The 113,171-nt window shown below is 44.4% G+C and overlaps 6 protein-coding genes across 13 annotated transcripts; 3 read left to right on the top strand and 3 right to left on the bottom strand.

Moving 5' to 3' along the window:
* Window positions 1–1,037: 1,037 nt before the first annotated feature.
* LOC115164210 (phospholipid phosphatase 1) lies at window positions 1,038–7,342 on the top strand. The gene is made up of 6 exons (XM_029716469.1): window positions 1,038–1,481; window positions 4,408–4,559; window positions 4,734–5,017; window positions 5,179–5,236; window positions 5,371–5,547; window positions 6,493–7,342. The coding sequence occupies exons 1-6, from the start codon at window positions 1,424–1,426 to the stop codon at window positions 6,613–6,615; spliced, it is 852 nt and encodes a 283-aa protein (XP_029572329.1). The 5' UTR covers window positions 1,038–1,423; the 3' UTR covers window positions 6,616–7,342.
* A 3,783-nt stretch (window positions 7,343–11,125) lies between these two features.
* On the bottom strand, window positions 11,126–22,450 carry LOC115164208 (ATP synthase subunit alpha, mitochondrial). Its single transcript, XM_029716463.1, has 11 exons — window positions 22,296–22,450; window positions 21,515–21,593; window positions 16,891–17,060; window positions 16,586–16,759; window positions 13,661–13,827; window positions 13,084–13,384; window positions 12,718–12,942; window positions 12,494–12,601; window positions 12,192–12,336; window positions 11,920–12,070; window positions 11,126–11,810 (listed from the first exon to the last, which is right to left on the bottom strand). Exons 1-11 carry the CDS (start codon window positions 22,353–22,355, stop codon window positions 11,732–11,734), a joined length of 1,659 nt encoding a protein of 552 aa, XP_029572323.1. The 5' UTR covers window positions 22,356–22,450; the 3' UTR covers window positions 11,126–11,731.
* Window positions 22,451–22,617: 167 nt separating this feature from the next.
* Window positions 22,618–33,294, top strand: LOC115164209 (E3 ubiquitin-protein ligase RNF165). 4 transcript variants are annotated; one of them, XM_029716466.1, is made up of 9 exons: window positions 22,618–22,831; window positions 23,691–25,053; window positions 27,018–27,333; window positions 27,632–27,763; window positions 27,992–28,121; window positions 28,411–28,515; window positions 28,782–28,877; window positions 29,455–29,558; window positions 29,694–33,294. In XM_029716466.1, exons 2-9 carry the CDS (start codon window positions 25,029–25,031, stop codon window positions 29,809–29,811), a joined length of 1,026 nt encoding a protein of 341 aa, XP_029572326.1. In that variant the 5' UTR covers window positions 22,618–22,831; window positions 23,691–25,028; the 3' UTR covers window positions 29,812–33,294. The 4 variants fall into 4 exon arrangements, with proteins under 4 accessions (XP_029572326.1, XP_029572325.1, XP_029572324.1 ...); XM_029716465.1 differs by lacking the exon at window positions 23,691–25,053 and having other exon boundaries at window positions 22,624–22,831; window positions 27,635–27,763; XM_029716464.1 differs by lacking the exon at window positions 23,691–25,053 and having other exon boundaries at window positions 22,624–22,831.
* A 1,300-nt stretch (window positions 33,295–34,594) lies between these two features.
* On the bottom strand, window positions 34,595–82,186 carry loxhd1b (lipoxygenase homology PLAT domains 1b). Of its 5 annotated transcripts, XM_029716456.1 has the most exons (45): window positions 81,906–82,186; window positions 80,474–81,406; window positions 79,700–79,814; window positions 79,327–79,338; window positions 69,756–69,836; window positions 68,738–68,922; window positions 68,487–68,585; window positions 68,181–68,329; window positions 65,504–65,627; window positions 64,958–65,067; window positions 64,654–64,794; window positions 64,397–64,532; window positions 63,852–64,012; window positions 63,485–63,571; window positions 62,826–62,961; window positions 62,583–62,737; window positions 62,214–62,374; window positions 61,928–62,004; window positions 61,431–61,627; window positions 60,646–60,838; window positions 60,232–60,392; window positions 56,120–56,287; window positions 55,898–56,042; window positions 55,603–55,754; window positions 54,471–54,604; window positions 47,548–47,696; window positions 47,272–47,376; window positions 46,932–47,060; window positions 46,650–46,814; window positions 46,179–46,360; window positions 44,422–44,538; window positions 43,994–44,156; window positions 43,739–43,893; window positions 41,369–41,581; window positions 41,099–41,216; window positions 40,798–41,006; window positions 40,396–40,581; window positions 40,075–40,202; window positions 38,779–38,896; window positions 36,995–37,172; window positions 36,680–36,865; window positions 36,261–36,431; window positions 35,800–35,938; window positions 35,448–35,603; window positions 34,595–35,356 (listed from the first exon to the last, which is right to left on the bottom strand). In XM_029716456.1, the coding sequence occupies exons 2-45, from the start codon at window positions 80,814–80,816 to the stop codon at window positions 34,876–34,878; spliced, it is 6,870 nt and encodes a 2,289-aa protein (XP_029572316.1). In that variant the 5' UTR covers window positions 80,817–81,406; window positions 81,906–82,186; the 3' UTR covers window positions 34,595–34,875. The 5 variants fall into 5 exon arrangements, with proteins under 5 accessions (XP_029572316.1, XP_029572319.1, XP_029572320.1 ...); XM_029716458.1 differs by lacking the exons at window positions 34,595–35,356; window positions 35,448–35,603; window positions 35,800–35,938; window positions 36,261–36,431; window positions 36,680–36,865 and having other exon boundaries at window positions 37,119–37,172; window positions 38,765–38,896; XM_029716459.1 differs by lacking the exons at window positions 62,583–62,737; window positions 63,485–63,571; window positions 63,852–64,012; ... (10 more) ...; window positions 80,474–81,406; window positions 81,906–82,186 and having other exon boundaries at window positions 62,826–62,905.
* Window positions 82,187–82,250: 64 nt separating this feature from the next.
* LOC115164207 (60S ribosomal protein L37) lies at window positions 82,251–84,589 on the top strand. The gene is made up of 4 exons (XM_029716462.1): window positions 82,251–82,345; window positions 82,772–82,907; window positions 83,220–83,304; window positions 84,488–84,589. The coding sequence occupies exons 1-4, from the start codon at window positions 82,343–82,345 to the stop codon at window positions 84,555–84,557; spliced, it is 294 nt and encodes a 97-aa protein (XP_029572322.1). The 5' UTR covers window positions 82,251–82,342; the 3' UTR covers window positions 84,558–84,589.
* Window positions 84,590–97,576: 12,987 nt separating this feature from the next.
* LOC115164205 (prostaglandin E2 receptor EP4 subtype-like) lies at window positions 97,577–110,340 on the bottom strand. The gene is made up of 2 exons (XM_029716455.1): window positions 109,350–110,340; window positions 97,577–99,340 (listed from the first exon to the last, which is right to left on the bottom strand). Exons 1-2 carry the CDS (start codon window positions 110,127–110,129, stop codon window positions 98,771–98,773), a joined length of 1,350 nt encoding a protein of 449 aa, XP_029572315.1. The 5' UTR covers window positions 110,130–110,340; the 3' UTR covers window positions 97,577–98,770.
* Between the last annotated feature and the right edge of the window lie 2,831 nt (window positions 110,341–113,171).

Here is a 113,171-nt window from a genome sequence, read left to right as displayed (position 1 = left end):
TTTTACTGTCTTTGTTGTATTGAGACTGTCAGCTTCAGATTCTGTCTGCTATGGACTCTCAACTCAATGAAAGTAATATTTTTGGCTTTATAACTGTGTCTGAATATGTAATACAAGGTCATAATGCTTTAAACGTTTTAGTTATATGAATTGAAATAGGAATTTAGAGGAACAGACTGTCTAAGCATATTCATATTTAGGCCTACGGTACTTCCCTCTTCTTAAAACTGGTGGACACTGAATAAAATATCCTGGCAAACAAATGACCACATTTAAGCACAGTGGGTTCCCAAACATTCTGTGTTACCCATCTAATAGAGAAAACCATGTTTGTAGCCACAACCTAAGCTTTACCCACAAACCAAGAGGAACTGGCTGGGACCCAACCAACCAACCGACCTGGAGCCCATAACTTGGATAGAAGGATCAAGTAGTTAAAAGAATGCTGATTGCATGCAACATCCTATGCCTTGGGCATAGATGAGCAATTGCAAGTTTGTCAGTATTTGTGGTGTTTCTGGTCTTGCATTAATACATTGGGAGAGTCAATATTTCAAAACCATCTGTCTCTTCCTGTGTGTGTCAGTGTGTGAGTGTGTTTTGTTTCTTGTTGTGTTTTTTTCTACAGGATGCACAGACATAACTGGTGTGTACTCACCACTGCCAGTAATCCATGGTCAGACGTGTTTCGACACAGGATAGAAGAAACACCTTAGCTTGGTAGAACTTGTATAAAAATGTATACCACATAGGCAATAGATAGATTGTTTCATCTCTATTGTCACCTTTATTTTCATCATCCTTCTAAGGGTCAATATAATCATAGTAAATTAATTGATATTAGTTGGTTTTGTTCCATTGAACACTTTCCCCACAATTAAGCAGTGGAGTTTCCTGCAGTGACGTAACCTCAACTTTGCATAGCTAGAGGGAAGGGTGGAGCGAGTCGAACATCGGGCGACGGCTGTCGTATTTCCTAGCAAGCACGCGATAGGCTCTTCACCTGATCCCACCTCCCTATCATAATCACAGCCAGAGGCCTGCCTGTGTTCTTACCGGTGTATTTTACTGGAAGGGCCAGGAGATTATGAGCGTCTTTTTTTTTTTTTGCTTAAGAATCCGTTATATTATGAAGTTGGGTTGTGAAATGAAAACGTAGTGGTTTTAGAAATAGGGCTGGTTTGTTGATTAGACAGTAGCCCCCTTGATAAAAAAAACTAACATTTTGTTTGACCTGTTTTTGGTTAGGTTTAGTAAGCCCTACAATATTGATTTTCTTTTGTATATTTGTTTTATTGTTTTGAACAAACAGCGAGGCATGTTCCACGGATAGGCTGTCTCTCATCTCGCGGAAAAAAGCAGACAGACGCCGGACGCTCCGGAGTCTACGGCTTTGTCAAAGACAGAAGTCCAGAGACGTAAGATGTTTGAGACTGGTAGAATCCCTCTCGTCCTTCTCGACGTAACCTGCTTTATCCTCGGTATGTAACCTACGTACTTACCATGTTGTTGGCAGTGTCAAGCCTTATAGAGTTCCTATTCTGTGAGAAGTTATTCTGCACTAGTCTACTGTAACCAGTTCTATTGGAGGTATCTCTTTATTACGACTATTGTGTTAGGCTACATCATGCCTATAGGTGCATGGATTACTTTTATGTAACAGGAAGTGTCTTAAATCTTTGAATGAATGGGTGTTATATTCCACTTCTGACCTATTCCACTGCTCACCCACTATTAGGGTGGCCAATATAGTACGGCTACGGGCTATTCTTAAACACGACGCAGCGCTGAATGCCTGGATACAGCCCTTAGCCGTGGTATATTGGCAATATACCACAAACCCATCGAAGTGCCATGTTGCTATTATAAACTGGTTACCAACGTAAATAGCACAGACAATAAAAATGACCTTTTTGGTTACCAAGGCTTTCAGCCAGTTAGCATTCAGGGCTCTAACCACCCGGTTTATAATAGCATACAACACGCAGTATGGATGTATATTATAAGAACTAGGGCCACGAGTTTTTCCTGACCATGTCTTGACCAGGAAATAACTTTGTGTTCTAGTTTTAGCTATAACTTAGCTTATAACCTATAGCCTATATTGTATTCGATCATTCAGGCCCATAAGGTGTATTTGTTGATTTGAATGTAGCCTTCTGGTTGCATATTAAACAACAGCGTCGGAGGGGTAGATCTTGGGTTCAGTGCGGTTCAGTTATTACATATTGACCACAACATGATTATGGGATTTGGCGAAAGGGACATCACACCAAACCACCGGGGTTTTGAGTTTTGGGTCGTTTTTGCAACATATTTTAGTGTAACTAAAATTGGTGCAGGATTTTGTGATTTTGTGTGATGAAAGACAGTATAACACTACTATTATGAGAAAAACAAGTTTGTTTATGCCACAAGCAGGCTACAGTCGAGCAGAGATGGAATCAAAACCGGAACTCTGTGGAAAAAAACAAGACCCAGACCAGACCCAAGCCAACCATCTTCAAACATCATAAAAATAATGTTGTCCCTCCGGTTTGCACTTTTGTGTTATCTCACCCCTACTAAGTCAGATAACTCCGACAAGTCTTGTCAAGATATGGTACTAACCACGTGAGTTGAGAGACTACAAAAATGATGGTCTTGTTCAGACCATGAGCCAGACCCTGGCCTAGATCAGGGTTTTAAGACTATGGCTAAACTGATCCTAAATCTGTGCCTGAGTGCAACTTGGAATAAGTGTCTAGTGTAGCACTTTAAAAAAATATCTGAATTTCGCCCCACCTTTTGTGATCAAGTAAAAGCAGTCAGAATGTTCAACGAAGGATGGCAGATTGTGTCCATACTTCACAACAGGACAGGCTCTAATCAAAGACCGGTGACTGCTACACTCTTAGAAAAAAGGGTTCCACAAGGGTTCTTCGGATTTCACGATAAGATTACAATTTTTGGTTCCAGGTAGAAACCTTTTTGGTTTTAGGAAGAACCCTTTTAGGTTCCATGTAGAACCCACTGTAGAAAATAGTTCTACATGGATGCCAAAAGGGTTCTAGTATGGGGACAGCCAAAGAACCCTTTAAGGTTCTAGAGAGCACCTTTTTTTCTAAGAGTGTAGTTAACTCATTTAGGCTGGAATCTGCCGACGGGGGTTCATTGTGCTTTACTGGCCAGAAACAAGATAGAGCAAGTCTGGTCATGTAACCTGCGTGATTCAAATAGCAAATTAAGTTACTTCAGCTGTGAAGAGAGGAAGTGGGTTGAATGGAAGGGTATTTTAAGAAACAACAAACCTAGTTCGAACTTACAACAAACTTAGTTGAACTTTGAAGCTGATGAAGACTGACACTGTGAATTGAGAATAGTGGGTCGTAGTATATGTATCCTTTTGCTAGGTACAAATAAATTATGCAAGAGAGACGGCTTACCTTGAGAGTCTGAACGAGATATCAGGACATGGATTTCTTCATTGGTATCCTGTTGTATAGTTAGACCTGGATTTTCCATATTTCTCTTGGTGAAGGCCTAATTGTTGTGAACATGTTGTGGAGTGTGAGAAATCAGATGAGAGCAGTGTAGCGTAAGAGAGTAATCCACTCTGTTACAGGTGAATTGGACTGTGTGCCCGAGTGAGTCTGACTGAGTGTCAGAAGCATTTAGACATCCATGCCAGTGTAGCACATGGGGACGTGTGAAACTTACTCCTCAGCTTGAAGTGTCCCCTCGCTTTTCGCCAGCCACCGATTGGTAAGGCGCTTCAGGAACGCGGTCACATGTGCTAGCAAGGTAGAGCGCCTGGGTTCGATCCTCGGTGTGAGCTGAATCAGGAGGTAGTGGTACTCACTAAGCAAGCAACGTGACATCTTTTACACCAGCATCTCCGTCAAATCATGTTATCGTTAGTTAGGTCAGCTAACCTTAACTGAAACATCCTGCGCTGACTCATCGACTAGCTAGCCTGGTTGCCAGTCTGTTTCAGAGTAGTAAGGCTCATTCATTTTAGAAACAGGTGTTCTCTGATTTTCCTATTGTTTTTGGCCACTTATGGGGGTTGATGTGCTTTCTGGACTCTATTATTTAAGAAAGTGTTGTGTCCCTCCTTTATTGAATTGACTTTTACCTTTATGTGTTACCTTGGCAATGAGTGGGCTATTTGGTAAGGTGAGAGGGAGGTCAGAGCAGGAGAGAATGGTATAATCAAATCAAGTGAAAGCATGAACAAGCACGCCTTATTTGCATATTGATTTTCATCAGGTTTTGCCTACCAAGTTCCTTTCTCCTGTGAAGGTTTGGTCAACAGCGTGTTTTAAAGAATTACAGCAGAGCCTTAAAAGTATGTTTACAAAGGCTAGTTTGAGCCAAGTGACTATTTCTGAATATCTCTATCTTTATTTGTCTCTCTCCCTCCAGTTGGGCTTCCCTTTGTGATCCTCACCCCTCAGCACAATCCATTCAACAGGGGTTTCTTCTGTAATGATGAGTCCATCAGATACCCCCTGAAAGAGGACACCATATCCTACCAGTTACTGGGCGGAGTCATGATCCCTTTCACACTGATTGTGGTAAGTCATTACCTTCGCTCTGTTCTCAGATGTTATCATCAAAATATCAAAAATATCATCAAAATATCAGGTATTTGTGTTTTAAATGTTTATGGTAAAAGTACAATAATTTGAGACAATATGTCAATATATTCGATTCACCTCAGTTAAAGATGAATTCTCTTGCTTTTACAGGTAGTCAGTGGTGAGTGCCTTGGCGTCTATATGACTCATATAAAGACCAAATCATCCTTGGGGACTAACTACGTGGCGCGCATCTACAAAGCAGTGGGCAGCTTCCTGTTCGGGGCTGCTGCTAGCCAATCACTGACGGACATTGCCAAGTACTCGATTGGTCGTCTGCGTCCCCACTTCCTGGCTGTGTGTAAGCCTATGTGGGACCGTATCAACTGCATTGCTGGAGGCTACATCGAGAACTTCACCTGTACCGGGGACAAAAACATGGTGGATGAGGCCAGGTACAGTAGAGGTTTCCTAGGATTACATCCCAAGAGAAGATATTGCTGCAAAATCGAGACCGAAAAACTTTGAACTCTACTGGCAAATGCAAGCTCGAAAGATGTTTGCGATGCTGTAAACCCAGTTTCCCCTAATCTTTTTGTTGTCTTCTGTTTTACAGACTTTCCTTTTTTTCTGGTCACTCATCCTTCTCTATGTACTGTATGCTGTTCCTAGCAGTAAGTATAGCAGTGGGCATACTGTGCTCATTGTTACATACAGTTATGCTACAACAGTTCAGTTCTTTCTCTGTCCCTAAGCAATAGCTCCCTTTCATGATGTTGATGGTGTCCTTCTTCCCTCTCTCCTTTAGCTGTACGTCCAGGCCAGACTGCAGACAGAGTGGGCCAGGCTCCTCAGACCCACCATCCAGTTCTTCCTGATCGCAACGTCCATCTACGTGGGGCTGTCACGCGTCTCAGACTACAAACACCACTGGAATGACGTACTTACTGGCCTCCTGCTGGGGGCGATAGTTGCAATACTCACGGTGGGTAGCTAGCTATAGGCCAACGGTTCCCAACCAGTTTGCCTTGAGGAACTCTCATGTGTGCCGCAAAACTTTTTAACACTCACTTATAAACGTGACCTGTGGAATGCACATGGAATTTTGATTTGGGAGCACTACTGCCTGTCAGACAATACATTAAATGGCACATGGTTACGTCTGTATCGTTGTTTCAAGTCCAGTGTGCTCAGGCTGGTGTTACATTTGTATCATTTTACTGTGTCTGTGAAAACCATTAGCACAGGCAAGTCTGATTAGACTTAGCCAGAATCATTTATTTCTTCATATATGGCTCTGGGCTTAGCTATACTGCCATAGAAACAAACAGAACATGGCTTTGAGTCCGTGGCTGCACCTTTACCGTGCAAAGAAACGCTTGTCTGTAGCCCAAACCATTCAAATCTGAAGAACTATTTTACTATTTTCTGGCGCAGATTCGCTATTTAATCTATAAAAAATGTTTGTCACATAAAATAGATGATTTGCAGTATGGATCAGAGGAGATGGCAGTGATTACCACTAAATACATTAATAGGAACATTTTAGGTGTGCCGCCGAATTGTATATCCCATCAAGATGTTCCACGGTTCAAAAAATGTTGGGAACCACTGCTATAGGTTATAGACACGGGTGGGCCTGGGCACTGGCCCAGCCAGATTGACAACAGGCCCAGCCGATTAGGTTAAACACGTAAAGTAAGTTGGTAGCCACTATTGTAGTTCATTATTCACATTGACACAGGTAGCTAGTTAAATGCATAATAGTGGGCACCTTTTGTTTCTGCATGGAATTATATATGAACAAACCATGTATTACCATTCCTTTAGAGACAACATCATTCATGTTTATACTGTATCACTGCAAGTACTTTCCTCAGTTTCAGTCTCCATTGTATAAGAAATGCTGTCCTCTCCTCTCCCGACACAGGTGTTCTGTGTGTCCGATTTCTTCAAGACGCCTGTTGATCCAGTAGAGATACAAGCGGAGACGGCCCACCCCAGTCTACAGGACAACCCTGTAAATGGGATCCACTACGGAAGCACAGAATGAAGCTCTGACTACAACATGGACAATGCATTGAGGACAAGTAGCATGTTAAGCTAGCTACAACTACTTGCCATCCGCTACAGAGGACTATGGTTATTTATTTCCATGCATTTCAGGTCATTGGCATTGACTGTCGTGGAAATATCATGTTGCCTGAGCCCTGTAGACAGATGTTAAGTCCTCTCAGAGCCAATGATCTTGCCTATGTGTGTTGAGCTAACGGTCCGTGTATTCAATTCCTGGTCTTTGTGTGCAATTGCGGTGCGAGGTCCGCGCTTGTTGGAAAGGTTGTGATTGCATTGGTTTGAGGATTGTGTTTGAAATGAATGAAATTCAAGTTTGTTACAGTGAGTAATGAGTGTCCATGTGTGTAGCCTGACCAATAATAAGTCTTACACCTGTGAATGAAATACCACGACTGTCCCAAAGCTTAAATGAAAGTCAGGAGACTTACTGAGCTCTGAAATGATGTACTATGTACTGTATATATTTTTTTAATACTGCCTTCACCAGATTGTTGCTGACACTTGCTCAAAGCTCCCTGGAAACTCCTTACAAATGTGTCCAAGTGTAGAAATCATGGTGACAAATACACAAATTAACTTTTTGCCATTTGTATGCAGATGTACTATTGTAAAAACGGTGTTTTGAGCTTTTCGGAAAACAAAATGCTAGCTATGTGACACAAATAAAGATGGAATTCCATTTTGGTACTTTGGTACAGTGAACAGTATTGTGTCTGAGACACATTTTGTGAATTGTAGAAGTGTGTGCGTTGTTTAGTGAGATCGTGAGAAACTACCCATATAGAAAGTCCAAAACCATAACTGTCAAATAGCCTTTTTTTTTAACCAGGATGTCCCATTGACGTAAAGGATCTCTTTTTGAAGTAAGAGTTAGGTGGGGCCCAGATGCCCAGGAGGTAAGGCAGGGTGGGGGTCTAAACACAAGGACCATGTTCCTTTCCTAATGTTCCTCAAGAGCCAAAGTACAGACTTCAGACGAAAATATAGAGGCGTACTCACCACAAGTCTGGAACTACATATTTGTGTTCTGTCTCACCCTCAGCTGTTGTGGGTGGGTCCTCAACTTTCAGCCACACCCATAGACATTATGGACATGCAAATGGTAAATAAATCATCTTCAAATTAAACACATTCTTATGTAACATGCACCATAGTCCTTTCTCTAACAACTGCTGTCATTGCTTAGTTGCTGGCGAGCAACTGCTCAAACAGTGATGTACTACCTTTTATACTACAGTTGAAGTCGGAAGTTTACATACACCTTAGCCAAATACATTTAAACTCAGTTTTTCACAATTCCTGACATTTAATCCTAGTAAAGATTCCCTGTCTTAAGTCAGTTTGGATCACCACTTTATTTTAAGAATGTGAAATGTCAGAATAATAGTAGAGAGTGATTTATATCAGGTTTTATTTTTTTCATCACATTCCCAGTGGGTCAGGAGTTTACATGCACTCAATTAGTATTTGGTAGCATTGCCATTCAATTGTTTAACTTGGGTCAAAAGTTTCGGGTAGCCTTCCACAAGCTTCCCACAATAAGTTGGGTGAATTTTGGCCCATTCCTCCTGACAGAGCTGGTGTAACTGAGTCAGGTTTGTAGGCCTCCTTGCTCGCACGCACTTTTTCAGTTCTGCCCACAAATTGTCCATAGGATTGAGGTCAGGGCTTTGTGATGGCCACTCCAATACCTTGACTTAAGCCATTTTGCCACAAGTTTGGAAGTATGCTTGGGGTCATTGTCCATTTGGAAGACCCATTTGTGACCAAGCTTTAACTTCCTGACTGTCTTGAGATGTTGCTTCAATATAGCCACATAATTGTCCATCCTCATGATGCCGTCTATTTTGTGAAGTGCACCAGTCCCTCCTGCAGCAAAGCACCCCCACAACATGATGCTGCCACCCCTGTGCTTCACGGTTGGGATGGTGTTCTTCGGCTTGCAAGCCTCCCCTTTTTTCCTTCAACAATAACGATGGTCATTATGGCCAAACAGTTCTATTTTTGTTTCATCAGACCAGAGGACATTTCTCCAAAAAGTACAATCTTTGTCCCCATGTGCAGTTGCAAACCGTAGTCTGGCTTTTTTTATGGCGGTTTTGGAGCAGTGGCTTCTTCCTTGCTGAGCGGCCTTTCAGGTTATGTCGATATAGGACTCGTTTTACTGTGGATATAGATACTTTTGTACCTGTTTCCTCCAGCATCTTCACAAGGTCCTTTGCTGTTGTTCTGGGATTGATTTGCACTTTTCGCACCAAAGTACGTTCATCTCTAGGAGACAGTCTCCTTCCTGAGCGGGATGACGGCTGCGTGGTCCCATGGTGTTTATACTTGCGTACTATTATTTGTACAGATGAATGTGGTACCTTCAGGCGGTTGGAAATTGCTCCAAAGGATGAACCAGACTTGTGGAGGTCTACAATTTCTTTTCTGGGGTCTTGGCTGATTTCTTTTGATTTTCCCATGATGTCAAGCAAAGAGGCACTGCGTTTGAAGGTAGGCCTTGAAATACATCCACAGGTACACCTCCAATTGACTCAAATGATGTCAATTAGCCTATCAGAAGCTTCTAAAGCCATGACACCATTTTCTGTAATTTTCCAAGCTGTTTAAAGGCACAATCAACTTATGTAAACTTCTGACCCACTGGAATTGTGATACAGTGAATTAATCAGTCTGTAAACAATTGTTGGAAAAATGACTTGTGTCATGTACAAAGTAGATGTCCTAACCGACTTGCCAAAACTATAGTTTGTTAACAAGAAATTTGTGGAGTGGTTGAGAAACGAGTTTTAATGACTCCAACATAAGTGTATGTAAACTTCCGACTTCAACTGTATCTGTGTAAGCTAAAGGCTTTCAATATGCCGGCCTGCTCTCTCCAACTATTACCTGTTGAGTGCTCATAGAAGAATGTTATAGCATGGATTGGATACCAGCCTGATCCCCTGCTGAGGATCTATTTCCACCAGAGAGAGTTAATCTCTCAATGTCATGTCTAATTACAGAGTTATAAGGTTAAGAGGGATTTCTCCTTTAGGGCTCTCCTCTACCCGGTACATGACTTTCAAGTCCCATTACTGGGGCCAGGAGTTTTTCCCGACCGTGTGATCTCACTAGGAAAAGTCTGGGCCCTCATTGTGGCACATAATTGAGGCCCAGATTTTCTCCATTGTGATTCTCCATCACTTCTATTTTGTGAGAAGGGGCCATTTTGTTCCTTTCAATCATTTTCTATTCCTCTATGAATCAGTATCTGATGTTCTAGAGGACAGCATCTCTTACAAAGCTACAGGTCTATACTAAATACTAATGGGTGAACTATCGGAGAATGACAACAAAGAGATGATATTCTTCATATTCAAAGGAAAGGGCCAATCACTTGTTTCAATAATTTTTGTACTTATAAATGAATGATATATACCCATTTATTCTTGAAGAATATAACTTATAAAAGCCTCATGAGCTACGTTTAACTGTCGTTCCCCATCAGAACCCCAAATATTAAGTTGTTTTACTCCAATGTTTGTAAGCACCATACATTTTAACAAACACTGAACAGCCTCAAAACATGGTTAAAACTATTATCTTTATATGATGGATGGTCAGTCCTTCCAGTATCCATAGCTCTTTCTATGAATTTGAGTGGTAACATTTCTCCAGCCCTCTTGATCAGCTTTTTACCAAAACAGTCATGGGATCGCCGCTCTGCAGATTGGTCCTTTAATTCCTGTTTCAAAGTTCTCATGAGACTACAAAGGGTAAGATACTACATAAAAAAATCTAGTGAATAGAAGGAAATGTAATGTTCACCATGATGTTCATGTGAAATAAATTTATGTTCATGTGACTTTTGAATTTGTAAACTAAGTGACTATACAAGCTGGTATTATTTGATTTAATAAAGGGTCCAAACAGCTGATCACTGAGCTTGTTCTGATCCTAGCCCTTCTCACCAGGCTACAAAAGAGACTTTTGACCCAGACATGTCTTCATTGACAGAAGCTCCATTAATACTTTGACGCACTGCTCTCACGCTTGCCAAGCAATGCAGTGTTTAAATGAATCAGCTGGGAAAATGCTGTTAAATACACTAATTATATATATATATATCAGTTTAGTGAGAAAAAAACAATACTAGAAATATCTCATGTAATTCAGATGACATTGTCTGCTTGCATGTGGTGAACCAGATCAACTACCACCCTCTAGTGGAAAAACTAACATCGCAGTGGGGAGGTAAATGGATGATAACCTTAAGTCTGACCTTAGCAAAGGATTTGACAAGTGTAAAACTAACTCCAAAATGAATAACCCATAATTTTCAGAGCTCGGTCTTACATGGAAAGCAAGACCAAATTGTATTACTAAGAGTAATAACATTTTGACAATCATGTGCAGACTTACTGGGGTTGTCATTGTTTCAATACAAATTGATCCAGAATTATGGGTGAGAAGCTGTATTAGATAAAACTCATAATCATATCTGTTTTACAATAAGTGTGGATACCTTTATTTCCATCATATCAAATGAGTTACACCCACCATTCCAGCTTTACAGAAACTGGACACTCATGAGCTCTGCCAACGACAGGTATTTCCCAACAGACATTGCAACAGCTGCTAAACACAATCAATGCCATACATTTCTTTCCAACAATGAAATGCTTTATGGTTGATTGAGTGTGCTACGTTTCCTGTGATGCAAAAGTGACGATTTTGATATCCTGTAATTTTGAGACCACCCAAAGTTGTTTATTTTAACTCATGAAATTCATGAACAAAGTCACAAGATATTTAGAGTAGTTTGAGTATATAAAGACCCAGTGGGAGAAACAGTTACTGCATTAGAACAGAGCACAGGAATTATTTTTCACATGACATTTCATTCCCTTCAAGTGGATAATCTGCTGGACCGGCACAGTCTACCACGAACAGTCAAATTTTACCACAGCTCTCTAGGGTTGTAAAATTTTATTTCTTCTTAGGAGAAATCTGTACATGGAGGTTCTGGCCTTCAGTGTTTCACATATAATATTAGGACAATGCGACAGACAGTAAGCACACTGAAGGATCAGGAGCAGTTTCACTCATTACTCAAAGCTGGACAGGAAGGTCAACACAATCTCCTTCAGTTTGGCGTCAGCTGTCGGTGAGATCATACCATCAGTCCTGGAATAAAAACAAGAGTCTCATTACTTCAAATTAAATTCATATCAACGTTCATAATGATTATCATCAACCATAGATTTTTACTGATTACTCAAGACGGTCCTGTTACCTGATGGTGGTGAGCAGGTCCTGGTGCTGGCTGAGGATGTGTACAAGGAAGGCCTTCTCAAACCTGGTGATCTTGGAAGGGTCCATCTTGTCCAAGTGACCTCTGACACCGGCGTAGATGACTGTCACCTGCTCCTCAATGGCCATTGGGCCTGGGGGAGGGAGAGAAAGTTAAATAAAAATGACATGTCATTACCCCAAACTAAGGAGTGGCCCTGGTTGACAACATACAAAATGTTTAACTTTATTAGCACGCTGGGTGGTGACACTCACAGTACTGTCCCTGTTTGAGCAACTCAGTGAGGCGGACACCCCTGTTGAGCAGTTGCTGGGTGGCAGCGTCCAGGTCAGATCCGAACTGGGCAAAGGCAGCCACCTCACGGTATTGGGCCAACTCTAGCTTCATGGTACCAGCCACCTACACACAGTAAAGGACCACAATCGTATTATGGATTTAGGTGACTGATTCCAAGTGAGAAAATACTCTGGGGTAAACTGGTGAACTGCAAAGAAATACGTTTATCTGCATTTATCGGATGTATAATATCAGTCCCCTATAGAGCCCCAGGTCACACCTGCTTCATGGCTTTGGTCTGGGCAGCTGATCCAACTCTGGACACAGACAGACCCACGTTGATGGCTGGGCGGATACCTTTGTAGAACAACTCAGTCTCCAAGAAGATCTGCAGGGGAGAGGGCACACTTCTGTTTAGGAATTACATTAAACTTTGACAAGTCGACTGGAGGAAAAGGCAAGTGGGGCCAATAATGAAATGACATCTCTCCACACCGCACCCACCTGTCCGTCAGTGATGGAGATGACGTTGGTAGGGATGTAGGCAGACACGTCTCCGGCCTGGGTCTCAATGACGGGCAGAGCGGTCAGGGAGCCGCCTCCGAAGTTGTCGTGCATCTTGGCAGCTCTTTCCAGCAGACGGGAGTGTAGGTAGAACACGTCACCGGGGTAGGCCTCGCGACCAGGGGGACGACGCAGCAGCAGGGACATCTGACGGTAGGCTACAGCCTGGAGGGATTTAGGAGGGATGTGAATACAGCTGTTAAACATGGGTAGATTAACAGAGCCTGGTTGCTTTATTTTTACTTCATGAAGCATCATCACACTCAAGACTCTACTCAGACTCTACTCCGACTTCCCCCTTCTCACCTGCTTGGACAAATCATCATAGATGATGAGGCCGTGCTTGCCGTTGTCTCTGAAGAACTCTCCCATGGAGCAGCCAGAGTATGGGGCCAGGTACTGCAGGGGAGCAGCATCAGAGGCTGTAGCAGACACCACAATGGTGTATTTCATAGCATCAGCGTCAGTCAGCCTCTTCACCAGCTGGGCCACAGTGGATCTCTTCTGGCCAATGGCAACGTAGATACAGTACAGCTTCTTCTTCTCATCTTTGCCTTCGTTGAAACGCTTCTGGTTGATAATGGTGTCAATGGCAATAGCAGTTTTGCTGTTAGAATAGAAGAGGGAATTTGTATTAGATTACAGTTCTAGTGTCAGAGTAAGCAAATAATTACTACAAATATAACTGCATGGCTTTAAAGTTGAATGAGAGGCAATAGAAAATGGTTGAAGCGTTGTCTACTACCCTCCAGGTAAAGGCAAATGAAGTTTGCATAGTAGAACATTAAAAAACATTCACAATTGTTTGACACATTGAACATGCAGATTCGTAATCCCCAAATAGCCCGACTGAAGGATAGATGGCACCTGGCCATTTGTTTACCCAGTCTGCCGGTCACCGATGATCAGCTCACGCTGGCCACGGCCAATGGGCACCAGGCTGTCCACGGCTTTGATACCCGTCTGCATGGGCTCCTTCACAGAGATACGGGGGATGATGCCAGGGGCCTTCAGGCCCACACGCCTACGGATGCTCGAGCCAAGAGGACCCTGAGGGACAAAGGGTTAACGCTATTCTGATCAGACCCGATATGCCCAGACCGTAGTCGCAACCCAAGGACCCTAGATCTGAAAGGATCAGGTGGGAGATCCTTTTTATTGTGTGGCATCCAAGAAGTTCAGGTATAAAAATACATCTCCATGAATTCTTAAGATGAACAATCGTTATGTTATTAATTATGAATGTTTTCAAGAGTGCGCTGACAGACATGGTCTTCCTGTTCCTACCTCATCCTATACAACTACTTGTGTACACCTTCCCTATTCATATACTGTCCATACACATACAGCGCCTTCAGAATGTATTCATATCCCTCTATTGCACATTTTGTTGCATTACTGCCTGAATTCAAAATGGATTAAATAGATTTTTCACCATCACTCATCCACACACAAACAAAACACGTTTAGAAATGTTGGCAAATTTACAAAAAAAATGAAATACAGAAATCTCATTTACGTAAGTATTCACACCCCCGAGTCAATAGCTATGGTCACTAGCTGTGTTCGAATACTCATACTAGCCGCACTATTTGACGTTAATTGAGTATGTAGTATGCTTATTGGTCATAGTATGCCAAAAGTTCCTGGATGTCGTACTACATTCGCCAAACTACAAAGTATACATGCAGTGGATACCATTTCTGTGCTTTTAGGGTCCATAACACAAATCTTCAGAAAATGGAGTGTTGCTTAACATTTTCAGATTTGAAGAAAATGGATGAAAATATGCAGCCAAAGTCCAAGGAAAGCGTATACAAATATATTGCTTTAACAAATGTTTAAAAATATAAAAAAAGCAATGTAATAAATTACTTTTCAAACAAGCTACATTGCGTTAGCTGACAATTTGTTATCATATCATTAAAGCAGTTACTTGTATGAACCGGTATGTTAGCTAGCTACCTAACGTTAGTTGGCTACTACATCGAACTTGCCAGTATTTTAACTATACGCCATCTAACTACCCACCCAACGTGTATGGACTTGATTATTCATGTCATTCTTAGTGGTATAGTTGTGCGTTCGACATTGTGAAGTCGTAAGATGTCTTGCTAGTCATTTGTTATGCTAACAAGCTAGCAAGAAGTAACACAGCAACAGCATCAACTTGCGGTAGACAAGCGATATGGGTATTCAAACACAGCTAATCTTTGGAAGCAATTACAGCTGTCAGTCTCTGGTTAAGTCTAAACTTTGTACAATACTTGCACATTTCTTTTAAAATTAGTCAAGCTCTGTCAAGTCGGTTGTTGATCATTGCTAGACAACTATTTTCAGGTCTTGCCATACAGTTTTGACTTAAATCGACTTGAAAATGTAACCGGACCACTCAGGAACATTCAATGTCATCTTGGTAAACAACTCACGTACATTTGTCCTTGTGTTTTAGGTTATTGTCCTGCTGAAAGGTACATTTGTCTCCCAGTGTCTGGTGGAAAGCAGACTGAACAAGGTTTTCCTCTAGGATTTTGCCTGTGCTTATCGCTATTCAGTGTTGTGTGGATATATATATATAAAAAATCTCCCTAGACAAGCATACCCATAACATGATGCAGCCACAACCATGCTTGAAAATATGAAGAGTGGTACTCAGTGCTGTGTTGGATTTACCCAAACATAACACTTTGTTTTCAGGACAAAGTTAATTTAGTTAGGGCCTCCCAAGTGGCGCAGCAGTCTAAGGCACTGATCAGTGTTAGAGCCGGCACTACAGATCTGGGTTCGATCCCGGGATGTGTAGCAGTCACCCCTCCCGAGTACGCACGGGAGTTGCAGTGATGGGACAAAACTAACTAACAAATTTATTTGCCAGTTTTAATTAGTGCCTTATTGCATAAAGGAAGCATGTTTTGGAATATTTTTATTCTGTACAGTTTTCCTTCACTGTCATTGAGGTTAGTATTGTGGAGTAACTACAACGTTGATCCATCCACAGTTCTATCACAGCTATTAAACTGTAACTGCTTTAAAAACTCACTTTTGGCCTCATTGTGAAATCCCTGAGTGGTTTCCTTCCTCTCTGGCAACTGAGTTTGGAAGGACAGCTGTATATTTGTTGTGACTGGGTGTATTAATACACCATCCAAAGTAATTAATACATTCATCATGCTCAAAGGGATATTCAATGTCCACTTATTTTTTTATACATTTTTACCAAATCGACCAAGAGGTGTCCTTTGCGAGGCATTGGAAAACCTCCCTGGTCTTTGTGGTTGAACCTGTGTTTGAAATTCACTGCTCAACTGAGTGAATGTACAGATATTTGTATGTGTTGGGTACAGAGAGAGTAAAAAATAATGTTAAACACTATTGCACACAGAGTCAATCCAACTAAAGATTTATTTTACTACTGTACTTATTTCGGCTTGCCATAACGGGGTTGAATACTCATTTACTCAAGACATTACAGCTTTTCATTTTTAATTGATTTGTAAAACATTTGACATTATGGGGCATTGTCTGTAGGCCAGTGACCATTAAAAAAAAAAAATTACTAAAAAAATCAGGCTGTAACAAAATGTGGAAAAAGTAAATGGGGTGTGAATACTTTCTGAAGGCACTAAATCCATCTATTCCAGACTGACATTGTTCTTTCTGATCTCTTAATTTTAGGGATTTGTGTGTATTGTTAGGCATTACTGCACTGTTGGAGCTAGAAACGTAAGCATTTCGTGGCACCTGCAATATGTGTACACGACCAACAATATTTGATGAACAACAATTAACTACATAAATCTGCCCTCACCTTTCCGTCGATGGCATTGCCCAGAGCGTCCACCACACGACCCAGCAGCTCCTCACCCACTGGCACGTCCACGATGGCACCAGTCCTCTTCACAATGTCACCCTCTTTGATAAGCTTGTCATTACCGAACACCACAACACCAACATTGTCAGGCTCCAAGTTCAGAGACATACCCTATAAAAAGAGGATAGATGTTTTGTTAAAATATACTGATTGACGACAGTAGTAGATGGAAGAGCTTAATCTGTTAAGTTTAAAAATGGTTCAGTTAGGATTCATAAACTAAACTTCTCCTAGATCTGCACCTTGAGCCCAGAGGAGAACTCCACCATCTCCTCAGCCTGAACATTCCTGAGACCATACACTCTGGCGATACCGTCACCAATGGACAGCACACGACCAGTCTCTTCCAGATCAGCACTGGTGTCAGCACCCAAGATCTTCTCCTCCAAGATGGAGGACACCTCGGCAGTGCCTAAAATTAAAAAAGAAACACATAAAACATAAGTTTACATTAAAACTGGTCGAGCTGCCCAGTGACAAGCCTACCAGACAAGCTAAATGATTTCTATGCACGCTTTGAGGCAAGCAACACTGAAGCATGCATGGGAGCAGCAGCTGTTCCGGACGCTGTGTGATCACGCTCGCCGTAGCCTATGTGAGAAAGACCTTTAAACAGCACTAGACCCACTCCAATTTGCATACCGCCCAAACAGATCCACAGATGAGGCAGTCTCTATTGCACTCAACACTGCCTTTTCCCACATTGACTAAAGCTCAGCGTTCAACACCATAGCACCCTCAAAGCTCATCGTTAAGCTAAGGGACTAAACGCCTCCCTCTGCAACAGGATCCTGGACTTTGACGGGCCGCCCCCAGGTGGTAAGGATACGCAACACCACATCTGCCACGCTAATCCTCAACACGGAGGTCCCTCAGGGGTGCATGCTTAGTCCCCTCCTGTACTCCATTCACCCATGACTGCATGGCCAAGCACTACTCCAACACCATCATTAAGTTTGCCAACGACACAGCAGTGGTAGGACTGATCACCGACAACGATGAGACAGCCTATAGGGAGGAGGTCAGAGACCTGGAAGTGTGGTGCCAGGACAACAACCTCTCTCTCAATGTGATCAAGACAAAAGGAGATGATCATGGACTACAGGTAAATGAGGGCCAAGCACACCCCCATTATCATCGATGAGGCTGTAGTGGAGCAGGTTGAGAGCATCAAGTTACTTGGTGTCCACATCAACAAACTCATGGTCCAAGCACACCAAAACAGTCGTAAAGAGGGCAAGACAACACCTATTCCCTCTCAGGAGACTGAAAAGATTGGGCATGGGTCCTCAAAGTCATACAGCTGCACCGTCGAGAGAGCATCCTGACCGGTTGCATCACCACCCAGTATGGCAACTGCTCAACCACCGACCACAAGGTGCAACAGAGGGTAGTGCGCACTACTCGCTGGTTTATCATCTATGCGTAGTCACTTACTCCACCTACATGTAGATACTACAGACTAACCTGTAGCCCCGCACATTTATTCATTTAATTTTTTTTATTTCACCTTTATTTAACCAGGTAGGCAAGTTGAGAACAAGTTCTCATTTACAATTGTGACCTGGCCAAGATAAAGGAAAGCAGTTTGACACAGAGTTACACATGGAGTAAAACAAACATACAGTCAATAACAGTAGAAAAATAAGTCTATATACACAATGTGAGCAAATGAGGTGAGATAAGGGAGGTAAAGGTAAAAAGGCAATGTGGCAAAGTACATACAATATAGCAAGTAAAACACTGGAATGGTAGATTTGCAGTGGAAGAAAGTGCAAAGTAGAAATATAAATAATGGGGTGCAAAGGAGCAAAATAAATAAATAAATACAGTAGGGGAAGAGGTAGTTGTTTGGGCTAAATTATAGATGGGCTATGTACAGGTGCAGTAATCTGTGAGCTGCTCTGACAGCTGGTGGCTGTTATGGATAGGGGGCAGTATTTTCACGGCCGGATAAAAAACGTACCCGATTTAATCTGATTATTACTCCTGCCCAGAAACTAGAATATGCATATAATTATTGGCTTTGGATAGAAAACACTCCAAAGTTTCTAAAACTGTTTGAATGGTGTCTGTGAGTATAACAGCACTCATTTGGCAGGCCAAAACCTGAGAAGATTCCTTACAGGAAGTGCCCTCTCTGACCATTTCTTGGCCTTCTACACTCTTTATTGAAAACTGAGGCTCTCTGCTGTAACATGACACTTCCTACGGCTCCCATAGGCTCTCAGAAGGCGGCAAAACGCTGAATGATGCCTTTGCAGGCCCAGGCTGAAAAACAGTAGCGCATTTGGATAGTGGTCGATCTGAGAACGATGAGACTGAGGCGCATGCACGTGGCGACACCATGTTTTTATTTTTTCGTCTTTGAACAAAAACAGGGTTTCCCGGTCAGAATATTATCGCTTTTTTACGAGAAAAATCACAAAAATTGATTTTAAACAGCGGTTGACATGCTTCGAAGTACGGTAATGGAATATTTAGACATTTTTTGTCACGAAACGCGTCGGGCGCGTAACCCTTCGTCACCCTTCGGATAGTGTCTTGAACGCACAACAAAACGCCGCTATTTGGATATAACTATGGATTATTTGGAACCAAACCAACATTTGTTATTGAAGTAGAAGTCCCGGGAGTGCATTCTGACAAAGATCAGCAAAGGTAATCCAATTTTTCTTATAGTAAATCTGAGTTTGGTGAGGGTCAAACTTGGTGGGTGTCAAAATAGCTAGCCTGTGATGGCGAGCTATCTACTCAGAATATTGCAAAATGTGCTTTCACCGAAAAGCTATTTTAAAATCGGACAACTCGATTGCATAAAGGAGTTCTGTATCTATAATTCTTAAAATTATGTTTTTTGTCAACGTTTATCGAGGGGTAATTTAGTAAATTCACCGGAAGTGTTCGGTGGGAATGCTAGTTCTGAACGCCACATGCTAATGTAAAAAGCTGTTTTTTTATATAAATATGAACTTGATTGAACAAAACATGCATGTATTGTATAACATAATGTCCTAGGTGTGTCATCTGATGAAGACCATCAAAGGTTAGTGCTGCATTTAGCTGTGGTTTTGTTTTTTGTGACATTATATGCTAGCTTGAAAAATGGGTGTCTGATTATTTCTGGCTGGTTACTCTGCTGACATAATCTAATGTTTTGCTTTCGCTGTAAAGCCTTTTTGAAATCGGACAGTGTGGTTAGATAAAGGAGAGTTGTCTTTAAAAAGGTGTAAAATAGTCATATGTTTGAAAAATTGAAGTTTTTGGATTTGAGGAATTTGTAATTCGCGCCACGCCTATCATTGGATATTGGAGCAGGTGTTCCGCTAGCGGAACGTCTAGATGTGAGTCTGGAAGGAGAGTTTAGTCTAACCGGACACCTAGGTATTTGTAGTTGTCCACATATTCTAAGTTAGAACCGTCCAGAGTAGTGATGCTGGACGGGCGGGCAGGTGCAGGCAGCGATCGGTTGAAGAGCATGCATTTAGTTTTACTTGTATTTAAAATCAGTTGGAGGCCACGGAAGGAGAGTAGTATGGCATTGAAGCGCGTCTGGAGGGTTGTTAACAGTGTCCAAAGGGCCAGAAGTATACAGAACGGTGTCGTCTGCGTAGAGGTGGATCAGAGACTCACCAGCAGCAAGAGCAACATCATTGATGTATACAGAGAAAAGAGTTGGCCCAAGAATTTAACCCTGTGGCACCCCCATAGAGACTGCCAGAGGCCCAGACAACAGGCCCTCCGATTTGACACACTGAACTCTATCAGAGAAGTAGTTGGTGAACCAGGCGAGGCAATCATTTGAGAAACCAAGACTATTGAGTCTGCCGATGAGGATGTAGTGATTGACAGAGTCGAAAGCCTTGGCCAGGTCAATGAATACGGCTGCACAGTATTGCTTCTTATCGATGGCAGTTAAGCTATCGTTTAGGACCTTGAGCGTGGCAGAGGTGCACCCATGACCAGCTCTGAAACCAGATTGCATAGCAGAGAAGGTGCGGTGGGATTCGAAATGGTCTGTAATCTGTTTGTTGACTTGGCTTTCGAAGACTTTAGAAAGGCAGGGTAGGATAGATATAGGTCTGTAGCAGTTTGGGTCAAGAGCGTTCCCCCCTTTGAAGAGGGGGATGACCGCAGCTGCTTTCCAATCTTTGGGAATCTCAGACAACACGAAAGAGATGTTGAACAGGCTAGTATTAGGGGTTGCAACAATTTCGGCAGATCATTTTAGAAAGGGTCCAGATTGTCTAGCCCGGCTTATTTCTAGGGGTCCAGATTTTGCAGCTCTTTCAGAACATCAGCTGACTGGATTTGGGAGAAGGAGAAATGTGGAAGGCTTGGGCGAGTTGCTGTGGGGGGTACAGTGCTGTTGACTGGGGTAGGGGTAGCCAGGTGGAAAGCATGGCCAGCCCTAGAAAAATGCTTATTGAAATTCTCAATTATAGTGGATTTATCAGTGGTGTCAGAGTTTCCTATCACATTGAGTCAGTACTGGTACCCCCTGTATATAGCCTCGTTATTGTTGTTCTTTTATGCTTTACTTAATTTTGTAAATACTTTTCTTCAAACTGAATTTTTGGTTAAGGGCTTGTAAGTAATAATTTCATGGTAAGGTCTACCTACACCTGCTGTACTCGGCGCATGTGACAAATAAGAACGATTCTCATTTTTGGTCATATAATATCACCATAGAGTAATCTCAGTTTATACAGGGGCAAATTAAGATAGCCACATTATGTTATTGTTTTCAAATGTCATCTAAACCTAATGTGCCCTGCTCATAACAAGTGGAACTTATGGCAAAACAGGATTTCTGATCCAAGAACAGAAGGTCATTCCTTGAGTCCCCATTCTCTCTCTACTTACCGGTCTTCGCAGCAAGACATGGTCTGTGTGTGTGGAGGTGATTCACTCCTACGCAGGCGGCGGCAACATTCTTGGACACCTACAATTAATGAAAGCATGATCGGTTATTGTTAAAAACAAGTGTAATTGAACGGCAAAGAAGTCGCACAATAAACTGGAATACGTTACAATCAAAACATGGCTTAAGCGCTAGGCGTCAGCCCAAGTAACGTTAGCTAAAAGCTAACTAGGTTGTGCGCAAGTTGTCCTCCTTTGACAGCTGGCCTTTGAAAAATATAAATCCAACTAAGCAACCAATAAAAAAGAAAATCAACCTTTTCAAAGCATATGCTAGACACTACAGCTAAATATACTTACAAAAGCTTGTAGTGTGTGCGCGCGAAGGTAGCATTCTGCATGTAAAGCAATCCTGACCTTCAGAAATTAGCTAACTAGCTGATAGCATGCTAAACTAGTCAGCTTGCTAGCACAGCCATTTTATATGGGGCCGTAACGTTAGTTCAAGTGCGCATAAGCACATTGAACGTGCAAATCTAAAAGAAATGTGAAATGAACTAGTTATAAAAGCAGTAAAACTAGCGAATTAACGTTATCAAATAAATATCAAGACGGTACGTCGAGTGGCATGCGTGTCCTTTCTTGGACATGTCGTTCTAGGACGAGCGCGTGAAGGTGGCGGCCTGTATGTACCCTTCACATACCCACTGCATTCACATTGACATTTTAAATCGTGCAATACTAATTGTCTTCTATTCAACATCCAAATCAATGCAATACTCACAAATCCAGCCCGTCTGGGCAGGCTCCTGGCCAGAGCCGCTGCAACTCGCACAGATAACATTTCGAATGGGACTTGTCCTCCACCACCTGCAAAGACCAGCTAGCTGTACTTGGAGGGTGTGCGAATGGCCGAAAACGAACCCCTTCTTCTTCTTTTTATGTCATCCGTGATGACAGGCTGTCATTTCAAAGCATTACTGCCATCTACTGCAGCGGAGTCCACTTATCTATGAATTACTCTGGCTGAAAGAAAACATTCTACAGGGGTTATGGCGCAACCTAGTGGCTATTTGTGGTACTTTACATTTCCTAAATGTTCCTTCAGAAAACACCGAGCCATCGACGCTTTGTCACCGAAGCAGCTGCCTGCCAGCACAGTGCTTGCTAGATCCGCTTGAATGTAGAAAGATTGAAACGGATCATCCGCATGGGCTATTTGTCTCTCAAAAACCCAGCGGCAAGAAAAGGATCCAAGGATGGTTTTAGTGCATGTCGGATATCTGGTTCTTCCTGTATTTGGCTCAGTAAGAAATAGAGGTATTTATATTTATTAATCTTTAACACTTACATGTCATGTGCTATGTTCATCTTAATACCACTGGAGCTGCTCGCAAATCTCTTTAGAATCCATTCCAACGTGTTGTTGACCAGCGTTACATTTTATTAACAATTGCAAGACCATACAATACATCTTGGTAGTATGGGTCTGGTCCTATTTGCCTATATATATATTTTTTCTTCTCAAATTGAGATGTAGATAACGCTAGCTGTTGACAGCTAACTACTGTAGCTAGTTAGCGCATTGACCAATGCTATTTAGCTAAAGCTAGCTAAACGTTTCGCTATTTTTGGACATTATATATTGTAGCTAGCTAGTCAGTTCCATTTTAAGAAATACTTTACCAATTAACATTAATGGCAGTGGTGTAATGTCAGACCACAGAGAGTAATGCGTGAAACATGTTTGAAGGTTAGCTAGCTAGCGCGTTCTCTGCAGGTTAGGTTACTGGATAACCTATTTAATCCCAGGATGATGTCATTTGGAGATCATCTTTACTGCTTGCCGAGAGGGTTTTGCGACAAATTCAATTAGCTACGGTAATCTATACAATTGTATATCACAACTATAGTAGTTTACAAACAGGCAAAATTGACATATTTCAAATTTAAGGAAGCTCTTTAAACACGTCGTAGCTAGGTAGGTTGTTTTTCCAATATTTAAAACAAGCTATCCACCAGGTGATTTTGCACAAGTCATTTCCCGTTGATTCAATAACAAAACATACCGTTTCATAAACCATTTAGGCTACAGTGTAGCGTATAAACTAAATTCATACACTGGCATCAATGATTTCACATTGTGCTTTTATTTCTGTTCTTATTTCCTGTTTCATAGTATCGAGGCTGGCTCTACATTCTGCATTTATCAGATCTTTGTCGTCCCCCCCATTCTGTAGCTAATGATCATCTGCTGCTGTGTGGTGTGGCGTGGCCTGTTCTCTGTATTTAGCTGTATTGTGAATCCCTTCTTCATTTCCTATTTCCATCAGAAGACATTGCTATTATTTTTGTTTAAACGCCCCCAAGAATGTACCATTCACCCACAATTCATTGTTGTGAAGAAAAAAAAATTGCTAACACCTGTTGTCTTTTTCTGTGAAGTAGCTGTATTGTTAACCCATTTTTAGCTCTTTTAGAGAATCAAATAAATGTAATTGTGTACCGCCCATCCAGTCTTGATATACAACATGCTGTAAATTCCTGTAAAGTGGATACATTTTGCAATTGTTTCGATTTCTGCACTGCTTTACTGAAGACCAGAATTTGGCAAATTTTCTCCATGGAAAGTGCATTGTACAAATGTGGCTAAGTAATGGTAGCAAATACTCCTTTTGGCATTCTTACATGACATGTAAAACCTATACTTTTTTTACATTATGACACACACACAATTAGGATTATCCCTAGTGTGGTCATCTGAGTGATTTAAAAAATGGACAACACATCAAAATTGATTAAATACTGGTACACTGTACCTCTTCCCAACAACCTGTCATATCCGCCTCGATTTGTGTAACACTTTGTTCTTCTTGAGAAGGAGCAAAAAACAAATTCTATAAGTAGTAGATACTCACTGGTGGTTAATCACTTCCTAACGATCCACTAAAAAAAAGTGCAAAATGCTATCCATTTCACAGGGATGCCTATCCTGCACTGCTACAATAAATCCTCTAGTAGAGTAATAACGTCTTTTATTGTTTGGTTGTGGTCGCTCTTTACCCTTTGTTCTGGTAATAGTACTTTCAATGCATGGTCATGTTATGATTCATATGATTTAGTTTTTTTTACATTGAATAGTAAATTCCAATGTAATATTTCTGTGGTAAAGATGTACCCTGCTGTAGCCAACCACGTCTGCTCATTGGATGCTGCTTTTGTTCTTTTTAACCCTTTCATGGAGCATGGTGAGCCTTGCCTTCAGTCTGTTGTTTATTTTTGTTGCATGGTATTTATATTATTATTACAACAACCAAAACACAAATTCCACATATACTAATATTTTCCAATAAAGAATATAGTATTTTTCCTAACCTTCAGTGTGCTTCTTGCTGATTTCCATTTGTTGTCTTTATCCCTCCCCTCGTCCCTACCTGCCCACCTCCACCCCACCCACCTCCTCTCCCGCTGTGACAAAGATAGACGATTTCCTTGCATTTCTCATCACAAGGCCTGAATGAGTCTATCCCCTGTCATTCATGGTGATTCTACTACTGAGACAATTGAAAGTGCAGTGCGCCTCTGATCCTTGGATCAAATGCTAATTTAATTGGCCTAACTCATTCTCATTAATTAGTGACTGGTTATGAACTGAATGTGATATTTTAAAAACGCACCACCACAATCAGATGTTTCTGAAAGTTGCCAAGATTAGACTCATGACTATTCTCCTAGGCATTTTGTAGCACTGCACCTTCAAATCTACTCCAACTTAATGATCCAAATGCAATGTAGACATTTGCCTATTTCTCAATTGTAGGGGTTTCACCAGTTTTCATCTGAATGTGTTATCCACTCTTCCACAAACACTTTAGTATGTTCATATTAGAAAAGAGCCTAGCAACTGAAGGTCACACAAAGGACTAGATTTAGGTTAGCCCTAAACTGTTGGTGCTAGGCTGCATATATCTCAGTGGAAAGATTTAGTTTGATGGTCTTTCTCCATGACTTCTCTTGCTGCTCGAGTCCAAACAAAATTTTGCCTCCATGGAAAACATATCACAGACTATGAAGTCTTGTCCTATGAATTGTGGTCTCCCCTTTCAAATATAATAGTTTGTCATATTGGCATCAATGTCACAATGTAGCCTAGGCCTACTTCACGTAAATTGAAAGCCATTCCTTTTCACAATCAATGTTATTTCCATTAGAATTGTCAGCCCTATCATCTATCTATCTATCTATCTATCTATCTATCTATCTATACTCACAGTATTAAAACTGAGACAGTGCACTGTAGTTCAGGGGTAGCATCTGGTTCTCCCTCTCGAGCCTCAACAGCAGCCTGTTCTCTTCAGCTGCCAAATAGCTGTGGTTAAGAAGAGGGAAAAAGTACTGAGATGGCATGCAATGCATTCAAGCTATTTCCCCCGAACCAAGGAATCTACATATGGGAAAGCTTTGGGTAGCACTGTGTGTCTCACTGATACAAAAAGATATACGCAATATGTAAATCAATACTGATTTCTGGTTGGAGATAGACAAATACGTTGTAGGCTTTATGTAGCCTAGGCCTATAAAGCCTTAACATTTTGCTGATAGAGACATGGGTAGTGATACACTTATTTTCATTTAACCTTTATTTAACTGGGCAAGTCAGTTAAGAACATATTCTTATTTACAATGACGGCCTACCCCGGCCAAACCCTTACGACGCAGGGCCAATTGTGCGCCGCCCTACGGGACTCCCAATCACAGCAGGTTGTGTTACAGCCTGGAATCAAACCAGGGTCTGTAGTGACGCCTCTAGCACTGAGATGAAGTGCCTTAGACCGCTGTGCCACTCGGGAGCCCAACATAAACATTCACAGTGTTGTTGTACTATATAATATAGTCTTGTGTTACCCACAGGTGAGAACATTCTCAGAAAAAGGACTCACTCACAGCAATGTCATCACATTGGTAAAATCCTCAGTGATTTATAACGGAGAAACAGTTATATTACAATAAAAAACTATTTGGAATAGATGTTCTGTTTTTTTTGTGGTTGATCAGCAGAATGTCACACAGTAGATCTAGAAACACTTCTGACAGCAGTTGTGCACTTCTATCAAATGGATTCAAGGTCGTTCTCATATATTACACACAGCCTAATTTGGAAACCACTTGAATACACAATTTAAATGCACAGTCCTGGCTGCGCCCATTGCCGAAGAGTCAGATGCCCAGAGGTGAGAATCCAAACAGAGGGTCAAATGTGACATGATGCCATAAAAGACCATTCATGTTTGGAAAAATTAACATTTTCCATGCAGACTGAATGTGTTGCTTCACCATATCTCCCTATCCCCACCTCTTCACCATAGGTAAGATTTAGGGCTTTTGTAAAGATCATCCTACAGAAACACAATTACATCACACAAACACACTCCACGTCTCATACACAATTAATTCTAACCTACCGTTTCTCTCTCAGGTGTCTAACTCCCTCTTGATGTTTCCACAGGATCCCTCTTTAACCGGCAGCAGCATAGCCATGCTACCTCTTGCCGGCACTTCCAGCTAGGCCCCCATGCCCCGCTGCCCATTGACTTCCCCATGCCCCACCCAGGTCAGCCCCAGTCGGGCATAAACCCCCACCTGGCTCCCTCTGGCCACCAGCATCCTCCCCAGCTCCACTCGCCCCTCAACCCCTTACCCCCCACACCCCAGTTCCAGGACCTCTTGGTCCCCCCTTTCCTACCTCAGGCCTTACACCAGCAATACCTCCTCCAACAGCAGATCCTAGAAGCCCAGAACCGCCGCATCATGCCACCTTCAAGGTATGGGGACTTGGTTTCTGGCTATGCACGCCACTCCCGTAATAACTAGGGTACCTCCACAAGCTTTAGAAATGTCATGTTTTGTACGAACAGCTATATTTTGATGCAACCCCCGAAATCTGTACAGTTTAATAATGTGCCCCTGGTAAAGGAGTAGTTAACCCCCAAGTTTGGCATGTGTTTTCATACTTCAAAAGTGCTTTTAAGTCGAGTCCACATTTCCATGGCATCTGTGGAACCACACAACAGATTGCAGGGAATTTAATGTGTACAGAAACTTTTGGTTGTCCTGTGTCAGCAGACGCACCCCAGAGAGAATGCCCCACCAGCCCCACAGACTGCGGCTGGGGTACGAGTTTGTTCCTGCCCTCCATGTCCCCCCACAGCCTGTTGGCCAGCAGCCTCGCTACCTGGCCGAAGGCACAGACTGGTAAATAACACACCAGCTTGCGCTCATACAATAGTGTGGCTTCATAGTTAAGTCTAATACATTACTCCTGAACTATGGATAGTCTCCATTTCAAATTTGAGTCCCCTCCCACGGGCATGATGTAATCCAATGACAATCAATGTTGAATTGTTGATGGGTCTGTGAAATGGACCCAGTGTTTAATTGGTTCTTCTCTCTTCTTTCCTCCTGTCCTGTGTGGTTGGTCAGGGACCTGAGTGTGGACGCGGGGCTGCCCCCCCACCAGTACCACGTCCGCCCACTGCCCCAGCACTTTCAACACTACCTGACCTCTCCCAGGATGCATCACTTCCCCAGGAACAGCACCACCACCCAAGTGGTGAGGACATCACAACTATATTTGTCATGGAATTTAAATGATCAGAATGGACAGTCACATTTAAAGTGACATTTCATGATCTGCACTGCTGGTGTCCATATTGGCTGAACCACCTGGAGTGTTTGATTTGGTATTCACACCATAGATCATTGGATAGACAGGATTCAGGGATGGCAGGCATGCAGGCAGGCAGGAAGCAGTATGAAATGCAAAGATGTTTTCTCAGAGATGAGTTGAGGAGAATGTATCCAGATTACTCCTTTACTATCTCTCTGTATGTTCTCTCCAGGTTGTCCATGAGATCAGAAACTACCCGTATCCTCAGTTACACCTGCTGGCCCTGCAGGGCCTCAACCCCTCCCGCCATGCATCCGCTGTGAGAGAGAGCTACGAGGTACAGTCATCCCAGTCACACGGCCAAGTCCCATCGACCCCGTCACACTATCACCCCGTCACACATACACTCTCACCTCTCACACATCCGTCCCTGCCTCTGTGTGACCAATGCTGTGAACAGCCTCATCTGGGACTGATCTTCTAATTTCCGCTAGTTCTGCGCTCCAGATGCTTCCGAAAAAAAACATTGTTTTATTTAGTTTTGTTCTTTTTATCGTACTGAAAGAAGATAGTTAATGGTCTTTCCCCATATGTTGCTTGTAGGAGCTACTGCAGCTGGAGGACAGGTTGGGCAGTGTGAATCGAGGGGCCATCCAGACCACTATTGAAAGGTTCACCTTCCCTCACAAATACAAGAAGGTAAGACTATGCCCTCATAAGTTGTGTTGAAAACGGATGTACTGTGGTAGTAACTCTAATAGAGTACCATAGAGTAGAAGGACACAGATGAACATTACCATTTCATTTTAGGTTATTGTTAGCCACATTATCTCTCCAAAGAATACTGTCTGCTTCCACTACAAACTGACTTATTCATACTGTCTGGTCTGGAGTGTACCCAATTTAAGACCAAGGATGACTCATCTTGTAGGTGAAAGGACCAATTATTATAAAGCTGTGCCAGTCTCATGAGTATGATTTGAATCTACTGTACAGTATGTGAAAGAATCATAAGCATTATATTTTAATGATCCAATGAGACAGGAACCCGAAAGACACTTTTGAAATGGTGTCTTCTGCACCGTACTGTATGCTGTGTTAGGACCATGGTTCTAAACAGGGTTTTTCAGGACAGCCGTTAGTCATATATCAGAACTACATTATGAGGACTTCAACCACAAGTATTTTCTTGTGAACTATCAATACTTTGCGAATGAAAATGAGAGATACATTGCTAATGGTAATTGTCGCTGTTGCATATTCTTCTATTTTCCAGAGAATACCCCAGGACCTGAAGCTAGGTCTGGAGGACGAGGAACTGGATACAGATGAGAAGTGTACTATCTGTCTATCAATGCTGGAGGATGGAGAGGATGTCAGGTGGGTCTAGTCAAAATGCTAATGAACGTTTGGTGTCATGGAAGGTTTGGTGCCAACACGTAGTACAGTTTGCAGATCTCTGTGTGTCTATAGTCATTTATGTTAACACTCTTCGACATCTTCCTCCACCAACAGGAGATTACCCTGCATGCACCTCTTCCACCAGGCGTGTGTAGACCAATGGCTGGCCACCAGTAGGAAATGCCCCATATGCCGGGTGGACATTGAGACCCAGTTGACACCAGACAGCTGATGCCTCCTCTCCCTGCCCCTTCCTGTAATACCCCATAGCATCCCTAGGAGGAGCGCTGCCAAACGTCCCCCTTCCCACCCGCATCACTTATGAGCCTGCCTTCTGAGCCAGTCAAAGAAGACAATGAATGGAAGGGGACGAGGGAGGGAGGGATTAAGAAACCACACTGATCAAACAATAGAGAAACAAAACAGGCCGATGGATGGAGAGAGGCAGAAGGGTGGCAGAATATATAGACAGGTGCTGGGGCTTGATGAGTCTCCATCGGGTTGTGCACAGTAGCATTCGCTTCTCCATACACCTACTCAAAGATGGTTCTCTATCAAACCCCCTAGCATGTGTGTGTATTGTGTTGCTGAGGGTTTATATTTAGGTCTATGTGCGACCGCTGATGTGTATTGGTCTTCCTCCGTGTGATGAAACCCAAACGCTGAGCTCTAACTACAGCACATCTGTGCAAAACATGGCAAGATATGAAATCCGTAAGGGGATGTTTCTTGAAATGAGCTTCTGTGGCCTAATGCTTATGGTGTAATGGAGTGTAGTAGTCTTGTAATTGATCGCCAGTATTTACAACAGAGTGACCGTGTTGTGTAGCAAGCAAAAATCCCACTTTGAGAAATAAAGTGGGGAAAAAGAGGGAAAATACCCCTATTTAACAAAGGGTAATAGGCGTACAGGCAATGAGGAAGTGCTAGCTATGTACAAAGGCCAAACATTCTGTGGGTTTCCAGTACAGTAGATCTCTGCCATCACAGTGGATGCTAGAGATGCTAACCAGGCATGGCTTCAGTGGTCTGTATTGTGCTGTAGTGGGGCCTCTATAGTCTAGAACAGAGGCCCCAGATATGCATGCTCTATGGCAGGCTTGGGCTGTCTTGTGATTGTGGAGCAGTAGAAAGTCTGCAGTCTCTCTGCATGTGAACCATAAACAGTATGACTCTCTTACTCATCCATGGAGCAGGATGAAGTTTCCCCTAGATGCTGATCTTTGGTCACTGCTGCTTCTCCCCTCCTAATGATTAAGATTAGGATTGGGGGAGGGGTAAACTGATTTCAAGAACTGCGCTTATGGGCAATTTCTACTCACAGCCTCATCCATAGCACGATCTTAAAGGCTGGGGATGCAGTGTCTGTGTCTTGTCTTTAGAGTGAATACAATGTAATCCTTTTCTAACATATACCAGTACCTTATTGCCTACAGAACAAGCACATGTGAGTTATACAGTGCATAGCAAACAACCTCTGTTTCGGTTCCCTTCATTTCAATCTCAGTTGCTCCCGTTGTTCGATACAGGAATACAGCTGGTGTTCCTGGGATATATCCAACTAGTAGGCCTTTGTTCTGTGTCCTAGAATGTGTAAGATGGTCCCCCATGATGGTAGTTGTGTATGGTATTGCTAGAACCACTGTAAACTGTTCAGTGATGGAAGCTGTTTTCTCTATATCGTGCATGAATCATGTTGGTGTAGTTCACTTGAACGAGGGTTAAAGGGAGAAAAAGCCATTCGTTTGAAAATACCAAACAATTATTCTTACTATTTACATTTCTTTGATTTGTTAGATTTTTTTTTTTCTTCATTTTGGTTTTCTTACTATCAATTTGTTTTGAGCGCTCATGCCAATTTGGACATTGGACCAAGTAAAGCCAAGTCCTTGTCCATTTTTTTTACTATTTCGAAGACATGGCTCCAATGCTGCAAAAACAACAACATATATTTATTAATGTAGCTTGTGTTTTGTAAATGCACTAAAATATGGGGTTGCCTGAAGTAGATTTGGTGGTGTGGGGTCTCCTTGTTCTAGCTTACGCGTCTGTGTTCGGTTACACATATCTTCATGCTTCCTTGTGTACTTTTGGAGGTTGACTTGACTGTGTTGCGTTTTTTAATTTACCTTTTGTCCAAACCCTCCATCCAAAAAAACTAGACAGACAAACAAGGAGGGTTGCTACTTCACATAGGATGCTGTGAGTTGAAATGCCTTAAGTATTTAACAATCATAATTTATTACTAATCGTAGCTATTGTGGTGGCATATTTCATGTATTTTCTCTCTTGATTTTGCAATTGAATCAATCTATTTATTTAGAAATAACACAATGTACAAAAAATAAATAATACCTCATTATGCATTGGTCGGTGGGGATGCTTTGCATGCAAGTTGCGTTTTTCATAAGGAGAACATGTAATTCAGAAGGGTGTAATGTGAGCTCTGTCTAGCCAACGTGGTGCTGTTGATCTTGATTTACATTCCATTCAATGTCATATCGAAGATCCCCCCCCCCCCCCCTGCTTTGATCGAGTGGACAGACTGTGACTAGGTGCAAATGTTTTAGCATGTAAACCTCCTAGCATGGCTATACCCCCTTGCTGGCATAGAGGAAATATGATACTATTTTATTTTTCATATTTATCCCTGATCATTACCAGTTTCTCAGTTTGTTTTCATTTTGTTTTGATTTACCATCGTTTCTATATTTCACCATATCTGAATGTTGGGTGTCTCCATTCAGACCATACGTTTCTCTGGCCCAGCTATATTAACTCCTCCCATATGAATGAATAACTCCATTATTAGGTACTTTTGTATTGCTGGCAAATGCTGTGTTTGTGTAGTTAGGTTCGAGAGGTGGCTAACATGATAAACTTGAGCTATTGGGTCTTATTTCTTTCTGGTGTAATACTCTAGTGTGGTTTGTTCACCTGGGTATAATAAGCTAACCACCTGTTTTCTGTGTGCATTTTCTTAATAATAACAATTTATTAATCCTACATATATCCGATTGGAATGAAGCTGACTGGTCTTATTTTGATTTTTCCTGCTGTCACAGGCCTTACCCCATGTCTAGGGCCAAGAGTTTTTCCTGGTCAGGTCACCTGGTCAGGAAAAACTCCTGACTTGCCCTCTGTCCTCCACAGACGGTAGACTGCGTTACTGGACAGCAGCCATAGTATTTTAACTCAAGCTGGTGAAGGGGAATGAACAGTAGAATCCTAAAGCACAAGCTTTCTAATGCATGTCCTTCTCAGGTTTTCATATGTGTACATGGGCGTAGCTGTAGACGTGTTTAATATAAGGCTGTACCTTCTTGAATATTACAGATGTTTCTTTGCTGCTGACAAACTGTTGATTAAACTAACCTGCCAGTGATTAAAGGGAAGTGGCCATCTTTGTACAACACACTGCTGTTTTGCTGTAACCGCGCAATGTTTTATGAGCTGGAGTATTTTATAGACAAAGTATGTATCAATAATATGAAAAGCAATAGCTAAATGATAATGAAGAATAACATGGATCAGTGAATATTGTGGAAAATCTTTAGATTTACTTTTGGTGGATTTTGTACTGTATTTATTACTAATGATGATGCAAAAACTTGCATAGCTTAACCCAAACTGTTCTGTCTCCTTTTTTTATTTATTGTCTTGTATATGATCTTTTTGTATGTGTTTTTCAAATAAACTGCCCAAAATGCTGAAAGTACCTGGTTAAGGATTATTCAATTGTTCTAGTAAATACTTAACTTCATGATACAAGAATCGGTACAAACGTTTATAAACACAAAGCAAGTATAAAATATCAGCAATAATCCCTGACAACTAGGCTAAATGGACACACAGAGCCTGTGCATGAAATACATGTCAACAGTGGTGTATCTAGTCCAGCATGAGTGAATACAATCACATGTTATGAATATGCTTCTGAGTATCATTTGTTTCTATATAGTTATCACCTATGTTCTCTGTTTATGTTTCACAAAGTAAAATATGAAGTCATACAAAACAAATTCTGATTGAAAAGTACTCCAGAACCCCCACACCACCACCAATACATAAATAGCTGGTCCCAAGTCCCTTAAAACCTCTTAAGGATCGGACCCTTTTTTCAACTTTTTGCCTAAAATGACATAACAAATCTAACTGCCTGTAGCTCAGGACCTAAAGCAAGGATATGCATGTTCTTGATACCATTTGAAAGGAAACACTTTGAAGTTTATGGAAATGGAAAATTAATGTAGGATAATATAACACATTAGATCTGGTAAAAGATAATACAAACAAAAAACACTTATTTTTTTCATTATCTTTGAAATGCAATAGAAAGGCCATAATAAAACAGAAACAGAAGGGATTCAAACTTTAGAAGTTCCTACATTTGAATAAAACTATGCTACATTTTATCTCTGGGACCCTCAGGATGACAAATCAGAGCAAGATTACTGAATGTAAGTACATTATTTACCTTCAGAGGTGAATGTATCAAACCAGTTTCTGTGATAAAAGTTTTGTTTTTGTGCACTCCTCAAACAATAGCACGGTATTTTTTCACTGTAATCGCTACTGTAAATTGGACAGTGCAGTTAGATTAACAAAAATGTAAGCTTTCTGCCCATATATGACATGTCTATGTCCTGGGACATTTTCTTGTTACTTACAAAGTCATGCTAATCACATTAGCGCACGTTAACTCAACCGTCCCGGTGGAGGGACAACGATCCCGTAGAGGTTTTCAAACCCTAGAGTCGATGTCCACGCCTCCATGGGAAATCGAATTAGCATAATAAACAAATCCCAATTAAAACCTGTCTGTTTAAACTAGAGATATGGTTATTGCATGGGCTGATAATCTACCGCCTCCTACAATGGTGACCTTCCGCATCTGCGGGGTGGCCGAGCTACAGCTGTGTTTGTCAGACCATGAGACATCTCGAAAATCTTCTCACGAAAACCTTTGTAGCGTCCGAACGGTTTGGCATCCAAACTAATATGACCACTCTATGGAAAGATGACTCTCACGAACACAACGGTCATGTGACTCGTCTGAAGTCGGTACCACCGATCTGCCAGCTTCTGTCTGTATCGTCTGAACAGTTTGGCTAGGACACCCACAAGCACCACAAGACTTGTCTGAAGGTAGCCCAGTACCAGTTAAAACAATTAATGGAACAGTATATTTGGAAGTTGTTTAGTGTAAAAATATGGGTACAAATATGGGTTAAATATGGGTACATTTAAAAAAAATAATAATAATGACCCCCCCCATGGATAACATGGATACTTGTCAGTATTTGGGGTAGAGCACTCTTTGTATCTGCCCATCTGCCTTCTGAGGGTCCAACCACTTCCCACACAGGAAGATAGTGGTCACCGAGTTGGCTGTGTTGGTAACCTCTACACACTCCAGGTACCAACCAGAGTTGTGGCTTGAGCCATCATGCTCCACTTTGACCCTCAGCAGCTCCCCTAAATCCAACATCTCCAAAATAAAACAATCTGTTTGTCCCCGCTCAAAAAGGTTTCGGAACTTCTGCTTTAAGGCACGCTTTCCAGAATCCCCATTGGAGCCATATATGGTGATGTAAACGTTAGAGTCAGTTCCGGCCCTTTTGACGTCGCCGGTGATGACGATTATCTCGTATTTGACGGGCACGAGGCTGCGGACTTTGCTGGCAAAGCTCTCAATGGTCTTAAAGCATTCGAAGGTCAGAAACTTGTCCCGTTTGGCTGCTAGAGGGATCTGGGCATCACAGTGGAATAAATACCTGGACAGGAACAGAAAGAGAAGCATAATGACATGAGTTTAGACATGATGAGAAAAATACCTGTCTTTGTTCCCCAGAAGTTTTCACTCACTTGTTTCCAAGTCCCTTCTCTGTCACCACAACTTCCAGGACGTGCCAGAAGGCCTCACCCTTCACCTTCTTGCTGTCTTTAGTTGTGTGCCCCACACAGATGCCAGCTATCTCACCCACATGCTTGGAGGAAAACTCAAATGTGTCGGTGGCTCCACTGAAAAGAGACATCCACAGGATTTTACTCTCCCTTCTTTGATATCTGTAAAATAATTATTCTTCTAAGCACAGTATGAACTTCACTGTCCTGAAATTAATGGCCTGCTGAAAACAGTAAGATCAAGAGAAAAGGTAGAACACCAGAGCACTTGAAAGAGAAGAGAAGATTCTTTAGTGTTTCTTTGAGAACCTACCAAAGGAATCTCTTTTTCTTTGAACTATTCTCCAGCACAAACTCCTTTGAACGTCCCCTCTTTCCTTCCAGCACGATCCACACATTCTCCTTGGTGTCTGCGTCATCAGTGTTAGCTGTTGTAGTGGCAATTTCATATTCTGGAGAAAGAATTTAAAAAAAATGCAACATCTTAAATTCTAACTTAATTTATTCATAACATAAGTGCCTGCCATGTAAAATATAATAATAGATCTACAATCCCTAGCCCAGATGTTAGGTGTAGGGATTGAAAGGAAATGTAAACTGCTCTGGTAGACTACATTCATTTATATGGTGATATTCATTTATATGGAGTATCAATTAACCGAACATTCCAAATGGTAAATCTAATATAGCGGCCATCCACTTATCATGGAACAATCTATTTCTCTGGAGTTTTCTTGGCTCACTAGTCTACATCAGGGTCAGAGGTGAACTCACTGGTCTTGTCACTGAAGTCTAGGATGTCGTTGTTGGCACAGGCCAGCTCTGTCATGATCTGCCCGTCGTCCACATTCTTGGCCAGCCAGCGGCCACATGGGAAACGGAAATTCTGGTCCATGGTCTCATCTTTCACATCAATGTACTCCAGGTGCCAACCCGGAGCAGGACCTGAGAGAAACACAGGTTTATGGCTTATATTCTTGCCTCTACTCCAATCAGCCACTTCAAGACTTAGTTTAGTTTTCTCTTGCTGTAAATCCTGTGTACAGAACTGCAGTTGCCAAGAAATCTATCAATCAAAAGTGAGAAAGAAAGCTCTCCTGTGTCCTGTTTCAGTCCGTTTGGCCACCGCCATCACCGTCATTACCGTTTGTGATAAAACTATGTGGCATGGCACATGAAGACCTGTTCCTCACCCTTGTTGTCGTGCCATACGCGGATCTTGGAAAGCTCTCCCAGGCTGAGGATGTCTGGGAAGCGGAACACGTCTTTTGACTTCCGCTCAAACTTGTTTCTGCTACCGCCCTCCTTTAGTGCCAGCGTACCAGTGTCTCCGTTCTCCCCAAACACTATCAGGAACACGTTGGCATCAGTGCCCGCGCCTGGAAGAGAGGGGGAAAAGGGATATTAAAGATGGTGGGGGAAAAAAGGTAGAACTAGGGGGTGCCTAGTGGGTGCAGGAGTTTTTCCCATGTGGATTTTTGTTCTCATGTGGAGCTGTTGTGACCCACCTCCGATGTCGCTGGTCTGGACCTGGATGATGTAGGTGGTCCTCTCCACCATCTCCTCCTCATCCACCACCGCTGCCAGCTCACAGATCTTAGTCCTTTTGGGCCCTTTGGTCTTCGACAGCCAGTTCTCATTGGTAAACACAGACACCTCCTCTGTAGTCAGGTTATGCATCACGATCTAGAGGACACGTACAGTATGCCATACATACCAGACATTTATATTAACATTTTAATCTATTTGCAGACTCTCAGGGCAATTTACAGAAACTGTTTTGAGATAAGAAGGCTGAAATAAACACAATACAGGATGGGGGGAACTCCGACCTGAGTTAAGCGCGTGTAAATGGAGCGTAATTCTTTTCTCTCTAAGCATTTTCTGACCTTGAACTTAAGCATGAGAATAGGATGCTATTCACCTGCTATTCATTTGGGGTGGAGATCAAATAAATGAAGTTGTGGCGGAAGTGTGTCTACGGCAGCGTTTCGCAAACCCGGTCCTCGGGATCCCAATGGGTACAAGCTTAGGTTTTTGCCCTAGCACTACACAGCCGATTCAAATAACAAACTAATCATCAAGCTTTGATTATTTGAATCACCTGTGTAGTACTAGGGCAAAAAACAAAACGTGCACACCTTGGGGTCCCCAGGACCGAGTTTGGGAAACGCTGGTCTACGGATATGCCTTCTGACCTTGACTTAATTCCCTAATAATTCCACCACCTTTACGAGTGAGGAAACCATGAACAAGGTCTAGCGAACCTGCCTATTCCAAGTGGAAAAAGCGTTCTACTTTATTTTTCCAAATAGAAATCCAACCATTCAGAGGGCCTCCCGAGTGGCGCAGTGGTCTATAAGGCACTGCATCACAGTGCTAGCTGTGCCCCTAGAGATCCTGGTTCGAGTCCAGCTGGCCGTGACGGGAGACCCATGGGGAGGCATACAATTGGCCCAGCATCGTCCGGGTTAGGGGAGGGTTTGGCTGGCCAGGACTCCTGTGGTGGGCATTATCATTCAATTTAATTACATTGTTTTGTTTACCTTAATTTGCTGAGGATCACATGTAGGCTAATTAAATCATTATGGAGTGGAGCGCAGACCAAGCCGTAACAGTTTGAACCCGACCCATTGGCGCAATAATGGTTAGTGCAGGCAATAGATGATGGTATAGCCTACTATTTTACACTATTTCCCCTATTATAATTCGATGTAAACTAAACTTCCAACATTACCATGGGTTGAAGAACTGAATGTGGCAAACCACCGTTTTCTTTCTTTCGTGCTTTAAGGCTCTACAAACCAAAAATTCATAAATACTTCCCTAAACCTAAATGATCTACAAGATCAGAGTATTTTTAAATCTACCAATTGGTGCTGAAACAGAGACGAATATGCATATATTTAGATGGCTTTCTTTCATTGATCCCTAATATTCTGAACCCGTTCTCTCGATATATTCTAGTGAGTCTGTAGACAAAACTCAAACTAAAAGGTACACCGTATTTAAAGGGATGGCTTACGATACATGTACTGAAAACCCTATTAGATGAAAACTCCACAAGAAAATCTGTTGACCAGCAAGTGGGAGGGTTTTCAGCAGTTGAATGTAATTTATTCAGAGCGTGCAAGGTAGCCACAGCTGCGGAGTGCGATACACGACTAAATAAGGTAAGTGTAAGTGTTAATACGAAATACTGAGAAGTGCATAGGAAAGGCACGTATAGGAAAGATGTACATTTCCTAAGTCTGAATTGGCCCCTATGAGCATGGTACGTTTGAGTGCCAACCCTGTCGAGGAACCAGTCAGGGCGACTCCCAGAGCCGTCGATGCGAACCCTGATCTTCTTCAGAGGAGCGATGTCATCTATCTCCAGGTTAAACGTGTCCTCTTGACCTCTCTCAAACCTGTGTAGGAAGACATGGCTAGATAAGGACAAGGGCTCCAATGGTTCGAATAATCTTGGCCAAGAAAAAACAGTCTCTTAAACTCTGACCCCCTCTGGTGGCATTTTTTAAACCACGCATAATACTGTATACTACCCTCACAAAGTACATTTCAGTTTCAAAACTATAAGTCCTACAAACAAATACTGTTAGAAAGGTAAGGACTTTGGGATTCTGATAAAAGTGTCAGAAACAATGTGACAAAAGAATTACTGAAATGTACATTTGTTTTGTACAGTGCCCCCCAATTGTCCCCATTTTGGAGAATAAGAGATTTGAAAGTCTAGGTTTGAAATAAAACATGTCACCAATTACTGTTCCAGAAGTATTTTTTTTATATAAAGAAAATACATTTGTCAGTTCTTTTGGCCTCGAACATGCGCAAATTCCCATAGGAACACAGCCATTTTAAAAGTGCAGGGCTTGTGCAACGTGCCATGCCTTCATTTATCGTCTAATAGGAATGATATACATATGAGGAGAGAGCTGAAGTCTCTATCCATTCATTGCTCTAAATACATCCCCTGTCTGATTCCCAGTTCATCCACTAGATCGCAGTAGGAGATCACATGACATCTCTTGGCCACTTGAAACCAGTTGCGTCTAGTTTGGGTAGTGAGTCACTGTGCTAAAATGTCTGAATGGAATTTCAAGTCTGACATTTTAAAATGACCTTAGCAATCAAGGCTTTCAAGTTTGTGTTGGTGAATTAAGACAGACAGGTGAGGAACCTTAAAACGTATTTTCCCATTCACGTTTCCTATTGTAAACGATGAGCTAGATCAACGGCGCATGTGGAGGATGCGTACAAGGAAATGTGGATGGAGAAGGAAATGCGTTGCTTTACAATGACTATCAGGGTGTACCCTTTCCATGCATGCTAAATGTTTGCACTTTTGGTGACTTGACCTACATTGCATACTCCATGAATATGACCCTAGCGTATTATTTATGGCCTTAATGTGAGCCGGTACATGGCCCAATACAACTGTTCAGAGTTTAACAGGCTAGGGTAGGGTACCCAATAATATCATCACATGGACATCCCCCGATGGTGCCCCCCTAATGTTGGTACAGCCCAATACAAGTCAACCCAGTCAACACTAGAGTCACTCTATTGAATGACAGTGTGATGTCACCTGTCCTCATTCTTGGGCAGCAGCATCTCCTCTGTGCTCCCATTGGCTCCAAACACAGACAGGAAGATGTTGGTGTCCGTCCCTGCATCCTGGGTGTCGCCTGTGATGACCGTGGCCACATAGATGATCTGGAGGGGAAACATACATGTGTCCTGTATTTAAGCCCCATTGAGATAGCAGAATCTCTTTCAAGGAAGCCCTCACCACGAAGGAGCATCCCAAGCACAGGTATGTATATATGCATATAAACATCCATTCACATTCAAAACACCTCTCTGTCACATAGTGGTATTCAGTGTGTTATTGTCCCAACAAACTTACCTTCCGGACGATATTGATACTGTTGGCATCTAGTACGTTGAACAGTCTGCCGGTGAGACCGTCGCCTCTGTCCTTGGCCAACCAGCACTTACACTGGAAGATGTACTTGATGCCTTTGGTCGGCACAGCAACCGACAGCTCGTCCACCAACCAGCAGCTCTCTGGGGTTGCCCCATTATGACCCAGCTGGAGGGGGGAGAGAAAGAGCAAGAGGGAGAGAAAGAGATAAATATAGGAAGCGAGGAAGAGAGAGAGGTAGAGGCAACCACAAAAGCTGGTACCCTATTAAAATCAAATATCCAAATATCAACCTTATTCTTAGCTTAATCCTAACCCTACATGGGTAATGAACAGCTTCCATTCTAGCATGACAAGCCTAGTGAGTAGCGTCCTCATCCTTACCTCCACCCTCTTGATCTCTCTCACGTCAGTTCCGTAACACTGGAAGTTCTCCATGGTCCCAGCAGCGAAGCTCTTCTTCCCCTCAGGCAGGTCCAGCCACAGACGCTCCGTCTCAATGTCATTGGGTCCCATGACGATGACATAAACCCTGGCTGTGGTGCTGGCGTCAGGGTCCATAGCAGTAGATACAGTGAAGTGGTAGGGGATGACTGGCCAGCAGGAAGGAAAGAGAACACCCACACAGTGTTTACATGCTCCCAGAGTTTAATGAAGCAACGTTGCAAACAATGTGCTCGCTTACCTGGACCCTCCTCTACGACCACCTTTTTCTTCTTCTTCTTGTTTGCATTCCTGTCCAGCCCTATCTTGGCCTGGGTGCTCTTCTTGTTTGGATCAACGTTCCTCTCACCCTCATAATCCTGGGAAGTGTCAAAACAATCCACTAAAGAACATCACAATGATGCCAACAGTTATGATGAGACTAGAATAATGCCAGAAGCTCTGGATATTGCTTTGGGGGGGCTTTACATTCCGCCTGTGAAAAAATCTAATATAAACCCTATTACTGTACCTTGATGTAGAAGGTTCTCTCGATGCGCTTGTCCTCCTTCTTCTTGGAAAGCCAACGCTCACACAGGAACATGTATACCTCCTCTGTTTCCATGTCCACCACCTCTACCTGATCCAGGTACCAGTCTGCCCCCATAAATTCGGAGTTGTCGTGGCGGATACGGATCTTAAACACCTGGCCAAGATCCACCGCCTCGATGGAGAACTTATCCACCTGGGAGAGAGAAGAAGAAAGGACCCCATGTAGTGAAGTCAAATTAACCGGTCTGCTCTTAGTGACTACGATGGACTGAGGGTTGAGGGAATTAGGGACCAGTCCTCCATTACATTAATTAGTTACCCTTAATACACAGTGTTAGTATCCCATGGAACTACATGGTAAACTACACTGAACAAAAATATAAATCGAACATGCAACAATTTCTAAGATTTTACTGAGTTACAGTTCACATAATGAAATCAATCAATGTAAATACATGAATTAAGCCCTAATCTATGGATTTCACATGACTGGGAATAAAGATATGCATTTGTTGGTTACAGATACCTTCAAAAAAAGGTAGGGGCATGGATCAGAAAACCAGTCAGTATCTGGTGTGACCACTATTTGCTTTATGCAGCGCGACACATCTCCTTCGCATAGAGTTGATCAGGCTGTTGATAGTGGGCTTCGGAATGTTGTCCCCCTCCTCTTGAATGGCTGTGCGAAGTTGCTGGATATTGGTGGGAACTGGAACACACTGTCGTACACGTCAATCCAGAGCATCCCAAACATGCTCAATGGGTGAAATGTCTGGTGAGTATGCAGGCCATGGAAGAACTGGGACATTTTCAGCTCCCAGGAATTGTGTACACGCTGTTTGCCATCTACCTACAGTTGAAACCGGGATTCATCCGTGAAGAGCATACTTCTCCAGCGTGCCAGTGGCCATCAAAGGTGAGCATTTGCCCACTGAAATCGGTTATGATGATGAACTGCAGTCAGATCAAGCCTCTGGTGAGGACAACAAGCACACCGATGAGATGGGGCTAAGCTGCCTGCCATCCAGGACCTCTACACCAGGCGGTGTCCCTAAAAATTGTCAAAGACCCCAGCCACCCCAGTCATAGACTGTTCTCTCTACTACCACATGGCAAGAAGTACCGGAGTGCCAAGTCTAGGACAAAAAGGCTTCTCAACAGTTTTCACCCCCAAGCCATAAGACTCCTGAACAGGTAATCAAATGGCTACTCGGACTATTTGCATTGTGTGCCCCCCCAACCCCTGTTTTTTACGCTGCTGCTACTCTCTGTTTATCATATATGCATAGTCACTTTAACTATACATTCATGTACATACTACCTCAATTGGGCTGACCAACCAGTGTTCCAGCACATTGGCTAACTGCATTGTGTCCCACCCACCACCCGCCAACCCCTTTTACGCTACTGCTACTCTCTGTTCGTCATATATGCATAGTCACTTTAACCATATCTACATGTACATACTACCTCAATCAGCCTGACTAACCGGTGTCTGTATGTAGCCTCGCTACTTTTATAGCCTCGCTACTGTATATAGCCTGTCTTTTTACTGTTGTTTTATTTCTTTACCTACCTATTGTTCACCTAATACCTTTTTTGCACTATTGGTTAGAGCCTGTAAGTAAGCATTTCACTGTAAGTATTTCACCTGTTGTATTCGGCGCACGTGACAAATAAACTTTGATTTGATTCCCTGAGACGGTTTCTGACAGTGTGTGAAGAAATTATTTGGTTGTGCAAACCCTCAGTTTCATCAGCTGTCCGGGTGACTGGTCTCAGACGATCATGCAGGTGAAGAAGCCGGATGTGGAGGTCCTGGGCTGACGTGGTTACACGTGGTCTGCGGTTGTGAGGCCAGTTGGACGTGCTACCAAATTCTCTAAAACGGCATTGGAGGCTTATGGTAGAGAAATTAACCTTAAATTATCTGGCAACAGCTGTGGTGGACGTTCCTGCAGTCAGCATGCCAGTTGCACACTCCTCCAAAACTTGACACATCGTGTTGTGTGACAAAACCGCACATTTCTGAGTAGCCTTTTATTGTCCCCAGCACAAGGTGCACCTGTGTAATGATCAAGCTGTTTAATCAGCTCCTTGATATGCCACACCTGTCAGGTGGATGGATTATCTTGACCAAGGAGAAATGCTCACTAACAGGGATGTAAACAAATTTGTGCACAACATTTGAGAGAAATAAGCTTTTTGTGCGTATGGAAAACTTCTGGGATCTTTTATTTCTCATGAAACATGGGACCAACACTTCACATGTTGTGTTTATATATTTGTTCAGTATATATGGTATCTTTGCAACTTAATGTAAAGTGTTACCAAATAATAACACACATACCGCCCCTCTTTCAAACTTGTTGCTGTTGCTCTCAGACTTGCTGAGTGTGCGTTCCCCCGTGTCTCCCAGGTCTCCGTAGATGGTGAGGAACACTTTGGCGTCGGTCCCTCCTCCGTACATGTCACCTGTTCTCACAGACACCTTATAGGTGTGAGCTGGAGAACATTAAAGACAGTCATTAATGTCAATTCAATGTAACAGAACAGGAGGGAGGATATCTCTCATATGACCATGTATAGGCAGCTAGGGACCTACTTTCAAGGGCATCCTCCACCTCCATCTCTGTGTGTTTCAGTTTTCCTTCCTTCAGCAGTTTCTCTGTGATAATATCAGAGGGAACGAGCTCTCTCACCGTCTCCCCATCGTCCTCTGACTTGGCCAACCAGCGCTCACACGGTAAGATGGTCGTCTCCGAACCCTGAGGGGGCAGCCATGTTGGAAGGGTTTTTGATTAGTTTAATGAATTATACTTTCATTATCTGATTGGACTGAATAGATGAACACAATGGGGTGAAGATTACTGTAGGTGACGCTATTGCTCAAACCTCACTCTCATGTCATCTCAGAGATGAGAAGCAGAGAGAGTGAACAGGGTGAAGGGGACAACTTTTTTAAATAAGACACAGCCCATTCATGAGTGAACGAGGACAGGGGAGAAGGAATGAGACACAGTTCTTCAGTACCTTTCCCTTCCTGAGTAGGCGTCTGATCTCCACTCTGTCAAGGTGCCAGCCGGGGTTGGTGCCCCTGTTGTCGTGGCCAATACGGATCTTCTCAATGACATCACCCACATCCTCCAACTACAGGCACATACAGCACCAGTCAAAAGTTTGGACACACCTACTCATTCTAGGGTTTTTCTTTATTTTCACTATTTTCTACATTGTAGAATAATAGTGAAGACATCAAAACTATGAAATAACACATATGGAATCATGTAGTAACCAAAATATTTCATATCAAAGTAGCCACCCTTTGCCTCAACGACAGCTTTGCACACGATTGGCATTCTCTCAACCACCTTCAAGAGGTAGTCACCTGGAATGCATTTCAATTAACAGGTGGGCCTTATTAAAAGTTAATTAGTGGAATTTCTTTTCTTCTTAATGCGTTTGAGCCAATCAGTGTTGTTGTGACAAGGTAGGGGTGGTATACCCATACCTTGTCAAAAGACCAAGTCCATATTATGGCAAGAACAGCTAAAATAAGCAAAGAGAAACTACAGTTCATCATTACTTTAAGACTTTAAGGCCAGTCAATGTGGAAAATTTCAAGAACTTTGAAAGTTTCTTCAAGTCCAGCCGCAAAAAAACATCAAGCGCTAACTGGCTCTCATGAGGACCGCCACAGGAAGACCCAGAGTTACCTCTGCTGCAGAGGATAGTTCATTAGTTACCAGCCTCAGAAATTGCATCCCAAATAAATAATTCACAGACTTCAAGTAACAGACATCTCAACATCAACTGTTCAGAGAAAACTGAGTGAATCTGGCCTTCATAGTTTAATTGCTGCAAAGAAACCACTACTAAAGATCACCAATAATAAGAAGAGACTTTCTTGGGCCAAGAAACACGAGCAATGGCCATTAGACCGGTGGAAATCTGTCCTTTCGTCTGATGAGTCCAAATGTGAGATTTTTGGTTCCAACCGCCGTGTCTTTGTGAGATGCAGAGTAGGTGAACAGATGATCTCCGCATGTGTGGTTCCCACCGCGAAGCATGGAGGAGGAGGTGTGATGATGTAGGGGTGCTTTGCTGGTGACACTGTGTGTGATTTATTTAGAATTCAAGGCACACTTAACCAGCATGGCTACCACAGTATTCTGCAGCAATACGCCATCACATCTGGTTTGCGCTCAATGGGACTATCATTTGTTTTTCAACAGGACAATGACCCAACACACCTCCAGGCTGTGTAAGGGCTATTTGACCAAGAAGGAGAGTGATGGAGTGCTGCATCAGATGACCTGGCCTCCACAATCACAAAACCTCAACCCAATTGAGATGGTTTGGAATGAGTTGGACTGCAGAGTGAAAAGCATTCCAGGTGAAGCTGATTGAGAGAATTCCAAGAGCGTGCAAAGCTGTCATCAAGGCAAAGGGTGGCTACTTTGAAGAATCTAAAATCTAAAATATAATTTGATTTGTTTAACAATTTTTTGGTTAGTACATGATTCCATATGTGTTATTTCATAGTTTTGATGTCTTAACTATTATTCTACAATGTAGAGCATCGTAAAAATAAAGAAAACCTCTTGAATGAGTAGGTGTGTCCAAGCACAAGTATATCAGATAGCACATTAGATTAAATGCCATCAACTTTTACATTTCATTTTGTAGTCTTGGAATATACTGTATGTAAACATTTATTTTTTCAAATGGTAAAGTATATCATTTGCATGGTTTAAGACAGGAACAGTCATATACACTCGCACACACACCTCCACGATAAACATATCCTCAGCTCCTCTCTCGAAGAACAGTCTTCTCTCTCTCTTGTTGACACACAGGTGTTTCTGCTGGGTGCAGAGGCCCTTCCAGCCATAAATAACTATAAACACGTCTGCATCTGTCCCAGCACCAAACACATCACTTGTGTATATCTTGATCTCATAGGGGACAACTGAAAAGCGAAATGAGATGGTTTGATGTCACTATGACAGATCAGTAGTCACCGACCCTAGTCCTAAAGTGTCACAGCTACAGAGCAAAGGGCTTATTCATCTCCTCCTGGTGAACAGTGGATTAGTTGAATACTGTAGGTTATTTAGTGCTTGGCACTGGAACAACAGGCTCCACACCCAAGCAAACAATTCTTGACAGCAAAGTACATTGTAAGGATCCTTGGAAAGTGTTGTAAAAACATAGTATCATACTCCATACCTGTTTAAATGTTAAAGAGCATGGCTTACATGGCACGTAGAGTTCAGTCTGGAGCTCGTTGGGGTACAGATCTCTCACTATGGCCCCATCATCCTCTCCGTTATCTAGCCAACGGCCACATGGGAAACGGAGTCTCTGGCCCTGAGAGGGGGCGTCGATCTCCACCCAGTCCAGAAACCAACCAGGAGAGCCACCTTGGCACCAGACACAGTGGTCATGAGGTCAGGGGTTTCATAGCATGGGGATGTTTGTATTCTTTTCAACTTTGTTAACTGGTGGATATGAGGGGAAGGATGAACCCGTGGTCTCACCTGAGTTGTCGTGGCCGATGCGTAGCTTTTCCAGCTCTCCCAGGTCCACAGCCTCCACAGTGAATTCATCCACCATGCCCCGCTCAAACTTGTTCTTATGGGTCTTACACGCCTTCAGGTTGATTATCCCTGGAATAGATACAGTCATGAGTTTAGGGATAGGAATATTAGTAGTTCACAAACATGTTTACATTTTGACCCATGTAATGCCTTTTTGAAATATGCATTTAAATTAGCTATAACCACCCCCCCAAAAGAAACGAAGATTTTAAAAATGATAAAAACACTGGCCCACATTATAATGCCACTATAATGGAACTTGTACTGTATTTCATAGCACCTGTATCATCTTTTTCTCCATAAAGGATAGCAAAAACATTGGCATCCGTTCCAGCATGTTTCTTCTCTCCTGTCTTTATTTTCAGGGTTAGAGTTGTGGACATAGCTGTAAGAAAACAAGCAAACATAACAAGAGAGCGATCTGTTATTGACTGTTCATAATACTGTTATTAAAGTTATTATAGACACTAATAATATGAATCATCAAAACAACTTTCATGTTAACCACTGAGGAGTTGTCAACAGCAAAAACACCCACACTGGTCGAGGCTCTTACCTTTCTGCTCAAGCCCCAGGGTGGCTGCACCTGTCCCCTCCTCATCATCGTCCCTCTTCATGAAGGCCTCATCCACGGGCACCAGCTCCCTGGCGATCTGTCCATCATCCTCATCCACCGCCAGCCAACGGTTACATGGGAAGTAGTACCTGTGTCAAAACAGATACTTAACATTACTTGGGTAACTCCAGTTCTATGATAATAGAGTGAGGTGTCTCTTATGGGAATTCGCTTGATAGCTAATTCACTACGGAAGAATCCAATCACACAACGTCTCTCACAGACAGAGGGCGAATGGCCAATGAGGGGAGCCCCTCTCTGATTATAAGTGGCCACGCGCCAGCCCTCTGGTCATTCTCACTCTCTTCCTTGCGAAGATCACTACACTCTCTAAGCTCTCCTCAGCACGACTTGATCCCTGTCTTGCTGTTTAACTGTTTGAATCTGCTCGGTTGTAGCTAGCGTCACATGGCTAGCTTGTTAGCTTTCCTCTCTGGTTTAGTTCAACCTACGTTTACTCTTAGCCTTGACTAGACCGACCGACCCAGCTTCACAGCTGGACGGTCAAGACAGGATCTTTGTTCGCCAAAGAACTATGCTGCACACACTTTTCTTTGGCTAACATTGTGCTAACTAGCTAGGCTATTAACCACGAGGCGTACGCTAGCTAGCTTATGCTTTGCCCGAGCACACAACCTTTGTGTTCTTTCTCGTGGCAAGGAACCCGCAACCCCTTCACAGGGTGAACCGAGCAGGGCTCCTGTCCCAGCACCCGCACACCCGTGTCCATGTGGGGCCATGATAGCAGGCAAGGATACACACTCCTTGGGGGTGAACCTGAGTCCTGCGTGCATTGTAGGGAGTTGCTGAGAACCGGCCTCAAACGGAGACTGCACAGAGCAGGCCCTCCACGAAACCCCTCACAGCGAGGAGGCGACCCCACAACCCCAATTCCATCACTTCTGGGCCAAGGTAATGGACGATTTCCCCGCAGACCTTTAGCTGCTGTTTGACGACCTAGCAGCTCGTTTTCGATGAGGAAGATGGCTACAGCATTAGCCGTCTCTTCCCCGATAAGGAAGAAGGGGACGAGGAAGCCCAATCCCTAGGCTCAAGGCTCTCCAACGCCCTGAGCAGAGCATCTTCGCCAGATGAGAAATACAGGCGTATCGATGTCTACAGGCGGGAAGTGGCCAAGCTCAATATTGTAGTGCCTGTGCCCATGGGGGCAGCGACGCTAAAAGGGACTGTTTTGATGGGAAGAGACGAAGGTTACGTATGTAACCACGGTTATGTGAGCTATATGGATCACTCCAATATATTGATATCATTCCGCAGTGGAGGGATACATCCGAGGTGAGGATTTACAGATTTACTCCCGTGAAGACCTGTGTCACGGCTGGGGTCCGCCCCTATATGTAGACCCCATGGCCGCGACACACGTTCTCTACATCATTTTTGAGGCGCCTCTAGCACCGTAGAGGATTTGAATGATCCATATAGCTCACATAACCGTGGTTACATACGTAACCTTTGTTATGTTTCACTATATTGGATGACTCCAATATATTGGTATATCTGTACCAGATTTAGTCGGTGCTAGAGGGACCTGGCCACCCAGCGCGGGACCGAGACGCATGGGCCGTCAATGTGGAAGGGGGATCACGGCACAGTCCTCGGAAGGGGAGGCGACGCCCAGGACAGCTGAACCAACCGCCGAGGGAGGTGCCACATTTACGCGAAAGCAAAGGTGCAAGAGGAAGCCCAGCTGGCCGCAGCACAGATATCAGCGAGGGGCACTCCTCTCAGTAGAACCCAGGATGCAGCCACACCTCGTGTTGAATGTGCCACCACAGATCCCAGCACTGGCCTGCCAGCCAAGCAGTATGCTGTCGTAATTGATCCAGTGAGAGAGCCTCTGCTTTGATAGCCCAGCCCGCAGGGCTATCTTACTATAGTAGACAAAAAGCTGGTCTGTTGTTCTCACTGACCATGTCCGCTCCGCATAGGCAGCAAGTGCCGGCTTAGGGCACAGCATGCCGGAGGAAGGCCCAGACTCCCCCGCCACTGCCAGGGGGGTCGTAAGCAGACAGGATAAAAGGGATGCTCACATGCCTGTCCGACAGAACCTTCGGGAAGAATGAAGGGTTGGGCGGAGAGATATACTCCTCCCACCGGGGTCCACTCAGAACTTACCGAAAGAGCATGGAGCTCACCCACCCTCTTCATGGAAGTAATCGCTACCAAGAAAGCCACCTTCATAGAGAGGTGTTTCAGGGAGCGAAACCCCTTCATAAACCTGGAGACCAAGGGATGGCATCCCACTGGCCTGTCCATCCATCCCACATGGCAGGCAGGTATAGCGGCCAATTACCTTTCAGTGTAGAGGCTGCCAAGCCCTCATCCAAGCGAGACAGCAGGTATTGGAGGACATCCTGCACCCCGAACAACTCGGGCACAACCTCAATACCAGTGCACCAAGAGCAGAACAACCGCCAGCGCAACTGCTATGCCGCGGTTGTAGCCTCGGATGCCACAGAGTTCTCGGATGCCACAGAGTTTCCCCGGACTGAAACAGCAGGTCGGGTCTCAGGGGCAGTTGCCAAGGTGTCCCAGAAAACAGGGACAGAAGAAGGCTAAACCAGGGTCTCTGGGCAAGTGCCATCCTGGTCCTGTCCAGCAAAGCCTGGATCAGGGAAAAAGGAGGAATGCCTAAAGCTCCAGCCCTGGCCAATCGTGAGCCAGAACATCCAAGCCCAGAGGCCCTGGTGGCTCCAACATGGCGTGTCCATTGTCCAGGGAGGCAAACGGGTCCACCTGCACCCTCCCAAACTTATCCCACAGGTGCTGCACCACCTGGGAATGTTGGCTCCAGTCCCAAGGTGGCGGGCCCTCCCTCAAGAGCATATCTGCTGACACATTCAGGATGCCAGGTATGTGCGAGACACTAGATGTCCCTGAGCCCAGAGAAGGAGTTCCCGTGCCATAAGATGGAGGTAGTGGGACCTCAGTCCACCCTGATGGTTGATGTAAGCCACCACTGTGATGTTGTCCGATCTCACCAGGACATGTCTTCCCTTCAGATGTGGAAGGAAAGACGGCAGGGCTGGCAGTACAGCTCGGAGCTCTAGTGTATTGATGTGCCTTCCGCTCCAAGGAGGTAGCCAACAGCCGCTGGCCGACCTTCCCTTGGTCACACCCCCCCAGCCGATCTGGGAGGCATGTGTGCTGACCAGCTCCCGGCGGCACATCCTCAACATCTCCACCCCACCTGAGAGAAAGGAGCAACAGAGCCACCTCTACAATGCCCTCGGCTGTGACGGTGGCGCTTCGGGTGCAGCCGGTGGGAGTTGAACCACTGTTGAAGAGGACGGAGATTGAGCAAGCCCAACATGCATTGTCAGGTCAGGGCGGATACCACCCGCCCCTGCCGAAAGTGGTTGAGCCAAGATAAGATCGCCTGAATCCTTCTGGTGGGCAGGCGCGAGTCCATCCATGCCAATGAAGGCTACATTGTGGGTGGGCGTCAGACGACTCTTCTTGTCGTTTACAGTAATGCCTAGCCCGACCAATGTGGGTCAGGAGCATGTCTCTGTCTGACAGGACCTGATTCCTGGTCGGAGCAAAAATCAGTCAATCGTCCAGGTAATTGAGGATAATCAAATCCTCGGGACATGAGAGGTGCCAGGACAGCGTCCATGCACTTTGTGAAAGTGCGGGGTGCCAAGGAGAGGCCGAAGGGAAGAACCAGGAATTCGTAAGCCGTCCCTTCGAAAGCGAATTGGAGGTACTGCCAATGAGCTGGGTGAACAGGAACATGGAAGTACGCAACCCTCAGGGGCAGCGTCACAAACCACTGGTCCCTGGACATGGCCTGCAACATGCGGGCTGGGGACAGCATGTAGAACCTCAGTACCTTCAAGTACCCATTGAGGTTGCGGAAGTCCAGAATCGCTCGCAACCCTCTGTCTCTTTTTGGGGCTGCAAAATAAGTGGAGTAGAACCTACCTAGCCATTCTGATGTCTTGGTCATGCGGATGGCACCCTTGTCCAGGAGTGAGGAGATTTCCAGCCGCAGGGTTTTCTTCTTCAGGGGGTAGGCCACCGTGGTGACACGAAGGCCCCTGAAGGACGGGAGCCAGCACCGGAATTGGAGTCGGTACCCCTCGGGCATTGTGGACAACACCCAAGGGGGAACTCCACACCCTCCTCCCACTTTGCCCTTTGAGACCGGGCAAAGCAGCCGAGGCCGGGGAAGGGTGTGTCCTCTGGCGCCCCGAGCGCCTGGGTCCCTATGGTGGTGACGGTTGACAGGTTGTTGCTCCACCGCACGCTGTGCCCCTCCCCGCTGTCGTCACCTCAGCGCGAGGCGATGGGGCAGGAGAAGGACCCCACCGTTGTTCGGGAGCAGGTGGGTGGCAACGGTCCGTCTGAATTGGACCTGGGGCCTGAGGAGGCGGCACGAACCATCTCAGGGTCTCCCGGTCCCTACGAACCTTATCAGTCTGCTCCAGAATGTCATCAACCCCTGGGCCAAACGTCAGCCCTAGGGTGATGGGGAGAGTGGTAAATGTGCTCTGGATAGCAGCTGGCAGACAGGACTGGGCCATCCAGAGATGGCGCCAGGAGGTAACCACCTGCGCCATGGCCCGTCCGTTGGCGCAGGCCACATCCCTCTGGAGCAGGGAAAGCAGGCGAGACATTCAATCCCTTCCCGGAGGAGCTCCTCTGTGTCCTCCTGCAGCCAGGGCAACAGAGTCTGCAGGTAGGCCTGCAGCAGCATGGCCGGGTTGGTAAGACGACCAAGAGAGCAGAGGGACCCATATGTGGCTTTCAAGTCCGCATTAAAGACTCTGGGGGGTTGCGGCTTCAGTAGCGGGTTTCGCCCTATAATCTCTCCTGGCAGCTATCATGGTGTCCATGGTCGGGTACTCCCGGAGGCTGAGTGACTCTGCGCCCGCAACAAACTCCATGGTCCATTCTCAGCTGTGAGTCGGAAGCACCCCCTGGTAGAGGCCCAGCTCTCCTGCAAGGTCTCGGGGAACTCAGCAGAGATGGGGACAGACGGAGAGTCATCACTGTCCACCAGTTTGATGTCCAGTGCAGTGGCACTGGACAGTTCCGACAGTATCACCCATCAGAGGCCCCGACACTGAGGGCCGTACAGTGGGTATCATAAGTATTCACCCTCCTTGGATTTATTCACATTTTGTTGCATTACAAAGTAGGATTGAAATAGATTTAATTGTGATTTTTTGTGAAAAGAAAGTATTCACCCCCTTAGTTTTGGCAAGCCTAAATTAGGTCAGGAGTAAAATGTGGCTTAACAAATCACATAATAAGTTACATGGAATCACTCTGTGAAATAATAGTGGTTGACATGATTTTTAAATGACAATCCCTTCCTCTGTCCCCCATATAACATCTGTAAGGTCCCTCAGTCAAGTACTCAAGCACAGATCCGACTACAAAGACCAGAGAGATTTTCGAAAGCCTCATAAAGAAGGGCAGTGATTTGCTGAAACCCAGCTCCTCTATGCTCTGCATCTCCATAGTAGCGAAGTCCCTAGTCAGGACCTTGCTGGACATGGGCTTGGCCCAGTTGTGTTTGGCTTCCTCCCAAACAAGCTGGGACCGCCGGGAGGAGCTGCTTCCCTGGGACGTTGTGAAAGGGGAGTCTCTTCCCATCAAACCAGTCCCGTTTGGCATTGTCACCCCCACAGGCGCAGGCCACTCGATATTGAGCTTGGCCACTCCCCGTCCGGGATTGGGGTTGTGGGGTCGCCTCCCCGTCTCTGTTGAGGCAGGTCCTTGGCAACTCGCTACAATGCACGAAGGACTCAGGGTCAGTTAGCGCTGCCTGAGCATGTTTCACCCCAAAGCAGGCGATACACAAGGAGTGTGTATCCTTGCCTGCTATCATGGCCCCACATGGACATGGGTGTGCCGGTGCAGGAGCCTTGCTCGGTCCTCCCTGTGAAGGAGTAGCAGGTTCTATGGCTACGAGAAAAATAACACAAAGATTGTGTACTCGGGCAGAGTGTAAGCTAGTTAGTGTTCGCCTCGTGGGCTAATAGCAGAATGGCTAATAGCGCAAAGCTAGCCAAAGAAAAGCGTGTGCAGTTTAGTCCTTCTGCAAACAAAAAGCCTCTCTTGATCGTCGAGCTGTTAAGCTGGGTCGGTCAGTCTAGTCAACACAAAACGAGTACACGTAGGTTGAACTAAAGCAGAGAGGAGAGCAAGCAATTCTACCGTCTGGGCAGGTAGGAAGAGCTAATGGTGGTTAGCTTGCCTTGCGGCGTGAGCTAGCCTCAGTAGCTAGCCGTGTGACACTAGCTACAACCAGAGACTAATTCTACTCGAAGCAAAAACGTTCCTTCCGGTCATTACTCAACACAAAGACTAGAGCTGACGTCCTACGTTCGGTAGCGTTTATCTTTGCGGCTCACCTGAGAACATTAAGCAGGAAGACAGGGATCAAGTGGCGCTCAGGAGAGCATAGAGAGCGTGGTGATCTTCGCAAGTAAGAGAGTGAGAATGACCAGAGGGCAGCCACGTGGCCACTTATGAGGGAGGGGCTCCCCTCATTGTCCACTAGACCTGTCCGTCGGCGACAGACGTTGTGTGATTGGATTCTTCTGTAGTGAATTAGCTATCGAGCAAATTCCCATAGTGAGACACCAAACTATTATTTGAAAGAGAGCCATATTCAGTCACACACTTTGTTGTTGCACACAGATACACTTTATTTTCAACCATGAGAGTGAGTATTCTGTCATATCTAGGATAGTGATAAGATCATTTGTGAGTGTAGCTACAATATGGAATTAACGAGAGGAAGTGACTCCTGTCTGGGTGAATCTCAATAGTTTAAAGTAGCCTCCTCTCCTCAGACTATTAGGATGCACCCAAAAGTGACTTACGTGGTTTCATCCTTGGTGTCCACTATCTCCACGCGATCCAGGTACCAAGAGGAGTAAGACGCTGCGTTGTCCTGACGAATGCGTAGCTTCCTCAGGGGGCCCAGCTCAATGGCTGTTATGGTGAACACATCCTCCTGTATGACAACAGCAACATTGACAGAGAGACTTTTGGGGATACTTTACTCTTACAACAGATTTTGTTTTGCTACCTAGAACCATAAAGGGTTCTTCAGCTGTCCTTGTACTGTTTTAGTAAGAAGGGGTTTGTAACATGTATACACCAGATGATTACAGGTGCTAAAACAGCTTGAATAAAAGTCTGTCATCTTCCATAGAAAGAGTCTCAAAACGGTCTCATATTTCCCGCATAGCACACTATCTACTCATTCGGTAAATAAGGTCTTATAAAAGTGTGTCACTGATTCATGACAAGAGGTCCCTCTTTAGGCTGATGCAATAAATAAAACTCATTGTTTGTGGACGTGTACTTCTCCTTGCTCCAAAGAGCCAAAACTTAAGCTCAATAATTCACTGGTTCACATTTAGTGATTAGTAAACATATACCTACGCTACTTTGAATAAGAGGATGCACGCTATCAGGTTTGTCAATGTAGCGACAGACAGGGTGACAGGTTCAGTGACTTTGGCGACTGCTTCCAGCTCCTCTTAGTCACAGATGGCCTAATGGACCTAATGTAATCCTAGAGAAACACTCAGAGCAACAGTCTGCATGGAAGCTCATATTGCTGAATATGTGTTTTGTGTCTAGTGAGGGTCTGATTATTGATTTCCCAAGGGATATGTAAAGCTAATGAGGGCATTGTGGGCATTCCACGTACAAGATCACTTGCCTGGGTGACCGTTTATTAAAGCAACATTGTAGCATTGCATAACGCACACAAATTCACGTACCCAAGCTACAAGAATACCTGGAATCATGCAGAAGTAGGCCAAAGTCCGGTCTCCCCATACCAACTACAGTATATACTTTGTAGACCAGTGTTTGCTAAGTAAAGCACCGCTTAACTTCAATGGACACATTGTTTTCCTGTAAGACCCATTGTTTTCCTGTAAGACCAATTGGTTTCCTGTAAGTTAATTTTCTCCCCATGTAGTGTGACTCCTCTCTCACCTGCCCTGCCTCAAATTTGTTGAGGTTGCCTGACTTCCTGAGGAGGCGCTCCCCTGTGTCCCCGTTCTCCCCATAAATATTGATGTAGACATTGGCGTCAGTCCCAGCCCCCAGCATGTCCCCGGTGAAGACACACACTTCATAGGTGTTCTCTGTCAGACAATACATAGGATAGGTAAGTCAGACTTAGTTTGATCCATAAGTTAGTGTGTTTGTTTGTAACTGTATTATTTGTCTACTTGCTGCAAAACAACAAAAAAAGATATCCTCTTCTCTCCTCTCCCCTCTCCAGTACCTTCCAGCTCGTCTGTATCCTCAGGCAGCAGTTCCACCACCAGCTCCCCGTCCTCCTCCCCCCGGCTCAGCCAGCGGGAGCATGGGAACACATACGTCTGCACTATCTCCTGCATCACCTCCTCTGTCTCCTCCTCCTCCGCCTCCTGAGAATAGAATAGAGCGTTATTGAGAAAGTCTGATATTACAAAGTACAGGAAACTGAAAAAAAGATTTGATTGACCTTCTTTTTCTTCTTCTTCTTCTTGTCATCCTTTTTCTTCGCCTTGGGCACCATGCCCATGATTAGGTGTTTGACGTATACCTTCTCCAGGAACCAGCCGGAGCCGATCCCCGCCTCGTCATGGCCGATACGCACCTTGAAGATCTTTCCTACGTCGCTGGCTTCTATCTACAGTACAGTTGTCAGGACAGAAGCCAGACTTCGTTACACTGTGGCCTCTCAGAACGTAACCTCTCAGTATCTACCCTCCACCAACATGGCTAGACCTTTATAGCAAAAACAACTTGCCATGTAACTGCAGGGTTGCTTATCCCGCACACTCTCAGAAAAAAAGGTTAAGATTTGTTCTTAAAGGGGAACAAACTCTTGTCACTGCGGTGGTACCCTGTAAGGTACTTCCTTTGTACCTTTAGTTATAAACTCAGCAAAAAAAGAAATGTCCCCTCACTGTCAACTTAGTTTATTTTCAGCAAACTTAACATGTGTAAATATTTGTATGAACATAACAAGACTCAACAACTGAGACATAAACTGAACAAGTTCCACAGTCATGTGACTAACAGAAATTGAATAATGTGTCCCTGAACAAAGGGGGGGGGGGTCAAAATCAAAAGTAACAGTCAGTATCTGGTGTGGCCACCAGCTGCATTAAGTACTGCAGTGCATCTCCTCCTCATGGACTGCACCAGATTTGCCAGTTCTTGCTGTGAGATGTTACCCCACTCTTCCACCAAGGCACCTGCAAGTTCCCGGACATTTCTGGGGGGAATGGCACTAACCCTCACCCTCCGATCCAACAGGTCCCAGACGTGCTCAATGGGATTGAGATCCGGGCTCTTCGCTGGCCATGGCAGAACACTGACATTCCTGTCTTGCTGGAAATCATGCACAGAACGAGCAGCATGGCTGGTGGCATTGACATGCTGGAGGGTCATGTCAGGATGAGCCTGCAGGAAGGGTACCACATGAGGGAGGAGGATGTCTTCCCTATAATGCACAGCATTGAGATTGCCTGCAATTACAGCAAGCTCAGTCCGATGATGCTGTGACACACCGCCCCAGACCATGACGGACCCTCCACCTCCAAATCGATCCCACTCCAGAGTACAGGCCTCGGTGTAATGCTCATTCCTTCGACGATAAACGCGAATCCGTCCATCACCCCTGGTGAGACAAAATGGCAACTCGTCGGTGAAGAGCACTTTTTGCCAGTCCTGTCTGGTCCAGCGACGGTGGGTTTGTGCCCATAGGCGACGTTGTTGTCGGTGATGTCTGGTGAGGACCTGCCTTACAACAGGCCTACAAGCCCTCAGTCCAGCCTCTCTCAGCCTATTGCGGACAATCTATGCACTGATGGAGGGATTGTGCGTTCCTGGTGTAACTTGCCATCCTGTACCTGTACTGCAGGTGTGATGTTCGGATGTGCCGATCCTGTGCAGGTGTTGTTACATGTGGTCTGCCAATGCGAGGATGATCAGCTGTCCGTCCTGTCTCCCTGTAGCGCTGTCTTAGGCATCTCACAGTACGGACATTGCAATTTATTGCCCTGGCCACATCTGCAATCCTCATGCCTCCTTGCAGCATGCCTAAGGCATGTTCACGCAGATGAGCAGGGAACCTGGGCATCTTTCTTTTGGTGTTTTTCAGAGTCAGTAGAAAGGCCTCTTTAGTGTCCTAAGTTTTCATAACTGTGACCTTAATTGCCTACCGTCTGTAAGTTGTTAGTGTCTTAACGACCGCTCCACAGGTGCATGTTCATTAATTCATTGAACAAGCATGGGAAACAGTGTTTAAACCCTTTACAATGAAGATCTGTGAAGTTATTTGGATTTTTATGAATTATCTTTGAAAGACAGGTTCCTGAAAAAGGGACGTTTCTTTTTTTGCTGAGTTTAGGTACATAATTGTACCCCAGTTCATATCTCAGATACCTTACAGTACCTTTCTTATATATAGTCCACAGATACAAAAGGGTGCTTTAAGAAAAGGTTAATTTATAGGGAATCCATTTCTTCCTTGAAAATGGCAAAAATGTACCTCTACCATAGACCACTTAAACTGGTACAACACTTCCACTCACGGGTGGCCAAAAATAACTAACTGAAAACCACGTCCCCACCAGTGGCGGTTCTAGACCATTTCAACTGGGGGGCCAAGCTGGGGCCAGTAGTACTGTTAGAGGGGGCAGTTACATTAGACGTTATTGTTGTCATATCGTTTTGCATGTGGTACGATACTGTTGTGTTTCGCCTAAAGCCGTCCCTCTAGAAAATGTGTGGGTTAAATTAGTGTTCCGCGTTGCCACTGTCTAATAACGGATGTAAAAAAAGAACGATAGCAAAAATTAGTTATGTAAAAATTATTTCATACTCCACATTTAGGGGGGCCATAAGGGGGTCCAAAATTGTTGTCACAGGGGCGCTGGCCTCCCCCTGGGCCCCCCCAGAACCGCTAGTGGTCCCCACTAAGCCACACAAATATAATTTCCCAGTGTGCCTTGCCTTTGAGTAAATTCTAAAGTTACCACTTATGACTGTATTTGTAACTGACAGATACATGGTTGTTAAATTCTTTTATTTTCAGTCCTGTGACCTTCACCAAGTGAGTTCCTAGGCGAATGTTATCATTACAATTAAACTCTTTATGACAATACACATCTCATAAGGCCTTATTTTGAGGCCTAATTTTACCTTAATACAGTGGCCGAACCTCATGGTTTACATGCCACATCAGGCCTACAAGTCGGGTTGCAAAATTCTGGTAACTTTCCCAAAATTGGCAGATTTTCCAGAGATTCTGGTTCAAGGATCCCGGATTTCCTGCTTATTCCCTCCCGTTTCCACGAATCTGCATGGCCTTCGTCAGGGAGTACAAAGACACAATCATTGACAAAGGCCATGCAGCCGAAACATGTCAGAGTAATTAAATATTTGTTCCATTGAACATGACTTACAAATAAAGGCATTATAATTAATTATATGAAGAGTGCCTTGGTCCCCCTTTCTTTTTGATGACCAATTTACCCCTTTTACCAAAGAGCACCTTCTATCTACAAAGACTTACTATTATGTACCCTAGCAGCGCTTCCCTTCCTTCTTTTTTCTGCAGTAGAGTATGCTGGGAAATATGATTATGGTACAAATTTGCCTTTTTAGGATACCACCCCAGTGACAAAACCGTTAGTTCTTCTTAGGTGGCATCATTGTAACTTATGGTGGGTACAAATATGTACCTTTCTTCAATACATTGCTTTTCTGCTAATCAAAGGTACAGATCAATACCATCAAGAGTTGAAGGTACACAAAATAAGTATGTAACCTGGGAAACAGAAATGTACCTTCACAGTACGTTGCGAGTGTGATGATTGTAGCTTTTATATTCAAATTATTGGATACACAAATGTACCATTATACAATTTTTTTGCCGAACAGTACCATGTGAGATCATACTAGCAATGGGGGAAAAAATCGAAACAGTTACATATCAGGATATTATTTTTGACATTATATTGGATCAGATCGTTTTGACAATATCACAATATCATTTATGCGCTAGTTGGCTGTACCTGCACCAAAACTCCAAGATTTTTCCTACATAGCTTGTTCTCCATCTTCTTTTTAAATAGAGAGCCAATTTGTTTTCAGCGCTTTTATTTCCATGACCGATCAAAACTAGTTTTCTCATGTCTCTCTCTTGTCCCTCTGCAGCGGACACATGTTGAGCAATATGTTTGGACCATGGAATCGCAATAAAGATCACAGTGCTGAATCGCAATACATATCGTATCGTGATAATATTGTATCGTGAGGTCCCTGGCAATTCCCAGCCCTAGATCATATGTGTACCTCTGAATGTACAATGTATGTATTTTTACCTTTTGTATCCCAGGGAACAATACCGTACCCTTATTTCTAAGAGTGTACCCTGATCCCTATCAGACTGTAATATTTAATACTATCCCCGGTGAAGACACACACTTCATAGGTGTTATCTTTTCATATTTTCAAACCATATCGATATTGCATGCTATTGAATAATGTCAATACGTCTCAAGTAGATTCAAATAGATTCTCAGAAAAAAAAGGCTTGAAATGAAATGTGACAATAATGACCTTGAATATCTCAGTGGTTGCTCTCTCATAGTTGTTGGACCTGCTGGCCAGATTGACGACCTCGGTCTTGCCCTTATCACCGTAGAGCTGGATGAAAACGTTCGCGTTGGTTCCAGCAAAGCTCACATCACCTGTCACCACTGTTATCTCATAGTTCATCACTGCAAAACAAGATTAAACAAAAATAATGATATTACAGAAGAACACAACTAATATGTATAGCCTCTATGCGCCCCAATCAAAATCTTTGGATTCAAGTTAGTTGAATTTTCCATATCTGTGTGGATAGCCTGAGAGATTGATTGGATTCCCTGTACAGTATATTAAAAAATAAAGCAGGAAACATCTATAGGTGTGTGTCTGTTTATAATTAAATGGGTGTGTATAAGGGTGTATTGTAATAGGTGTGTTTACATTGTTTAATGTCCAGGATCTCGCTAGGGTAGATCACCACCTCGGTCTTGCCGTCCGCCTCGTCCTTACAGAGCCAACGGTGGCTGGGGAACATGTACTGACTCCCACTGGCCGGCACCATGATCTGGACACTGTCCAGGAACCAACCAGCATTCATCCCCTCGTTGTTGTGGCCAATCAACAGACGGTTGATCTGGTGTACAAAATAAAGCATTTATTTTTCTACTCAATTAAATTTTGTATGTATCTCGGTTTAACATCAATACATCATTTTAATGAAATTCTGACTTATGTGCATGTATCTTAAGGATTCAGCCTTGTATGAATAAGGTATACAATGCTTGTGTATATACATCTTTCATTTTTGAGAGATTACACTTTGGCAGAAATAAAGGCATTGCCTCTAGGCTTGGGCGACATACCGTTTATACCGTATACCGAGGGTATGATTTTCAATACCTTATTTATTTTTTTAAAATCTAAATAAATTATATCCTTCTCAGGGCTCTAGCTATGCATTTGGTTTGCTAACTTGCTAGCTAAGTAGCTAGATGTCAAGATCAAGCTTCTTGGTTACAGCAGAGATATTCAATCCCCTCCTGGATCAAGATCCCTGTTTCTTAAAAATGTTGTTTTTAGGAGGGGGCAGGGGTAGCGACCCTTGTGTGCACATTCGTTAATACCGTATACCCCGGTATGGTACAGAAACAGTATATCTGGATACCGTCCAACTCTAGTAGCCTCTAACCCTAACACTAAAACCAAGAATTCTACTGTTACTGTACCTGTCCAATGTCAAATGTCTCCACAGTGAACACATCCACCCGGCCCACCTCAAAGTAGTTGCGCAGGTTGTTGTCAGAGACCACCAGCATCATCTTACTGGTGTCTCCCTTCTCCCCATACAGCTTCACAAAAACCGTGGAGTTCGAGCTGCCTCCACTGACGCTGCCTGTCTTCACCGACACGTGATAGCTCACATCTGAAAGGCAGAAATACAAGTTGTAGTTCAGGTGTGTTTATTCACTCACGTGGCAGTGAAAAAATATATAGTATATACAGTAGTGTGGTCTCCGTACAACAACTTCAACAAAGTTCTCAGTGAGTTGACAGCTCTCGTGTGGCTCAGTTGGTAGAGCATGGCGCTTGTAACACCAGGATTGTGGATTCAATTCCCACAGGGGGGAAAAATACAAAAGTGTATGCACCACTGTAAGTCGCTCTGGATAAAAGTGCCTGCTAAATGACAGAAATATGAATATATTTTCCCACAAACACTTACTGTAGAGACGCTGTCCGTCTGAAAATGGCACCAACTCCCGAACAATCTGTCCGTCATCCTCATTCCGATCTAGCCACCTGAGATGGTCAGGGAAAACATGGCCGTCTTAACTTTTACCCAAACTACCTGCTGTTATCTCAACCTGACCCTATTCTCTGATCACCTGGCACCTATTCAATCATCTTCCCCAAGGTCATAGATGTTACACACATTCCATACCTGTCCTAGGAGATACCTGGCTGTCCCTAAGTCATCTGTTCCACAAACTTCCTGTCCCATGTCTCACCTGCCGCAGGGGAACTCTACAACCTGAGACTCAGCCTGTCCCTCTTCCCTGACCATCACTTTCTCCAAGTACCAGCCACAACCTCCGCCCCGCCCGTTGTGCCCGATACGCACTCGCCGCACCTGCACGATTGACACCGCCTCAATAATGAACTCATCCATCTGAATCAGAGAGAGAGAGAGAGAGAGAGAGAGAGAGAGAGAGAGAGAGAGAGAGAGATCTATGAGGAAGACAATGTAAACTGTCTTGGTGAATGGATTACAGCTAAGGTATGTGGAAAATCCTGTTAATTTATCATTTCAGTAAACAGCCTTTAGTGCAGTCCTTAGATATGTTCCAAGAGGCCTAGAGTGGGTCTCCTGGACTCACGTTGCCTTTCTCAAACTTGTTGACGTTGTTTTTGCAGTTGACCAGCGTACGTTCGCCTGTGTCTCCCAGGTCACCAATCAGATTGAGGAAGACAGTGGCGTCCGTCCCGCTGCCGCCAAACTTCCCCGTGCACACGGTCACACGGTACTTTATCACTACAACAACACAACAGCATTCCCTTAACAACGCTAGTATGTTTGAATAGGGTGAAACAATGCAGTAGGTGATCCTTTATGAACTTACAGGGCAGGGGTTCAGCAATCAGTTCTCCAGTGGCAGGCAGCTCTCTAACTAACTCGTTGTCATCCTCGTTAGTATCCAGCCAGCGCTCACAGGGGAACTTAAACTTCTCCTTCGTCAACGTTTTCATCAGAGATGCCTGCGGGAACACCAAGACAGTCAAGAGGGCAAATCTCATATCACATGTGCTCTTGCCTAATGTAGTGCATTATATAGGGAATAGGGTGCCTGTCACGCCCTGACCAGGTGAACTCTGCTATTTTGGTCAGGGTGTGGCATTTCTATGGTTTATTTTCTATGTTTTGGTTATAGCCTTTCTTTGTGTTTTATTTCTATGTTGGGCTCGGGGTGATTTCCCAATCAGACAGCTGTCGCTTGTGAAGTCTGATTGGGAATCACATTTAAGTTCCTTTTCCCCCACGATGTTTGTGGGTTGTTGTCTCTTTGTTTTGAGCACGTAACGTATCGACAGTTTTCTTGATTTTGTGTACATGTTTAATTCCAGTGTGTTCAATAAACATGTGTTCGCTCCCAGCTGCGTTTTGGTCCGCTTCCTCGTCACCAGGCGACGATCGTTACAGTGCCATTTGTGGCACAGCTAGAGAGAATCTGAACCTCAAGCTTATTTGTGGATTTTTTTCTTAATGTTTTCATTTGCTCACCTTGCTCAAATGCCACCCTGCAAAAGGGCTTCTCTTTTCATGCCAGATGCGACATTTTGTAAGCTTCCCCAGGTCAGGTAGCTCAACCTGTGTGTTGAATAACAAGAACAGTACACATCCATCGTTACTCAGTAATTAATCTGTCTGTCTGTCTGTCTGTCTGTCTGTCTGTCTGTCTGTCTGTCTGTCTGTCTGTCCGTCCTTCTGCCTGCCTGCCATTCTGTCTGTCTCTGTCTGTCTGTCTGTCTGTCTGTCTGTCTGCCATTCTGTCGGTCTGCCATTCTGCCTGTCCTTCTGCCTGCCTGTCTGTCTTTTTAGTCCACCCATCTGTCAGTCCATCCATCTATCCTAAATACATCACACACACCATGAACTTATCCAGCTGGCCCTGTTCAAAGTTGTCTGCTTTGTTGTCCAGTCTCATCTCGTCTGACTTGCCCTTCTCCCCATAGATCTGGAAGTAAATGGATGCGTCTGTTCCTGCGCCAGGCAAATCTGACGTCCAGATCCACAGAGACCAGGGGTGCTCTGAAGGGGACCAGACGAACTGAGAATTATTCTCCAAACTCAACAGACACACACTCTGGAAAAACACCTCAAACCACAGATACAGATGATATAGAATTTGTTTAGCAAGCTCAGTTTGAGAGTCAGGATTTGAACGGTTTCCATGTTAGAAACAGAAGTTAGAAGATGTTTACATTCCACTGATATGAGAATGGAAATTGGAACTCTGTATATTCGCGGCCCTGGAGCACACCCTACTCAGATTCTCCGAGACATACAGTACCATAAGCAGCTTTTTTCTATCTATTACACATGGAATGGGATAAAATGTTTAAGAATAGCTAGGCGAGAGTATTAAAGATATCACATCCGAGATGTAATGAGAATTCAAGTAATGTCGCTTACTCTTCTGTTTCCTCTGCCTTAGTGAGACCATCTCGTAGAGCTCTCTCTCTATCAGTCCATCACCTTCATCCTCATCCAGCCATTTACTGCAAGGGAAGGTCTGCTCGATCCCTGTGAACGGGCAGAACACCACTATCTGGAACATAAACACACACAAGAGACTCACTGTCATATGTTTACTGGAAATAGATTGGGATGTTAAACATGTAAGGAAGTCATTTATTCATATTAGTGTGCGTGTGTGTGTGTACTCGCACCTTCTCGCAGTACCAGCCAGCGTTGACTCCTCCATTGTCGTGTCCGATGGTGACTCGGCTGAGGGGGCTGAGGAGGGCAGATATCTCCACGTTAAAGATGTCTGTCAGATCACGCTCAAACTTACCCCCCTGCAGGAAGATCTGTGGAAGAGACCGTGTACAATCACTATACAGACAAACACCACGTTGCTTTCACCTATGACTTCTAATGAATATGAATGACGAAAAGGAGGGAAGTAGCCACGTTGGACTAGGGAAATGCAATTCATTATAAAATGACATGTTACTTGATGTATGACTATACCTTGCCGCTGTTCTTCAGGCCCTTGGTGCCGTGCATCAGTATGTGGATGTTGGAGTTGGTGCCAGCTCCTCGGACCTTCCCTGTCACCACCTGGACGTGGTACACAATACCTGGCGGGTACAGTTACGTGTCAGCTAATCAGACACTCTGCCAACTCACGTCTCCGCTTCAGAACACCCACTCAGAGAGGAGTGAACAGGAAAATGAACCAAATCAAAACATTGATAGTGTGGACAATAGAATGAATGTCAGGAGGGTCTGAGATATTGTACATTTACTGTTCATTTCCTTTTTGAAATGATCATTACACTAAATGTGGAGACAACTGCACTGTGAATGTCTACACGCACCTCCTATAGACAGAGGAATTTGCATATGATACTTTATTTTATGTTGTTGCTGCTCAGCCCCCTTTTACTTGTTACTTAAAGCAAATCTATATATAAGAATATCTGCTTAATGAACCAAATACTGAATATACTGTAATGTAATAGTGTAATGTGTCTTTTTTTGTCTTTTATACAGTGTTGTCTGGTCTTTCCCCACCTGTGGGCTCACTGCCTCCAACTAGGATGTCCCTCTGAATCTTCCCATCATCCTCATCGACGGCGAACCAGCGGTTGATGGGGAACTCATACAGAGACTTGTTTCCCATGTCATCCAGGAGCACCTGCATGGACAGGACCAGGTGCAATATACAGTTTGTGTTCAAGCCCCTTTCCTGGCCTCCCTCGCGTCTGCCAAGGGGTCTAACCCTATTGGCACAGTGTCTGTAACTGCATGATTCCTGGTTCAAAGCCCATCCTGGTTACCCCTGGTCAAAACCTTTACACTTGACAAATGTCCATCTGGGAAGGAGTAGGATAAACAAGCACCTGCATCAACCCTCCATTTCAGCAGTCTACAGTGTGACACATTCATGGGTCTGAATACAGGATATAAACAGGACCATAAATTAATATAACACATTTTCAAGGTGTAAGTTATGGTTTATTGAATAAGCCCTGAATAAAATCATGTCTATCTTGGTGATCTTTGGTGTCAGTGTGTGCAGCAATCACCATCACATCTACAGACTGTCCCTCTACTGGAAATATAATCCCTTAATGGGGCCTGGTGTCCCTTTACTACAGGTTGGGTAGGATGTCCCTCTGGCCTATGTGTGTGTGTTTGTGTGTGTGTGAACTCATCTCATGGTTCCACACTGTAACTGGAATGTGTTGGAGGTGATGGGACACCAGTCTCAGATGAGAGGACAGGGAGGGGAGGAGAGGAGAGGAGGAGATGAGGATCACATGTCTTAAATACCTCTCCAGAGGCAACAGGGGCTCACGTACAGTAAAACGTAGAATAGGGCAGGATATGGAATGATATGGATGGATCGTTCCTTCCTCTTGCATTTCAGCAGCCTCCATTTAAAACAAACATTGTCTTAACAGTTCAGGCAACCAGAAATGGGTTCAAATACATGTGTATTTGATTATTTGTTATTTAAAATAATTGTTCTGTGTATTTTTACAGTGGGATGTATTCATAAAATAATTTATCTTAATTTATCTTTCGTCTCTGTGTTTTCATAATTTATCTTCAATTCGCAAGAGGCTGAATGTACTGTATCTCACCAGAGAAAGCATCCAAGTGAGCGAAACAGCTCCCCTCCGTCTCTCTCTGTGTGGCCATCTATTTGATGCTGTCTGGTCCAAAAGAGTAGGACATTGTTGCTTCCCGTAGCATTGAATGCAAGGGGAGCCAGTGAGCATTTGGCCTCCCTTAATAAAAACAAATATAATATAATAGCCAATCAGCGTTGAGCTAAACTGAGTGAGCTCAACTGTGTATGGTCCCAGCGCACCAAAAGAAAGTGTCAAGGGAAGCCAGTTTGGATTTGGCTTCACTCCTATCAAAGAGAAATACGTCATCAACATAAACAATTTGAATTGTTGCATCATGTTGTGTTGTTGTCGTCCGGTGGCTAGCCAGCTATCTAGCATAAATTAGCCATGGATGGAGATAGGGATTTGAACTCATGGTTTTAATTAATTATCCGTACATGTGAATGATTATAACAGTGATTCTGATACAACCATAAAATAAATTGTGCCCCTGAACTGAGAGGATGGAAGTTCACTATGTAGCTAGATGTAGAAGGTTAATGTTAACTAGCTAATGTTGCCCATGGAAGGAAGTTAGGCTAGCGAGTAAGCATTTTAGCCAGGTAGTAAATAAAAGCATGTACTATATGACAGTCATAGACTGTTTCTTCAACATGAACGAGAGGAGGATGGCATTGGCGTTTCTCTACAAGCAGGGTGAGTCAACATGTTTTTTCTACTTGCAGGAACGCACACACACATACACAAATCAGAACCATTAGCTTACGTTGATTGGACTAAATTGTTTTTTGGTAGCTTTTAGTATTAGACTTAGTATAGGTGATTTGATGATGTTGAAATGTTGAAGTTGAAATGGTGCTGGAATAGTGGAGGCAGCTCCTGTTTAACTTTGCGACTTACAATAACTCTCCGTGGTTCTAAATCAATAGTTGTTTAGTAGTCCGAAAATGTCGGAAACATAAACTTTCTTGACCATGCTGTAGGTCATGTGACTGTTTGTTACGTGCAATATGCTTTGTGGACTTCACCGGACAGTGGTTGCTCTCCGGTTTTGTGATAAAACAAAGGTGTGGTTGAATTTATTCTGCCACTGTGTCTTATTGTCATGGTCTTAGGCATATATCATGGTCGCAAGACATAGGTTATAGAGCAAAAAACACAATTATCACAACACATAGGTTGCAATATGGCTTTTTTTCCTGGCTTGGCTTCCACAGTGATGCTGGTATTTGAGTATTTTCAAATACACAGCCCAAAACAAGTATTTTAGTTGAGTATTTGAATGGCTATTTTTAAAAACCAAATAGTTGACCAAATTGTATTAAAAACTACCTGTGTTAAATGCATGGGAGTGTACTTGAGTTAGTGTATTTTTTCCATGTGTATTTCCAAATACATTCCAATATTCAACTACTTGTTTTTTTAAAATAAAGGTTATTTGAATACTTGTTTTGAAATGTAGTGAAAAGTTACTATACCTGAAATAGTATTTGAACCCAGGTCTGCTGGCAACATTGGTTCCTTCATTTTATGAGCTTATATCCTAATGAGCCTCCAGATTAAAACTCTTCATATAGCCATAGCATAGTCTTGCTTTAACTGTACTGTACCTTGTCCACAAACCATCCAGCGGAAGAGCCTTTGTTGTTGTGACCCAGGGTAATCTTCCTTATTTTGCCGAGGTGGGGAGCTTCTAAAGTGAACTTGTCCTCCGTGCCTTTCTCAAAGTTATCCTTCTTATTGTCCAACCGCCTCTCACCTATGAAAAGGGTCAGACATAACACACAGAGCAGGTTTGAGTACTATGGTCCCGAATCCTAAACTGTAAATCAGTAACCTACAAGATATCACATTTTAGTTTCTCAATCACTCATAACTAACCATTCAAATTACCTATTGTCTGGAATGAAACTCACCGGTGTCACCAAACTCTCCAAAGATGTTGATGAAGACATCCGCATCTGTTCCACTGCCTTTTACATCTGCTGTGAACACGCTCACTACATACTTATTATCTACCAGAGAAAAACACACGTTTGATTAACCATAATACAACTAAATCAGATTGTAACTGGTTTTACATATATTATGCAAAAATCTCAGCCAAGGACCTTCCACAGGCTGCATCCAACACAATCAAATCCAAGATGGCGGACATGGTACCTACATTTGGGCAAGTCCATGGGGTCGAGGCTGCCCAGCAGGTCCCTGACAAACAGGTTGTCGCCCTCCACCTTACTGAGCCAGTTATTACAGGTGAAGTAGAACCTCATGTGAGGTCTGGTAATATCTGTCACCACCACTCTGTCCAAGAACCAGCTGGCATTCAGACCTGTGTTATCATGCTCTATCCTACAGGAGACATATCAATCAATCAATCAATGAAACATATACACTGAGTGTACAAAACATTAAGAACACCTGCTCTTTCCATGACATTGACTGACCAGGTGAATCCAGGTGAAAGCTTTGATCCCTTATTGATGTCACTTGTTAAATCCACTTCAATCCGTGTAGATGAAGGGGAGGAGACAGGTTAAAGAAAGATTTTTAAGCCTTGAGACAATTGAGACATGGATTGTGTATGTGTGCCATTCAGAGGGAGAATGGCCTTGACAAAAGATTGAAGTGCCTTTGAATGGGGTATGGCATTAGGTGCCAGGTGCACCGGTTTGAGTGTGTCAAGAATTGCAACGCTGCTGGGTTTTTCACACTCAACAGTTTCCCGTGTGTATCATGAATGGTCCACCACCCAAAGGACATCCAGCCAACTTGACCCAACTGTGGGAAGCATTGGCGTAAACATGTGGAACGCTTTCAACACCTTGTAAAGTCCATGTCCCAACGAACTGAGGCTGTTCTGAGTGCAAAAGGGGGTGCAAGTCAATATTTGGAAGGTGTTCCTAATGTTTTGTTCACTATATATACTGTACCAAATCATACTAAATCTTGAAGGAAAGGTAAAAGTACTACAGCTCTCTAGTGCAGAGTTTCCCAAATGGTGGGTGATAGCTAGTCTCTATTAAGTTGCAACCTATGTCAGGGTTTTGGCTAGAAACATTGTCTTTGTCTACTTGGTGGGTCACAAAAAATGTAACATTTCGAACCACTGCTCTACAATAGTGTGGAAAATGTACATCTACACACATGTCCAGTCTTCTGTAAAGGCAGAGGATCTGTCATACCGTATCTTCTTCAAAGGCCCAACGTTATGAGTTTTGATCCTAAAGACGTCTGTTTTGTTCTTCTCAAAGGCTGTTCTACTCCTGAAATGGGAATACAAGTAGGATATAAGGTATGAGACTACACAGAAATATGCATAAAGAACATCCCAACTCCTCGCTGTATTTTAAGGTCTTATGCATAATGCTTCAACTGAAATCCATTTATATTCCAAAAAATTGAATTTTCACACCCAACAAAAACACAAAATTCAACATAAGCAGGAGAAACACATGACTAATCATATTACCAAACACACTTGTCTTACTATGTTTTCCTTGCATTTACCTTATAGAAATGATTTGCTGTTTAAACCAAATCTCTTCAATAAGTATGAGCCATAGAGTACCACAGTATGATTCATAATACCCATAAAACCTAGCAGTCAAATGAGGAAATGGTTCCAATAGTTTTTCCACCATTCATTTTATAAACACTTAAAATAATTGTATTATGTTTATTAATAATACAATTATTTTATAAACACTTAAAATAATGGTTGTGTTTCATGTAGGCTTACACTGGCATTGCATTTTGAAAACCGTGTAAATCTCTCTAGGACAAGGTGACCTTTATCAATATACACTACCGGTCAAAAGTTTTAGAACACCTACCCTACTACGAAATGACACATATGGAATCATGTGGAAACCAAAAAAGTGTTAAACAAATTAAAATATCTTTTATATTTGAGATTCTTCAAATAGCCACTGTCACAGGATCCAACGAAAGTGGCGCCCCTCCTCGGTCGGGCGGCGCTCGGCGGTCGTCGTCGCCGGCCTATTAGCTGCCACCGATCGTTGTTTCTGTGTCGTTTAGTTTTGTCTGTCTGTTCCGCACCTGTTTTGTGTATGTCATTAGTGGGGACTTATTTAATGTGTGTTTTCAGTTGGGATTTTGTGCGGGATTGTTTATTGTCCACCTTGTGTGATCGACAGTTTTTTTTGTAGAAGGATTTACCGGGCTGCGCTCCTTGCCTTAGGAATTATATTTTGTGCTGTACGGGCGCAGTTAACAAATACTGGAACTTTGTATAGCGCCCTGTGCTTTTCGGCGTGTGTGTGAGTAAGGATTATTAAAAGACACTCACCTCCAGCACCTCTGTCTCCTGCACTTGATTCTACCTATCAGCCAGTCCAAGTCCGACGTGACAGAATCCCGAACCAAAACTGATGGAGTCAGTAGGAGCAGAAGCGCCATCCATGGCTGAGCAGGTCTCCCAGCATGCCGGCCTCCTCCACCGCCTAGGCTCGGCCATGGATCAGGTGTTGGCCCGGTTGGAGAGATGGGAGAGAAGTGCCTCCCCAGCAGGATCAGCTCCGGTCCCTCACCCTGCGCCCCTACCCACATCCACTGAAGCGGGTGCCAGCGGGATCCGGATTTCACCTCCCAGGGAGTTCGATGGGACGGCCGCTGGGTGCAAGGGGTTCCTCCTCCAACTGGAACTGTACCTGGCGACCGTCCGCCCCCCTCCCTCCGACGAAGAGAGGGTGAGCGTCCTCGTCTCGTGTCTCACGGGTCGAGCCCTGGAATGGGCCATTGCGGTCTGGGATGGTCCAGACTCGGCCCGGGGTGACTACCCTGAGTTCACCCGCCGCTTCCGGGCGGTTTTCGATCATCCCCGGAGGGCAGGGCGGCGGGTGAGCTACTATTCCATTTGAGACAGGAGACGAGGACCGCTCAGGATTTCGCGTTGGAATTCCGGACTCTCGCCGCTGGATCGGGGTGGAACGAGCGGGCCCTGATAGACCACTATAGGTGCAGCCTTCGCGAGGACGTCCGCCGGGAGCTGGCATGTAGGGACAACACCTCCACTCTGGACCAACTGGTGGATTTGTCCATTAGACTGGACAACCTGCTGGCTGCCCGGGGACGTTCCAGTCGGGGCCTGTTCGTTCCGCCTACCAGTCCTCCCGCTCCACAGCCCATGGAGATAGGGGGGCTGCACCGAGGAGGACCGGAGGGGGGGGTCTCTCCTGCACCCGATGTGGACGCAGAGGACACACTGTGGACCGGTGCTGGAGAGGTCCCTCCGGGAGTTCGGAGGGCAGGCAGAGCACTGCTTCGGCCCCCCAGGTGAGTCCGCACCAGCCACACCCAGAGCCCCCTGTCGACCACTTGTACACCTCCGTTTGTTTTCCTAATTTTTCCCCTCACTTCCAGTATAAGGCGCTAGTCGATTCAGGTGCAGCTGGGAGTTTTATGGACCATGGGTTAGCTAAGAGGTTAGGGATTCCCCGGGTTCAGCTGGACCACCCCTTCCCTGTGCACGCCCTAGATAGTCGACCGCTAGGGTCAGGCCAAGTAGGGGAGGTCACCATGCCACTGGTTATGCAGACGTGGGGGGGTCATGTGGAGCGTATCAGCCTGTTCATCATTGACTCCCCAGCGTTCCCAGTGGTACTGGGAATCCCCTGGCTAGCCACACACAACCCCCAGATTTCGTGGGGGCAGAGGGCTCTAACGGGGTGGTCGAGGGAGTGCTCAAGTAGGTGCATAGGAGTTTCCATCGGTGCGACTACGGTGGAGAGTCCAGACCAAGTCTCCACCGTGCACATTCCCTCAAAGTATGCCGATTTGGCTATCGCTTTCAGTAAGACGAAGGCGACTCTATTACCCCCCCATCGACGAGGGGATTGTGTGATAAACCTCCAGGCTGATGCGGTTCTTCCTAGGAGTCACGTGTATCCTCTGTCTCAGGAGGAGACAGTGGCTATGGATACATACGTCGCTGAGTCCTTGAGACAGGGATACATTCGGCCCTCTAAATCCCCCGTCTCCTCGAGCTTCTTTTTCGTGAAGAAGAAGGAGGGAGGTCTGCGCCCGTGCATTGACTATAGAGGTCTAAATGCTATCACGGTGGGTTTCAGTGACCCGCTACCTCTCATTGCTACGGCAGTGGAGTCATTTCACGGGGCGCGCTTCGTCACGAAATTGGATCTCAGGAGTGCGTATAACTTGGTGAGTATCCGAGATGGAGACGAGTGGAAAACCGCATTTAGTACCACATCGGGCCATTATGAGTACCTCGTCATGCCGTATGGGTTAAAGAATGCTCCCGCTGTCTTCCAATCCTTTGTGGACGAGGTCCTTAGGGACATGCTCGGGCAGGGTGTGGTGGTGTACATCGATGACATCCTGATCTGCTCCGCCACACGCGCCGAGCATGTGTCCCTGGTGCGTAAAGTGCTTGGGCGGCTGCTGGAGCATAACCTATACGTCAAGGCTGAGAAATGTGAGTTCTTCAAAAGAGCCGTCTCATTTCTAGGATATCGCATTTCCACCTCGGGGGTGGAGGTGGAGTGTGACCGCGTGACGGCTGTGCGTAATTGGCCAACCCCAGCCACTGTGAAGGAGGTGCAGCGGTTCTTGGGGTTCGCTAATTATTATCGGAGGTTTATCCGGGGTTTTGGCCAGGTAGCAGCTCCCATTACCTCACTGATGAAGGGGGGGCCGGTGCGGCTACGATGGTCAGCAGAGGCGGACAGAGCCTTCCATCGTCTGAAGGTTCTGTTTACCAATGCACCTGTCCTGGCGCATCCGGACCCCTCTTTGCCATTCATAGTGGAGGTGGACGCATCCGAGGCTGGGGTAGGAGCTGTGCTGTCGCAGCGTTCGGGCGTTCCTCCGAAGCTCCGCCCATGTGCGTTCTTTTCTAAGAAGCTGAGCCCAGCGGAGCGCAATTATGATGTGGGGGACCGGGAGCTGTTAGCCGTGGTCAGGGCTTTGACGGTGTGGAGACATTGGCTTGAGGGGGCACGTCACCCTTTTCTCATCTGGACCGACCACCGTAACCCGTAATCCCCGTCAGGCGAGGTGGGCCATGTTTTTTACGAGGTTTAACTTCACTCTCTCGTACATTCCAGGTTCCCGGAACCGGAAGGCTGACGCACTGTCACGTCTCTACGACACCGAGGAGCGGACCGTCGATCCTACTCCCATACTTCCCGCCTCCTGTCTGGTGGCACCGGTGGTATGGGAGGTGGATGCGGACATCGAGCGGGCGGGTCGGTCAGAACCTACTCCACCGCAGTGTCCCGTGGGCCTGAAATACGTTCCACTTGGTGTTCGCGATCGCCTGATCCGATGGTCCCATACTCTACCCTCCTCGGGTCATCCTGGGGTGGAACGGACAGTGCGGGGCCTGAAGGGGAGGTACTGGTGGCCCACCTTGGCTGAGGATGTCCGGCGTTATGTCTCGCCCTGTTCAGTATGCACTCAGTGTAAGGCTCCTAGGCACCTACCTCGAGGGAAATTACAGCCCCTCCCTGTTCCACAGCGGCCCTGGACTCACCTCTCGGTGGATTTCCTTACGGATCTCCCGCCGTCTCAGGGGAACACGGCGATCCTGGTCGTTGTGGACAGGTTCTCTAAGTCCTGCCGTCTGCTCCCTTTGCCCGGTCTTCCTACGGCCCTGCAGACCGCGGAGGCCCTGTTCACTCACGTCTTCCGGCACTATGGGGTGCCCGAGGACATCGTATCTGATCGGGGTCCCCAGTTTACGTCCAGGGTATGGAAATCGTTTATGGAGAGGCTGGGGGTCTCGGTCAGCCTGACCTCGGGGTTCCACCCCGAGAGTAATGGACAGGTAGAGTGCATCAACCAGGATGTGGGCAGGTTCCTGCGGTCGTATTGCCAGGACCGGCCAGGGGAGTGGGCGCAGTTCGTGCCATGGGCCGAGATGGCCCAGAACTCTCAGCGCCACTCCTCCACTAATCTGTCACCCTTCCAGGTGGTGCTGGGGTATCAGCCGGTCCTGGTGCCATGGCAACAGAGCCAGACAGAGGCTCCTGCGGTGGAGGCATGGGTCAAGCGCTCTCAGGAGACCTGGAACGCGGTCCAGGAATGTTTAAGGAGGGCGAGCGAACGGCACAAGGAGAGCGCTGACCGCCACCGCAGTGACACGTCCGTGTTTAACCCGGGGGATAGAGTCTGGCTCTCGACCCGGAACCTGCTTCTCCGCCTGCCCTGCCGGAAGCTGGGTCCGCGGTTTGTGGGGCCGTTTAAAGTCCTGAGGAGGATAAACGAGGTGTGTTACAGGTTACAACTTCCTTCGTATTACCGTATTAACCCCTCGTTTCATATGTCTCTCCTCAGGCCGGTGGTAGCTGGTCCGCTGCAGGACAGTGAGGTGCTGGAGGCCCCCCCGCCCCCCCTGGACATCGGGGGAAGCCCGGCGTACACAGTCTGAGCCATCCTGGACTCCCGACGTCGGGTAGGGGGCCTGCAGTACCTCGTGGACTGGGAGGGGTACGGTCCGGAGGAGAGGTGCTGGGTTCCGGCGGCGGACGTTCTGGACCCCTCTATGCTGCTGGACTTCCACCGTCGCCGACCGGATCGGCCGGCGCCTCGCCCTCCGGGCGAGGTGTGTTTTCAGTTGGGATTTTGTGCGGGATTGTTTATTGTCCACCTTGTGTGATCGACAGTTTTTTTTGTAGAAGGATTTACCGGGCTGCGCTCCTTGCCTTAGGAATTATATTTTGTGCTGTACGGGCGCAGTTAACAAATACTGGAACTTTGTATAGCGCCCTGTGCTTTTCGGCGTGTGTGAGTAAGGATTATTAAAAGACACTCACCTCCAGCACCTCTGTCTCCTGCACTTGATTCCACCTATCAGCCAGTCCAAGTCCGACGTGACAGCCACCCTTTGCCTTGATGACAGCATTGTACACTCTTGGCATTCTCTCAACCAGATTCATGAGGTAGTCACCTGGAATGTATTTCAATTAACAGGTGTGCCTTCTTAAAAGTCCATTTGTGGAATTGATTTCCTTCTTAATGCATTTGAACCAATCAGTTGTGTTGTGACAAGGTAGGGGGGTATACAGAAGATAGTCCTATCTGGCAAAAGACCAAGTCCATATTATGACAAGAGCAGCTCAAATAAGCAAAGAGAAACGACAGTCCATCATTACTTTAAGACATGAAGTCAATACGGAAAATGTCAAGAACTTTGAACGTTTCTTCAAGTGCAGTCGCAAAAACCATCAAGCTCTATGATGAAACTGGCTCTCATGAGGACCACCACAGGAATTGAAGACCCAGAGTTACCTCTGCTGCAGAGGATAAGTTCATTAGAGTTACCAGCCTAAGAAATTGCAGCCCAAATAAATGCTTCACAGAGTTAAAGTAACAGACACATCTCAACATCAACTGTTCAGAGGAGACTGAAGTGTGAATCAGGCCTTCATGGTCGAATTGCTGACAAGAAACCACTACTAAAGGACGCCAATAAGAAAAAGAGACTTGCTTGGGCCAAGAAACACAAGCAATGGACATTGGACTGGTGGAAATCTGTCGTTTGGTCTGGAATCCAAATTGGAGATTTTTGGTTCAAACCGCAGTGTCTGTGAGACACGCGATATGGGTGAATGGATGATCTCTGCATGTGTAGTTCCCACCGTAAAGCATGGAGGAGGAGGTGTTATGGTGCCATTCTGGTGACACTGTCTGTGATTTATTTGGAATTCAAGGCACACTTAACCAGCATGGCTACCACAGCATTCTGCAGCAATACGCCATCCCATCTGGTTTGGGCTTAGTGGGTCTATCATTTGTTTTTCAACAAGACAATGACCCAACACACCTCCAGGCTCCATTTGACCAAGAAGGAGAGAAATGGAGTGCTGCATCAGATGACCTCCACAATCCCCCGACCTCAACCAAATTGAGATGGTTTGGGATGAGTCTAACCGCAGAGTGAAGGAAAAGCAGCCAACAAGTGATCAGCATATGTCCATCAGGACTGTTGGAAAAGCATTCCAGGTGAAGCTGGTTGAGAGAATGCCAAGAGTGTGCAAAGCTGGGTGACTATTTGAAGAATCTCAAATATAAAATACATTTTGATTTGTTAAAAAATAAATAATTCCTTTATTTAACTAGGCAAGTCAGTTAAGAACAAATTCTTAATTTCAATGACGGCCTAGGAACAGTGGGTTAACTGCCTGTCACTGTAGACCCTGGACTGTACTCTGGGAGCTCCGGACTATAGGCCGACTCTGGGAGCTCCGGACTGTAGGCCGACTCACGCGGTTCCGGGCAGTGGGCCGACTCACTCGGTTCCGGACAGTGGGCCGTCTCTCTTGGTTCCGGATGGTGGGCCATCTCTCTTGGTTCCGGACGGTGGGCCGTCTCTCTTGGTTCCGGACGGTGGGCCGTCTCTCTACGGGGCACTGTCGCCGGAGGCTCTGGACGAGGCACTGCCGCCGGAGGCTCTGGACGAGGCACTGCCGCCGGAGGCTCTGGACGAGGCACTGTCGCCGGAGGCTCTGGACGAGGCACTGTCGCCGGAGGCTCTGGACGAGGCACTGTCGCCGGACACTCTGGACGAGGCACTGTCGCCGGACACTCTGGACGAGGCACTGTTGCCGGACACTCTGGACGAGGCACTGTTGCCGGACACTCTGGACGAGGCACTGTTGCCGGACACTCTGGACGAGGCACTGTTGCCGGACACTCTGGGCGAGGCACTGTTGCCGGAAGTTCTGGACCAGGCACTGTTGCCGGAAGGCCTGGTGCGTGGGGCTGGCTTAGGACGCGCCAGACTAAGGACACGCACCACAGGGCTAGTATGAAGAGCAGGGACAGGACGAGCTGGACTGGGCTGACACACTGGAGCCTGGTGCGTGGTGCTGGTAATGGAGGTACCAGACTGGAGACACGCACCCCAGGGCTAGTGCGAGGAGCAGGAACAGGACGTACTGGACTGGGCTGATGCACTGGAGGCCTGGTGCGTGGGGCTGGTACTGGAGGTATCAGACTGGAGACATGCACCTCAAGGCTAGTGCGAGGAGCGGGAACAGGACGTACTGGACTGGGCTGATGCACTGGAAGCCTGGTGCGTGGGGCTGGTACTGGAGGTATCAGACTGGAGACACGCACCTCAAGGATAGTGCGAGGAGCGGGAACAGGATGTACTGGACTGAGCTGATGCACTGGAAGCCCGGTGCGTGGTGCTGGCTTCGGATGTGCCAGACTGGAGACACGCACCTCACGGCTAATGCGAGGAGTGGGAACAGGATACACTGGACCGTGAAGGCGCACTGGCGGTCTCGAGCGCAGTACTGGCTCCACCCTTACTGGCTGGATGCCCGCTTCCCCCTGGCAAATGCGGGGCGCTGGCACCGCGCACACCGGCCTGTAAATGCTTGGCCTCGACACCGTGCGCATCACTCCAACGCACGGGACCTGACCAGTAATAGGCTGCCTCCAATAAGCACGGGGAGTTGGCTTGCGGCTTAATCCTGGCCCCGCCAAACTACCCGTGTGCCCCCCCCAAAAAAAAATATTGGGGCTGCCTCTCAGGCTTAAATGCCAACCATGTACCCCTGTAACAGTCCCGGTCTTCGTTCCACCTTTGCCGTTCCTCTCTTCCCATGTCCACGATGTCCTCCACTCCCTTTTCACCCTGGCCCAGGATCCTTCCTCCTCCTGGGCCCGCTGCTTGGTCCGTGTTTGGTGGGAGGTTCTGTAACGGTCGTCATAGTGGATGGACCAAGGCGCAGCGGGTTGAGTGCTCATATTAACTTTATTAGAACACTTATAAACAAAACAAGAAAAACGAACGGCCGACAAACAGTCTTGCAGGCAACATACAGCTATGCAAAGAACAACCTCCCACCAATCCCATGACAAACACATTCCTATTTATAGAACCTTCAATCAGAGGCAACAATAGACAGCTGCCCCCAATTGAAGGCCCCAAAACCAATTACCTAAACATAGAAATATAAATTACTAGACAGAACATAGAATACACTAACATAGAACAATGACAAAAACCATGGAATACATAAACCACACACCCCTCTACATACACACACCCCAAACCATATAAAACAAATACCCCCTGCCACGTCCTGACCAAACTATAATAACAAATAACCCCTTTACTGGTCAGGACGTGACAGCTACGCTGCCGCCCTGATTCCATATGTGTTATTTCATAGTTTTGATGCCTTCACTATTATTCTACAATGTAGAAAATAGTTAAAATAAAGAAAAACCCTTGAATGAGTAGGTGTTCTAAAACTTTTGACCAGTAGTGTATTTACCCGCTGAAAATGAAATGCGAATTAGCTGCTAATGTGGCTATCATTAAGAACTACAAATACAATGGTGATCTAGACGAGACTGCCAAATTGAGGCAAAGGTAAGAATCTCTGAATTAACTATCTAATGTTAGCTAAATGTAGTAATGAATAAATTGGCTACATTTCTTTAAATTGACAATTCTTTGAACTGACTTATGCAAGTTTTAAATTGACACAATACCTGTTTAGCAAGGGTTTAAACTAGAGATGACGTGCAGGGATTTGTAGTCTTTCATGATGTCTACTTTGATGCTAATTAGCATTTTCAAATATGAGAATAGAGCCGAATATATTGATAAAAGTCCTTGCCCGAGAAAGATTTTTTTTTCATTCTTATGTACCCCAGATGACAGTTCTGCTCAAAATACTAATTATGTATTTTCAACAATCAAAAATACTGGATAAAATGTGACCCAACAGTAAAAAATTACCACTGAAATACCTCTTTTCCGTGCTGTGAAATTGGAGATAAAAGGATAAAGAACAGGTGTTAAACCTCAAACTAGCACAAACAATCAATATATGTTTTGCAATTTACATTACATTTTACATTTACGTCATTTAGCAGACGCTCTTATCTAGAGCGACTTACAAATTGGTGCATTCACCTTATGATAATGTATGTCAGTGTAATGAGAGGATTGGCTCTAATTAGATTATAGTTCAGATTTCTGTAGAGCTTTTCATGTTGTCTCAGTTAGGCTAACAACATCAATGTCAATTAGATTAAAATACAAACTGATAATCGAATACTTTTATTTATAAAAAAATTCAATTTTATATAATATCTAAGACAGCCCACAAAGGGGACTCACTTGCTAGCCAGGTGCACCTTCGGAGTGATGCCATATTCCCCGAAGAGAGTGATAAACACGTTGGCATCGGTGCCTGCCCCCCTCTCATCTCCAGTGATGGTCACCACCTCATACACTGCAGGGGTGTATGACATGGCAAAGAGAGAGTTAGAGGCACAGACAGACAGACAAAAAACACGGACAGATCGAGAATGAGATATAGTGTGTGTAAGTGTGAGTGAGTGACTAAAACAGTACTGTAGAGTGAAAAAGAAAGAAAGTCTACAACTAGTTGTAAGTATTCTAGGTAGACACCCCAAAAAATGTAATAACAATGTCGGGTCCTTTTCATTAAGTTAAACAAGCTATTGTTATTGATAGGTGTCATGTTACATTTGAGATGCAGACATAGGCCTACCTCATACCTGTGAATACTTTAAGTGTTGTATTACCCAGAAAATTGAGGTCAACAATGAAGCTATTACACCAGGAACCAGCAACGATACAGCCATTGTAATAATCAAATGCAGTCAACCTATAAAGAGGGGAGCTCATGCATTGAGAAATAGTTAAGGACTCAAATATTTTTTGTGTAGTAGACCTATTATATTTTTGGCAATCATGCTTGAAGCTAGCCAGCCAATAATACTATGAGGTCTGAATTTTGTATGTTCTTCCATTTATTGTTTGTGCCCATTAATTACCGTTATGTTTGATGCTGTGACCTGCTTCTGTTCCTGATCTGTGTGTCACATTCTAGTTACACAGTACAATGTACAATATAATGTGTCATACCTTTCTTCTTGTGGTACTCATCCTCATAGTTCTCCATGGTATCTGGCTCATAGTTCCGTAGTTCATTCTCATAGATCTCCACGTAGTTCTCAACCAGCTTCTTTTTTTTGCCTTTCCCCTTTTTGGTGTCCTCATCACTGTCCCCCCCTGAGCCTTTCTTGGCCTTTTTCTTCTTCTTTTTGCCGTCCCCTTCTTCATCTCCCTGTTCGCGAGGTTGTTCGCCCTCTTTCTTGTCCTTTTTGGATTTTTTGTCGTCGTCTTTAGATTTTTTGTCCTTTGAACCCATGACGTTCTCCTGGTTGTCTTTCTTCTTCTTGGTTCCCTTACTGGTGGCCTCAATCATACCAGGGAGCCTCTCTGCTCTCTTTTTCTTGTTATTGATGGTATCACTGTGATCTTCATCATCTGTACTCTTAGACTCACTGCTTCTCACCTCATACTCCTCCTCGCTGTCCTTCTTAGCCTTCTTCTTATTTTTCTTTACTTTTCCTTTGTTCTCCCCCTTTTTCTTGCTGCTTTTTACATCAGGCTCAGAGGTGTCAGAGTGGTACCCTTCTTCTGGAGCTTTTGATTTCTTTCTCTTCCCCCTGCCAGCTCCAGCATCCTCTGTGCCAGTGACCCTATTACGCTTTGTCTTGGGCTCTGGCTCCTGATCCTCTGAGCTCTCGTCATCCACCTCTTCGGTTCCACCACTGCCCTTGGCATTGTTTTTTTTTTCTTTTTCGGGGACATCTTTAATTTATTTACTACCTTGTAACTGTAACTGATTCCAGTGTGTACCGGTGAAACACGATTAAACTGACCTGTAGTGCCACCGTAGTGACCAGCCGGTGCGAGCAGGATGGGGCCAGAACCGTACAGACTCTTGGGTAAAGCAGACGGCAGGGTGGCTTGAGGTGGCTGGGGCAGCCCTCTCCTGCTGTAGTTCCCCACCTGAAACAGTAACAGCCACTGAGCACATAAAAAATGACTACCACTGCTGGGTTGTCACCTGATCAGTCGAGAAAGCCCCTGTAAAAATCGAGAACACGACAGAAAATTCTAACCTACATTAGAAGCTGACGAGGGTTCTACAACTCAAAAAAGGAGATATGTGGTTCAAACAATAAAAATTCAGACAACCTGCCACTGTTTTGGTAAACCGCTGAGGGATGGAGCTGGAGAAATGTAACCACTCAAATTCATTGACAGAGTTTTGCATGCAAGTTCTTTACATACATGATATACAAATTGTAGTTTTAATGTTTTGAGGCAATAAAGTATTTACAATTACTTTGTTTACAAACAATGGAATTAAACATGTTTATATTTTGTGCTGTGATGGGATACGACAGCAGAACTAAAGGCATTTACGTTATATTCTTTCAGTCAATGGATATCATTTATGATGACTCCCTGGTGACTATATAGGATAACATTTTTTTTCAAGTACCTCCTAAATCGATCCATCAACTTCATGTAGTCATGATGAAAGTCCAGAGAAATATGCACAAAGAGAAATAAGTAATAAGCACGTGAGCAAGGGAGATGAAAATTATAATGTCGGATTTTCTGGACTCAAAATTGGCAGTAGCCTCAACAGACCGCTAGTACTCGCTGTTGATCCTGTCTCTCGAGGCAAAATTGGCATCTGGCATGATGGGATAACATTATCTCAAAATAAAAATTATAATTATAATACAATACATGTTGTATTACAGTATTTTGTATTTAAATTTAAACGACCAACATCAATTTGTTACGTTCCGTGCTAGTGAAAGGAACACATTATTGGCAGCTCTTGTATTGCTACAGCATACCGGAACGGACTGAATTTAGTGCAACACAAAACCTTTTTCCGGTCTCTGTTGTGTGAACTTCGGCAAGAAGATGGTAAGAGTGGACCAAGATTACACTGAAAATCTCAAATCATCTGCTTTAATGCATTTTCTCCCTTATCATCTGCATTATTGTTGTGGAGATGAAAGCAATGAAGTGTCACAGACCCCAGTATTTCACGGGTTCAGTTTCATAATCAGTTATCAACCCGATGAATGAACTGTAACGTTAACTAGTTTCCCAATCATTCTCAAAATGAAAGCAAACCATTATTTTTGGCCCCCATAAAATAAACAATTTTAAAGACGGCATTAATTAGTATGTCCTTATTTTCATTGTGTAAAAAAAGCGAAAGCCGTGCCTAGGTTCCACTGGTTTTCACTAGCATGTGACATTATGCAGTTGTATGTAATGTTGTGTTTGGAATGAACTATACTGTCCAATTGTTATTGCTTATCATACATGTTTTATGTTTCCCAGACGAAGGGAACGTCGTCATTTGGTAAACGTCGCAACAAGACGCACGCCCTGTGTCGTCGGTGCGGCTCCAAGGCATACCACCTCCAGAAGTCATCCTGCGGAAAGTGTGGATACCCCGAAAAGCGCAAGAGAAAGTGTGAGTGGCTCATGCTGTTCTTGAATGTCTGGCAGGTGGTTAGCTAGTTGTTATTGATCAATCAGCGCATCCATCGGTGTGACCATTGGGGACTCATCAGAGTCTACATGGATGGATGTATGCTGCAGGTCATGTCAGGAGTTTTCGGTGATGCATAACGTTATGTCAAAAAGAAAAGACAGCTGAAATTAAAGATGTCCGCACACGCAGCAGTGACATTTTGCGCGTACAAATTTGTTTTTGGAAGGGTTTAGTCAAGCTGCAGTTTTGCACATCATTGATTCTAACACTCTCATCATTTTACCCGTGCAGATAACTGGAGTGCCAAGGCCAAGCGACGCAACACTACCGGAACTGGCCGTATCAGACACCTGAGGGTCGTCTACCGCAGATTCAGGTGAGTCCAACATCCTTCTTGCAATGAATTTCAAGGGTGGTTTGCGTTTGTACATCAGATGCAGACAGAAGGTAATGTTTCCCACGGAATTCAAAGAAGAGCTGTTCTTCAGGCATGATTATGTACCTCAATTTCTCCATTGTTTGCATGCATTTTTGTCTGTTGAATGTGAGACTGGATTAAACGTTTTGGCTGTGTAGAGAAACACCTGATTTGCCCCCCTTTTCTGACCTGCAGAGTCACTTGAGACGTGTATGTCCTTACAGTAGGCCCTATGTAATGTAACAGGTGTGATTTCACTAGCTAGGTTTGCCTTGATGGATTTGGTTGTGGTCTACACAGATACATTTCAGTGCTGGGTTGAACCCTCAGTTTTGTTGATGTTGAGATAATATTAAGGGTTATTTGATATACCATGAGGTAGGTGGTGTTAGTTTTATTTGTTTTTATTTGTTTAGTTAGTGACTATTAGTTAAACTACTCGTCGAATGTGTTTTTCTGCAATACAATTGTGACTAGGCTGGCATGATTTGACAAGGCCATGGCAGTGAGAGACTTGAATGCTTGTTGACATCACATGATCACTGGAGACTTTTGATATCGCCAAGTTGGAAGGCTTATTTCACTGTTCTTTCTTGAATGTTACCTGGCACGAACAGATATTGTTGCTATGTAAGTTGCTAGCGAAAGACCAGTCTCGTATCACATACTCAGCTCTAAGATGTGATGTTAGATTCATTTCTAGTAGACTTATAGACAACACTGAAACGGGCTATTTATACCCAGTTAAGGGCAGAAAAGCTAAAAGAAACCAGAAAGATAAAGACAAGTGGGAGGCCATGTAACAATGGAGAGCCGACGTACCACACATCACATTGGTCGTAGTGTTAACCCATCCAGAAGTTATTTTGATCCGGATGACGCTGGAGTTGGACACTGCTTTATAACACATCCAGAAGATTTTTAAGATGCAGAGTAGGCTTATATCAATTGAAAAGAAAGGAAAATACCCCAATTACTCTTCTGCCGTGCCACCTTCTAAGCAGGTGGTACATGTTGGGGGATGGATGGGGTTACGTTCCTCACAATGTAAAGCATTTGAGACCTACTGATATAAATGTAGTTTACAATTCATTGTCCTCCTTCCTCATTAACACATTTCATTTTGTCTTGTCTTTTCCAGGAATGGATTCCGTGAGGGAACTGTCCCTAAGCCTAAGAGGGCAGCAGTGGCTGCCTCTAGCTCTTCCTAGGCTGAGTTTGAAATAAATTCATCATAAAACAACCTGATTGCCTCTCGTCCTCTTCGTTGGTCAGTTTTAGGTTATACAATGAAAATCAAAATGTTGAACGGTTAACTCTGACAAGAACCCTAGCAGCAACCATTAAGTGTTGGGATCAATGGAAGCTGCTGAGGGGAGAACGGCTCATAATAATGGCCGGAACAAAGCAAATGGAATGGTATCAAAACACCTGGAAACCATGTGTTTGATGTATTTGAAACCGTTCCACTGATTCTGCTCCATCCATTACCACGAATCCGTTCTCCCCAATTAATGTGCCAACCCAATTAATGTGCCACCCCAATTAACGTGCCACCAACCTCCTGTGGTTGGGATTCAGTTTTATCACTAAAACTTGTTTGAAGGAAGGTTTTTCCTGCAACCAGTAGAGGGACACATTTCTTCATGGTTGTTTCTTGAGGATCTGAAAAATTATCTGAAATAATAGGGCTCTATTTTGCTGTGCGTCTAGGAATATTAATTCAGGACCACCAGTGTGCCGAGAAAAATGTCTAATTCTAGCTTTAATATCTAAAATATTCTTCATTATGCTCTTAAATTTCTTCATGTGCGCCTACATTTTTCAATTTAGGTGCACCTTGTAAAAAATGGTCAGCGTAGAGCCCTGAATAATTCACTTGTTTATTCTTCAAAGTGCATAAGGCAGAAAAGGTTTAAGATTCTTTAGTCACAGTATTGTGATTTGACAAGAGGCATGAGGGAGGGGGAAAAAGCTTGTTTGAATAGATATTTAGCAGTTCTAAAAATAAATATATTTCCCACAACTCAAACTACTGGATAAAATGTGAAAATGACATGGGACTAACTGTTATAGTAACCAGTAATTGACTTCAATACAGTAACTACAAATCACTGATATGTTTGAATATACATTGAAAGGGTTTCCTTAGGGCTGGTATACAGACAGTGATACTTGTGGTTAACCAAACATCATTACACTGTGCTTACTTTCAAAGAGCCCAATCCCACAGATCCTCTATAGCTGTCAGGTGACACTGCCAGTTTGCCAGACCAGATGTCCATGAGGTTTTCCTGCACGGCCACTAGGAGAGCATCTCAAAGCCACAATGTGTATGGCCTCTTCCATTCACTGAACATAATAACATTTAGAGAAGTCCATGTAATAGGAAATGTATCTAGCTTTGGTTTTATAATAGATTAAGCCAAACTCAGTGGTTCTTCTCATATCTACATGTCAACAGTGTTTTAGTGTAAAGGTATGTGGTAGAGTTGTTACATGTGCATGACACCGTTTTGGAGATGTTTGACATAACATGTAGAATTGGAATATAAGTAGCTGGCACACACCATAGATGGGTGGGAGTGGTGTTTTGCATTGCAGAGAAAGTTCTGTCTTCTCCAGTTTTCCATTAGTCCATAATCTCCCAATTTAATTGGATTCCCATGGCTGTATATGCTTATTTTCTATCAGAATCCAGAAGGAGCTTTATCATAACAAAGCCGCTAGTTGCTAAAAAGACACAAAAATAAACACCATGGCAACTCCCACAGTCCATACAGGATGAAGTGGCGGGAATTAAGAGGATATATTTTGTCACAGCAGGAAAGGAGAAGAACCTATCCACAAAAACTTGATACTAAGTCCACAAATGTGAGGAATTGTACTCCCAGTATAGTCCGAGTTGGCATGTCAGCATCAATAAGGTAAAAAAAGGTACTGGACTTTTGAAGTACCTTTGTAGCAGGGTTATATAACCTACCAATGGATCCATTTCAAACAGCCAGATGTGTCCAAACAGAGAACCAACTGCTTGTTCCTTTATTTAGACTAATCCTTCAGTTTCTAACAACCAGATACTGAATATGTACTATATCATGGAAGATATCATCTTGGTCAACTCTGAGTCAAGTGTTCTGTGAGTGTTCATAGAACCTAATGGATTAAACCCCAGTGTTTTACCCCAGCACAATTCCAGTAGAAACTTTGCTCGCGGTGCAATGAGTTATATTTTAAATCTTCAAAAGATGGCTTGTGTGTGTGTGTGTATAAAAGAAAAAGGGAGATGATGAGCCAACCACTTGGATGCCAAACAGCCAGACTGTTATTTTGGGACAGGTTCGTTGCAAATTGGAAAAGGAATTGTTCTGAAAGGAAATATACAGTGCATTTGGAAAGTATTCAGACCCCTTGACTTTTTCCACATTTTGTTATGTTACAGCCTTATTCTAAAATAAAAAATTAAAATCCTCAATCTACACATGGTAGTAACCCACAATGACGAAGCAAAAACAGGGTTTTAGAAAATGTTGCTAATTTATTGAAATTATCCTGAAGTATGACCTTTACATAAGTATTCAGACCGTTTAGTCAGTACTTTGTTGAAGCACCTTTGGCAGTGATTACAGCCTAGAGTCTTCTTGGGTATGACGCTACAAGCTTGGCACACCTGTATTTGGAGAGTTTGTCCCATTCTTCTCTGCAGATCCTTTCAAGCTCTGTCAGGTTGGATGGGGAGCGTTGCTGCACAGCTATTTTCAGGTCTCTTCAGAGATGTTTGATCGGGTTAAAGACTGGGCTCTGGCTGGGCCACTCAAGAACATTCAGAGACTTGTCCCAAAGCCACTCCTGCATTGTCTTGGCTGTGTGCTGAGTGTCGTCGTCCTGTTGGAAGGTGAACCTTCGCCCCAGTCTGAGGTCCTGAGCGCTCTGGAGCAGGTTTTCATCAAGGATCTCTGTCCACTTTGCTCCGTTCATCTTTGCCTTGATCCTGACTAGTGTCCCAGTCCCTGCCGCTGAAAAACATCCCCACAGCATGATGGTGCCACCACCATGCTTCACCGTAGGGATGGTACCAGGTTTCCTCCAGACGTGACGCTTGGCATTCAGGCCAAAAAGTTAAATCTTGGTTTCATCAGACCAGAGAATCTTGTTTCTCATGGTCTGAGAGTCCTTAGGTGCCTTTTAGCAAACTGCAAGCGGGCTGTCATGTGCCTTTTACTGAGAAGTGGCTTCCGTCTGGCCACTCTACCTAAAGGCCTGATTGGTGCAGTGCTCCAGAGATGGTTGTCCTTCTGGAAGGTTCTCCCATCTCCACAGAGGAACTCTGGAGCTCTGTCAGAGTGACCATTGGGTTCTTGGTCACCTCCCTGACCAAGGCCCTTCTCCCCGATTGCTCAGTTTGGCCGGGCGGCCAGCTATAGGAAGAGTCTTGGTGGTTCCGAACTTCTTCCATTTAAGATTGATGGAGGCCACTGTATTCTTGGGGACCTTCAATGCTGCATACATATTTTGGTACCCCCCAGATCTGAGCCTCGACACAATTCTGTATCGACCTCATGGCTTGGATTTTGCTCTGACATGCACTGTCATCTGTGGGACCTTATATAGACAGTTGTGTGCCTTTCCAAATCATGTCCAATCAATTTAATTTACCACAGGTAGACTCAATCAAGTTGAAGAAACATCTCAAGGATGATCAATGGAACAGGATGCACCTGAACTCTATTTCGAGTCTCATAGCAAAGGGTCTGAATACTTACAGTGGCAAGAAAAAGTATGTGAACCCTTTGGAATTACCTGAGTTTCTGCATAAATTAGTCAAAAAATTTGAGTGTGCTATTCAGAAGAAGCATTGCCTGATGTGAACCATGCCTCGAACAAAAGAGATCTCAGAAGACCTAAGATTAAGAATGGTTGACTTTCATAAAGCTGGAAAGGGTTACAAAAGTATTTCTAAAAGCCTTGATGTTCATCAGTCCACGGTAAGACAAATTGTCTATGAATGGAGAAAGTTCAGCACTGTTGCTACTCTCCCTAAGAGTGGCTGTCCTGAAAAGATGACTGCAAGAGCGCAGTTCAGAATGCTCATTGAGGTTAAGAAGAATCTTAGAGTGTCAGCTAAAGACTTACAGAAATCTCTGGAAGATCCTAACATCTCTGTTGACGAGTCTACGATATGTAAAACACTAAACAAGAATGATGTTCATGGGAGGACACCACGGAAGAAGCCACTGCTGTCCAAAAAAAACATTGCTGCACGTCTGAAGTTCGCAAAAGAGCACCTGAATGTTCCACAGCGCTACTGGCAAAATACTCTGTGGACAGATTAAACTAAAGTTGAGTTGTTTGGAAGTAACACACAACACTGTGTGGAGAGAAAAAAAGGCACAGTACACCAACATCAAAACCTCATCCCAACTGTAAAGTATGGTGGAGGGAGCATCATGGTTTGGGGCTGCCTCAGGGCCTGGACAGCTTGCTATCATCAATGGAAAAATGCATTTTTATCAAGACATTTTGCAGGGGAATGTAAGGCTCTCTGTCTGCCAATTGAAGCTCAACAGAAGTTGAGTGATGCAACAGGACAACAACCCAAAACACAGAAGTAAATCAACAACAGAATGGCTTCAACAGAAGAAAATACGCCTTCTGGAGTGGCCCAGTCAGAGTCCTGACCTCAACCCGATTGAGATGCTGTGGCATGACATCAAGAGAGCAGTTCACACCCGACATCCCAATAACATTGCTGAACTGAAACAGTTTTATAAAGATGAATGATCCAAAATTCCTCCTGACTGTTTTGCAGGTCTGATCCGTAACTACAGAAAAATGTTTGGTTGAGTTTATTGCTGCCAAAGGAGGGTCAACCAGTTATTCAATCCAAGGGTTCACATACTTTTCCCAGCCTACACTGTGAATGTTTACACGGTGTTTTCAATAAAGACATGAAAATGTATAATTGTTTGTGTGTTATTTGTTTAAGCAGACTGTGTTTGTCTATTGTTGTGATTTACATGAACATCTGATCTGATTTTATGACCAATTTATGCAGAAATCCAGGGAACTCCAAAGGGTTCACATACTTTTTCTTGCCACTGTATGTGAATAAGGTATTTTTGTTTTTATTTCGCTTTGTCTTTATGGGGTATTGTGTGTAGCTTGATGAGGAAAAACATTTATTTAATCCATTTTAGAATATGGCTGTAATGCAATTTTTTGTTTTTGAAAAAGTCAAGGGGTCTGTATACTTTCAGAAGGCACTAAGTGAATGTACCAAGTGTAGATGTTTGCACTTTGAAATGGTTGAATAAGGAAACAGCTGACACAAAGTGCGTTTGTTATTAGTGCAAAGTTCATAATGACTAAACCTTATTTTGTTTACATCATTATTGATGATCAAACCCTGGTTTGTTATAAATCAGCGAGGTGTTCTTTTTTCATGTTCTTCACGTCGGCTCAAAGTAAGTCAACCTGATTGTCTAGTCCTATTGCATAATTTGCTCGTCACATTCAGGTTGACTTATTTGTGGATTTGTTTATTTTCATTTCACATCATAATGATAAATGCCTGGATAGCACAACTGAGCCCAGAGGATCTAAGCGTTGTTTTTTTAAATAGTGTGTGTAGCCCAAGTCTCAGCCTGTCTTAAACGAGACAGCAATTTGTCTCCTAAACCTGATCCTTAACCAGTGAATACTGAATAGGAAATATATTTAGGGTTCCTGGTGAACTGAAGTGAACTGTAACAGATATTCAACTGACAAATCTCAAAGTCCATTGCTGAGAAAGTACCTCTTTATGCATAGTAATGACCATGATAATACAATGAAAAAGGTCAAGCAGAACATTCATTATATTTTTTCTCACATAAGTTACAATTTAACTATTCTATTATTTCTTTATTTTACAATTAAATGTATATTCTTATCATGTATTTCTCACTATCTGAGTGAAGGGTGAGGTTTCACTCACTAAGGAGGATAGATGGATGCAATCTAAGAGGCAACCACCACACTGGAGGAGATGACAGTTCCTGTAAAACTCATTGTGACCAGAATCCTGGAAGAGAAGGAGAGAGAGGACCCTAATAGGGCTCCTTTTAAAGGCTCTCCCTCGCCAATAACCTTTTTGGCAAGGCCCACATTGGAGGACTTCACTTCACATCTGCAGTCCCTTAGATCTTGAGGTATTTGCAAGGCCCTGCTCCTCGCAAATACACTTAGAGGCGACATTGGATATAGTGTGTGCGTGAGTAAGTGCACTTGTCAACCATTCCCAACCTCTGGTAAAGCACTTACATTTGCTTTGATCCATGCCACTAACAATTAGAACCGTTGGCCCAAACAGTGGAAAGGCATCACAGCTGGCTTCAGGCTAAGACAGAGATGCCAGTGCTGTATCCAAATGATGACATTTGATCAAATTAATTCATTCATTATTTCACAATAATACAGTACATTTGTATTTTGCTACTTTACTGTACCAAGTTCACAAACAGCATATAGTGCATACAGTAAATAAACACACACTAGATCTTTACATATTAAATTCAATTCCCTGTTTTCATATTTGTAGAAAAAAAAATCTGAAATGTGCTCTTTTGTCTTTTGGTTTCATGTTTGAGTTCATGTTAACTCTTCAATCAGGGTTCCCCAACTGGTGGGCCGAATTTGGCCCGTGGGTGGTTTTATTTGGCCCCCAAGTTTTCTGAGACAAAAAACCAAAGAGTTTAAAGAGTGTTGGACATGAAAGACTAAAAACACCAGGAAAAAAGCTCCAATTGATTTTACTTTAGGTAATCTGTACCCAAGTATTCCCACGCATAATAGAAAGAAGTGATCGTATTCAAGCCAGGTTTAAAATGATTATGTTTTAGTCAAATATGATATCTGTTTAGGCATCTTGCGGTCAATTTGCAGTCTACAAATTATTTTTTATTATGCTTTAGCCCCCCGACCATCCACTCAAGAAAACAATTAGCCTGCGGCTGAATCTAGTTGATCCCTGTCTTAAACCATTTCAGGGTGTCTGGAAGCTGCTGAATTTATGGCTATAGTTGTTGTTGTTTTATCCTGTCTATCAGGGGGAACCTTCTACCAGACCCAGTTCCCCATATCCACTTTTTTTTGTAAGGTTCTTTATGCTTCCCATTTATCTCACTCACTCAATTACAGACCTGATGGGAGGGAAGCCATTTTGAATATGATTCCCCCCAAAATACAGTTTCACATCAGTAGAACAGTTATTGGTCTTCTGGGGCACCGCAATTAAAAACAGAGCAAACACACAGTTACGATTTGGGAAGACTGGGGTCAGTGTTGGCTTGCCCTCGGCATGGCCAGGGTTTGGTATGGGATGCTGGGCACTCCCATATACAAGATCAGGACACGCCCATAGGCACTAAGATATCGGTGGCGTTCCTGCCTGACTACATTGCAGACTTTGCAATGCAAAGTCTGCAATACAGCTGGGTGCCACATCATCGACTGGCAGCAGTCAGGCAGGTTGCTAAATCGTATAATGTGGTTAGTTGATATGTTAAACACCTATCCATGTGTTGTGAGATCTGGCAGGTGTCTGCAATGTAGTCAGGAACGCCACCATCAACATGGGTACTATATGTTAAATATGGTCCAGTCCACTGCCCCAAGTTAATATGACATTTGACCACTGAATAGAGCAGCATCCCAGAATATCTAGCCTCTTATAAAAGTCTGAGAGCGTCTCCAAAAATCGCTGGAGACCGGAGTTGGCAGGTACACTAGCTTGAAGCTGGGAAATGCTTGTGTGTTTCCAGTATTTTAGTCACAGGACTCTATTGATTTACTTTTCTGGAGGTCTAATACAGCCTTACTCACTCCTCTTCACTCGCTGTGGTGCTTAATTAAGTATGTGTGCAATACATTTTCTTTTATACGTTGTCTTAAATTACAGGCCAACTGACAAACTTAAAAAAAGAAAAAAAAAAAAGTATACTCTGTAATTATGACACCAGTAGGAAACCACTGTACTTCCCTAATTTTGGGACGGGGAAGTGGATGTTAGTAATTACTTATTAGTTATATAGTAATAAGTGCTGTCTAGTCTATTAACTGTAATATTAACATTGTTCATTGCTTTATGATATTTCGGTTGAAGAGGTCTGACAGCTAAGCCGTAAAAGTGTCAATTATAATGGATTTGTATGAACTTAACCGATTCACCTTTCAACTCCATTGACCTTGGGGAATGATGTCATTGGGAGGAACATGGATGTCATTTCGAAAGCCAACACACACATATCAATTATGCATGGCTTTCATCAGCAGGTTCTATCATGTCTGTCTTACTCTCTTCGGCTTATATTACCATTCCTTTGTTTTCTTGAATTCTTAACAGACGACGTCCATTTTGGGCCTTTTGGTTTCTTGGGTTAACAATGTGATGTGTTTACCATAATGTAAGGCGAAGCCAAAACAAATGACATTGAAGAGTTAGTGCCATGTCTAATTTGTTTATTCTCACTGTTGGCCTCAATGTGTGTATTCCATTCAATGGGTACTACTGTACGTTCACTCTCTTCCCTTGGGTGCATCTCTACTGCTGAATATTGTTCTTGTATGGAGCTAAGTGCATTCCCATCTTGCTAAGGCCAAATATTTAGCATGTTTTTTATTTTACTAGGCAAGTCAGTTAAGAACAAATTCTTATTTTCGATGATGGCCTAGGAACACTGTCTTGTTCAGGGCAAGTCTAACACTCTAACCACTAGGCTACCCGCCCCTTTTGTTTTAATCATATCTGATCTGCTTAATTTTCAGATTCTATGCAGATCATCTTGAGCGGCTACGACTTTTCTATTTACTTTGGTTTCTTTTACATAACAATGAGGATCAAAGTGTTTCATGGGAAGGTGCTGCTTTTAATACTGTTCTGAACCCCATTAATTAAGCTTGTATTCTGAATCTGTCATAAGTTTCGTCTTCTGAGGAGTTAGAAATATCGGACCAATACGCAGCGTGGTAAGTGTCCATACTTATACTTATATTTAAACGTGAACACTGAACCAAAACAAGAACACGAACAACAGTCCTGTAAGATAGCCTATCTATACATGGAGACAACCACCCACAAAACACAAGACAAAAACCCCTACTTAAATATGGCCTCTAATCAGAGGCAACAAGATACAGCTGCCTCCAATTAGAGACCAATCCAAAACAATACCACATAGAAATAGAAATACTAGAAAATCAAATATAGAAATACATAACATAGAACTAACCCAAAAAACCCAACCACACAAAACAAACACACCCCTGCCACGTTCTGACCAACTACAATAACAAAATTACCCCTTTACTGGTCAGGACGTGACAGAATCCAATGTTTGTGTGAGGCTTAACAGAGTCTGAAGGTTGACTAATTCCTAGACTGCAGCTGCTCAAATCTTCTTCTCCTTCCCTGGTCTGCGAACACTTTATAGCTGTGGCTGCAGCATTGAACGAGGGCCTCAATTAGTGAAATACTCAATATTTACAGAATTCATATGCCTACAATCAATAATACCGTTGTAGCCTACCCTCAGACAAATGTGTAATATTGACAAGGTTTCAACCATTGCCTGGTCTTCATCTCTCGACATTAGATTTGTCTTTGTTTTTTCTACCTACCACCTGCGAAAGAGGCGTTCTGCACATCACTAAAGGCTTATATTCTCTACCATCCCATGGTTTCTGATCTCTGTCATGTATATTCCTATAATAATCATGACATGGTCTGTTGTCCTGTTCATCTGTAGGTGACAGCAGATGTGCCCTAATATTGAACAGCCAGTGTCATCCCCCAGGAGACACAGGACAGAGAATTCATGTTGACATGAGTTGTGTTGACTTAAAGCAGTTTCACATTTCTATGTGTTACTGTAATGTGATGTACAGCACAGAACTGCATCGTATGGGACGTTACTGGCCATGATACAGTAGAATGAAGGGAAGTGTAGAATGGATGGAAGTGGGGCCACTAGCTCAAACCTAACCCTGAAACCTAGTAGTTTATGAACTTGCTCGTCAACTAGATGCCTATTTTTGTCCATTAAGCATCTAGTGGCTCTTTACCTTATGAAAGGAAGATGCTTAAACATGTTTGGTAAAAGTGCAATCAGACTTGGGTCAAATACAAGACAATTAGTACAGTGAACAAGGCCATAATCTTTTTGGAAGTACTCCATGCAACGTGTTTTGATAAATTACAGTTTCACAGATTATCTTCTTTCTCCACCCCGCTGTTGAGGTTTCTCATGTTGAGGTTGGTAGCTCTCACACTCTCTGTGTTGATTTCCTATTCTCTGTATATTTGCTTTAGCTACTGAATTGCTTGTTCAATCTTAATAGCGTCAAATAGGAGCCATGTATGTTTGTCGTTTTATGATTGAAGCTGGCTCAGCTAGATTATATCCTGGGAAGTCTACTTTATGCTCATCACAATATATGTGTGTGTGTGTATGCGTGCGCATGTGCAGTTACGTGTGTGTGTGTCTGTGCGCACACGCACATCCTGTTACAAAAAAGAAGATCTGGGATTATTTTGCGTGTTTCAACCTGAACTCTGTCACGGTTGTCGAAAGGAGGAGCGGACCAAAGTGCAGCGTGTGTGTCGTTCCACATTTTATTTACACTGTGAAACTATGCAATACATATAAAATAACTGAATAACAAAAAAATGTGACGCAGAGGTGAAACATACACTAACTCAAAGACAATCTCCCACAAACCCAGGTGGGAAAAAACCCTACTTAAGTATGATCTCCAATTAGAGACAACGAGGACCAGCTGCCTCTAATTGGAGATCATCCCAAACAAAACCCCAACATAGAAATACAAAACTAGAACCTGACAACATAGAAATAGAAAACATAGGAAAAAAAACCTGTCACGCCCTGACCTACGCTACCATAGAAAATAACATCTTTCTATGGTCAAGACGTGACAGTACCCCCCCAAAGGTGCGGACTCCAACCGCACCTAAACATAACAACAACAAACCCCCCCCCAAAAAAAGGGAGGGTAGGGTGGGTGGGTAACTACTGTCTATGGCGGCTCTGGTACAGTGCACATAACCTTCTCATCCCGCGGATCCTCCAACAGAGGAGGCGGCTCCGGTTCGGGGCGTAACCCCCGCTCCGCCCGCTGATCCCTCTGCTTCTGTGCCACCGGACCGTGGATCGTCGTTGGAGGAACCGGACTGTAGATCATCGCCGGAGGTTCTGGGCTGCGGGCCGCCGCCGGAGGTTCCGGGCTGCGGGCCGCCGCCGGAGGTTCCGGGCTGCGGGCCGTCTCAGGAGGTTCCGGACTGTGGGCCGTCTCAGGAGGTTCCGGACTGCGGGCCGTCTCAGGAGGTTCCGGACTGCGGGCCTTCTCAGGAGGTTGCGGACTGCGGGCCGTCTCAGGAGGCTCCGGACTGTAAAATGTCGCCGGAAGCTCTGGACTGGGAACTGTCGCCGGAAGCTCTGGACTGGGAACTGTCGCCGGAAGCTCTAGACTGGGAACTGTCGCCGGAAGCTCTAGACTGGGAACTGTCGCCGGAAGCTCTAGACTGGGAACTGTCACCGGAAGCTCTAGACTGGGAACTGTCGCCGGAAGCTCTAGACTGGGAACTGTCGCCGGAAGTTCTGGACTGGGAATGTGCACTGGAGGCCTGATGCTTGGGGCTGGCACAGGTGGCGCCAGACTAGTAGCACGCACCTCAGGGCGAGTGCGGGGAGCAGGAACAGGACACCCCGGACTGGGCAGGCGCACTGGAGGACTGATGCGTGGGGCTGGCACAGGTGGCGCCAGACTGGTAACACGCACCTCAGGGCAAGTGCGAGGAGCAGGCACAGGGCGTACCAGGCTGAATAGACTCACTGGAGGCCAGGGTACGTGGGGCAGGCACAGGATATACTGGGCCGTGGAGGCCCACTGGAGATCTCGAGCGTAGAGCTGGCACAACCCGTCCTGGCTGGATGCTCAACCTAGCTCGACAAATGCGAAGCGCGGGCACAGATCACACAGGCCTGGGAATGCGCACTGGCGACACAGTGCGCATCGCCGCATAACACGGTGCTTGCTTCGTCACTCGCTCCCCACGGTAAGCACCGGGAGTTGGCTCAGGTCTGCAACCTGTCTCTGCCAATCTCCCTGTGTGCCCCCCAAAATGTTTTTGGGGAGGCTGCCTCTCGCACTTGCCTCGTGGTTGGTATAGTGCCTCGTAATATGCCGCTCCGCTTTAGCTGCCTCAATCTCCTCTTTCGGACAACGATACTCCCCAGCCTGACTCCAGGGTCCTTTCCCGTCCAGAATTTCCTCCCAAGTCCATTCCTGTTTCTCCTGGCCATGCTGCTTGGTCCTTTGGTGGTGGGAGATTCTGTCATGGTTGTCGAAAGGAGGAGCGGACCAAAGTGCAGCGTGTGTGTCGTTCCACATTTTATTTACACTGTGAAACTATGCAACACATATAAAATAACTGAATAACAAAAACAACAAACCGTGACGCAGAGGTGAAACATACACTAACTCAAAGACAATCTCCCACAAACCCAGGTGGAAAAAAAACCTACTTAAATATGATCTCCAATTAGAGACAACGAGGACCAGCTGCCTCTAATTGGAGATCATCCCAAACAAAACCCCAACATAGAAATACAAAACTAGAACCTGACAACATAGAAATAGAAAATATAGAGAGAGAAAAACCCTGTCACGCCCTGACCTACTCTACCATGGAAAATAACATCTTTCTATGGTCAGGATGAGACAAACTCATCGTTAACAGCCTTGGACCCATGTTCGTTAGGGTTTGTTTACCCAATTATGCTTGTGTAAACTTGGAAAGTAGTGGCATGTACCTTTCAGTAGCATCTGTATGCTTATATGTGTCATAATATGACCTCTTAACTCTGTCACAAATCTGAGTGTGAAAACCCTCCTGTGCTTACATAAATTATTTCCGCTTGTTCTTAGATGACATGTAGTTTAATAACACACACACACACACACACACACACACACACACACACACACACACACACACACACACACACACACACACACACACACACACACACACACACACACACACACACACACACACACACTACCTGAGACACTGACCTAAGTGTTTTGCACATACACACATTCACGGTTTCATTGGTGGTCCAAAGGAAATGGAGTCATGCACTTATCTTTGAAGCCAAAATGTGGGTCTCAATAACTGTTAATCCATTTTATTCCTTTTCAGAACGTATTGCTTACATGAATATTCTATAGGTTGGATATAACGCAAGCACAGTGAATTTATAATGAAAAACCTCTGTAATTTTAAGCCTTTTACAGATATACCGGAACATAATATTTTAGAACTGATATGCCATATTTATGTTATACTGATGTAACATTTCATGACATGATTAAATAACTTGCATCTTCTCACAGAGAAGGAATTGCATAGGTCACAAAATTATGACAATGACAATATTGCAGTGGGTCACTGAGAATCTGTGTTTGGCTAACTATCCTGCATGTTGGCACAACTCATTCCATGACAAAGGCATTCTAAAAAGCATTCTAATTGGATAATTTGTCAAACTTCTCACCTGAAGGACAAACACATGGATAATGTTTATTACACACATATTACTGCCCTATTAACTCTCTAAATCTATTCTGTGATGCAAAACAGTCTAAATGTATCTCTCTAAACAGCAAAGCTTCTAAAGACAAAGGTGTTTGTGAGAACGGACTTTTCCTTGGTCCTGGCAATCATAGCACGTTATTTCAGGCCCCATGCTACATTCCCTTCAATTAATCTTAATAATGCTTCTGTACATCTGAATAATTTTTGTTTACTGGCAACCTGGGCTCTAAATACAAAGTTTACTCAATGATTGAAAGAAGCTAGTGGTTAAACTGTTGAGCTACAGTGTACAGTCATGGGCCTTTAGGCCATGGAGACAACCTGACCAGTGCAAGAAGACTGGAAAAGAAACAAACATTTATGTTTCTGGTCAAGTTAGCTTGACATCAAAGCAGAGCAGACATCCTCTCTCTCTCCCAGTTGTGTCTCTGTTGTTTTTACTTCTTCCTCCCTCTACCTAGCTTCCCAAAAGCTTCTTAACATTGTTTAAATGTGCCATACGTCATCTTGAGAGAATGTCAAATGAGTCAGCCTAGGTGCCAGTTTATTTCTGCTTTTACTAACACTTCCACCAACCAAATAAGTCCCTTAGGAGAGCAGAAGCTGTCTACCTCAGAGAAGGCATCTTGGACAGTCTGAAGACAGACCCTTCAATGTAAGTGTGGCATCCCTCTGACTCACAGAAACCTCACAATAATACGAGGACTGAGGAATACTAGAGTAGCTGTTGAGAAAGTAACTGCTTCTGGGAATCCAAATAAACAAGACCTATATGCATTTCTCCTGTACTGTCTCATTGCTTAGCGACACATGAAGAGCCTGGTCTTTCACACATGACTGAGTGGTCTTTCCTGGCACACCAGAGAGGTCCCTGGTTAGATGTGTCGCTTCTCTGCTCCCGTCCTCTGTATTGCTCTGCCCTGATGAATAAAAACTTCGGGGGTCTTGGACAGAGGAAGTGCGGAACCCAAACTGCTCTCCTGTGTGATGACAGCTTACTGTGTACGTCTCACTTCCTTCGGGCAGGTAGAGAACGGTTTGAGAGGTGCTGGACACCTCCCTCAGCTCGCGGGACACCAGTGAGGGTGATTCTCGAGAGGAGAGGATGGAGGGGCGCTGGTGGCAGTTCTGTCTCTGCTGCCGCCGTGCTCCTATCTGACAGAACAGACACTTGATCTGCTCAATGAGCTTGAGGAGCATGGACTTGCGGAGGAGTATGTAGATCCAGGGGTCCAGGATGGGGTTGAAGGAAGCGAAGCGGATCGCCCGCAGATCTGGGTTGTTTTCCAGTCTCAGCTCCACTGGACTCTTATACAGCTGGTTCAGAAACACCTGCACCTGCAAGGGAGAGGTAATTAATTCAATTTAATCACTTTATTTTGCCCAGCTGAATTGAATTGACATTGATATTTATGTTTTATACAGCTTCCTGACACCTGCAAGATAAATGTACAGTGAGGGAAAAAAGTATTTGATCCCCTGCTGGTTTTGTACGTTTGCCCACTGACAAAGACACGATCAGTCTATATGTCACGACTTCTGCCGAAGTCGATGCCCCTCCTTGCTCGGGTGGTGCTCGGCGGTCGACGTCACCGGTCTTCTAGCCATCATTGATCAGTTTTTCATTTTCCATTGGTTTTGTCTTGTCTTCCTACACACCTGTTTCCAATCCAATTAATCATGTTGTGTATTTAAACTGTTGGGGATAGGGGGCAGTATTTGCACGGCTGGATAAAAAACGTACACGATTTAATCTGGTTACTACTCCTGCCCAGTAACTAGAATATGCATATAATTGTTTGATTTGGATAGAAAACACCCTAAAGTTTCTAAAACTGTTTGAATGGTGTCTGTGAGTATAACAGAACTCATTTGGCAGGCCAAAACCTGAGAAGATTCCAAACAGGAAGCGCTCTCTCTGACTATTTATTGGCCTTCTTGATCATCTCTAACCAAAACAGGGGATCTCTGGCATAACGTGACATTTTCTAACGCTCCCATAGGCTCTCAGAAGGCGCCAGAACGATGAATGGTGGCTTTGCAGGCCCTGGCTGAAAAACATTAGCGCATTTGGATAATGGTCGATCTGAGGACAATGAGACTGGAGGCGCGTGCACGAGCCGACACCATGTTTACTTTCTCTCTCTTTGAACAAAAACAACGACTCCCGGTCGGAATATTATCGCTTTTTTACGAGAAAAATAGCATAAAAATTGATTTTAAACAGCGTTTGACATGCTTCGAAGTGCGGTAATATTTTGACATTTTTTGTCACGAAAAGCGTCGGGCGCGTCACCCTTCGGATAGTGTCTTGAACGCACGAACAAAACGCCGCTATTTGGATATAACTATGGATTATTTGGAACCAAACCAACATTCCTTATTGAAGTAGAAGTGCTGGGAGTGCATTCTGACGAAGAACAGCAAAGGTAATCAAACTTTTCTAATAGTAAATCGGAGTTTGGTGAGGGTCAAACTTGGTGGGTGTCAAAATAGCTAGCCGTGATGGCTGGGCTATCTACTCAGAATATTGCAAAATGTGCTTTTACCGAAAAGCTATTTTAAAATCGGACACCTCGATTGCACAAAGGAGTTCTGTATCTATAATTCTTAAAATAATTGTTATGTTTTTTGTGAACGTTTATCGTGAGTAATTTAGTAAATTCACCGGAAGTGTTCGGTGGGAATGCTAGTCACATGCTAATGTAAAAAGCTGGTTTTTGATATAAATATGAACTTGATTGAACAAAACATGCATGTATTGTATAACATAATGTCCTAGGATTGTCATCTGATGAAGATCATCAAAGGTTAGTGCTGCATTTAGCTGTGGTTTGGGTTTATGTGACATTATATGCTAGCTTGAAAAATGGGTGTCTGATTATTTCTGGCTGGGTACTCTGCTGACATAATCTAATGTTTTGCTTTCGTTGTAAAGCCTTTTTGAAATCGGACAGTGTGGTTAGATTAACGAGAGTCTTGTCTTTAAAATGGTGTAAAATAGTCATATGTTTGAGAAATTGAAGTAATAGCATTTCTAAGGTATTTGAATATCGCGCCACGGGATTACACTGGCGCAAGCGTCCCACTGGCCCAGAGAGGTTAACCCTCTGTTTCCCCTCATGTCCTTGTCGGTGATTGTTTGTAATGTTATGTTACGTGGGTTTGTGTATCGGTGTGCGACGGGTATACTCTACCCATTTTATTTTGTACTTTGGTTTTGGAGTTTGTTTTCATTAAATACTCCATATTAACCAACTTGGTTTCTCCTGTGCCTGACTTCCCTGCCACCTACATACACGAATATGACAGAATCACCAACCAACATATTGAAGTCAGCAAGAGAAGATACCCCGGTCAGAGAGGTGGAGGAGCGCATCCAGGAGAATGCGGAGAAGCTACACCATCTATGCGCCGCCATGGATCGCGTTGTCCAGAATCTGGACCGCTGGGAGAGACAGGGAATTCATCCAGCGCCTCCACCAGCCCAACCGGGGTCTATCCGAAGCGCCCCGTGCAACCCGGAACCCGGTGGCATCAGTCTAACCTTGCCTCAGGGTCACGACGGGAGTGCTGCCAACTGCCGGGGTTTCCTGCCCCAATTAGAACTTTATCTGGCCACGGTCCACCCAGTTCCAACTGACCGTGAGAAGAGTTTCGCCCTCATCTCGTGCCTCACTGGGAGAGCCCTGGAATGGGCCAGCGCTGTGTGTGGAGAAGGAGATGCGGCGTTGGACCATTATGAGGAGTTCACCCGCCGTTTTCGGGCAGTTTTCGACCATCCACCCGAGGGCAGCGCGGCGGGTGAGCGCCTCTACCATCTGAGGCAGGAGATAAGGAGCGTCCAGGATTTCGCTCTGGAGTTCAGGACCCTGGCAGCCGGTACAGGATGGAATCACAGGGCCCTGATCGACCATTACCGCTGCAGTCTGCGTGAGGACGTCCGTCGGGAGCTGGCCTTCAGAGACACCACCCTCACCTTCGACCAGCTGGTGGATCTGTCCATCCGGCTGGACAACCTGCTGGCTGCTTGCAGACGTCCAGATCGGGGTCTGGTGGTTCCATCCTTCTGCACCCCCTCTCCTCTTCACATGGAATTAGGAGGGAGGTTGCACAGGGAGACTGGAGTGGGATCCCGCATGGGTGGCCGCAGAGGTCACACTGCTGGTCGGTGCCGGGTAGGTTCCTCTGGGAATCGAGGTAACAGGCAGGGCGCTCTGGCGTCACCCCAGGTGAGTAGGCACCATTCTCATCCAGAGCCCTCTGTTGCACATATATTTGTGTCTGTTACTTTTCCTGATTTTTCCCGCATTCCCAGCATAAGGTGCTAGTAGATTCAGGCACGGCAGGGAATTTCATTGATCAAACTCTTGCTCGTAGTTTAGGGATCCCCATTGTACCCGTGGATGTGCCTTTCCCCGTTCACACCTTAGATAGTCGGCCATTAGGGTCAGGGTTGATCAAGGAGGCCACAGCTCCTTTGAGTATGGTGACGCAGGGGGGTCACAAGGAAAAAATTTGTATTTTTCTTATTGACACTCCTGCGTATTCCGTGGTGTTGGGTCTACTTTGGGTAACTAGTCATAACCCCCCTTTTTCTTGGCCACAGAGGGCTTCACGGGGTGGTCGCGAGAGTGCTCAGGTAGGTGTGTAGGGGTTTCCGTTGGTGCTACTACGGTTGAAAGTCCAGACCAGGTCTCCACCGTGCGCATTCCCCCCAACTATGCCGATTTGGCTCTCGCCTTCTGTAAAAGGAAGGCGACTCAATTACCACCCTATCGACAGGGGGATTGTGCGATAAATCTCATGGTAAACGCTGCACTTCCCAAGAGTCACGTGTATCCCCTGTCGCAAGCGGAGACGGTGGCTATGGAGACATATATCTCCGAATCCCTGCGTCAGGGGTACATTAGGTCCTCTATTTCACCCGTCTCCTCGAGTTTCTTTTTTGTGAAGAAGAAGGATGGAGGTCTGCGCCCGTGCATTGATTATCGAGGTTTAAATAAAATCACAGTGGGATACAGTTACCCACTACCTCTGATCGCCACGGCGATTTAATTAATGCACGGGGCGCGCTTCTTCACTAAATTGGATTTCAGGAGTGCGTACAATCTGGTGCGTATCCGAGATGTGGACGAGTGGAAGACAGCATTTAGTACTACCTCAGGGCATTATGAGTACCTCGTCATGCCGTACGGGTTGAAGAATGCTCCTTCAGTCTTCCAATCTTTTGTAGACGAGATTTTCAGGGACCTGCACGGGCAGGGTGTAGTGGTGTATATCGATGACATTCTGATATACTCCGCTACACGCGCTGAGCATGTGTCCCTGGTGCGCAGAGTACTTGGTCGCCTGTTGGAGCATGACCTGTATGTCAAGGCTGAGAAATGCCTGTTCTTTCAACAGGCCGTCTCCTTCTTAGGGTATCGCTTATCTACGTCAGGAGTGGAGATGGAGAGTAACCGCATTGCAACCGTGCGTAATTGGCCGACTCCAACCATGGTGAAGGAGGTGCAGCGATTTTTAGGGTTTGCCAATTACTACCGAAGGTTTATCCGGGGTTTTGGTCAGGTAGCTGCTCCCATTACCTCACTATTGAAGGGGGGTCCGGTGCGTTTGCAGTGGTCGGCTGGGGCGAACAGGGCTTTTAGGAAACTGAAGGCTCTGTTTACCTCAGTTCCTGTGTTGGCTCATCTGGATCCGTCTTTGCAATTCATAGTGGAGGTGGACGCGTCTGAGGCTGGGATAGGAGCTATGCTCTCTCAGCGCTCATGTACGCCATCTAGGTTCCGCCCCTGTGCCTTCTTTTCCAAGAAGCTCAGCCCGGCGGAGTGAAACTATGATGTGGGGGACCAGGAGCTGTTGGCTGTCGTCAAGGCTTTGAAGGTGTGGAGACATTGGCTTTAGGGGGCTAAACACCCTTTTCTCATCTGGACTGACCACCGCAATCTGGAATACATCCGGGAAGCGAGGAGACTAAATCCTCGCCAGGCAAGGTGGGCCATGTTTTTCACCCGTTTTGTGTTTACCCTCTCTTACAGACCAGGTTCCCAGAACGTTAAGGCAGACGCATTGTCCCGGCTGTATGACACAGAGGAGCAGTCCATGGATCCCACTCCCATAATTCCAGCGTCTTGCTTGGTGGCGCCGGTAGTGTGGGAGCTGGATGCAGACATTGAACGGGCGTCACGTGCAGAGCCCATTTCCCCTGAGTGTCCAGCTGGGCATTGGTACGTTCTGTCTGCTGTCCGCGATCGATTGATCTACTGGGCTCACACGTCACCCTCCTCTGGTCAACCTGGGATTGATCGGACGATGCGCTGTCTTAGAGGGAGGTACTGGTGGCCCACTTTAGCTAAAGACGTGAGGGTTTATGTTTCCTCCTGCTCAGTGTGCGCTCAGTGCAAGGCTCCTAGACACCTACCAAGGGGTAAGTTACAAACTTTACCCGTTCCACAACGGCCGTGGTCGCACCTGTCGGTGGATTTTATAACCGATCTTCCACCTACACAAGGTAACACCACGATCCTGGTCGTTGTGGATCGTTTTTCTAAGTCCTGTCGGCTCCTCCCTTTGCCCGGTCTCCCTACGGCCCTACAAACGGCGGAGGCTCTGTTTACACACGTCTTTTGGCACTACGGGGAGACTGAGGATATAGTGTCTGATCGGGGTCCCCAGTTCACTCTAGGGTCTGGAGGGCGTTCATGGAACGTCTGCGGGTCTCCGTCAGTCTTACCTCGGGTTTTCACCCTGAGAGTAACGGGCAGGTGGAGAGAGTTAACCAGGATGTGGGTAGGTTTCTGAGGTCTTATTGCCAGGACCGGCCGGGGAAGTGGGCGGAGTTTGTGCCCTGGGCAGAGATGGCTCAGAACTCACTCCGCCACTCCTCCACTAACCTCTCTCCCTTTCAGTGTGTGTTGGGGTATCAGCCGGTTCTGGCCCCTTGGCATCAGAGTCAGACCGAGGCTCCTGCAGTGGACGACTGGTTCCGGCGCGTGGAGGAAACCTGGGACGCTGCTCATGTCCGCCTTCAGCGCGCCGTGCGGTGGCAAAAAGTGGGCGCAGACCGTCACCGCAGTGAGGCCCCGGTGTTCGCACCAGGGGACAGGGTCTGGCTCTCGACCAGAAACCTGCCCCTCTGCCTGCCCTGCCAGAAGCTGGGTCCGTGGTTTGTGGGGCCATTTAAAGTCCTGAGGAGAGGGAACGAGGTATGTTATAGGTTAAAGCTTCCTTCCTATTACCGCATTAACCCCTCGTTCCATGCGTCTCTCCTCAGGCCGGTGGTGGCTGGCCCGCTCCAAGAGGCTGAGGTGTGGGAGGTTCCTCCGCCCCCTCTGGACATTGAGGGGGCCCCGGCATACTCCGTTCGATCCATCCTGGATTCGAGACGTCGGGCGAGGGGTCTTCAGTACCTCGTGGACTGGGAGGGGTACGGTCCGGAGGAGAGATGCTGGGTTCCGGTGGAGGATGTGTTAGATCCTTCCCTGCTTCGAGAGTTCCATCGTCTCCATCCGGATCGCCCTGCACCTCGTCCTCCGGGTCGTTCTCGAGGCCGGTGTCGACGCGCTGCTGGAGCCGCGTGTCGGGGGGGGGGTACTGTCATGACTTCTGCCGAAGTCGATACCCCTCCTTGCTCGGGTGGTGCTCGGCGGTCGCCGTCACCGGTCTTCTAGTCATCATTGATCAGTTTTTTATTTTCCATTGGTTTTGTCTTGTCTTCCTACACAGCTGTTTCCAATTCAATTAATCATGTTGTGTATTTAACCCTCTGTTTCCGCTCATGTCCTTGTCGGTGATTGTTTGTAATGTTATGTTACGTGGGTTTGTGTATTGGTGTGCGACGGGTATACTTTACCGATTTTATTTTGTACTTTGGTTTTGGAGTTTGTTTTTCATTAAATACTCCATATTAACCAACTTGGTTTCTCCTGCGCCTGACTTCCCTGCCACCTACATACATGAATATGACACTATAATTTTAATGGTAGGTTTATTTGAACAGTGAGAGACAGAATAACAACAAACAAATCCAGAAAAAAAGCATGTCAAAAATGTTATAAAATGATTTGCATTTTGCAGTAAACTGCCTAATACTCGGGCCCAGAGTCAAGTATTTGCATATTATTAGTAGATTTGGATAGAAAACACTCTGAAGTTTCTAAAACTGTTTGAATGATGTCTGTGAGTATAACAGAATTCATATGGCAGGCAAAAACCTGAGAAAAATCCAACCAGGAAGTGGGAAATCTGAGAATTGTAGTTCTTCTTTTGAATCCCTATCGAAACTACAGTGTCTGTGGGGTCACGTTGCACTTCCTAAGGCTTCCATTGGCTGTCAACAGCCTTTAGAAACGTGTTTCATCCTTATCCTGTTACTGGGCAGAAAATAGTAGCTCAGTCAATGAGTGGACTGCCTATGGACAAAGGGCTTGGGTATGCGCGAGCCTGCGATCGCGCCTTTCCTTGTTTTTCTCCTGGAATGAATACGCTATTGTCCGGTTGAAATATTATCGGCGATGTATGTTAAAAATACCCTAAGGATTGATTGTAAACAACGTTTGACATGTTTCTACGACCGGTAATGGAACATTTTTACTTTTCGTGTCCTGATTTACGCTCGCGCGTTATGCCTTTGGATAGTGATCTGAACGCACGAACAAAACGGAGGTATTTGGACATAAATATGGAGTATTTCAAACAAAACGAACATTTCTTGTGGAAGTAGGAGTCCTCGGAGTGCATTCTGACGAAGATTAGGAAAGGTAAGAGAATATTTATAATACTAATTCAGAGTTTTGTTGATGCCAGAACTTGGCGGGTAGCTGTATAGCTTGCTTCGATGGCTGAGCTATGTACTCAGAATATTGAACAATGTGCTTTCTCGTAAAGTTATTTTGAAATCTGACAAAGCGGTTGCGTCATGGAGTAGTGTCTCTATAATTCTTTCAATAACTGTTGTAAATTCTATCAACGTTTATGATGAGTATTTTTATAAATTGATGTGCACATTCACCGGTGGTTTTGGTGGGAATACATTTTCTGAACATCACGCGCCAATGTAAAATGCTGTTTTTGGATATAAATATGAACTTTATCGAGCAAAACATACATGTATTGTATAACATGAAGTCCTATGAGTGCCATCTGATGAAGATCATCAAAAGTTAGAAAATATTTTAGCTGTACTTTTGGTTTTTGTGATGCATGTCCTTGCTTGGAAAATAGCTGTGTGGTTTTTCTTGTGAAGTTTATGTCCTAACATAATCTTATTTTATGCTTTTGCCGTAAAGTCTTTTTGAAATCGGACAATGTGGTTAACGAGAGTCTTATCTTTAAAATGGTGTAAAATAGTTGATTGTTTGAGAAAATGAAATTATGAGATTTTCCTGTTTTGTATTTCGCGCCATGCTATTTCACTGGCTGTTGAATAGTGTGTCCCGCAGGTGGGACGGTCACATCCCACCTAGCCCATAGAGGTTGATGAGGGAAATAAATATTTGACCCCCTCTCAATCAGAATGATTTTTTGGCTCCCAGGTGTCCTTTATACAGGTAACGAGCTGAGATTAGGAACACACTCTTAAAGGGAGTGCTCCTAATCTCAGTTTGTTACCTGTATAAAAGACACCTTTCCACAGAAGCAATCAATCAATCAGATTCCAAACTCTCCACCATGGCCAAGACCAAAGAGCTCTCCAAGGATGTCAGGGACAAGATTGTAGACCTACACAAGGCTGGAATGGGCTACAAGACCATCGCCAAGCAGCTTGGTGAGCAGGTGACAACAGTTGGTGCGATTATTCGCGAATGGAAGAAACACAAAAGAACTGTCAATCTCCCTCGGCCTGGTGCTCCATGCAAGATCTCACCTCGTGGAGTTGCAATGATCATGAGAACGGTGAGGAATCAGCCCAGAACTACACGGGAGGATCTTGTCAATGATCTCAAGGCAGCTGGGACCATAGTCACCAAGAAAACAATTGGTAACACATTACGCCGTGAAGCACTGAAATACTGCAGCGCCCGCAAGGTCCCCCTGCTCAAGAAAGCACATATACATGCCCGTCTGAAGTTTGCCAATGAACATCTGAATGATTCAGAGGACAATTGGGTGAAAGTGTTGTGGTCAGATGAGACCAAAATGGAGCTCTTTGGCATCAACTCAACTCGCCGTGTTTGGAGGAGGAGGAATGCTGCCTATGACCCCAAGAACACTATACCCACCGTCAAACATGGAGGTGGAAACATTATGCTTTGGGGGTGTTTTTCTGCTAAGGGGACAGGACAACTTCACCGCATCAAAGGGACGATGGACGGGGCCATGTACCATCAAATCTTGGGTGAGAACCTCCTTCCCTCAGTCAGGGCATTGAAAATGGGTCGTGGATGGGTATTCCAGCATGACAATGACCCAAAACACACGGCCAAGGCAACAAAGGAGTGGCTCAAGAAGAAGCACATTAAGGTCCTGGAGTGGCCTAGCCAGTCTCCAGACCTTAATCCCATAGAAAATCTGTGGAGGGAGCTGAAGGTTCGAGTTGCCAAACGTCAGCCTCGAAACCTTAATGACTTGGAGAAGATCTGCAAAGAGGAGTGGGACAAAATCCCTCCTGAGATGTGTGCAAACCTGGTGGCCAACTACAAGAAACGTCTGACCTCTGTGATTGCCAACAAGGGTTTTGCCACCAAGTACTAGGTCATGTTTTGCAGAGGGGGTCAAATCCTTATTTCCCTCATTAAAATGCAAATCAATTTATAACATTTTTGACATGTGTTTTTCTGGATTTTGTTTTTGTTATTCTGTCTCTCACTGTTCAAATAAACCTACCATTAAAATTATAGACTGATCATTTCTTTGTCAGTGGGCAAACGTACAAAATCAGCAGGGGATCAAATACTTTTTTCCTTTACTGTAATTGAATCTAATTGAAGTGTGTGTGTGTGTGTGTGTGTGTGTGTGTGTGTGTGTGTGTGTGTGTGTGTGTGTGTGTGTGTGTGTGTGTGTGTGTGCGCGCGCACGCATGTATTGCCAAATTACTCAACAAATCATGGCTAACCATTTTATGGATCTAGCTGTCTGAAGGCACACCTGTCCTTATGGAGACTGATGTGAGCAGTATACAAAGCAGAATAATCAATATAGGCTTACACTACTATGCGAATCAGCTATGAGTAAACTATTCTAATGTCAGGTTGGGATTATTAACAAATCATGAAGTCACAATGATTTACAGGCATTGTGCGTAAAATATCAAATCGTGTGTATCTTGTGCGTAAATAATTAAAATAGTCTTTGTGCGGTTAGGAAAATGTGTAAAATGGTTCACAAAGTGAGAAGAGAAACTTACAACTAGTGGAATGGAGCATATGAGCACCACCGCTGAGGTGCATATGAGTACAATCACCATCTGGATCTCCGCGCCGGCCAGATTCCCGAAGTTGCGTCTCCTTCTTGGGTCTGTGTTTCGCCCTGGGTCTGTCCCCAACGACATCCTCCGAACGAACTGCCGGTGCATCCGAATCAAAGCCCCGCACACCAGAACGTTACAGATCACCGTGGCCAGAATTAGAATCGAACTGGATCCCGCGTACATGTAAGAAAAGGTGGCATCAGTACTCACGTTGCTCCGCCACTCTATGAAGCACCAGGTTTGTGGGTACTGCTTTTTAACTTGTCCCAGACCCATACTTGGCAGAGCGCAGAAAAGCGCATTGGAGATGTAGATAGCCAGAAGAGTCAACCCCGCCAGTCTCTGATCCACATAGTCGTTGTAGAAATACGCATGGTTTATCGCCAAGTATCTCTCTACGGACATTGCGCATATGATGCTGAGCCCCGCTAAAGAGAAGAAGAGGAGGATGAATCCGAAATACTGGCAGAGTGGGTCCCCGCCTGGCCAAGATCCTTTCACATAAGTGGCGATGGTGACTGGACTGGCAAGGAGGGTCCCCAAAAGGTCCGTAACCGCCAGACCGCAAACCAGGGTGTAGAACGTGGTCTCCTTCTGCTCTTTCCTGGACTTGCAGAGCACCACGATGGCGATGACATTTCCCACCACTCCGAAAATAAACATGATGGAAGGTATAGTCGGGACCAGGGTCCTCCCGTTCACAGTATTGTTACTCATTTTAGTATGTCCAGATTATATATATATATATTTTTAAATTATTCATTCACATTATAAGCTATCCTTCATTTTTTTTACAAGACTACTGTAGATGCTTTAGGCATATTATCTACATAAATTAAACTTATCAAACATGATTGAAATATTCATGCTGAAGGTAAGCTGAACCGATCTACTCACAACAGAAGTTAGAACGCCTTTAAAACGGTTGTTTAAGTGTTCAGTTGATTTTGCTGAAGTATCTGTAAGGGACAGTTCGAAAATTACTGGGGGGGGTGGGGGGCGTCCAAACTAGAGGAGGGTTGTCTTAACTTTTGTTTTGCTTTGGGGAGGGCTGTGTAGTTTTTTTGGGGGGCACAGGGGAGGGTAGTACGTTTTTTTCCTGGTTTACATTCACTATTTTTCAGGTTTAACTATATCATTTCTTCCATACAAGCCAAATTTCCTCATCTGCTTGCATGCGCCTCCCCTATCAAGGTGTTTTGGAACTTCCCTTATGCGCTATGCTTTTCCACTTGCTAGTTATACCACAGGTCAATATAGTCTACCAGTCTAACTGTCTATCCTGCCCTCTATCCACCATTCATATTGACAATAGTGGTAGGGGGATCGTTTGTCCAGATCTGCAATAGGGTTACTAGAAATCATACCACACATAAAATCATTCAAAGCTGCACAAATTTTCTATATAAATCCACAATAACAAGGAGTAATAGCTGATAGGCAGTGAAGAGGCCAGGTGAGTGCAAAAAGCTCCCCTATTGATCTTGATTATGGACAATAAAATGATCTTTACTTGCCTAGATAATAATTGCGTTTTTGTTTTTAAGTGAGTACAAAATTATAGGTTAGGCTGTAAACTGCAGTGAACATTGTATTTTAATAACTGTGCAAAAAAATTGCAGAATGTAAAGTACAACATAGAACAAATGGCAGTGAACGTTTAAAGAGAGAGAAAGTGCAGTGCAATGGTGTGGTGAACTTTGACAGATGATAAGGAATCAATAGGTTCTTGCACTGATGTATTGCGAACACAGGACAGGCAGAGTGATGACCACATTGAAAAATACCATCCTAACATTAAGAGTCCTGCCACCCTGCCCGGCCCCCTTCTTTTGCGCTCGGTCGGGACCACCGTTTGGATTGGTCTGAATTGCTAGTTAGGGCATGGGGTGGGGACATTCCAATTAGTTGGTTCTGGGGCTTTTGGAAACGAATATGATGGCTGTCTATTGTATTTAATTTGAGCTTTAGAAGTAGTTAGTACCTCTTAAAAGTAGTTTGCTGCTTAAAGTAAAATACACCATTTTTTTTTCCTTAGTCCATTATTGATACAGTCCAAAATGTTTTGCATGTCAGCAGTTAAGTTTTCAAGATATTGGACTTTCAAGAAGCAGTGTCACCTGCCACATCATCATGATGATGCGAAATGTATCATTTGATGCAAAACAGCAAGTCAGAATGAAATGCCTCATTCACGTGCTAGTCGGAACTAGGAAACTCGGAAATGTCCGACTCGCTAATAAGTTGGAGTTATACACGTGCCGCGTTTAACCAATTAGCAAGTTAAACATTTCAGAGTTCCGACTAGCACATAAATGCGACAAAATAAATGTACATAGTGGATTGCCACAAGTGGTAAAATGAAAACTCATAAATTAGCAATAGTAGATTTATTTTTAGCCTAAGTCTAGCATGTCGCGTACCTACATTTAAAACTTTAGCTTACAGAACAAGAAACAACTTCACAGTTGTCAGCATGGCAGAGCGGTCTAATGCGCCAGCCTGAAAGAGTAAATTCTTCCTGGAGACAGGGGATTTCTGATCTATGAATGTAGATGTTCAAACCTCACTTCTGACAATGCTTTTTCCCTAAGAAAGCCAGTTAAACAATCTACACAGTGGATTGCCTTTATTAAAACCTCTACTGGATCGGTCCCCCCCCCCCCCCCAAGGGACGGTTGAGCTAACAGTGCGCTAATGGGATTAGCATGTCGTTTTAAGTAACAAGAACATTTCCCAGGACGTAGACATATCTCATATGGGCAGAAAGCTTAAATTCTTGTTAATTTCACATTTCAACAAACTTCAAAGTGTTTCCTTTCAAATGGTACCAACATTTACTTTTGATTAGATTTGTTTAATTATATTTTATATTTATTTAAATGTTTATTTTATTTATCATTAATAGCAGTGCTTGACTTAGACTGCGATAGGTTCCGGTACTCATTTTGGGTGTCCTACTATTTATATTTAGGTGCAGGAACTCCACAATACTTTTGAGCTAATATAAGAGGAACAGGAGCTCAAGCAGTAGAACATTTGAGGTGCTGGTAGTCAGCTCCGGTAAGCTCCTGCCCACGTCAAGCACTGATTAATAGCCTTAATCCAGCATGTAGTTTACCTACATTTCAGACTTTAGGTTACAGAATAGTCAGAAACAAATAAGAAGCTTGGTAGTTTGCAGTTGTCAAGATTTCAAGTGTTCTAAGCCGCCAGACTCTAGGAGTGAATCATTCCTGTAGAAAGGGGTATAATGGTCTCTGAATGGAGGTGAGCCAGACATCTGACTCGGCTTTTCCCTAAGAAAGTCGGAGATAAACAATCTACACATTGGAGACCTCCGGGGTACATACTGTATCAGAATTACCTGTATAAATTGCTTTAAAAAAGGAAACCCTGATACATTGTAATCTTTGTTTGACAAGTGGTTCTGAAAGGTCATGAAATTACCTTTCAAATGCTATGTCATTTAACCAACTTGTTTGACATTAGAATGCTGGAAGCTTGTGCTGAGGCACCTGCGTTTTTGCATTGTAATTTTGGTGATAGTGGTACCACATTTCACACATACAACTAGAACTGGCTTTTAAAAAGATTTGTAGATACAGGGCCATCCCAGGATTCACATATTAACTGCACAGAAGCCTTTTCCCAATATGGCCGCCAAACAACTCAATGGGGTCTTATTGGATCAATTTCGCATGACCATATCTTATATGAAATATAATTGTAGTATGCCTAATAATATCTTTAAATGTT

This window comes from Salmo trutta, chromosome 27 (genome assembly GCF_901001165.1).
Source record: "Salmo trutta chromosome 27, fSalTru1.1, whole genome shotgun sequence".
NCBI classification, from domain to species: domain Eukaryota; kingdom Metazoa; phylum Chordata; class Actinopteri; order Salmoniformes; family Salmonidae; genus Salmo; species Salmo trutta.
Note: the sequence above shows the minus strand (reverse complement) of the source record. Positions and strands in the feature narration are given on the sequence as shown.

What these genes read in the sequence shown, in the direction of transcription:
- LOC115164210 (XM_029716469.1), top strand. Translation starts at nt 1,424, where the DNA reads ATGTTTGAGACTGGTAGAATCCCTCTCGTCCTTCTCGACGTAACCTGC. An exon ending in TCCCTTTCACACTGATTGTG is followed by an intron (nt 4,560 to 4,733) that starts GTAAGTCATTAC and finishes TTGCTTTTACAG; the next exon opens with GTAGTCAGTGGTGAGTGCCT. An exon ending in ACTGTATGCTGTTCCTAGCA is followed by an intron (nt 5,237 to 5,370) that starts GTAAGTATAGCA and finishes TCTCTCCTTTAG; the next exon opens with CTGTACGTCCAGGCCAGACT.
- LOC115164208 (XM_029716463.1), bottom strand. Translation starts at nt 22,355, where the DNA reads ATGTTATCTGTGCGAGTTGCAGCGGCTCTGGCCAGGAGCCTGCCCAGA. An exon ending in ATCGGTGACCGGCAGACTGG is followed by an intron (nt 13,385 to 13,660) that starts GTAAACAAATGG and finishes CTATTCTAACAG; the next exon opens with CAAAACTGCTATTGCCATTG. An exon ending in AGACCAAAGCCATGAAGCAG is followed by an intron (nt 12,337 to 12,493) that starts GTGTGACCTGGG and finishes TACTGTGTGTAG; the next exon opens with GTGGCTGGTACCATGAAGCT.
- LOC115164209 (XM_029716464.1), top strand. Translation starts at nt 22,771, where the DNA reads ATGGTTTTAGTGCATGTCGGATATCTGGTTCTTCCTGTATTTGGCTCA. An exon ending in CGCATCATGCCACCTTCAAG is followed by an intron (nt 27,334 to 27,631) that starts GTATGGGGACTT and finishes GTCCTGTGTCAG; the next exon opens with CAGACGCACCCCAGAGAGAA. An exon ending in CTGTGAGAGAGAGCTACGAG is followed by an intron (nt 28,516 to 28,781) that starts GTACAGTCATCC and finishes TGTTGCTTGTAG; the next exon opens with GAGCTACTGCAGCTGGAGGA.
- loxhd1b (XM_029716456.1), bottom strand. Translation starts at nt 80,816, where the DNA reads ATGATTGAGGCCACCAGTAAGGGAACCAAGAAGAAGAAAGACAACCAG. An exon ending in TGGAGAAAAAGATGATACAG is followed by an intron (nt 47,061 to 47,271) that starts GTGCTATGAAAT and finishes TATCTATTCCAG; the next exon opens with GGATAATCAACCTGAAGGCG. An exon ending in GAGAAGGGACTTGGAAACAA is followed by an intron (nt 35,357 to 35,447) that starts GTGAGTGAAAAC and finishes GTTCCTGTCCAG; the next exon opens with GTATTTATTCCACTGTGATG.
- LOC115164207 (XM_029716462.1), top strand. An exon ending in CGAAAAGCGCAAGAGAAAGT is followed by an intron (nt 82,908 to 83,219) that starts GTGAGTGGCTCA and finishes TTACCCGTGCAG; the next exon opens with ATAACTGGAGTGCCAAGGCC. An exon ending in GTCGTCTACCGCAGATTCAG is followed by an intron (nt 83,305 to 84,487) that starts GTGAGTCCAACA and finishes TGTCTTTTCCAG; the next exon opens with GAATGGATTCCGTGAGGGAA.
- LOC115164205 (XM_029716455.1), bottom strand. Translation starts at nt 110,129, where the DNA reads ATGAGTAACAATACTGTGAACGGGAGGACCCTGGTCCCGACTATACCT. An exon ending in TATGCTCCATTCCACTAGTT is followed by an intron (nt 99,341 to 109,349) that starts GTAAGTTTCTCT and finishes TCTCCCTTGCAG; the next exon opens with GTGCAGGTGTTTCTGAACCA.